Genomic DNA, 135,494 nt, shown 5'->3' on the forward strand with positions numbered 1-135,494 from the left:
GCTGCCCAAGATGACCTGGTGATCTTGTGGTCAGGCACTTCCCTGCTGGGGAAACAGCTAGGGTCTCCGTATTTAACAGCTCCCAAAGGATTTTGCTTAATAACACATTCAGTATTTTTGTTTTTGAACCATGTGAAGTTTTTGTGTCTGCTACATCGTGCAGCATCCAGCTTTCTTCTTCAGACAGCATTTAGTCATCTCCTTTTATTTGCCAAACTCTAAGCAAGGGGCAGAGAGATCACCTTCCTGTAGCTTTTTTATACCCCAATATGCTATTTTTCTTCACAATCCAAGTCTGAAAAACGTACCACCACCAAGCCAGGCCTTGTATAGGACACAGGCGACATTCTATCAGAAATGCAGACGGCTCAGAAAACCTCAGACTCCTTCATGAAATAGAACCACAAATTCAATGAGCAGCTCCCCTGCTGCTCTACTCAGTCCCAAGATTGCTCCTACACTGGCATCAGCTTCCTACACACCATAACTGACATTAAAAAACGTCACCCTGCAAGCCAGCACACACACAAGAACCTACGGAGCACCCAACTTCCTCTATAAAGCAGATGCAATAAGACCAGCAGCCATCCACAACACACCAAGAAGCTGTGAGATTCAGCCAGCTCTGCAGATATTGTTGCACCTGCTCTGAGCGGAACATTGGTGATTTGCTTTATCCACCAAGGGTCACTCTTCCATAAAATAGATATGAATTTACTGCAATAAAGATATGACAGCAACAACGGCAATTTTGGAAAATCACTTTTCAAGGAATCAAGGTTTGTTTGGTATTTGTCTAGTGCTACCAAAATTAACAGGGACTGGCACATTAGCTTTCTGACCACATTAGCTTTCTGCCAGTCTGTTTTTCTGCTTATTATTTTATTTTTATCTCTACTGTAGCATTCCCTCCTTCAACCACGTGCTCCTGATAGTGATAATATTCCACGCTAAAATCCACACATAAAAAAATCTCTTAAACTACTGTCCCTGAAAGGTTGGGTTTTTTCCTGTGTCTCTTCTCCTAACCTTCAGGCTCTCCCGTTCACAACTCATTACAGGAAGCAAATCCGCAGATGAAAACTTAAGAAATAGAATCAGATACCACCAGAGCATCAAACATGAAATATGCCAGCACTGCTTCACAGACAGCATCAATGCCCTTCCTCCCATAGCAAAATGCTGCAATTCTTTGTTCCTGCATGTACTCTTCCTGAATCTCTAAAGTTCATCACTTCATCCAGCACATGAGATACCCTTACAGAAACCATGTGAATAAAACTAAATAATTGCTGCCTTAGAACGAGCGCATACAGTCAGACAGTAAAGGACATAGAGGGGTATTTGTCAGACAGCAACAACTTGAATCCATCAATCCTTTACCCCAAAGGAGACCTACAAAACCTTCCCAAAAGCTAAAGCTCAGCATTAAAACTTATAATCCCTCGATACTAAAGCTCATGGATTTAACAGAGTTGTTGCCTCCCTAGCTGGTTACAGCCTCCCTGCTGACTTCTCCCTTTGTCACCAACACAAACAACTCTTTTTCACTTGTGCTCCATCAGAGAGACAGCAGCCTGTCAGTCACTGCTCACACCCCTTTCCGCTTCATAGGTGCTCCTTTTTTTTCTCAAGTGGTCCAGTTGATTAATATGATTAGATTAAACTAAGAGCAATTGTATCTAACCTGTAGTTAGCTTGAATATTGCTGCTTTCTGTCAGATCTGATAGAGACCCTGAGCCCAAAAGCTTGTTTGCTTTTTCTAGCTCTATCAGTTGATCTAATACAAGATATTACCTTTCACCACAAACCTTGCTTCTCTAGGATCTTTAGACCACCACGGCTACCATACCACTTCTAATGTCTTGCCTGCCTTAACCGATTCTTCCATATTCTCTTATCTATGAAGTAGAATATGGTAAAATGTATTCCCTTCTGTATCAGTTCTTATATTATTTCCTAAACGTAATATCCAAGTACTTTCTAGGACTGCATTAGCTGATCTGACTACCATCTGTCACATGAACACTTTGTTTTTCTTTTTCTTTTTCTTGTTCTCTCCCCAGGAAGAAAATTATGTATGGAGCAAAGTGTTTTGGCTTCATGAGGGTTTTCTTCCCCTTTCCTCTATTCATGTTGCTCTGCATTTACACCAGAGAAAATGAGGACAATGGCAGTTACTGTGATAGACCTTATTTCCCAGGGAAGCTAATTTCAGTGTTGAGCCACCCATAGAAATAGTCTCCAGCACAAAGCAACATTTTACTATGTCATTCCCCAGCAAAGAAAAGCTAATCCATATTCTTGACATTTAGGACAGAAATTTCCTAAGGAAAGAACAGCGTTTTCCTTTCTCCAGAAAAAAAAGAGTTTCAACATGTGATCCTCAGTATGCAACGTTCAAACAGATTGTTGCAGATTATTAACATACAGGCCAGTGCTCTATACAGTTATAAATAGGAAAATCTGGAAACCAAAAAGAGTAACACGCCTTTTAATTGCACTGAGGCAGATTATCATGGGACAGCTTGGAAGGGAAATGGAGACAGACTATTTCATGTTAAAAAAAAATAGAGAGAATTTACTTATGTGTAAGGAATCACACTGCTGTTCCTCAAAGAGGAACCCTGAATGATCCCACGTGTCTACAAAGGCAGTAGGTACAACATACGAGCTACTGAAAGACAGAAACTGAGGTGAAGAGAGGAATCATCTGTGCTCAAGCACTGAAAGCAGAAATACCAGAAGACCTTGGGGAGACAGTAGACAGCAGATTTAATATGTTTTTGCAATGTGATATGGCAGCAAAAATCATGCAGTTAATTTAATTTGGGGTTGTAAAGGCAGAGACCTCTTCTCAGAGATATAGGCAATAGTCCCATTTTTTAATATAGTGGTGAGACCGCAGTTCGAAGACATGTTCAGTTCTGGACAACATGGTGCTAGGTACATGTCAACAACTTGGAGGGAAATAAAAAAAAAGAGGAACATAAAATGATAAAAAAGCTGGAAGGGATTACAGCATGTGTAGGTTGGCCAAATAACAACTGTGAAGAGCATCATGGGAATTGCATATGAGAACTTCAGGGGTGCAGAAGCACCAGGGAGCAGGAAAGACTGTTTAGGGTTGTCTGAGTGAGTAGAAATGATATAAATGTAAATTAAATTAAGCAAAGAAAACATTAATCTACAAGACTGCAAGACAGCATCCCAGAGGAGCTCTCATCACCTGATTCACACAGGACTATGGAGCAAAGCACACAAGAAACCACTAAAGAAACCCTGACTGCAGGAAGGGTTTAAATGAGGACAATATGCCTTTGGGACTGTTTAACTGTCCACTGACTGGGACATCTGCAGAGCAATAGGTCTCAGCCCAGGACATGGTAGAAATTTCCCTTCTCCACACTATTACTGGAGACACTTGTAGACCAAAATAACCATGCAGGAAACCTTGGAGGGAGTCTTGTATTCAGAGGGGTTGGGAGGGGGAGGTGTACAGTCAGAATTTTTCCTTTTTATCACTATGATTTTCTGGTTTATCATCTGGAAGGAACAGCAGTGATGTCACTCCTTGTGTTTTAATATACATTCCCTTGGATTACACAGATCTTTGAGAAGACAAGCGCTTACCTCTTCCAAGAAGCCTGTGGCATCCAGATACAGCAGTTAATTGGAAAGAAAAAATTCAGAGGCTGTAATATTCCATAAATAGAGGGATGAGACTAAGATAAGATCTACCATAGGAAAGACAACTTGAGTACCACTAACACCTTTACATTACACTGTGCCATCATATATTCTGACCTGTCTGTCATACAGAAAAGGAGACCTGACAGTATAATATGTTGCTCCCACGTAAGAGCTGATACACCATGTTGCTGCTCAGCCTGGATGTGCCACAGACATGTTGCTGGGAGGGGAAAGGAAAAAAAAAAAAGCCCTAACAACTTTATAGATGTTCTTTAGGGAGTTCGAATGTCCTTTCTGATTTGGTCTATATTTTTTTTAACAACACCCCTTAGGGGAGTCATGTGCTGTGATCATTATCAGTCCAACCATACACAAAGCACACAAGGGTATAGTCCCCCATAACTGTTGAACTTAAATTGCCTTTCTCTACTTAGAAATGTCATGATCTTCATGAAGGAAACCTTTCTGCTTATTTATTTAAACAAAAAACATGGCCTAACGTGCAAATATAAGTGTACCAACATTTGAGTTTGAGATAGTCTTGTAAGGAATTGCTGAAGCATATGCTAAAATTAATTCATCACCTCCCCTACTTTCTCACAAATCTCTGACTGTTTCACTTGCACTTTGCTTAATGGTCCATCTTCCTCAGGACAACATGTTACAAACCTCTCTGTAATTTCATGCTCTTACCTTGCAGGCTATGCTTAAAGAGAAGAAAAGAAAAAAAAAGAAAAAGGAAGCACTTTCTCCTTTCTTTTAAATGTAGCTCTTTTCTAAGTGCTAGGACAGGCACTGTCAGCTCTGAAAATTCATGATTAATCAAGCAATTAAGAATTGCTATCTAGTGACTTATCATGACTGGAAATGAGAGATGCTGCATTCATTTTAGCTCTGCAAGAACCCAAAATAGCTAACCTGATTTTTATGGGCAGCAAGATTATTTTAAATCTTTTGGGAAGGAGAAGGAGAAGAGTTACAATTCCTTCTATTAAACTGTTTCCTTCAGAACACCCATCTGCGTTTTGCACATTCCTTAGCCAAGGGCGGGTCTGTACAGAGGGCCATGCTGGAAGAGCTGCTGTACTTCGGATTCACACCCTGCCTTGACCTGAATGAGTCTGGAAGCATTCAGAAATCCCCAGAGCAGGAGCCGAGATGAAGTTTTGCTTTCTCTTCCCATGTGCCAGCACAGCGCTGCTTGAATAAACAACCCAACCGAGCAGAAATTACATCACCTTCAAACTGTGGTTTCTTTTAAACATTGAAAAGAATGGTAAGCATTTCCATTCATGTAATTATCAGCATTATCACCTCTCCTCACACCTCCTTCTCCAGATCTAATTGGTGCAATGGTAGGGACTTCCTGCCTCCCCTCCTTGCGAGTGGAGAGAGCCTTTGCAACTCAGCTGCAGCCATTTGCTTTCCTCTCCACAAGTTCAGTAACTTCTTCGGGAATCAGAAAGACTTTATGGGGTGAATGAGCAACAATTCAGCACACTCCCTCTCTAAACATTTCTTTGGGGAACTGCAGCATACATATTTTGGCTTTCTATGGTAATTTGGCTCTCATGAGCTTTACCTAGTGCCAAAATGGTAGATGCATCCGTAAAAGAGAGGAGTAACTTCTCCAGCAGCTCTGCTACCTCAGCAAACAAACTGCAGCCAGACAGACGTGAGTCTGATTGATACCTGCATGAGAAATCAAAAATGAAAAGCAAAGTGCTGCAGAAACCGGTGCTGGTGACTCAGGAAGAAACTTTTTTCCCCCTAAACTAAAAGGAGCTCAGCAGCTCCTACCTTCCCAGCTACTGGCTCCTACCTGGACAACCTGGTGCAAATAAGAACATAGGAACCTGAATTCTGTTCCCAACCTCAACTTTGACCGTCTGCAATTTTTGAAAAGTCATTAAGTTCCTGAGTCTCCATTTTTTCCATATATGAAGCTGAAATGACATACTGAGCCTTGCAAGAACTTCTGCAACCTTTGATTTTAATGGCACGTGTCAGTGCCAAAAGCACCATTACGGACATTACAGTGCTAATTCTCTCACAAGGGAGGGAAGCTCCCTGTGCTACGAGTATTTTGGGTACAATTATTACCCCTGGAAGTGCTCAGATATCACGGCACAAAATTGTAGGCAGACGAATCTTTCAGATGGGATAGAAACCAGAGGCCCTGACAGGTTATTAAAAGACATAACGTTTTGAAGAAGCCCATATGCTAGCTTTTTCATGTTCACCCTGTTCCAATTTGGATAATTACATTCTGACTCCTTAAGGCAGGGTGGCTGACCTGCCTGGCCCTACCAGCTGTATATCCAAATCTTCACGTGGCCCAGACCGATACAACACAACCCACATATTTCAAAAAGGGGAAGGAAAAGAGGAGCTCCAGGAGAGGTTCATCGGTTAGTGAAGAGAAGCCTCCCTCCTGGAACAGGAGCCCTCCCAATCCTGCCAAAACAGTCCTTGCCTCAGAAGCTGACAGCTTGTCCTGCTGTATCACTTTTCCTGGGAACCTGCCTGGTGTTGTCAAAGCACCATCACCCTTTGTCCCCAGATAGCTCTACCATTGCAGCACTGATGCTGTGAACCTTGAAGATCCACAGCTCATAACACAGTCCAGCAGTTTACAGGACTGGGTAGTATTAGGGAAGGACCTAGTAACATACCAGTTACTAATAGTAACCTGCATTTCTATTTTATCATTAACAAAGAAAAACATTTCATCCCTCACAGTAAGCAGAAACTGGCTTGCCCTAAAATCAAGCAATAGAAGATCCTGGATTCACATTCTCCTCTTCCCTTGGAGATCACCGATGCTGCTCCTTTTTATTTATAAACTCTCAATGATAACTTCACTGTGCATAGCAAATCTTGACCACCACAGAATCCCAAAACACAGAAAGAGTGGTGTCTGAGCCTTCATCAGCTTCCTGACATAGTAAAGAAGAGAAGCAGCAAATGGTGCAAAGGTTTTTTTCATAATGGACACAACATAAATTTTTCCAAACCCAAGATAAGATGCCATTTCCAAACAGTTAAAGAAGGTGGTGGCAGCTCCAAGCAGCCCCAAACATCTGGCCAATTTTGCATTTCAGACACCAGTCTGACCAAATGATGGTGTCAGCAGCCACTCTCCTGTCCCTTGCATGGGCAGCCCTGTGCCAAGACAGCAGACATTGATATCTGATGAGGCAATTGCTCCAGACTTCATGGATGCAAAGGAGGGGCATCTGTCCTGTCCTCATCTCTTCACAGGTGCTGGTGGCACCTGAGTTATGGTGCAGAGCTGTGAGGAGTGTCAGAGTCACCAGCCCCAGAGGTTGAAGACAGTCACAGCTGGGGATGTTCTGCATGGCTGTAGCTGTGCACCCCTGGGAGCCTGTGGTCTGGGGGTTACCAGGGAAGCTGGCAGGGGATGTGGGCACGCAGGGGACAGGAAAGAGAGCAGAGAGGACCTAGGGCACCATCTGGTGGCTTTACTCACTGCCTTCCCTAAATCCCTGTCTCACAGGGTCATAATATCGCATGGCCAAGGGCTGAAGAAACATCAGGTCTTTCCAAGAGACAGCCCAGCTGGAAAAAGAGACTCCGGCCCTTGGCCCAGACTTGCACACCCTTAGGGCACTGCTGGCTGAGACAGCGGTGCAAACCAGAGCAGTAATAACCATTTCTCCTGGGTGCTGTTCAGTCAAGCATCTACCTTGACAAAGAATCAGCCCTAGCTGGGTATTTAGAGTTGATTTGCAATAGTGACATCCCTGAGAAGGCTGAAGAAGAGAAGACAGAAGTGATGAAGGAGAACACCTTGGACATACATTTCATTGGCGTTATCCACCACAGTAAGGTCTTGTTTACAGATAAAGGCAAAATATAGTTTGCATGTGTCATACGACAAAACGGTACCCATGCAAGAGCTTGTCCTCGGCAGAAAAGGATCAAACCAACAAACCAACGAACCGTTCAAATGCACCCTGGTTTTCCCCTTCTCAAATTAGGATCTGCTGTAAAGCATTATGAAGGAGTCGATTTAAAGGGAATAGATGACATCAGTGTCACCAACACCCTTTGCAGCAATGCCAGATAACACTGAGGATGATCACAGTGAGAGACTGCATCTCTCGGGACCAAAGGCTCCCGCCTGGTGAAGAGGGTAAAGGATCCTAGTGCTAATATGGGACCTCCTTTAGAAGAAGGCAAGCAGTGCATTTCCACCTCGCACCACTGTTTACTTTGATAACGAGTCTCCACTTCCCTGGAATCCTGTCAGTAGAAAAGGATAATTCAACACCTGGGAATCAAAGATTATACCACTATAACAAGAGAGCCTGCTCTGTGCATAACAACACCATTCTGGGAGAAGCAAGTGGATCTGAGACCCTTATGGACACAGTTTTTAAGACAAATCGATTCTCAGCATTCAGATTAAAGCAAAATGTGTAGGGTGAACACAACAAGCCAGTCACTGCTTCTCCCCTTTGTGGAGCTGGGGGAGCCGATCCTTAATTCCCCTTTTTTTTCCCCCCAATTGCTCAACATTCAAAAGAAGCAACTTGTTTCCTCTTGCTAATAATATGCATTTTCTGCACTTATTCTCATGGGCCATAGAGCCAGGTAAGACAAAAAGACCAAATGATGACAAAAAGACTAAATGACTGCCTTGTTCCTGAACAAATCTCTGCTACAAAGTAGCTATAACAATATTATATAAATTATGTTTCCTAGTCTCTCCTACCTGTGCCTGCAGGCATTTCCTCATACCTCCTTGAAATCCATACCATTTAGAAACATCCCTGCTCCCACAGCCTTCTGCTGTATGCCTTTCTCTCTCACACGCTCTGTCGCTGCTGTGCAGCCCATGGCGCACGAGTCTAAAGAAGTGATTTTAGATTGTGGCTACACAGATTTAAACTTCCTTTCTCTCACAAAGCAGCTTTCTACCCTTCCTTGCAGGGCCAACCCAAAAGCCATTGAAATCAACACAGCGACTCCCCCTCCCTCCCCCCTTTTCCCCCCACCCTGATTTTGACAAGTTTTGGCACACAGCCCAAATCCCCACACTTGCCAGTGTTTCTTGGAAATTTTTACTTTTTCACTTAATTGATCAGAACCTGGTGTGATTCTTCCAGGACTTTAGCACTGACTGTTCTAGAATAGCATTTTCCATTCCAAATACTGTTCTTTCTCTCATGTTTCATTTTAAACAGCTTCAGCTATTTAATATATAGAATTGTTCAGGCATAAATGTAAGAAACATGCTATTTAAAAAGGTAACAGAAAGACAAGACAAATCAACTCACTGCAAAGCAAGATCATTGCCAGGAAATTTCCAGCAGCACACAGTATTTTTAGCATTTATAAAATTTAAAAAACAAAACACAAAACCTAAGCATCATTATTTTGAAAGTTTTTACTTTTCATCTAATCCACCAGCTTCTGCTGAATATTTTATTGCCATATTGCAATATATTTATAATTCATTTCATCATTTCTTCAAATTTGTTAAGGAAAGGAATTGTTATATCTGTAAACTCTTCTGTGAACACAAATGTTTCCTGTTCAGATTAGTAAAATCTAAAACTTTTTATTTAAAAAATATTTATTTATAATTGTTGCAATCTCTTAACAAATGATAAACAGATCTAATAAGCCATGCTGTCTATTCATTGCTCTTTCTGAAATGAATTCCTCAGCACTGGGAAGAGAAAAAGCATTTTTCTGTGGTTAAAGAAAGTCCAAATTGCATGTTTGAAATCTCTTCTAATAAAAAGAGCAAAGCAATAAGCGGATTATCTCTTTAAACATAGTATAGGAAGGTTGGAGGCCCCGGAGACATTTTCCACAGCCTCTATCTCTGATACATAGCAACATTATCTTCAACTAGAGAGGGTCCTATGACCCTGGAGCTCAATTTTAATTTGATCTTCTTCTTTAAAGAGGTTTCTACGATTCCTCTCAAGTTATGCTGCATATTCTTATTTTGGGTTGGTTTGTTTGGTTGTTATTTTGTTGTTGTTTTTTAATCTGAGATAAAACAGCCTTGGCTTTTTTGATCCGCTGGTTTGATCGTGTTATATGGATATTTAATGTAACCTCTTCTCTATCAGAACTAGAATATGCATCAGCAGAAATGGTAGGCAAGTTCCAGCTGACAGGGGAGAGAAGAACTTGGATAGAAAATTCACTTCTAAGGCCTCACTTCTCCTCCCTCCAGTTATTTCAGAACTGGTCTCCCTGGCCAAATAACATATGGGGACAGGGTAAAGGAGCCTTATACCCTTGTACACCAGCCAGCTGAAACAAAGGCAAACCTATTGGTTCTGGTGGGCCAGAGGTACCGTGTCTGCTCCCACAGAGGCTCAAAATCCCAAGCGATTGCCAAGAAGAGCAGGAAACTGGGGAACTCGGCTTGAACTTCTCTGGGCTGGAACCTGGCCCCAGACCTGCCTGGCTCATGTGGCCCCAGCAAGGGAGTTTCCTGAGGTTCCCACCTCCTTGTTCCTCTTTCTTGTTCTGGAATGGGCACTGTCACTGAGACATGTTGTCAGGCAGGGATATTTTCTGTTTTCCTTTTCTCCACCTTTATCTCTGTCAGTGCATCCAGTCCTCACCATAAACTGCTTATATTGCTGAAGAGGAAGCATTTACTTGGAGGCACTGATTTGAGTCGCCTGAGTATGGTCACAGCAGGCATCTGTGACTACTTGATGGGATTAGCAGATTATGAGAAAGCATGTTTCACTGTGGGGTTCCTGAGAAAGGAAAAATGGGCAGGTAGATGCTTGGATCTGGTTAAACTATGCATGTAGGCCTGAAGGCCTCCTCGGGAAAGCCACAAGCACAGGATCAGGTAGACTGCTGCAGGTTAGGATCTGAACTTCAAGCCAGCAAGTAGGGAGATCTCTGGATTGTCCTATCATTTGCAGAGGATCGAGAGTTAAGTATTTCAGCCCGGGCAGGTGAGACAAACCTTCACATACTGCCCATTCCCAAGATAAGTGCTTGAAAAAAGCAGCTTTTCTTTTGCATCAAACAGCTTTGCCGCAAAATAGCTTTGCTGCATCAGTGCAGACTGAGCCCCCAGGGATTTTAACAGATGCATTCTGTTGTTAATGAAGGGCAGTTTAGAAGGAGCCAGGGGTTCACAAGTCCCTCGTGCTTGTGCTCTGAAGTTACTGTAGATCTCTGCATGTATCTGCATCTCATCGGGGATGTAAGAGTAGCTCTGCCACACAGAAAGATGTCTGGTCCACACCGGGTCAGATATCTTTCCCTGTTAGATATTCTCATACAGTGTATCAGAGGATTCTTCTAGAGTTGCTTGCTTCTGAGGTGTCTGCAGAATGATGAAAAGGAGAAAAAAGAAATGGAGGAAAATCATTCAAAAGATGATGAATTAATTCTTAATAAGCAGGCACTGACGTTTGTTCTGCTAGAAATGGCTGTAAGTGATCTGCTGAAACAGAAGCCACTATAGTGAGAAATGTTGCTCCGCCAGAGACAAACGTGACTAATCCAGCCCAAGGGATAAAGATGCCTCCTTTACGAGTCACTCTTCCCCAAAAAAACTGTCAGACTGGGAGGGGAGGGAAAATTGGACTCAGTAAAAAAATAAATCACTTTGGATTCTGTGAAGGAGGAATTCCCTGACCTCCTCAATCCTGTTTCTTCAACAGTTGAGTCTATTCCTCACGACCGTTCCTCGTGTAGACAAGGCGCTGACAGACTGATATTTTAAGTGCTGTGTGGCACAGGCCTGCTGTAAGCAAGGTTACACAGCAAGCAGCTGAAATGCCACCGGCTGAACTGAGCTCTACCTACACTAGCATTTTCTCTGTTGCCACCACTAAAGGGAAACACTACAAAAGTGCTGAGAGGAGGCACCTCCAAAGCATGTGGGATTAACCCCTTGCTACCCAAACTGGCCAGCGGTCCATGCAAATGCTCTTGTTTCACAGGGGTTCTCTGCCCCGCTTCCCTTTACAGCTCCCCCTCTATGTGCAGCATCCCACAGCAAAGGCTAGGCTGGACCCTCTGCAGCAGAGTCAGACACTGTTCAGCAATCTCAGCTCCCACTCACAGGCCAAACCCACTGACCCACAAGTCTCACTCTTAGGGAAAATACCCTAAAAGCCAGCTGGAGGACGAGTGTCCTAGGCGGTGACAGCCCACGATGACTCAGGGAAGCTGATCAAGGTGCTTGCAACCATAGTGGAAAGTGCAGTCAAATTCTCCTTTGCTGAGATCATAAGGCCCTGCCACTCACACTTCCCTTCCTTCAGACCAGCACACGAACTGAGGACACTTGGTAACTCTCACTTGGTGTGAGAGCTCATCTCATCCCCTCTCCTTGCTTTCTTCTCCTCTCTTTCTCCCATCTCTGCTTTGACCTTTACCCCACCCTGGCCAAGACTACCAGTGCCAGACCTGCTCACATAGAAATGCTCCTTTGCTCTTGCTTTGTTGCTTTGCTGCTGCTCTGTTTTACAGACCCTCTGTCCCTCTAAGCAGCAGCTGAATGGTGTGGGCCACACACAAACAACTCAGCACAGCTCAGACAGCTCCCTGGTAGGGAGAAACCTCACACATCCTGTATCTTGCCACCCAGACTGAATAATTTCGAAAGGGGTAGCTGGTAAAGGTATACAGAAGAATAAACAGGACCAGGAAGAGGGACCCTATCCAACTAATTAAAAATGCAGCAAGAACACAAACCCAGGGATTCTTGTCTTTTCCAGTAAGACAAGCCTATATAAAACAATCCTTTCTCCTCAGTAATCAGGGACCTGCCACTGTTTTTGCTACCACCAACCACAGTGGTGCCACAGCAGTAACTGCAGGCAGCCAGTGGCTGTGGGACCAGACCATGTGGCAAGTAGCAGAAACAAAAAGAGGTCGCTTGATTTTAGACCACCGTTTCCTCAAAGGTGGGAGTTGTGAAAATGCCTCAGACACTGGAATGAGATGCACTCATGAACCAGGGGGATGGTGAAACCAGGGGAATTATCCCCAATAAGACAGAAGTGGGAGGAAGCAGGAGACATTTTTCAGGAACATTTTCTAACATTAGAAGTGCATATATATTTTTTAAGCAGATAAGAAGTCTGGAGAAGAAAAGAAAAACAGAGTTCTGAGGACAGGAAGGAAGTGTTCCCTGGTGTGCCTGATGCAAGTTTTGTCCATATGAAACAGCTGACACCTGCCAAAGGCAGGGTAGAAGGCTGTGTGGACTCCTGGTCTGCTTCATGTGGCCCCCACAACTGATTTGCACCTGCATATTCCTAGTTGCGTCTGTTTTCACAATGAGTGAATTTAGTACAAGCCAAAAACATAGGCACATTGCCTTTTCCTGAGCCCCAGAGCTCACAGAGATTGTATCAACCCAGCCTCTGCTCAGACCATCTTAGCTTCTGCTACCATGAAATGGCTCTCAGGTGCCTAATGCTGGTGAGAGGAAAGCTGCGTCCAGTGTCTGCTGCTGGTGCACAGATCCCTTTACCCCAGAGGACTTCACAACTGTCAAAACAATCTGGAAGGGGCAATAGTGGGGACCAGCATCTGCCCAACTCTCCATGAATGTCCATCCTGTTCAGAGGAGCAGTGATGCCAAACCCCTCAATGCCTTTCAGCATATGTCATACAGCAAAGCATCTGCTCAAAACTGTGAGTGCCAAAACTGGTCAGGCTGCAGGAGCAAGGGTTCTCCTGGAAGAGGGAAGATAGGCTACATGTGCAGCCCAGCTGGCGATTGCATGCCACATCCTGTTTTCCCCTTTTGGTGGGACTGGAGACACACTTATTGCCTGCCAGGTCATGGCAATTCTATGGGATTTCTTTCTCCATGTGCTCAGTGCATATGGGAACTTTCCAAGAATAGGGCCCTAGCTCTTACCTTTCTTGGAGGATTTTTTTTGAGTGAAGGGTTCTTTGTATTGTTCTCGAGGACAGAATAGATATCAATTTGCCGCACATCCAGGCTCTGCACAGGGGAAAAAAGAAGAAAATAGGGATCAAATAAATTATTTAGGTTTAAGACTACTAATTACGCACTGGGTCGTTCCCCATCTCACGCCTGATACTTTTTAGAAACCCCTGCCATCTCCAAAATTTTGAAGTTCCTTACCTGAACTTGGGCAAACAGAAAATCCTTTCCCTCTGAAATCCCTACAGTGCAACTGCATCATCTTCTTTTTTTCAGGCTCACAGAGACAGGCTTTGATGTTACCTACCCTGTGTAAGGCAGTGGAGAAGAATGCCAATGCCCCTGCCTCCCTCTGCTCCAAATTGTCGCAGAATGGAGAATAAAGACCCCTCTGCCACATGGGATGATGATGTGCACCATGGGGACAAGGCTAAGGAGTAGTGTTCTGCATCACTCAGGACTGTTTAGGTGCCTGACACCCACAAGCCCTTGTTCGTGGTTATTCTAGGCACACAAAGGTGAGAAAAGGGGAGAGGCTGGGGGTCCTGAAGCACAGGTGCTGTTGAAAATGAGAAACCCTGCATTGACAAAATTCCTATTTATTGTCTGGGTTTGTTTTTTTTTTTTTTCCAAGCCAGAACTCTCCTTTCTTTTTAGAGTGAGCAAAGAATAGTAAAAAAACTCCATATGCTCCCAGGCCCTCAAACATAACCGTGGTCCCACACAGCTACACAGAGAAACACACACGCGCCCTACATGCATATGCACTCGCTGTCCCCCAGGTAATCATGTCACAGGAGATGCATGTCAGTTTGAGTGATATTCCAGATCTGCCTGAAGGATCAAACATAACAATCGGGAGGACTTTTCCATGTGTTTTTCAAGGATGACAGCAGGTTGCCAAGGTGGCTGTTTCTCTGGCAACAGGAAGATGGGAGGAGCTCCGGCTGCAAGAGGGGCAGATGGTATTAGTGGAGAGACTGTAAAGGGAGCGAGGCGCCCTGAAACACAGAGAGGAGGATGAGCAAAACACAGAGGGTTGATTCAGGGGCTGCTGATCACCTGAACCCTCATCATTTCATCTGGAGTTTAAAACACTCAGCATCTTTCAGGATCATGGCCAACAGAACAGTGGTTTGAACAGGACTAGATGATACAGGAGCAACATTTGGGAGGGGGCCTTGGAATAAACAGGCACTCAGACATGAGGGGGCCACAGTGAATGGAGCACCACACGTCTCTGCCATTCCCATGCCTTCTCTCAGAACAGTCAAATTATTTCACCTCTCTGCTTCCTACTCCCAAAACCCCACTTGCCCACACAGAGATTTCGCATGTGCCCATGTGCACACAGAAAATCCAATTTCCCCATCCTCATTTTCAATTCTCTTTGTGATGCTCACAGTGAGGACTTGTCCTGCGTGCTCCACTTCCAGTAGCCTGGCTCTGTGTCCCCTTGGCAGGACAGGCAGACTCTTTCACTGCTCCAGTCTGAAGCCACTTGCAAGCAAAAAGGATCCTTTTGGTATATAACCTCTGAAAAAGACTCCCTGCCTCCACAAGCCTTCTTCCCATGAAGGCTGTTTGACACTGCTAGTCCTTTGCTGGCCAGTTGGAAAGCTGGTGTCTCCAACTACCATTTGCAGTTAATTACTTTTACTTGGTCACTGACCACCTGCTACTGTCACAGTGGAGGCACACAGGCTACGTTCCTCCCTGCTGACAGATTCCTTCCCATCCCCAAGCAGCCTCCTGTCTTCCTCACACCTGGAAAAGCTCCTGTGCTCTGGAACCTGACTGCACCTGCACCACAGGAGTTCTGTTTGCTGCTCAAAAAAGCTTGTTTGAAGTGTAAAGCAGATGAAGCAAGGCCCTCAGATTGTTATTTCCAAGCTGCTCGTTAACTAGGCAGCTAAGCTGGAAATCAGAGGATATACAGGTTTGGGTCTAGTGCAGTGAGGTAGAGCAGCTCCAGGGTTGCAGGATGACAGAGAGGTCAAGGAACACCTGGTAGTATAGAGAGAACAAAGTGGTTTCCCAGCTGCCCCCTCATGACCAGGGCATACACCCACTCCCAGGGACCACAAAGTAAATAGTGGCATCTGAAGAGCCACTGGGGAAGGCATTTGCTCCCAGGGCTGTTCAGCAGCAGAGCTTTGCAAAAGGCATGGTAGGACCCTTCCCACACCAGAGATGAGCCTTGCTGCCATGTAGGATAACAGAGAGTACTTAATGAGCTGCACCAGCCAGTTCCAAGACCTTACTTTGATGTCCAGTGCTGCCTGCTCTTGCTTCTGCTCTCAGCCCCAGGCCTGCAAGGACACTGTGGTTCCTTGACCTGACTTTTTTTCAGACTCTGACCTGTTGCTTCCCCACAGATAGCACAGCTGGCACGTGATGGCCTCCTGTCCAGTCCCCTAATCTCTGACCTCTTTATCTTATCACTGGGAGTTACTTCTCACTTGTCTTTCCTTTTTCCTTGCCTTAGTTTACCCCAGTGCTGACCACAGATTTCTTCCCTCCTCATGAATTAAGAACCGAGTTGAACACCCAGTTTAACACCAACAGATTTTCACAACACATCTAGTTTCAAATGCAGTTTGCAGGTCTGAGTTTACACTATGCAGAGTTCCCACAAAATTTAGCAGTGGGGCACCAGAGTCATCTTTCAAAGGAAATCAGGTTTGTCGACTTTCTATTCCCCTCACCTCTCCTGAGGGCCCATCTAACACAGGTTTCCACCCCAGGGTTCTTGCCCTCTATACCCCATTACACCTCACAGGGCTGTGCTCCCCCCTCCTCACCTCGCAGCCCTTCTTTCACCATGTGTCTGCTGCGGGGAGTTGCTGCTTCATGCCTGAACGAGTCGCCCTGCAGCAGCTGCTCCACAATACAGGACCCTCCAAGTGGGCGGGCTCATGTTCCCCAGCGCACAGGAGATGGTCCCAGGCTGCTTGCAGCCCTGCCAAAGAGCCACCTGCCCTGCACACCGGGCTGGCCAGGAGCCCTGCACAGCTGGTGTGTGGTTAACAGCCCAGGGGGAGGCCGGCTGGGCCAGGTCCATAGGGCTCCTGAAGCACTGGGGCCCAGCCAGCTCCTGGGATTGCCTGTGCCTAAGGCTGGCTCTGCTGGCTTGCTATATTAGCCCTAGTGGAGCCTGAACAGAACAACATGATGAAACATGTAATTAAGATGGAGCTAAGGATGCATGACGAGGCCGACTGAGCGAGAAATGGATTTGATTTTTTTTTTGTCTCCTTGCAGAAATCATCCACTTCAGCAGGAAACTACCCATTCGGATTTTTATAAGCCCGAATTAAAAAGAAATTACTTGATACAAATGAAAAGGTTTATGACCTGCAACCTCCTTTACCCAAAGCATTGCTTTTTGCCCAGAACAAACGTATCACATACAATACATAGTACTCTCTTTTAAACAACTACTCCAAAAATTAAAAGGCCACAAAATGGTGCCACTTCCTCCCCCCCACAAAGTGAGAAGGAGAAGGGGCAGGTCTACCCTCTTTTGTATCTGCCCCCAATCAGGTCTCCTGCTTCCTTGGCAGAGCTTTGCTCCTCTCTGTAGTACATCCTCCAGAGCTTCACTTTGTTTAGTTTAAATGATTAATGCAGAAGAGCTTGCAGGTTTTCCTTGGAGAGACTTTTCTAGTCCTTACAGACCTCACAGACAAAAAGGTTTCCTAATATTCAGGTAACATCCTTCTCTACTCACTTTCATTTTATTTCTCCTTGTTCATCCCACAGATCACAAGGAAAAAAACCAAACCCTTCCCTTCTTAGTGGAGCAGCCCTCCCATGGCAGTAAAAGGCAAAAAAGGAATCCATTTTAAATGGAGCTGGATGGGTTGTAAATGGGATTAGGAGTCATGGTTACCTGAGATAGCTGAGGTCTAGGCCTGGCATTTCAGGGGAGCCACTTCAATTCTATTACTTATGATGCTGCAGCTACTGGGCTCGAGGAGTGGGGAGAGTTGGCATTCCCCAGTTTGGGAAATGAAAAAGGATGCAATGAAAAGGAAAATGCTTCAAAAAAGAGACTCCTTTTATTTTCTTCCTGCCCTATTCCCCCTGCTAGCTAGTCAGCCTGCTCAGGACTGCAATGGTCTGTGACACTGGCATCAGTGTAGGTACCATAGCAGGAACTCCAAACAGCTGGGGTTGTCTAGGGGAACATGTCTCTCTGCCCCCAGCCATCATTCTCCAGCTGGGAAGGGCATGTCCTTGAGACACTCTGCAGTACAAAGAGGGGCTGAAATACCCTCTTTCTTCCTGACTTGTGGAGACTCTTCTACCTCTTCCACCAGGAACCCTCTGTGGCCCCACACTTGCTGTAGAGGAAAGGGTGCTGCCCAGCAGGGCATGGGGCAAGGCTTGGGCACTGGGGAGACCATGACTGGGACCAGGATGGAGACACACAACATGCACAGTCTTGAGAGGAGCTGAGCAGGGCAAGGTCACCAGTACCAGGCTGGTATGCAGGTATTGCTCATGTTTCATATCATGATACTGGCATTGTTTTTACCATGGCAGGGAAAGGAATAGTTGTACCACGATGCAGACAGAAGGGATGGAGGGTGATTCTGGTACTCACATCATAGACAGGAGGTGGTGGTGGTGGGCTGGCTGAAGGGAGCTGAGTTTCCACCTTCTGTCTCAGGATATTTAGCTGGCTCCTTCTAGGGCACAACACCTGCTCGGGACAAGACATCAAATGACACATTTGGAGAAAACACAATCTCCCCAAAGCTGAAATGAACACCAATGTCGTATCAAAGCCAGCTGCTTGCACATCTCCTGAATGCTTCCACAGCAAAGAGTGCTGGCAGTGTCTGCACAACACATGCTGGTCACTCTCCTCACCACAGGGTAACATGTAGGAGTCCCATGACTTACACTGGAGCAGTAGAAAGGAGAACTGGGCTCTGTGTGTACATATAAAGCACTTTCACCACTGAAACTTTGCTGGGCGAAGGGTGTAAGTATTTTACAGCACAGAACAATGCTGTAGGACAAGGAATAAAGTAGGGCCATCTTCATAGTGCACAAGGGAATTCCAGAGAGGCAAAATGCAATGACTTTTGTCAGGACTTGGCCGGGAAGCTTCTGCTAATACGCAGGGCCTAGGGAAGAGCACCAGACAAGCATTAGTGATGACATATAGTCAGTGATACACTAATGTGCAAGTCCAGCATGGGGTTGAAGGAAGAAGGTGCCTTCCTCTGAAATGTTTCTTGCATCAGATGAGTTCTCCTTGAACGTGTTCCATTCACACATAGAGAAACTCAGCAAGCAAGGGAGGAGGCAGAAAAGGAAGAAGGCTTTGCTTTGTTCTAATTCAGAAAGAAGTGGGATGATTATATTCACATCACATGAAAACTATGAACTGCTTTCCAGTCCATTAGTAACTAAGGAGGATGCTAAATAGCTTTTCTTAAAGATAAACATTTTTAAACCAGCAGGTCTGAGCAAGCTGTGGTGAGAAATATGGGCTGTGTTCTGCAGGAGGGCAAATATAATGACTGCACAATCTCTTCAGGCCCCAAGGACAGCCCATGAGTCTAAGACAGGCCCACCTCAAAACCTAGAGATGCCAATTGGCGAGTCGTGACACTGCCCTCCCCTCCTCATCCCCACAGAGACACTGTCTAGGCAAACAGAGATGGGGGCCTGTCTCCAGCCGACTTGCTCTGCCTCTTACATTCCTTCCCCTGTATCAGGCTGCCGGCAAGGCAAGTCTCACGAGATTAGCAGGTCTGCCAACTGCTGCCATTCTGCTTTCAACCTCATGATCTCTGACTGTGTGTGCTGAAGCCTGATGCTCCTTGGAGTCAAAGGACTGTACAAGCAGCACAGCCTCCACATAAAAATGCATGCAGAGAGTCTGCTGTTGTGGTAGCAGAGAGCAGCCTGAACAAGTAAATATGGGGCATACTCTACCCAGAAAACAGCAATCCCCAAGCTCCGTTTTAAAAGACATCAGGTATTTTTAAGCCAGCCTTGAGATCTCTGGAAGAATGCAGAGGATGCAGTTTGAACACTTGAGGGTGGCAGTACTAGGAGCTGAAGGTTTTTCCCAAACAACAGAGATTCAAGTATCATGACTCCAGACACTTTTCCTCAGAGCCCCAGTCTCATCCAGATCTTTTGCCCTGCTTTTGGCTTTTCTTCTCCTTCTCTCTAAATCCTTTCTTCCCCACACCTGGTTTCCCCTTTGCCCTCAGTTACTCATCCCAGCTTCCACTTCCTTACCCAGCTTATCCCAGCCTGGTCTGCTAACCCAAGGGGCCCTGTCAGTCCAGTCTTAACACCCTCCTCCGAGAACCAGTGCTTCTTTGCTCCAGATTCCAGTCCCAGTTTCCGCCCTCAGGCTCATTCTTCCAGCTTCACAGAATCATTGCTGTTGAAAGGTGTCTCTGGAGATTGTCTAGTCTAAACTTCCTCTGCTCAAAGCAGAGTCATCTAAAGCTTGTTGCTCCTCAGGCCCTTGTCCCTCTCTTTTTTTCCCCAGTTAGTTGTAATTTCCACACATGCTTCCTTGGGATCCTTGTCATGACCTTTCCCTCTCTCTCTGCCTCTTAATGTTTCTCTGCCAAACTCATGCCCAAAGCTTTGGTCCCCAGCCCCTCCACACTGCAGATTTTTTTTCTTCTATGGTGCACAAGCTCAGGAATGCAGCTGCAGAATTCCTGAACCAGAGTAACCTCCATCTTGAAAGAGGATTAGAAACAGGGAAAGTCATGCCCTCCTCCTGCCACCAGGGTTGCAACAGATTTGCTTGGGTGCACAGGACATTACCTGTCTGACTGGCAGGTAAGGCCCCCTCACAGGGGTTTTAGACAACTGAACTGCTAAACTGACGAGAGCCACAACTGAGTATGCACAAACTGCAATTTTCCAAAATTCCATCACAAAGCTACATCTCCTTGAATGTTCTCAGGGCCAGCACACTGCTAGTGTGCCTTGCTGCCCTGTGTCAAACCCTTGTTCTAAAGCAGAGCATGCTGGAGTCAAAACAATTACCAGAATTTCTTTAATTATTGACTCCTTTTGTCTTTCCTGTAATATTTTTATTCTCAGAAAAACTGAACTTAAGAAAATAAACCAAGGCAGACACCCAGCATGGAAAATCTCGGGACAGGGATTTCCAATCCAGCCAAGTTAAAAGCAAATGGAATTAATTCCTAGAATGGGTCATGTCAGGTATTGGGTTTTATTTGGTTATAACTTGCCTTTCTTTTCCACAGAAGCAGAGCTGTTGCGATGATGCTCAATGCAGCAAGAAGAACAGTAAGGGTAACAAGGATTTCCCACCCATGAGAGGTATCTATGTACCCTGTACCTGTAAGAAAGAAGGAAAAAGGTTTACAGTGTGAGTGGAAGTTACAATCCTGCTGTGTTTTTAGCCCTGGAAAAAGCCTTGAGAGAACTAAAATACAGGACTGCAGAGCATGGTGGCAGAGATGCACACAACCTTCAAAACCCACTCCGATTGAACAGAAAGCAGAGTGAAGCTGCAGAATCACACAGAAGAGGCAGGTTATAAGCAGCTCCATGTCATATAGTGCATTAGATGGAGGTGATACAACTATGAGAGCCAAGAAATGTGGCAGATAGAGGCTGGCAAAGGTCTTGTGACAGGAGCAGAAAGACAAAGGGTGGAAAGCACACAGGCCACACAAACTAGGAGGGTGGGTACTGTAGGCATCCTCTGACCAGCGTAGCAAAGCTATTTCATTGCAGCTCTTGCATTTACACTAACAAGTTCTTCATATCCAGCATTCAGAAATGCAAATCCAGCCAGTCAGCAGCATGCCCGTCCTTATCACTTTTCTTTAACATTCCTCTTATGTTGCATGAAGCTTTCCCTTGCTTTCCGGTCTGCCCATTAACAGACCAACCAAACCCTTGCATCACATGGAAAACGGGGAGGGATGTTAGTCAGTCCCTAACCTGTTTGTGAGCCCCTAGCAGTGAGCACCGAACCTGTACATCTCATTACAGTGAGCACCCTAAGGACTGACCTTATCAGCTGCCTCTGCCATAGTGCTGAAGGCCAAACCACACTATCTCTTCAACATTGGCACTTAAAAGCACCATCTGACCCAGTGCCAAGGCTCCCTGGATAGATCCTGACTCCCAGGAGGCTGTGGCAGGGCAGATAAAAAATACTGCATCTTCACGTTCCCCATAGGGAACAGTAGCACGGGTCACCTGTGCAAGGCACATTCAACCCCAATGGCAGTAAGTACTGGGCGTGAATCATTATTCCCACCTGATTTCATGTTTGGGCAGACGAAAAGAAGAGCAAAGACCATATTTTCACAGCCAGATCCAGCTGATTTTTAACCTCCTGCCCTTCCTTCTGGTTGTTCACTTACCTCTAGCAAGGACAAACACTCCCTTTCCCACTTTCTGGATGTCATTCCATTTGACCTCGCAGTAGTATGTGCCAGTAGAAGAGGTCTTTTCAAGCGGCACAATTCTGTGGTCGTAAGGTATGGCAGCAGTCTTATTCTCTTCTCCAGAAGGAATGGGTAAGTTTTCTGACCTATTATAGATGGATGTCTTCTGGCCCAGTGAATTAATCCAGTAATAGCAGATTGAAAATTTGGTGTATTTCGGCATGTAAGGAAAGATGACTTTACAGGGGATGGATATTTCTTCCTTGAGCAGCGCAACCTGGATTGGAGGTTTCTGCTGTACATCAACATTTTCCCCTGTAAGGGTAATAAGTGTTAGCAGTTACCTAACATCACTTTCAGTCAGGAGAAGACAGCTGTCCCAAAGACAGGATCACACGGAAAGTAACCATATGCCAAGAAGCACGCCCAGAGCACACAGTGTTGGCCCTTGTCAGAAACTGAGTGATTCAGAGCATGTGCCCTGTGTGATCTGCCACATCTCTTAGGTAATTGCTGTCTGATTTCTGATAGCCTGCTGCATTCACAGGCTTCCCCTTTTCTCTTGTGAGCTCCTCTGTACAACGCCAGCACACAGAGAGACAGGAAATGAAGCAGGAAGTGAACTGATTTTGCAGTGGTGTGAGACTGTATTTATAGTGGGTGAGTAGAAAGCGATTTTCCAAGACAAATGCTAGCTAGACATCTCCTGGAACTCTTGAGTTACAAGCTTCTGCCTGGGCATCTACGTGTGGCCACGTGATGACTCTGTGGCAGTGAAGGTGTTGTACATCAGCGGGTGTTACCAGTGGCACTGTGTATTTCTGAAAAACAAGTGGGGAAGGAAATTGCATATTCCGTACAGGGGCCAGCACCGGGGCCATGAGAAATAAGCCACAGCTTAATCACTCCAAAGTTTTGTTGCTGTAAAAGGGCAGCAAAGTACAAGCCTTGATGCCAGATATGGGAACTATCTGCAGAGGACTGCAGATCTTAAGTATCTATATGTGACAGTATCTTAAGCAGAGAGATGGAAGATCACACCCTTCATGTGCTTCCTCCTAACACATACAGGGCAGTTTAAAGTGATTTATCACTGCAATTCAGTAGACAATGACGTCAGGAGTTACAAGAGAGAATGAATAAGCACAGAAGTGGAACCACACCACAGTTCACTCCCTGTTTTGTTTAATAAAAAGTAAAAAAACCTTAGAGTGAGCCACAGGCTGGTAAGGAGCCTGGGGTACAGGATTTCTTTGGCTTCCCGGCCAAATCTGGGTTTAACATCAGGCAGTCTCTAGATCTACTTGTTTGGCAGTTGACATGATACCATATATAAAGCAATTTAAGAGGAGGCTGTTTAAGAAAGAGAACTAGAAACTTACACACAAGCCTTCTTACGAAATGAAGGATTCTTTCAGAGATGTGAAAACAGAAGAGGGAAAAAAGGGCAGAGAGAGAAAGTAGGGGATGGGCAGGCTTTTCATTCATGCTTTTGATGGGATTCCCTGGAGTTCTGCATCTATGAACAGGCTCATAACAAGGTATTAGAGCTGTCCCAGAGCACAGCCAGGCTTGCTTTCCTGTCATCATGCACTAACACTGCATCACAACAGCAGCATCACCCCTGCACAGCGGGATCTGGCATTGGAAAAGAAAACTCAGACTTCGTGCTGCTTAATGCCGAGCACTGAGGAAGGGGTGGGGGGGCAACAATGGAGGGAGGGCATGGCCACTGCCCAGAAAGGACTGTTGGGAAGTAACATCCATTAAGGAAAATTCTCTACAGATCACATAGCCAGGGACAACAGCCTGAGAGTAAGGAAGAGCTTAGCTTACATCACTAGAAAAAGGTTCTTGGTCGTAAAAGCAACCAAGATATAGTACAGTCCTCAGTGACATGCTCATTCTTTGTGAACACACAGTCCTGTGTACACTAGGAACAGTATTATGGAAAGAAATCACAGAAAATCCTGCAGACACTGTGGGAGTGATAACCCAAGTGGTTTCTTCTGGGCCATATTTTTCAAAATCATTCATCATCCTTCTCCTCATCTCTACCCAGCAGAACACACATGAATATAGTTTCTGTACAAGACATGGCTAAGGACTGCTGTAACAAAGCAGAGGAGAGATCTATCTTCTTACAGTATCCCAGGAGCCATGAGCTTGAGAAGAACATGCCAAGGAAAAAGCCAAACCATTTTATTTAGGTTATCTAACCCTTCTCCCATGTTTCCCCTTTCTTGAGGATTTGCTCTCTCAGCTTTGAAATGCTTAAAAGACAGAAATAGCAGCAGCGTGCAAATTCCTAGAGGGGATCTCTGGAAATTAGCAAAAGATAGCAGCTGGAAATGCTCTAATATGAAAAAAACATGAGAGTAAACAAAAGGAATTTAAAAAAAAAATATTTGTTTACCTCCACACTGAAGCAACCAAAGAAAGAGGAAGATGACTTTTAGATTAGAGGCCATGATGGGTGTCAAAGGCTGTAAGAAAACAACAAGACAGGAAGATCCAAAAGGCAAAAGAGATGGGGATTTGTCAGGTATTTCCATGCCTGGGCAGCTGGTTGATCCCCTCCCCTTTGTGAAGGGACAGGCAGGATGTACACACACTGCTTTTGGCAAGCAGTTCCTGGCAGATGCAAGCTCTTCTGCTTTTCAGTCAGACTCCTCCCCGCACCAGGGTTAATATTTCTGTACTACCACGATGGTGTTACACCTACCAGCGGGTGTCCAAACATTAGACCATAAGCACTTTAACACACAGAGCTTTGCCTCCCGATGACCGTAAAATATCGCCCACATTTAAAGCAAATTTTGTCACCCTCCAAACTGATATGAACACTCGAGTGTGGGATCCCTGTTTTGTCTTCAGTGCAAAAAACCAGTACCCACATCAGCAGTCAGTACAGAGAAATGGCTCCACTGTACTCCTGACTCCACAAAACATCCCTCCACAGCCAACTCCTCCACCAGGTCCCTTCAGAGGAAGGCACTCATATTCACAAAGTGAGAACAACCAGACAGCAAATTCATCCCTAACAGCTGGGATGCTTCAAATCCACACCATGCTGGCTCTGAATCAGCTTCGCAATGCAGGCAAGCTTTAAGTAATCTATTGTAGTCAAACCTAAGGAGAGCCCTTTGAAGAAGAAAACTCTCTTTTTGTGGGAGGCTCCTGCCGCCTATACTCACGAAGAGTCTTTGATTTCAACAAAAGCTTGTTTTTAGCTAAGACATCTGCAATGCAACAGCTGAGCAGCATCTGACTCATAAACTCCCCCCCCCCAATGTCTGAGAGATCTTCACTTCTCTCTAGGCAGCTTCCTCCTTTCGCACTTCTTGTGAGACATTTGCACTATCCACAAGAAAGCACATTGCTGCAACTTCAAGGGTGCCTGCTCCCACGGGGTGCTGTGCTGTGGAGACTGCTGGGGGTTGGCCATGGGGGAAAAGACCTAAGGCAGCAGATGAGCCTGTAAACTGCACTATCAAAAGCATCTATCAAAAGTCATCAAAAGCACTATCACTTGTTTTGTCCATCCAGAGTTTGTAGGAGTGAGGTCTGCTCCAAACAACCTTTGGTTTACAGCATTTTTCCTCCTGTTCAGCCTGGAACAGGTCCTCAAGAGGAAGGGGTCTTGTAACAGGGGGAGGTGTGCAGCCGTGGCCACTGTGGCCCCCTGACCCCAGGGATGGCTCCAATACCTTGGTGAGAGCCCTGACAGATGGGGAGAGGAGCAAGTGGCTTTGTGTGGCTCTGCAAGGCTGGTGCAGTAGCTGCACTCCTCCAGGGAAGGTTTAGCTCAGATTAGCCAAAACCAACTCCTCTCCCCAAGACATGCTGATGTGAGCTGGACGGGGCTGGTCTCAGCTGGAAATTGCTCCTCACAGGTCTTAACGCTGAGCAGCAAGTACAATCAAGAGTGGTAACAAGACACTTGGGGCCCAATTGGTATTTCATATATGGAGGCACAGATCAGGCAGCTGTGGCTCTGGGGGGCTCTGGGGTCACAACAGTGCTCAGCAGCATTTCTCAGGCCTGAAGAGCATCTTAAGGTAGTTAGAGCAGGGAGGGAGAAGGAAGCAAAGGCTCACTACCCTCCTGTAGAAGAACTCGGATGAACAGTGAGGGCTTCTTCGGCTCTTATATCACACTCATCCCCATGGTAGCACACAGCTTTGCAATTTTCAGCATTGATGTATTTCTAGAGGACAGAACATGCTGCTCCTGTCAGTGATGTGTTTTAACTGTTATCAGCATTTATCTGCTTCAGGAATTCAGAGTGATAAGTGGATTAAGTGTGGTAGGTTTGTAGAGCTGCCAGGTCAACATCGTCCTCCTGTCCTTTCTCTTCTTTTCCTATAAACAACCCTGTTGCCACTCGAAATGCCAAGTCTAGAAATATCGCTGTCTGGAATTAAAAAAAAAAAAAAAAAAGATCTAGCATTTCAAAAGAGATCACACATAAGACTCAGCTGTAGGATTAAAGGCACAGCCAGGCCAGAAATACATTCACTGCTGGGATTTGCTATGGTAGAGCTCACTGAAAAGAAATGGCTTTGAAACGACTACCCAGCAGCTATTAACTGCGAGACAGGATGACATTCTGTTCCTTAGAGCCTAAAGGGAGCCTGAATCTTTGAATGTTAAATTCTAATTCAATTTGGTCTGGGGATTCTGGACGGAGTTTTAACCCTGGAGACACAAATGGGAGGAAGATGAGGAAAAGCCGGGGAGTTGTGTGTTTCTATTACCAGCCTGTAGTGGGGCTGAACTGATCGCCCTGAAACTTAGGTGGAACTAACCAGCATACCTGTGCCAAAGGAAATAAATTACAAAGCTCCATAGCAATAGGTCATTGTATGACCTTCACTCATGCATTATACAGTACACTGCTGCATGTGAGCCGGTCCCTGCAGCATGACGAGGAGGGAACTGCCTGGCCAGCTATAACCCCGCTGCAGCACTGACTGGCCAGGATCCGTATGGCTTGGTCTTCCCTTTAATGCAGTGAATGCTGACACTTCCTGAGACTAAATACAGGATTAGGCTAGGTTCAAGCCACAGTTTCTGCTTGTAGGTGGAAAAGTGTCTATTAATTTCACTCAAGGACTGTTAAAAGCCTCCAATGGTGGTCAACGTTCCCAACCATGAGGAAAGGCACATTGTTCTGGTACGCGAAAACAGCAACACGTTTGGGCAAGTGCTGCACCTACCATAAGTGCCTGCTCACAGCTGTGTCCAATGTACACCCACAAGTAAAGGCACACACACACACATGTGCCCACACATGCCCCCACAGCCAACTCCAGGGAAAGTATTAATTCAAACAAAAAGGCTGCTGCTAGCCAAGGCAAAAGCAACGCTGCAGAGACCACAACAAAGCCTCTTTATTGCTGAAGCATTTAACACCACAACCATCCAAAAGAGAAACACCGCTTGGCGCAGAGAAGTGCTGCAGCAACTCAACAAGCCTGATTGCACAGAGCATTTCATTCCCCAGCACGGCAGCTCCGGATTTGCTGCCTTGTCAGAGACCAGCTCAATCCCCCATTGCTGGAAAGCCAGCCAACGGCAACACGCACACCTCTGAGGATTCACAATCTCTTTGACTCCTCTAACCCCAGACTCCAAGGCGTACAGTTTCCCTCTGTCTGGCAGCAGGAGCGACAGCAGAGCCAGTGCAAGCGGGGCCGTACCTCTGCCAGCATTTTTACCACTGTTGTGTGCTGAGTGCCTCTCAGCAGGGCTGGATGATGCCGATGCAAAAGCTGCCAATGCCCTCGCTATGTTTCTACCCATCGAACTGCTTTAGGTAAGAGAACAATCAGGAACTTGATGGGAAAACAGAAGAATAAAGGTGTTGACACTACCGTGGGGAAGGGAGGGGGCACTTCTCTAATTCCCTTTCATCAGCAAAACGAGTCTGCCTCAGAAATCACCCACTACTCTTTCTCTGTTCACCTGCTGGAAAGATTCCCGGGGCTAAATTACCACAGGCCTGACACACTCTGGGGGCCATGCCTCAGCCTCGTGGGGCTCCCTACGGTTCTCCTTCATGGGCTTCCTGCGCGTCAAGCTGGGGCGAGCAGAAACTCGCCTGGAGGCACACCTTTGTCTTCTCAGGCTGACACCTTCCAGGAGAACATCCACCTTACCGTGCCTGGGGCTCACATAGGACCAGGGCAGAGAGACCATGTTAGCTCTGCCTGAGTCAGTGGGTTAAGGCTTCCCCCGGGCAGTCCACCCGCACCGGGCGGGGCAGCTGAGCCCCTGAGGCGGGGGGACACTGAGCGCCGGGGGCCACCGAGCCCCACACCCGGCCGTTGCCGCGGTGACGGCAGGGCCTGAGGGCGGTGGCGGCGCGGACACCGCCCCGCGCCCTCACCCACAAATGGCGCCGGCCGCCCCGGCCGCCCCCTCCTTCCCTCCCCTCCTTCCCTCCCTCCCGCACCCACCCACCCCGCTCTCAGGGCACCGGGGCAGCCACTGTGTTTCGCACCTGGCAGCCGCCACCCCGAAGTGAACGAGTACAACTAGGATCCATTTAAGGCAAATTTAATGGTAATTAACCGTAATCAACAGCTTGAGGAACAACTTTTACTCAGCAAGCTGCAGATACCGCGGTTGCAGTTCGCCCGTCAGGCAGGAGCGGCTGAAGACGGGGTGCGGAAAAGGAAAATGAACCTCACTGCCGTGGGTGTAACCCATCCCCGCTGTCTCCTGCCCTCCTCTCCCCTCGCTGCTGCCAGAGGTCACTGTCCCCACAGCAGCCCGGACCTGTCATCCCACACACATACCTCTTGCCCCTCCACTGCAGGCTCCCCTCACAGCCCCCTGTTGCAGAGGCAGCCGAGTTACTTCTGCTGAGTACTTTTGGGGGGCAGCAGCCCCCAGCCGGGGAACAAAGCACAGGGAGCTGCTGCCAGCGTTGCCTCCACCCCGGCACTGTCTGTCCCAGTCACTTAAAAGCCATCCCTCCTACACCAAGAGCGCTCTGAAAACTCCTGCCAGCGCTAGTGAGGAGCATGGTTTTATTATGAATGACACCTCTCAGTGCAGATGCCTCCTGGCACCACACCTGGGTGCTTCCCACCGCCAGCAAAGCCCAGGCACCTATTTCATGCCACTGACCAGGGATGCTGCACTAGTCAAGGTGCTGGTAATGGTGTGCAGCTCACCCTCAGTAGGGGCAGGCTCAAATCAGTGCCCCCACAAAAAGCCACAGACTCGCTGCACTAAAGGGTGTGCAGCTGCTGTGAGCAGCCCCAGCAGCCCACCTTGCTAGTCCCCATGGAAGCACAAGCAGAAGAGTCACAGGCACACAGCCCTCCCACGGGCACAGGATGTGTCACCGGCCCCATGGTGCCATGGCCAGGCCAGCCCAAACTTTCTCACATTAGCAGCAAAAGTGCTGGGGGTGGGATGCCGGGCAGGAGCAGGGCATGCTGTCAGCAGTGCTCTCCTAAAACAGGAGTCCCAACTCCTTCCTCGTCACCTGCATGCTTTGAGATGTGCACATCATGCCCTGAAATCCTCCTGAGTGAAGGGCTGTGCATCTTCTCTGTTGGGGGTAAAGGGTGGGAGGCAGGCAGGTTTGGCAGGGCCTGGGTCCTGTGCAGACACAGGGAGGATCATGTTGGACGAGATGGCAGCAGTTGCAAGGGAGCTGTAGAACCAGTCCCTGCCAGCAATGGCCTTGCCAGATGGCCCTTCTGGTCTCGTCTGTGAAGGAAAACTGCTTGGGCCTCAGCAAGCCCTGCTTTGAGCCAGCCAGCTGTGCCAGACCCAGCTCCTCTCACCCTGGCAGGCAACAACTTATGACTGCCACCAGGTACCCAGGCTTGCCCCACGGCTGCCTCCAAATCCAAGCTACCTTCCCTCTGAGCTTGTTCAAGAAGTCAAGAGTTCAACACTCCCCTGCACCCAAACCACCTAATTCACTCCTCTGCTCCTCTTCTTGCTTTTTTTTTCTGGCTTTTATGTCTTCCTTTTTTTTTTTTTTTTTTTTTAACAGGAACCTTTTCTTTGGCCTACAGCAGCTTTCCAGCTCAGGATGTTGAGAAGCAGAACCTGCAGCACAGCTACAGTGACCCTGGGAACCAGCATGGACCCCTGCAGCAGACACATGCATGCAATCACACCCCGTTTTAGATTGTCACGGCTTTCCTCATGCACACCAGGCCTCTGCCAGCTCCTGGGAGGAAAGTTGGGAAGGTATTAAGTAGCTAAGTACCTTGCTGGCAAATTAATAGCTTTTTCTTTCTATTAATTCAACTTTGCTTTTATTCTGGACTGTGGAGAATATGCAGGCTGATACAGCTGTTACAGCACAACCTCCTAGGGTGGAAAAACATCTTTTTGTTACCAGGCCCTATTCTGGCTATACAAACTAAATAAAGAATCCTGGCAAAAGTATTTGCTGGAAGAACTGCACCTCCACTAGGATTTTTGCCAATATAGAAATGTGTTTCATTCTGTCTTCCCTCCCCATCCCTCAATTTCCCACCTGCCATTTACATTTCTCGCTGTCAGAACTACAGGACAAAGATCTGTAGTTTTGGCCTAATGCAAGAGGATGACCACTGGGTTTTGTTTTTCAAACCCTTACAGAGCACTGCTGAGCACACTGGGAGCAGCCAAGGCTGCCATAGGCTATGGGGAGAACTGGGAGAGGTTTTGTGAACCTCTCTATGGGCCTGGAGGTTAGGCACTGAGCCTGAACCCACTCCAACCCTCCAGTGTAAAGGGTGTCTTCTGCCTGGAAAACCACAGGATGACAGATGTGGGTCCAACAAGGATAAGAAATACAAAAAACCCTGGAGTGCAAGAGGAAGTGTATCCTGTCTGCATGGAAACAACCTCAGCAGGAACAAGTGCAGGAAGGTGAGACTAGATGGACACCATAGCAGGGTCCAGACTCCTTCTTCTGTGGCTAATTATATCTCCACTTGCTCTTTAGACAGATATATATACGCATGTACTCATATCCTGCAGACCACTCTCTCCCCAACCTGGGGAGATCCTTCCCCCCCCCCCATTCCTTCCTTTATTATCTCTGCCCAGCTGTGGTTTATAAGTTCTTTAAATCTCTTCTAGGAACAGATACAGATCACAGTTACCCAGAATCCAAAAACGCAGACAGCTTGAAATGTGGTTAGAGTCTGCCCTACTTTCATGAGCTGAGAGCAAGGCTCTACCAAGGTGCTTGCTATGGGGAGAGGATAAGAGAAAGACCTGTTTCAGCAAACTGCCCCTTCCTCCCTGCCCAAGAAACAAATCTAACCTGTCCCCCTCCAAGCCTGCTGCATCTGTTCAAAATGCATTGCCTCTTCTCCTGGTTTGCCCGGGACTTGCAGGTGAGCAAGATGGAGACATGAAGGCTCTCCTGCACTGCAACACTTGATACAGGCACAGGGATCTCCCCAAGCTGAGAGAGGTGCGAGGGATTTGCCGAATCAGGGCCACGAGGAAGGCAATGAAGGCTGTGCTGCAGATTAAGAACAAGATGCGTCAGCAGCGCGTTTACCATCCGCATGCTCACTGACAGCTTTTCCCCATACTAAGTTGCTCCTAGGCTGCGGGAGATGCACAAGTGGAAGTGCTGCCGGGGACTTCCCTCCTGTGAGAAATCTCCTCACTGGGAAGTCTGCACTGGATTTCAGAGCTGCTGTGGGGCTGTGTCTCCATGGGGAGCATGGCTCCCTTGCACTGACAGGCTCCCTCAATGGCAATATTTCCAGGACTTGGATAGGGATACTGCTGAAAAAATACCAGGAGGCCTTTTTCCTTCTCTGAGTGGTGCCAGCCCACAAGACCAACCTGCAGACAATGATGTGTGTTTTCCACACCCATTTTGCCCGTAGTCTGATTCTGATAACCCTGGGCTTTTCTCACAAGCACTGATGGTGTTCAGAGGAGACGGGACTTGGGTAGAGGAGAACAGCTTGCACAGATGTACCTCCAGCTCTATGACTTTCTCCAAAGTAAAGAATATTTGCTGAATGATTCCACCTATATTCCAGGTGGAATACATGGAGCAGTACACAGACATGCCACTTGCAGCCACTAATATTTTAAGATTGTTTGCTTAACCCTACTTGGAAGAGCTTGTATCAAGGGAAGGATCAGAGCAACAGTGGGATGTTTTTGCTGGTGCTCTCACTAGTGGTAGCAACAGTGAGATGTTTCAGAATGGCTTGCTGTAGTCAAGGCCATAAAGAAATGCTAAAGAAGGTTTTGTCTGAGAGATAATAGCCCAAGATCATTACTATATTTATTAACACCATTTACAGGACTGACTTCAATAGCCTTGGAGGGAAGAATGAAAAAATGCCAGCAAACACATTACGTTCTTCTGCAAGAAGTTTTTTCATCCTATTGAAAAGCTTTGTTAGAAAGAATGATGAGAATGGTAATAATAAGGCACTATAATTATACCTGATCCTTCTATAATCTCTCTCTCTGCAGAGTTCGGGAGCACTTTACTGCTATTATTGGATTTGAACAGTCCCATCTGGATAACATACGACTGATTTGTTTGCATGGCTTATTTTAGGTATTTCAGCATGTACATTAGAGTTGCCTTCGTATTTGGCTGATTCCCTGCACAGTCTGTAAGAACAGGAAAAGATCTTCAGCTCCTGCTCTCCACCACTCCGTTCTCCCATCCCAATGCCTTGGAGAGCTCTTCACAGAAGTCCAAGGATAAACAGAACCAACTCAGTACTGCAGAGTGTACAACAGCAGTACCAAAGTACTAACAACATGGGGGTTGGATACTATCTAGAACATTTGGATTTGCACCTGTATTAATTTAGGCTTGAGATTCCACGTATCCCGTAACAACTCTAGATGCACTTGAAAGTCTAGCAGCAAGGACTTGGCACATACCTGGTGCTAATGTACATGCTCTGTGGTTAGAATAGCTGCTACTTGAAGCTTTTAACCAAAGGGATCTGCGGCAGGAATGTGCTCCCAGCACGCACAGAACCAGGGAAAGCGTGACGGATGCTCACACCTCTCCAGACTTGGCATTCCTTGCAACACCGTCTCAGTTACAGTGACGCTGGCAAGCTCTTACCGCACCTCCCATTCACCGTGGCGTCTAAATGAGCAGCCAGCTCCATCAACATCAAGAACTTTGTTGTCCCCTTGCAGGAGCTCTTGAGTGCAAAGCTGGGCACTTGCTACTTCACTCTGCCAGGGCCAGGAGAAATAAGACATCACTGAAAATAATTCAGCCCATGCTTAAAAGATATTATATAAAAATGAGATTTTTTTTTTTTTAAATGAGTAAAAGCACAATGCAAAAACTCTGGTTTACATGACTTGAACAGTTTTCACTTAGGAATTCACAGCAATTTGTCACTAGCTTGCAGTGCAGGGAGGGAATGTTCCTTTCACACTGAATCACCATAAAACAAGCACAAGTTGCCTGATTCTTTTGTTCCTCTCACACATTTTTAAGGGATTTTTTTTCCTTGTGAATTGGAGCAGGGTTTTCTCCTGCATCCCTTACACACCCCACCTAGCCTCATCCACAGGGACAGGTGGAGTTTCCAGTGTCAGCCCAATCCTAAGGCTGTTGAAGAGGTTAAAAGGACCCATTAGCCATGTCTTAAGTTTTCCCCAGCTTAATTTTTGGAGTATTATATCCAGTCTTCTCACTTTCGTTCTCTTAGATTCTTCAGAGCCGCCTCTGTCAATTTGTTTACTTCTGGTTTATTTTTAAAAGACAAACCCCCAATGGACATAAGCTTTCAAGTCCCTTTTGAAAATGCTGTCTTGTCTGTAAGTGCTTTGTTTGTGATCCTCTCCAATCCTTTAGGCTATTGTTTACAAGCTGGAAGGCATCTGCGCTTGGGCTAATCATGCCGAATGCCAGCAATTCCCCCAGCATGATTTGTTGCACAAGCCAGTGGGAGCAGGGTTTGTTTTGATTACGTTTAGTGTGGAAAACCCACATTTGCTCACATCAGCCTGACAAAATGGGGAGGTCTAATCCAAAATCTTCAGAGGGGAACAATAATCTGGTCATTGATTTCAGTGGTATTGGGACCAGCTCAAAGGTTGAGAGCTCTGACGGCAAGGCTGGTGTCTTGGGAGAGCAGGTAGTGCAGGAGCCAAAAATCTTTGAAAGTGTATGCCTTTCATTTGCTGTGGGTTGGATGAATCAAACGCAGATCTAGGAGGCTGCCAGTGCTATGCTTTTCAAAGCTCTGCAGCTCCTTTCTGACATGCAGTTAATCAGGCTGGGACCCCACAGCTCTGCCCCGACCAGCCGTCACCTTGGGCTGATGCTGGCCTCCCCCAGTGTCCTCAGCTGACAAGTCAGGCTCTTTCACTCACTCTGGATGATGGCGATGTTTTTATCCTCAGCCTGTGCTGATGCTTGCCTCCAGGCATCAGATGGGTGTCCCAATTTTTCTGCTCGTGAAAGCTGGGAAGAAGCGCCCGAGGGCTTCTGTGCCCTGCTCCCTTTGGGCCTGCCACCAAACTGCTGGAGCACGCAACTGCATGCTGCATGGTGGGTGTACAGGTCTCAAGGGGCTCCAGCGCAGGTTCTAGGAGTCCCATGTGCAACCAGAGCTCAGCACAGAGCTCAGCACAAACAGAGCTCAGCACAGCTGTTCCTTGCCAAGCCGCTGGCTCAGCTGGCCTGGGCAGCATCCTGTGCTGCTGAGCCTCTGGCTAAGCTTAGGCTGGCTTGCTCCCACGCTCCTGCCATAGCTCAGGTCTGCCCAGCAAGGCACAGAACTCAAAGCTGCACCTGGATCCCACCTCTCCCCTGTTTCCCAGCTCAGCTTTTCCTCCTCCAGAGGTGCTCCATCAGTCCCCATTTAATCCCTTTTTGTACCCACACAGAGGCTAGCCTTGCCAGTGGCCTGTGGCAGGGGCTTCCACAGCTTAAGATACACTTCGCATGAAGAAATGTCTCCTTTTGGGTCTTGCACCTGAGTATTTCATCAAATGCCTCCTTGGGTTTTTAAGAAAACACACACACGTGGTCACCTACTCCATGGCATTTAGGCTTTATAGATCTCTGTCGCAGACCTCAGCCATCTCTTTTCTGGATGAACAGTCCTAGTCTATCGAGCCAGCCCTTGCACGGGAAGCGTTTGGAAGTACTCTGCTTTGCCTGAATCAAAACCCCAGCTCTGCCAGCCCCAGCTGAGATCAGAAGGCAGCAGGAGCATGCTGAGACCTAGGCAGCTCCGCAGGGAGGCATCGAGAGTTGCAGAGCAGCTCTGCCACATCTCCCTCTCCCTTGACACCTGCTTTTTCTCTGAAGGCTGCCCTCAGTAACCCAGCCTTTGCACCAGGGACTAGCGCGGGGCAAGCAGAAAGCTCCACTGCATGCAGTTGGTATAACTGTACAGATGCCAAACATCTAAAGAATCGGTGCAAAATGAACTCAATCAGACAAAGACATCACATTTGCCTAACCAAGGTATGTTGTAAATTAAGGGGTTTGGCACACTTAATGACTAACGATACAAACACACATTTTCGGAGGGACATCGGGGTAAGGGTCAAAACTGAGACCCAGCTGTGTGTACACAGGCTTTACTTTGAAGCTTGACTAGCTAAGAAAAGCTCATTTTCAAACACTGAGGATACCCAAATGCTAATAAATTTTTAAAGTGCTTTTGCACAAACTTGTGTTTTTCAGTGAATCCTGAATTCCTAATGACATACAGACCCTTATGTCAGAGGTAATCAAGTATTATTACAAGAGCTGCTGGCTGTGGGGCCCCTCTTGAGCACACACATGGGTACATATGGAAGTTATTAGCAAGTTTTAGCGAAGGATTTTGGGAAATTAACCCCTGGGGCCCCAGAGCACAGCTAACAGACAGCTAGTTGGGACCAGACAAAGAGCAGTTTCCTGCTGGATGCCTGTGGCACGTTGGGACTGAAATCCAGGCCCTTTGCAGCACGATAGAGGAAGCCCCTCTCACAATGACTAAACTTTTCAACTTCTGCTGTTAAGAAGAAGGGTTGAAAAAAACCATCTGCAAGGCTGTGTAAGTTTCCTCAGCAAACTGAAATGAGTCAGCTGGAGAAATGTATAACATAAGTTATAAAAATGCAAACAATTTTCTTCTATTCCCCGAATGGCGCTCAGGAGGTTATGAGGAAGTTTGCAATTTCTTCGTAAGTCCCTTTAGGAGCCACCAAAAGAAACATTTGGACACAGACCACCAGGAGCTGCTCCTACGTGGCAGAGGAACCAGTTCAGAGGCAGAGTGATTAAAGTGAACATCTCCCACTCATTAATGAAAGCAGCAGGATAGTGCTTGAAGTCACCCTGTGGAAGTAAATTCTTAGAGTTTTGCTTTGCACATCTTTTTTTCTCAAGAGCTTAAAGAAAAAGGTCTCTCTTCCAACATCCAAGCAGAAAATGAAGGACTCTAACGTTTGCCTCAGCCAATGCACTTTTCACTTTTCTGTTCTTCCCAAACTGATTTCCTTTCTTGCACCAATCCTGATCTGCAAAGTGACCTCTCCTTGGGAATAATGAGGATACTTAGACATAATGTGCCTTAAGCTTCCACAATATAACAATGCTTGGCAGTAATTCACTGCTTTTCATCCACAGATCTCAAATCAATTCGCTGCAGCCCTGCATGCAATTGACTCACTTGTAAGACTGAGACAAGCGCTTGCTGTGCAATTAAAAAAAAAAAAAGGCACAAAATAAAGTAGACTTTATTAAAATCCAAACTATTTCCTTCTCCCGTGGTGTGATTTTCCTAAAGTGCAATCCAGGCAGCAAATAGGGCTCTTCTGCAGCCCCCAGCCATACTACCCAAGATGCTCATTTGCAGCCAAATGAGAACAGTTCACAGCCAGGTCAGAGCAATCCAGTTGGAAAGCTCTTCCCTCGGTGAGGTATAACCATGGCCAGAAAACAGCAGCATTCCTGTACTCAGTTCTAAACATGGAAGAAATTAGCCTGCTCCTTCCCCCCTCCCTGCTTTCTGAATGGAAGGCAGGAAGGCAGCCAAGGGACCTCAGCAAAGAAACCCCCAAGAAAGAAAAGGATGGAGGGGTAGGCATGATGCCTGGGGCAGCAGATCCAGTCCCACTCCTCCACAGCAGGCAGAGAGGGAGGTCAGCTCTGTGGCTGACCCTGCCAAGGCAGGGGCTTCAACCAAGAGCCAGGGAATGGTCCCAGAGGTGCCCAGAGCCACCTGAGATGCTGACAGCAATCAACAGTATGCCCGCGTGTCAGCCACCACAGGGCACGCAAACCCTGCAGTAGTGAACGATACCAGCCAGTGCTGTTGCACTGGGCTGAGAGACACAGCAGCTGCAGGGCCACCGAGCTGCCCCTGGCCTCCCTGAGGCTGAGAGGAGCAGGCAGCACGGAGAAGATTGCCACTTCCCTAGCACTTATTTAACTACCTTGGTTCATAAGTCTATGCCCTGAGACAGGAGGCCAGGCATCTTGCCACCAGTGGAGAGACAGAGCCCTCCAGAGAATAATTCAGTGTGTAAGTTAGGCGGCTGTGATGAATCACAGCCTGTATCTCTCTCTCTGTGCTGACCACACGCTTTAGTTCCTCAGATAAGATACCTGAAGACAAAAGAGCAAATTCAGTGTAATCTCTCCCCATGTTCACTTTTTTCTCCTATACAGGTCTGAAGAGGAAAGTCAGCATGAGCTCAGCAGGCTGCCTGCCTCAGCTACAGATGTTTGGCAGCATGCAAAACAGTGTGGCTCAAATTTTACAGCATCTGAATTTCTCCTTTCATGTAGCTGTTTTCAGTCACTTACTTAGAAGACATACCTGCCCATATCCCTGAAATGAACCATGACGTTATTTAAGCCAACTCTGTTCCTCTCATTTGTACGCATCCTCACCAGCTCAAGTTCACTGATGCTGTGCCTTGTTCTAGGATCTTGAATTACTCACAGGTCTTTCAAACACTCAGTACAAATTTTAAGGTACTAAAAATACTTTCTAAAAATGCAGGGGTGAGATTTTCAGAAGTATTCTCTGTTTCGAAAATTCTTCAATTAATTACACTATAAGATTAATTAAGTTTAGTGTTCCCAGCTATGACCACTCATTTACGCGCTGCTTTTGGTCTTTATAAGAAATTCACTTGTTCAGTTTCTGCCTGACTGCCATGCCTTGGTGCTAAACTAACTGGTTTTTCAGCACTGCAAGGGAATGAAGATATCTCCATGCATTCACTGACTTTTAAAAATCAATATAAAAACATGTTTATTAAAATTTTAGAAGTTTTGTATAAAAAATCTTTGCCTTTTTGGAGGCAAACCCAAAACATCTTCTGATGCTCAATAGATGGCAGCAGCTCACTATCACATGAGCATAAGAAAGGGCACTGGATCGCATCTCCTCACACCCTCCCAGGGTAGACACAAATCTCCAGATCAGGGTTACCTCTGCAGGAATGCCATGCCCTTGGTATAGCATAACCCATCTGCACTCACAAAAATCCGATTAAATAAAGCAATGCAAAAGCCAGTGAAGCTGCCTGCATCATACATGGCTGCAATGGTTTCACTCTGGTGCAAACGTTGGCCTCTGAAGTAACTGGCATTGCATTTGTGCTGCAAGGAGTGAAACGTGCTCTCACTCTGCCCCAGCTACGTGGGGATCCAGTCAGCACAGGGGTCATGCCCACCAATGTCCAAGCTGCACTGCTGCGGGACTGGACTCAGCTGCACCACTTCACAAGGGCAGGTTTGAAGCAGAAATGAGCTCAAGCACTTGGGGTAGAAGAAAACACAGGGCTGACCTGGGAGGACAGGCAAGTCATCTTCTTAAGCTTTTAAGTTATAAATGGAGCCAAGAGCAGGACTTGGTCGTGGTGGAAATCTCTGCTCTTCAGGTTTGGCTTTACCCCAGGCATCTCTGGGAAAAGTCACACACTGTGCACATACAAGGACACATCAGTCACAGCCAGCGGGTTCAAGCCGTGCTCCCCTCTGCCCTCGCCTTTCCTCTGCCAGCAGCCAGTCCAGCCCCACTGGCGTGGCACACATCCCACCAGCACAGCCACATAACAGGCATTTCCCTTTGTCTCCCACATGTACGGCATCATCTCCCAGCCCAGGACAGAGAAGGGTTGGGGACAACACTCCCCTCTGACCCTCCCCTTCTGTGCAGGGGTGAAACCACCTCCTCCCTCAGACACATCCCCAAGGAGCCCCCCAGCCCTGCTCTGTCCCCTGTCATGGCACCAGCGGGGAGGCTTCGGTAGCACAGTTCTCGCAGGGTGGGCACTGTCCGGCGGCTCCGGCACAGGGGCTCAGAGAAGACCAGGGGGGTTCCCCCCATCTCATCAAAGTGTAAGGGGTTGTTCCGGGTCCCTGCCACCACCAGCTCCAGCAGCTGGACCACACAGTCTGAAAACCAGTTCTTCAGGCGGAAATAGCCCTCCTGGAAAGAGATTCGGAGGCTGACAGGCCCCGTTGGCATCCGCACACTCAGGCTGAACAAGCAGTTCCCCTGCGAGCTGTCCCGCACCAAGTAGGTGCCTACAGGCTCCCTCTGGAGTTTGGCGTGGGCCTCCCCCACAGACAAGGGGCCCCAGTAAAAGTCACTGGCCTGGAGGATATTGAGGGATCGCTCCAGGACCTCCCACTCGCAGCTGCGAAACATCCGGAAACGATCGGGCAAGCCGGGTGGCGCAGGGCTGGGGAGAACGCTCCGATGCTGCCTTTGCAGATGAGAAACAGTGGTGTGCGTGTTGTGCAGATCATCTGGCCTCCCTCTGATCATCTCTCAAAGAGCCCATGGATCCTGGAAAGATGCTGCCTTTACCATTCTTCCTCCTTGGCATCCAGCCTGCAGGACAGAAGCAGAGTGAGGCAAACCCAATACCTTCTTCTACCTAGGCAAGTGAAGACACTTCACAAGGGAGAAAGACCAGCAAGAGTACTAAAGAGGGTACCAAGGAACTACTGTATGTCACCAATCCCCAGCTGTAGGGACACCAAGGATATATGTGCAGGAAGGGCTCCAGCCGGGTCCCATCAGCAAAAGGTGGCACCTTACAGAGCTCTGCATCCACTGGTTTCTGTGATTTACAGCCAGGAGTTCCTGCACACCCCTTCAGAAGGCTGGTTTGAACCTAGATGATCTTGTAATTTCAAGATTTCCCCTGTTGGATGCTTTGGGGTTTTTCAGTGGTTTTTCAGTGAAAAATTTTGCAAAGCAGTATCATTTACTTTGTCATTCAAGGAAAGGTAGAAAGGTTTCTCTGCACCACTCTAATGCTTTCTCCAGTAAAAGGACTTTAAAGAAACAGAAGATGGGAATGAGTCTTTCCCACCAAACCCCATGAACTACTCCCTCATCCCATGATATGCCTGTTTCACTCTCTTAGGAGAAAGCAAAGGCCTCAGATCAAGACCCCTTCAAGAAATGTTACAACATCAACTTCAGGGCTCGGACTGCCACAAATGAGCCCACTTAACACTGGTACCAGACACTATTGATGCCCTTCCAGCCCCTTAACTTCTCTTTCTTCCAGAAGGACATCTCCCCCTGCCCGCAGACAATGCTGCCCTCTCCCAGTCACCATCCTCTGCTCATGTACTGTCACGACCCTGCTCATCTCCTGCACCTTGTGTTATCACCAGGCTGTCTGTTTTCAGAAATGCAAATTTCTGAACCCAGTGTTGCCATCAGCCATCCAAGTCATTTCAATTATATATAAAAAAAGTACATATTCTGAATGTGTGTGTGTGCACAAATATAAAAACCACAGCCCTAAGCCAGAGACTCATTCTGTGCGAGAAGCTGAGCTGTAACATACCACTTCCCCAGACCTGACAAGTCAGTAGCTCGCCACCAAATCCTGCCCTCAGTCCCCTGACATACTCCATTAAACCAGTCATACCCGCTCACAGCATAGCCATGCTTGGAGCAGGACAGACTGCTGACACACAGCCTGCAGCGGAGGGAGAGACACACTTCATCTCCAGCAGTCCCTCCCCACAGCAGACTTGCGGGAGCCCTGGGGCTCATAGCAGGCAGGCAGCCCCCAGGGACTATGCAGGGACTTGTGGAGAGCTTGCTCTGGAGGGAGAGCTTTGTGTTAAGCTTAGCTCCTTGCAAGATTCCCCTGTCACACACTTTGCTAGCTATTCAAAAGCCTCTCATTCTGTTTGGTGCTTGCACCAACTGGATGGCCGTGCAGAGCCCACTTTGCACCTGGGGAGAGGACACAGAGCAGCAGGGCCAAACATCTGTCCTTCACATGGGCACAGTAGTTCTGGAAAGGGAGCATGTGCCTGCCAATGCCTTGCCTACAGTCATCTTTTCTCAACTAACATCCGTCTCAATACTCAACAGTAATACCAATAATTTAGCAGCCAGGCACATGGCATTCCATACATGGGAGCAATAAACATCCTTTCCAAGAGCAGCCTGGGAAGCTTCTCGAGTTTCTAGCCCTGTGATTTGCAGTCCACAAGCCGCTAATGTTCCTGGTACTGCTCTGAATGCTGTTGATCCTGCCCTTTAGCTACATGTCACAGGAGGAGGGAAATTCCACACTTAGAGAAAGGTGGGAGGGGTAGGAAGGAGTTAATCAACTTGGGTTTTTTCTTTTCCATTAAAAAAAAAAGGCAGCAGTTAAAAGCTGCTCAAGCTGTTCAGCAAGTCAGAATAAATCTTAGGGGAAAGTGATTTAGTGAGCAGAATGCAAGTAAACACAGTCACCACGTGCAGCAACTAGGGCCATCTATCACCACTGAAAACTCAGCAGTAGGTGCCACAAGAAGTTGCATTATCTCTGTCCCTTTCCTTCTCCTCTCCGCTGGGTGTCTGGGTGCCGAAGAAGCTGCCCACTGACGTTAGCTCCTGTAGAAAAAGGTCATCTGCCAGATGCCTCCAGGGCTGTGGATATAGCATCGAGAGGACTGAAAAGGAGCCTTCCTAAATAGCAACTTCTCTTGGGTCCAAACAGAAATTTTGCCACTTTCACAGGTCGACAATGAAAAATTAATTCAAGCAAGTAAACAGAAGCAGGCAGTTGTCTTTCATTTCCAGGCTAGTTTTAAATGTAACAACAAATATATAATTTGTTTAAGGCTGCAGATGCTATTTGACAGGAAAAAAAATACCAAACTTAGTTTGTCCCAGTTTTCAACCTTGAGTCATTCACCCAAGTCCTTTAAGAAAAATCCACTGCTACTAGAAATCTCACTGACTAAGAACTGAGACTGTGTCATCATTTCGAATTCAAAGTAAATGCAAAAATAGCACCTTGACAATTTGTTCATTTGGTTTGAAATCTACATATGGGTCAGAGCCTCAGATGGGGGGAATTTGTTTAGCTTCAGTGACCCATTTCCAAGAGAGAACTGCCTGGCCTGCAGTGCAGCATTAGTTATACTAATATTAGCTCTAGAAGTGCTTCCTGATACTACCTCTAAGGTTCAGTTTTAATGGGTCAACAGGTCCTACATGTACATGGCCTCCCACATCAACGAGGATGTGCAGACTCAGGATTGGGAATAAGCGAACCCAGGGGCGTGGGGTGTAATGAAACACACATGCATATTTAGTTCTGCTTCTGTTTTGCCACACCACAATTTGCTTTCCCTCTTCTCCCCTCCAAAAAAGCCAAAAAAACCCCCCCAACGCTCAAACAAGTTACTACCTCCCTAATGCAAGTCACAACAATGCTTGAAGCCAAAGCAATGTAACCTAAAAAGCTGGTGTCCCACTAATTAAAAGGCTGGATAAATTTCCCCAGAGCTTCTGATTTACTGCAAGTTCAAGAGCTTTTCAAAATAAGTACTCTTAACACAGGGCATTCTGTTTTCCTCCTCACTCACAACCCAGGCAAGGCAGCGTATTTCATATAAGGAGACAGTTCTAGTAAACCAGGGGACTGTACATGGCATCTGGTGTCAGCCAAGCCAGCCCTGCACCCTGGAGCTTGACAAATCTGCCATGTTCAGCAGCAGCCTCAAGTACTCAGCTATGATGCGTTCTATGATGCTCTCTTTTTCCAGGACACTTGAAAAAGCTTACCTCTTTGTCTTTACTGCCCATAGGGATGAGTTTCTGGATGTCAGGCCTGGAAGTGGTCCAAATTCAAAAGCTCCGATGCAGCACTTCCCAGTTTTTGCACAGCTTTACTTAAGAGCAGATCTGTCCTTTGAAAAGAAAGAGAAGTCCATCAAGCAGGTGACTAAGCCCATTAGTTTGCCACAATGTGGATCTAAAATACAACAAATCTGGGGACAGGTTGTCTGTCTCAACGGCTTTGATCTGTATTAGCGTAGAATCATGTATATAGCACTTTGGATAGCAACAGAGAAAGTGGATTATTGCTGCTGTTATTATTATTGCTACTTACAAAGCCTTGAGCTGATTAGGTCCAGGCAGCTCACAGATGGCTTAAGGACAAATGGAAAGACCATAAAGGTGCTATCATCTTCTGGAAGCAGGAACCATAAAACCCCAAATGTTAAGAGATGATGGCAACAGGAACAAGCTTAAGGATTCAGGACAGCAAACTCCAGCTTGTGCTCAATACAACACACAACATTTAGAGTATCTTATTTGACACTACATAGCCATTCAAGTGACCCACTTCATTCTGACCCACACTCACCTGCCCTGCTCTCAATACTTTTCTTTCCATCTCACTGATGGAAAACTAAACCCACTGACCTGGTGGAGCAGCAGACCACCACATGTGCAGTTGTTTGTCTGTCATTGGATCCATCAGCAAGCTGAAAAAACAATCCCAGCTTTCTGCATGCCTTTCAGAGGCAGTCACTGCACTGCTTCACTTATACACACATAACCTCACTTCTCTGCATCCTCCCCAGCAGAGTCCAGACTGGGCACACACCCCACAAGCCATGTTGACTTGCAGAACTGCAGGTCTATCCCATTACTACGCATTATTAATTCCCATTTTTAAATTCCTATTACTACCCATTACCAATCCATTCAGCTTTGACATCTCCCAGATAGCAACCCTGCAGTTCCCAGAGCAGTTAGACAGAGGCTGGGATAATTTGGAAAAGCTCTCCCTGAGGTACCCTGCAAGCCCTTGCAGCAGTGTCCCCGTTCCAGGCAGCAGAGCCTGAGCAGACATCTCTGCTTGCACGTCTGCATCCCACAGAAATGCGCTGCCTACTGATTTGTGGCTGGGGAGGATGTTTCAAAGGAAAGCCTGAGCAAAAGGCTGGAAGAAACCTCCCTGATAAGAGCCAAGCATGCAGCGCTGGGTTTTAATGGTGGGCCAGCCTGGTTCCCATCGCCACCACCGCCTGCCACACATTGGCACTGGTTTGAACCATCACTGCCACGGTGCATGGTCACACCAGTGCCCCTTGTCATGAGCAGCCTACCACAGCCAAGGTGACCAGAAAGGGATCATGGAGAGGGGAGGGAAAGGAGATGCACTGACAGACATGCCAAAGAGCACAGAGGGAGCTGTGGTTAGGGGAGGAATGTGGGCCAGCTCAGCTAAGAGGACCAATGTTAATCACAGCCAATTTCTCCAGCACAAAGCAGGCCTCAGAGACATTGCAGTTCCCTCTATCTTTTATGCCATGGCTATAAATAATTTGATGTGAGCTTGCCATTATGTCCGACACACGAGGGAATACATGGAAAAAAGAAAACAACCCACACCACACATACATACCCCAAACTAAAACTGCATTTCCCTACACAAGCAACATTCAAGAATGCAACATTTAATAAAATAAAATAAGCTGAGGCAGCACACACACTGTGACAGTTCCTACTTCCATGCAGTAGAGACACAGAGCAGAAAGATCCTGCTTGCAGTCTCCAGAAATCACCTTGCAAGAGGACTGGTCTTATCAAACACTTCCCAACATTTTGGGGCTGGAGAACATACTTCAAAACCCACAAATAACTTCCCATGGATCTGATATTTATGTTTTGTATTTCTTACCATATTTTTCTATGATGTGTGTTTTCTGAATTAATGTGGCACTTTGTTGATATGGGCTAAAGGGATTTTGCCCAAAAAAACCAACAAGACAGTGTGATATGTGCCAAATATTCTTCAAGGCAGGGAAGTCTTCAAGCATGTTTGGTTTCTCCATAACATGCTTTTAAAAACCCAACAAGGTGGCAGTTTACAGGAAAAGCTAATTGCCTTTACTGGGATAATTGAAAGAGTTGGAAGAAAGACACCCATTTTCAGGGGCCCCTCCTCACACCTTGGAAATATTGTGTACATTCAGAACTACTTCCAAATAAAAGAGCCTATTCCTCGTCAAAATAGCCCAATGTGAAACTGTAATCCTGCCATTTCAGAATAACACAGAAGCCACATCGTTTCCCTGAACTCAAAGGCTGCCAAGAACTACCAAAACTAGCATCTGACTTCTGGCAAAGACAGCTTCTGTTGGAGACTAAATTATTTCTGCCTTCCCCCGTAACTGGGGAAAAGAGAATTTAAAAAAAAAAGGTAAGAAAAAGGAAATCAGGAGGAGGTACTACCAAAGCTGCAGCTGAGCCTATCTGGCCACGGCTTAAGCAAAGAGTTGTTGTTGCTTACCTCTGGCCAACAGCATTTTTGGTAAGTGAGGGAAGCCCAGTCACATTGCTCCTGACCTTTGCAGTTTCACAGAGCAGCCATTCCTGCAAATGTTAGTGCTGCAGAGCTACACAAAACCTCAGCTCTGCGCTTGGCCAGGGAACACAGCCTCCCTGTTGCCTTCCCTCCCTCCGCACCACCCACACCTCTGGGAAGGTGGCTGGGGCTCTCCCCAGTTTGGGGGCTGAAACAAGGAGATGGGGAGAGGGCATGATGAGGAAGAATAAAGAAGCCAAGATAACAGCAGTCCCTCGTGACTCCCTACTTGAAATGCTCTGTCCCATCTTCCTGCTGAAAGGGGGATCAGTGGGAAGGGGGTAGCAATGGCTGGGCTGCACCCTTGCCCTCTGTTGGAGCAGAGCTCTGCATCTACCCATCATGGCTCCTCAGCCTTACCGCCTCCCCCGCACCATAGATATAGATCCTCTGTTCCAGTCTCTTGGTTAAACTGACTTTTTTCAGTTGTTCCAGAACCCTGTTTGAGGAAATGAGTAAATCCTGAGAAGCAAAGGCCACCAGTGGTCCCTGCAATGGGCATGGCTTCTTATCAAAACAATCACATTTAGCCGGAAAGGAATTCAAAGCAGCAGCTAACTGAGAAACGAGCAGTGCCTGGCCTGCAGATAAAACTGGCTCAATATCCTGATCAGAACTGTGATATCAGAGAAGAGTTCCAGGTGCTTAACCAACACCAGCCAGAGCACAGGGAGACAGGGGAGAGATCCTGCCTTGGCTCTTCAGAAGGACCAGCTTCAGAAGATGCGAGGGGGACTATGCGGCACCAGCTACTGTGCCTTCAGAGGAAGGGGCGAGGGTCAGAAAGCACAAACACACCACAACACTAGGTTTTATAATGGGAGATTTCCAACACAAAAAACAAAGAAACTAGTCCTGAGAGTTAAAAGTTAAAAGAATAAAAAAAAAAGTCATGAGGGGTTATTTAGGAAATCTTAAAGTGGCAGAGCATGCAGACTTCCCACAAAGGATGACACAGAGATGCTGCCTGGCTAAGAGGACAGGCTTGGAGGAGCAGAACAGGTCACACTGCAGGTACTAGCTGTAGGTGCAGCAGCTTGCAAGGGCATCCACCATGGGGCAGACACATCAAACACAGACACTACAAAACCCCAGTCCCTGTTCCAAATCTTCCTACAACCTTCTCTATAATCCTTCAGAAGATGAAAAGATAATCCTGGAGCAGCCAATATAAAGGAATATAAATTACTGACAACAGGGAACAAATTTATGTGAGGATGGCTGTCATGAAACTGGGATAGTAGGTGGCCGAGATAAACAAAACAAAACCCAGAAAACATATGGCATTTTCAGTTTATCGAAAACAGAAAACCTCTGGGGGAATCATTTAGTCAACTGAGATACCAGCAAGTGGAGACAGGGATACTGCAGAAAAGCTACACAAGCAAGTGGGCATTATCTTTTTTCTTGGACAGGATGTTGAGGAGATTTCCCAGTATTTAATGTTGTTTAATGTGAAGGGAAAAAAGGGAGCGCTCTATCAGAATTGATAAGGAAAAGTGATATTAGAGTAGAAAGCCAGCTGGGCACCATGGACTATACCCAGGGATTTTGAATTAGAAATGGATGGTTGAGATGCAAAGTGAAGTGCTCAATCAAATCAGCTGCACTACCAGAGGGCTGCAAGTATTGGAAGGAACCTTTTTTGACATGTACGGCTAAGACAGGAGCAGCACGAGGCTACATGATGTGGGGGAGAGGCAATCCCCAGACAGAGTTCCCCATCAGGCAGATGGTATCTGAAGAAGCAACAGATGACAGGAAACACTTTGTGCTTCCCCAAAGCCTCCATTCCAGAAACAACTCAAAAAGTGAGACATGGTACATGAGCTAAAGAGCCATCCCAGGACCTGTAAAGCAGATGGATAGAAGACACAGAGCAGTCGTGCCACAGGGTGAACGGGAGGTGTAAAAGAGGTGTCTGGAGGAAACCAAGGCATTTCAGCCCCTGCACATCTGGTCACTTCTCTGCCATCCTCCCAGCCACTGCATCTTCCCCCTGGATCAACTCAGCCCACTTTGTAGAGCATCCCTCCCCACTCCTCAACAGGTTGGTGGGTAGAGGCAGCCCAAAGCCTCCCCCGGCCCTGATGCAAGCAGTCCCTTCCCCCTGCCCACGCAAACTCACATGTTGACCCAGGTCCCCTTCTAGAACTGTCTCTCCCTGTCTTCAAGCTGCCATTACCCACAACACCTCAACCCCCTCATCTCTAACCCTGCCCCACAGCAGGCAGCTTACAGCCTCATGTTACTTACATCTAGGCAGCCGGCTCAAAATGCAGTGAGCCCCCTCCATCACCTTCCCAGGGCGAACAGTAACAAAATCACTTCACTTTCTACAGGCAAGAGAAGTCCAAGATCACTCAAAATTCATCAGCCTGGAAAGCACCAGGACATCGGGCAAGACTCTGTCCTGACAAATGCAAACACACGCAGGCTTGTAGGAAAACCAACCGGGTCTATATTTTCGAGAGTGATAAATTAAGTGGCGCAGCTGACCAATGAGCCGAGTAACAGCGCTGAGGGTTTGTTAAGGAAAGCTCCAGCTCTGAATGCAAAAGCAGTCATTAAAAAACCAAGATGCAAACACGAGAGTAAGGTTGCAAAATGGATGGGTGGGAACGTAACAGTAATGTCACCACCTGAGATAATACAGTCAGTTCCAGTCACCTTAAATAAAAACAGATAGAGCTGAAACAAAGATGATGGGCCCAAAGATGGGTGATAAGAAGTCAAACGTAAGTGTACAGAGAGACACGGGTGAAACTTCACGCTCAATTTAGAGAGCAGATAGATACAAGGGGATTCCAGAGGAAGATACGGTACAATCAGGACGTTCTTTTTGTGCTCTTTTATAAAACTAGATGAGAGGAAGTTCAAAGGTGACCGAGATTGAAAAGTAACTAATTTTAAAACTCATAAAAGGAAAAACTCCAATCATATAGACATTAAATGCTGCTTCTGGGGAAAGTGAGAGAGCTGATCTGAGGAGTCTCATTTCTCTTCTTTCTAAAATGCCTCTGCTTTGTTTCTGTGCAGTACCTACCACATTATGCTTTAGCAGACCTTAGGCAGAGGAATCCAGCAGCAAAGGACTGGGTTTTTTAGCAATGGCTTTTTAAGACACCTCTTAAGCATTCAAACCTGACATAAGACTAAGGGGAGCTCAGCTCAAGGCATAAATGTCCTTTAGTTGTGCAAAACTGAAGTAATAAACAAAGGTATATAAAGTCACTATGAGAAATCAATTATGGACCTGCTGCAGAGTAGTTAAAGTAGCTCTGCCCATTTTTTCCTCATTCTTTAATGACTAAAAAGAACAGCACCTCTGCCTTATGTGTGCTGACTTGAATATCAGTGTGCATCCTAACAAATGGCAGATTTGAGTGTTTACTGCTAAAGCAGCTCAGAATCAGAAATGGCTGTTGCGATGATGTTAGAAAGAAACATTCCTTCTGTCTCAGCATTCCCTTGAGTGGGACTCTTGGTCCACTGTGTCACTTAACTGGGCCTTGGAGGATGAACATAACTTCTGGTAGGGGGGATTGGAGAACGTCTCTCCAGCTCCAACTTCCCTCCTTCCACATCCCAAAATCTCACTAGAAAACAAGGAAGAACTAAAATATGCATGAAGAACAACACTGCTGGTCTGTCAAAAAGCATAATCAAACCATTCCTGAGAGCACCTGTGCTCATCACCAGTAGCATGCCAACTCAGGCAAACTTATGCCAAACCCCCTTAGCTTCAGTAAGGCACCTTCAGCAGGATGCACAGCAGCCCAGCTACGCAGTTCAGATTACAGAAATTTTTAGCCTAAGCTTTAGCCTAAATTTCCAAATAAACTTTGCTACCGAGGAAGTATGAAAGTAGATTCAAACTGTTTCTGAACTGCAGAATCACATACACACAAAAAACTCCCTTGTTGCACGAGTCACAATCTGAAGTCAAAATTTTTCTTCAGCTTTTGCAGGGAGTGAGGGGAAGGATAAAACCCCTCTGCAACAAAGGCAACTGAATGCTGCCAGCTGGCTTAATTTTGCCAGCCACAGCTCTAATGTAAAGCTAAAGCAGCCTATCTGCAAATTTAATAGTGGCACCATTCAAATCTTGCCCTCCTACTCTGCATGTGTTTGCAAACAAGCAGAAGCACACAAAGCACAGGGGGAGCAGGAAGGGAGAAGGCAGAGAGAATGTGCATTATCAAAATACCTTGAGAGCGGTTCTTGGAAATGTGCAGCCTGCAAGCCTGTATCAGACACTCATTTCCTGTGAAGTGCACACAGGCCTTTTCATTTCTCCACTGAAGAGGACAAAAATAAGGAGGCAGCTCTAAAGTCTCTAAAGACAACACAAAACCAGCATTTAGCCATTTTATTAAAACTGAGTTTACATTTTAATACTATTGAATGCCTATTGAACAGAAACTTCCCAGAAGTTTCAAAAGTAGGACTTTCTACACCTCACGCTTCTAAATCTTAACTTGAAACCTTGCACTTGGTCAGAGGCGGGGAGAGGGGGTAAGAATTTTACTTGAGTCATTTTGACCACTCACTAACACAAAGTCACCAAATCCTGCACCACAGCACCTTTTTTTTTTTTAAGAGTTGAGCCCGATTTCAGCAAAATGGTGACTTAATAAACACCTTACTGAGGCAGAGGGCTGCAGGATATGCACAAATGAAACCAGAAGAGCAGATAGTAATGAAGCAGACTGACAGAAGGGAGTAAGTTGATATGCCTGCCTTCTGCCTCTACTTACACATAATCAAGGATCTAATTAATGTAGCCTTTAGTTGCATTATTTTAAATAAATATATTATGCCTCCTAATGACACACATGCCTTTACTCTGTAAAAAGATATCATTTCTGTATGGCATACTCAGCTCTTTCGCCACCCACATTTTCACTTACAGAAAGAGATGCAAGTGCCCACCTCTCCCAGCTTGTGAGCTTTTGGCGAGCACCACTAGCCGAGGTCTGCAGTGGCCTGGAATAACGGCTCAGGAACACACCACCTCCCCATAGCTTTTATTAAACTACCCACAGCATCAACCCGACCCAAATGATGTAATATTTAAGTACTGGCACTATCTGTTTATTGCTGACCAAACAAAGGTTGGAGAAAGCAGGACAGAGAAGTCTGTGGGTGGCAAGGAAGGAAGGGGGTGGCAAAGAGTTGCAGTGAAAGACTTGGAGAAAAGAGTGAAACATCCCCAGTGGGGACAGAGAGAAAGATGAACAAGGGAAGAAACACAGCTCCAAAGGCACATTTTCTCCTTTGTTTCTTAGCAATGCAACCACAGTATTAGCAACAGCAACTAAGAATTTACACCACCCAACCCCATCTCCATCCTTGCGCAAACTGACCACCAACTTCATAGAAATCCCAGCTGGACTGAGGAGGGTAAGAGGCACTGGCTGCATGTTTGAAGCTGTCATATGGAAATTGAATCTGGCCCTCTCTGAGCAGGCAGAGTGCGGCAGGGACACACAGCTGGGAGGCTTTGAAGAAGCTCAGCCTTTCCCCATTGCTCCTCTGTGCCTGTTTTTCAGGACCTCAGCAGAATTTACCTGTGCCTTCCATCACAAACTTACAGAAAAACTTTGTGTTGCCTCTCAACCCCACCACCTTTAAGCAAGTGATAAGCAAGCCAGGTTAATGAAGGACGTACAACATACTGAATAATAACAAGGAACACAGAAATAACAAAGGCCCAGATTCCAGTCTAGCTCAGGAAAAGATGGGAACCTGTGTGGAAGGGTGGCATCCCAGTAATCCTACTACAGGTTTGTGCCCAAGAGCCTTCCACTCTAGAGGAAACAAGAATCCATACTTCAACAACTATGTTTTAAATCACATACCCAGCAGAATCATTCTTGAACACAGAAACAAAGCTTGGCTTTATCTGCAGCAACTGGCCACATCTCTTCATAACGTGATTCAACCAAGAGCAACATTATATGATACTAGAGCCTCAGTCTCACAAACTTCTGTGCATGTGCATAACTTTTAAGCACATGACACTGCCCTGCTGTGACTGAATGGGCCATTTGACATTCACACAGCATCTGAATTGCAGTTGCAGTTGTTTGGAGAAAGAAGATACGCCTGCATTCCCTCTTAAGGGCACAGTCAATAGAGAATGAAACATCAGGAAACTAGTTATTTCTGATTCCACCCCATTTTACAGAGTTGAGTGTGGTCAACATGTGACTGGGCTTTTCATTTAAGTTCTCTTAGAGCTGCAAGGACTAGAACTAGCAAATGGCACTGTCTGGACCACACAGTCCTAAATAGCAGCTTGCTAACAATACTCTTCCCTCAACTTTCCAGAACAATGGTCAAGCCACATCCCTCTCCTTCACCATGCAGGAGAAGAAAAAAGCCAGGGACATTAATTTACCATTCTTGAGTTGCTCTCAGTTACCTCTGCACTACATCTGGATCCTGTTTCCAAACTTCTACTAAATTTTTAAAAACGGAAAAAAGAAGATCCTAAGAGTAGCATGAGCTGAGGTTTTACATGGTAACCATTCCAAAATTCTCAGTAAGAGTGTGTGTGTTAATGGGAAAAAGTGAGTAGTGGATCCTGCATGACAGTGAGCACCATGACTCAGATTGCATAAAGGAGTTTTAGTGATAACCTTTGCCGGCAAAGCTTTCCATGGGTGCACAGCACTGATCTTCTGAGAAAAGGCAGGTGTGAGGCTGCGTTCTGACTGTGCCAGGTCTGGAGGATGGCGAGTTCCTCTGCTTTTCAAGGCAACCCCAACGGGCATGTACCCCCCTGGTTCACAATTACCCCACCTCCCTGTAACACCTTGGGTTCTGGCAGGCAGCTCGCTTTTCCAGCTAAGACTAAGTGTAACACCCTGCACACTGCTTCTCTCTTTATGTGAAAGAAAAGAAGTGGTATTAAGACCGAGTTACCCGGACCCATGCGGTTGCTTCCCTACAGACCCATCTGAGACATTACATAATTTGCAGGTTTCACTTTAAAAGAAGCATCTCCCTGCCTCGATGCTTTGGAGAACACTTTGACGGCAGGACAATCCCCACAGAGCCTCCGAGGCTGCTCCCAGCATCCCACCGCCACCCCAGAAGGGCACATAGCTCCCTTCGGGGCCGGCAATGAGCTGCGAGCACCCCAAATCTCCGTCTGACCCCCTTGGGGAAGGCACCTCGAGCCCCAACACGCTGCATCTTCCCCAACCAACAACAGCCCAAACATCCCCAAGAGCCAAACTAGCAGGGGCTGCACCCCTTTGCAAGAAGCCAAGGGAGGACCGGAGCAGACAGACAGACATGCCCCTCGCAGCCCGCCCCCCAAAAGGCCCTTTCCAGTTAACGCCGCACAACTTACTCTCGGCACCTCCGGGGCCACGGGCGGGCGGCGTTGCCGCCGGTGCGAGCGAGCGCTCAGTGCCGGGGCAGCAGCGGCGCTGCCCGGCCCGGCCCCGCCGCTCTCCCGCCCGCAGCGAAACGGAGGCGGCCCCGCTCCCCACCGCCCGGCACGCCGCGCTCCGCATCCCCCCCGCCCCTCGGCTCACAAAGGGCCGGTGCGCGCCTTACGGGGCGGCGCGACGCCCGCCGGGCCCCTCCTCGGCCGCGGTGCGGGCGGCGCCCGCGTCGGCGGCTTTCGGCTCCGAGGAGCGGAGCGGCCGCGGAGCGAGGGGAGGGGAAAGGAGGGGAGGAAACCCCCCAAATGTTTCTTTTCCGAGGAAGGAGCCACGGGGGAGGGGAAGGGGAGGGGTTTCTCCCTCCTCCACCACCCCGTGTTTCCACGGCGTGGCTCCTGCAAGGCGAAAAAAAAACCCGAAAAAGTAAAGAAGAAAAAAAGTTTGGGTTCGTTTGGCTTTTTTTAAAAGAAAAGTTGGACCTATGAGGGGAGAGAGAGAAAAGAAAAAGAAAGATTCTGTGAAAGCCTCCCAGCTGCGGACTGAGAGAGGAACCCCACCGGGACGGCACGGCAGCATCCACCAGCCCCGGGACCCGCTGGAGCCACGTGTCGCCCGGGGAGGCGGCGGCGGGGACCGCGGCTCTGCCCCTCCTCCCAGTCACCATCAGCTGCCCTCCAGCACGGGGCTAGGGCATCGGAACTCGCAAGCACCGGGGAAGGGGCTGTTTCCAGGGCCGAGGGGTGACGCACAGGCCCAGGGCGGGCAGAGCCATCAAACTAAGGCTCTTTACACCAGCGGAAAACGGGGAGCCTGTCTCGGCCCTCTCTGCCAGCGTTCTCTCAGCTCCTCTCCGGCATGCAGGAGCCTCCAGAAGAGCACCGAGCACCCTGGCAGCACAGCCTGTGTAGCAGTGTAGCACACGCTTGAGAAGCATGCCTACAACAGGCGCTATTGCCTTGGTGGGTCAAATGAAAATACTGGAAATTACGGAAAAATGGGCAACTACACCAAAATATTAGGATGTAAAATATAAATAGTGCACCACATGCTGCATACCATAAGCATATTGCTGCTCAGACAGGGTAGATGTAATAAGGAGAAAAGATAAACCTTTGGAATTCAGTACAAACCCCACAGTTAAAGGCCTAGCCTGCAATAAGGCTGAGACTTGATCGCACCACAGGAGCTCTCACTCACCAATATACTTGCTCTAGATGCCGCCGAGCCTGCTGCATGCATTCCCTGGTGTGTGCACGCCAGGTGAATTGCCCTGTTGAAAAAGCCCTATGCAAACCCCAAACGCAGACATGCTCTGGCTGCTCTGTACCAGCCTAGTGATGCAAAGCAGCTGTAACTCCAGCTTGAGCAGCAGACAAAGCTTTACAACTGCTTGGCATTGATAGGGAGCACAAAGCAGCCAGAAACACACCACTGAATCTCATCCTCAGCCTTGCCAGAAGTTCCACCGAGCGTTGAGACATCAGTCCTTGTTTTTTCTTTCAACCAAGCATGAAGATGTTGCTGACCACAGAAGAATTTCTGAACTTCCATAAGAATCTGGGCAAAGCACTTCATTCTTTTTCACGGAGGCTTCAGTGGGAGGACCTGCCGCTGGAGCTCTAAATCACAGCAGGGATGAAGTGCTCATCTGTTCCATTTTTGGTTTTTAAATAGACTTGTCACACTTTTCTTTGTATTTTTGTATGGCAGCTTCAAAAATATCCTGTGGTTTGCTTTACAGTTGCCTAGCAGGGAGTCCATTTCCCTCTGTGGATATTTATAGCATTTATTGGGTGACTTCATAGACTCTACCAGCCACCTTGCCTAAACTGGTCTAATTCTTCCTTTTATTCTTCCTCTTCATCTTTTCTATGAAAAGTTAACATCCAGCCTCACTGCTCTGAGACTGTCTGTGGGTCTCGCTCGTATTTCTCTCATCCACTTGAAACCGTGACCTTGCAGCAGTTACAGCGGAAGCGTATTGCAGCAATCCTCTTCAGCAATAAAAGCTGGTGAGACATGTCATGATGGCACCATTGACCACAATTTTCCAAAACTCAGACTTGGCTCACAGCGTTCCAAATGTGTTCAGGATCAACGTACCTCTGAAGTGGCTTCATTACAGGTGGAAAACACAAGGGTGCTAAAGTATCTTTTTGTCCTGTGACACAGCAGAGGAGATGGCAACAAAATCATGCACAAGTACAGACTTTCTAGTGCTGCATTTCTTCCTGCAAGCCTGAAACCAAGCTTGGATGTGTTTAAGGGGAAAAACAAATCCTGTCTTTTGGTGAGCTTTCTTAAGGAAAAAGTAATACAAGTAAATTCCTTATAACCAAGAGACTACCCATGGTCACACCGCTAGATTGATTATTTTTTCCCCAACTGCTTTCAGGGCATGGATACTAGCTTGAAAGGCCTTGTGTAATGACTGTGAGGATACAGGCAGGCTAATGGTACTGCTATGAGCAACCCACTTTGAACACTGCCCACTAGTATCTGGCTGGAGAAAGCTGGATCTATCCTAAAGACAGGGTTTCTGATATGCCCAGGATGCTGATGACAGCATGGTGAGGAATAGCTCCCAAGAAGGCACCAGGATTTGTTCTTGGGATTTACAGGTTTTATCCTACCCCTCATTTTTTCCTCTGCCTAAGGATACATATACTTTCACTATCCCCAATACTAAAACTTTAAGAAACATGAAAGCATTAATTGGTAGAGTTGCTGACAAAATGAACCATTTCCAGAGTTATGTTTGAAGTCCCACTGCCGAGGGCAGTAGGTCTGAGTTCATTCTTCCTTTGGATCATAGTTCTACTTTGTAGCATTTCTCTGCTTGTTCTTCAGTGAACCCCAAGTCTTCGGTAAGTTATAAGATGTTGATATCCAACAGCCCAAGAGCCAGTAACACCCTAATAGCTTTGCTCCTTCTCAGCGTGCAGATTCCTTACAGCCTGCATAAGGTAGAAAGAGCTACAATCTGCCTATTTACTCCTGTCAGTTTGGGGGGTGTGGGAAGAAGAAAGGTATTTTGGAGCAGGTCACTGCAAACTACTGAATAGAGATGGTTTTCTGGGAAAGAAAAAGTCAAACATTGGCCCAGAGGAGTGGAGAGGTGAAAGAACTAGGGTGGAAATAATGAAGCACTGAAAATCTGCAGCAGAAAGGAAAAGCGATATAGAAAAAAAAAAAAGGAGAATATGGAGGGCACAGGAGAGGAGAGATGGGTAATGTGTTACGTATGTCAGTACTGCCTTGCCCTTCAGCCAGCAAACCTGTGAATGGAAGCTCAGCTGGGGCTGGAGCATCATTTCCAGATGACAGGTGACCAATTACTTAGGATCTCGGTGCCTTACTGGGCCTCCAGCCAGACCCAAATGTGGTGTTGTGCTCTGGTGTGGACATTGGCTTTCTGGCTGGGATGTGAGTGGGAAGTGAAGCTGCCGTGAGGATGGAGCTGACCAAGTGGCTCAGACATAACCTGGGGGGTTCCTGCCAAGTAGGAAAGGAAAGGGAGAGAAGAAAGCACAGTGCAGGCCTAGGTACCCTGGCATGAGAGGTGATGCAGGCAATGCATGAGATTTTGTACAGAGAGGAGGATGGAAGGATGCTTGGGGAGTGGGTAGGAAATGACTGCCATCATCTCCTGATGTGCTGCAAGTCCATCCTGCAAACAGTGCAAAATGTAAAAGCATTCATTCTTCGTTTGTTTTTCCCTTTTGACCCTTCCTTCCCTTTCTAGGCGGTCCCTCTCTTAACTTAAGGCTCCTTTTAGGAGGTGATAACAGCAAAGCACTAAGAAGAAAAAAAAGAACCAACCAAGCAACAACAGAAAAAGAGAAAGCCAGGAGGACAAAAACAACACAGGAAAATCCCCCAGCCCCCTCCCTCTGCTCCCCCCAGGGAAAAAAAAAACAAACTCACACAAAACCCCCCAACAAACAAAAACAGCTTTCTGTGGTTTCCAGCGAGCAGATGCTGTATTAGTTCCACTGTTATGAGAAAAATTAGCACAAGTAGTGGCCCCTTTGCGTGAAGCGGTGGCCAGGCCCCTCCTTCCCCTGCCAGAGCAGGGCTCTTCTCAGTAACGAAGAGAAGCTGCTTTCCAGGAAAGCGAAGGTGCAGGGGCTGCCCAGAGCGAAGTGACCCCGCGCGGCTGCGGGGAGCCTTGTACCGCTGCTCGCAGGCTGCCAGCTCCGGCACGGCGCTGCAGCGCTCCCCTGCCCAGCGCCGCTGCGCATCGCGGAGGGCTGGAGGGTGGGCACCCCGCACACCGCTGCCGATGCACCTTCGTTCCAGATCGCAACACCCTCTGCTGTTCTGGCTTTCCCCCATAGCCGCGGCAGAACACGAGTTCTCACTCGTTGCCAGTACATGCCCCCGGTTCACTTGAGGGAGGAAGACCCAGCAGACAGTGACCTTCTAGGTTTTGAAACAAAGCACCAGGCTGCATAATCTGGAAGGTATTTAGGTCAGATTTAAGCAGCTGCAGAGAAAACAGTCTTTTATAACTGCATGGCAAACTGCTCCCTCATCTCTGAATCTGCCCCGTATGTCAAATACACTAGAGCAGTAACAGGATGAGCCAGGACAGAGGAAATGAGGAACCAGCTCCTGCACCAAGGGACTCAGGTGTGAGCTCCCTGGGGCTTTGTGGCCCCATAAATCCATGATGGACTAAGGTTAACTCCTCCTAACACTGCTGCCCACCAGACATGGAGGTAGAAGTTCAGTTAAGGATTTCACTGTGTCATTGAGGCCTATTGCCTCTCCTTGTTATCCCACATTTTCAGGATGTGTTCGTGGAGAGTTGTCCAAAATTGGTGGACCTTGCCCAAATCCTTCCATTCAGAATCCTTCACTTGGATCACGTAGCCTCAGTCCTGCCCATGCTTTCCCAGATTTGTCCCCTCAGACTGAGATGGGTGGTGATGCTGAACCCCACTCACAGGACACAGGCACTGAGTTCACTCACTTCAGGCATTTCTCCAAAGTAGACAAAAACAGCCATGAGAGGCCACCCCAGAGGAGCACAGAGAGCAATCCAAGATACAGACCCCACAGCAGAAGGTTCCTAAGTCATTGCTGGACCTAGAAGCAGGGGCTTCCTCAGCTGAGGAAATTGAGCCCCTAAATAAAATAAAATGACATAAAATGCAAGGGCTATAATTTTGGGAGCAGTTGTAGTAGAAGCACTGCAGGCTAGTACCATCTGATAGCAGTGTCTGTTGCACTAGACGAATTTCCAGACCATTCTGCTTTCCAGATGATCACAGGACAAAGGACTCTGTCACATTAATCATTGTTGTTTTGTTAAACATCCCATCTTCATTAAAAAACTGCCAGTGTTTGGGAAGCTGCCAGCACCCTAAGTAAACTGCTCAAGTATTTAACTCTTTTCTCCATTATAAAATGCATACCTCATCTCTAGATCATTTTTTTCTTGTACCATTGTTAGGCAGTGTGGCAATTGGAGGAGCAAAAATGTAACACTACATAGGTATACTTAGGCTTTGATCATAATGGTCCTAAATGCTTATCCCCCATAAGATGTCTTCCAACTCCTTAACAGGGCTTAGAGTTCTTGCAGGAAGCCTCTCCAACTTGTTACCTTCCTCATTGAATCATAGATGTCAAAACTGGGAATTCTTTCACACCACTAATCACATCCATGGAATTAGCAGACACAATATAATCTCCTGCAATATAATCTCATTACACCTGTTCTGCATTCCCTGCTTATACATCTGGAATGGAATTAGCCTTTCTGACTGCACTGGGAGCTCACACTCAGCTGCTCCTACATGGTGAGTCAATCCTTCGCCAGAGTCACTTCCACAAACAGAGCTGCCAGACCAAAAGTGTGGGTTGGGTGGGGCAACTCACCATTGGGCTGTTTCAAAAACACCCGTTACATGCTTGTATCAACTTTAACATTTTGACACTCACTATCTAATCAATTATTACTACAAAATGTGTTGATTTTGTATCATTCCTGTTTTCTAAAAATCAAAATACAGTGTAAGACTGTGTCAGTTTCCTTGCTAGAGCCCTGTTACTTCAACAGCTTTTACATTTGTCAGTCAAATCCATAACCCAAACCTATAACTTACATCTCAAAAAGTTCCCAAGCAGTTTTACGAATTCTTTCTCACATGAGACTTATTGTTAACTAGAACTCTTCCCTTGTTTTTAAATGATCCTAGTATGTGCTATTTCCTTATTCTGAGGTCAATAAGGAGCTGGTAGGCCTGTAATTACAAGTGTCAGATTACTTATGGTTTTTGCTATTATTTCATCTCAGCCTATGGGGAATCTGCCAGATTTTCCAAGTGAAAGAAGTTTAATTCTAGACAAGAGCTGGAGAGAAACTTCTCTGCTTCTCCTACCACTTCATACATTAGAATAGGTGCATACTCTAAAGGGCTTTGTAGAGATCTGGAGAGTAGCTCACCTCTTGAGTTAACCAAAACAGGCCCGGGGATGGGAACCAGCAGACACTCCTGAATCTGTCCCAAATGTAATAGACTTTGTGATTAATGAGGAAATGGAAAGCTGAGACTGGAAACAGTTTATTTGTATGATAGGTGCTCATATATAATTTATATGCAATAAATGTTTCTAGCTATTTCATTAGTTGCAAATGAAGTGATGCAAATGTGCACCGCTTGGACCTGATGCATGGTGTGTGCCTAGGGCTGCTTCCAGCTGAATGCTGGTGGTTCATGTGTGGATGATTTAACACTCCAGCAGCCCCACTATCCAAATTATGCTGCAGGTTAATCCCTGGAGTAGAGGTACTCCACTTTTTCAACCACTCATAGCTTGGCTTAAAACAAAGATTTGCATTTAAACTATCATATTGGCCTCAGACTGTGGGGGGTGGGAGCCAGCATCTATATGTCTCTCCCACTTTCTGCACAGCTGGAGAGCTCTGGAACAAGGAGCGCAACAGGACTGGAGCAAGGAAAGAGAAACCAGCTGAAACCATCACAGCTTTTTTTGCTCTTAATATGTCAGTGGCTTTTTCAGTCATTCAGAAATTCACATAAATGAAATTCAACAAGAAATTAAGGAAAACCAAAGAAAAAAATACACCACACGAAGTACCTGGATGGATCTGCTGCTGTCAAACAGAGCCCAGCGGTATCAGGATGTTCATATCCTACTCAGCTCTTCCCACATGGGCAGCCCACTTAAACTCTTAAGATTTCTTGGGACCATCTCCAAGGCAAGCAAGATTTGTGGATGTGAGCCAGCATGTTGGAGCTGGTTGCATGATAACATGTTGCCCTGTGATCACTTTGATTATCCTGCCCACTACAGATTGCAGCGTATGCTCACAATGTGGGGCTTTATATAGAGGTGTGTCCTATATATATCCTCTGAAAGAAATCAGTTAAGCTAGCAATAGTGTGGGTTTTTTTTACTTGCACAAGAGGATTTGGGGTACAGGGCTATTACTAATAAATCAACATAAATAGATCAATATGTCAGTACTTCAGTGCTTGAATCCAACCAGCTATGGGGAATTTGTCCCCTGGTAGCAATCAATCTGCTGTCTTAAAGTTTCCTCACCAGATCTGCAACAAGCACAAACTGATCAATGCTATTGCAAGTCAGTGGAACATAACAGCTTTGCGTGCCCCAGAGTTCATCTTTGCAGGTCTCCTGCTCCTTTGCAAGGATAGAGAGGTTAAATTATCCTTTGCTAAGCACATGAGATATCTCAAACTAACTCCCAGTTCTTTATGCAAAACCAGCCTTTCTTACCACCAGCCCAGTGCAGCCCAGCCAACGCCTCAGCACCTTTCCAAATGGAGTCTAATTTGGTCCTCCACAGGCAACAGTTCCACTGCAGTAGCCTGCAGCACTTTGTAGAAGTAGATGCAGCAGAATGAATTCTGTGAGCCATCCAAATTCTGCCGTGCATCCTACATAGGGCCCTTCCCTTGGGGCTTGGTTTTCCAGGCTGTGCAGGGGCAGATGCACACTCTTGTGAGATGCTGGGCTGCTCTGTCAGAGGAGTGAGTAACATTGCTAGAGAAGGCATGAGGGAACTGGAGGATAACTCCACAATCTGGCTTTGGCTAACAGGATGACAGTCCTGCCACGGAGGGGAAGGTCCAGGGAACATCCCAGTGCAACTTCCTCCACTTAGAGCTCTATCAGAAATCACTTATTCCTGATAATTTTTGTGAGGAATTTTTCCTTTTCCCTGAGGTGACTGCTGATGGAGCCTCCTACCAGAAGGGATTTAGGATGCAGGTCACAGGAGTCTTAGAGAATGCATTCACTAGAGAATGCATTATTTCCACCTGAGCCCCAGAGTCATCTCTGTGACCCAAAGCAATGAGAGACCAGATCCTACTGGCTGCTGCAGTCGGGGAGAGAGCCCAACGTGGTGGAGGAGAGAGTCCAAGACCTATGGGTGGTGATGCATATACCACCAGGTCAAGCATTTACACCAGGATTATCCCAAACAAGGCTTGTGTCCAAAAACTGGTATTAGGTAGAGGTTAGGACTGACAGATAACTACCACCTACCTACAAGTTCTGTCCAGAACTGTTGGCTGTTAACAAGCTCCCTGGGACCAGCTCCAGCATTTAGCACTCAGAGGATGTTGCTTGTGGGTACAAGTTCTCAGAGGTGAAGTTCCCAATGCCCCAAACACAGGTGGCAGCTGAGGCCTGGGGATAACCTGTGTTGTGCTTGCATGGCTGGCTGGACAATGCCACCACCTTCAACAGGCTCATTTCACTGCTCCCCAGAAGCAGATCCGGCTCATGAGTGGCAATGGATTTTCCTGGCCATGGCCTGTTTTTCCATCAACCTCTGAGGTTTGTGCAAAGAGTCTGCATAACTCCTGCTCATGACATGGGGTCCTGTTCCTCAAGAGTCATGCCACAGGCTGAAGAAACACAAGCCTAGCAGCAGCCACTGCCTAACAATTACACTGCCTTCTGATGGCTTCTTTTGAAGAAATTCCTACAATGCACAGGAGGGCCATGCCCTCTGCTAACAGCTGCAGTGATTGATTATTGAGTTCACTCCACAAATCTGTTCTGCCAAACTGTCTCTCACTTTTCACCTTTTGTAATCAGCCACCCACCTCTGACAGTTGCAGGAAAGAAACTATAGAAGGTACTGTGGCCTCTCTCCCTCTTGTAGTCTCCCCAGCACTTGTAGTCTGCTTTCCCACTCCTCCACCATAGAGCCTAAGAAAAAGCAATACACTGGACTTTCCAAACCTGTAAAAATTCATGTTCTGATTTCCTTTCTAATGGCTCACCTGGAGGGGAGGTTGTGAGCTGCATAGCACTCTTATTTCTTCTCAGTAATGGGTCCCCAAGGTTATCTTTCAACTGCCGTGGTGCAGAGCCTATTTTGCCAGGATGAGTTTGAGCTAAGCAGGAGAAACAGGGCTGTAAGCTTCTACACTGGTTTCTTTCAAGCTTTTTAGGCTGTTCTGAAAATGTATTGTGTAATTTAGGAGACTGATGTGCTGAACTGAGCAGAGGGCTTTCAATTATCAATATAAAAATGACTCCCTACGAACAGACATTCATTATGCTCTCTCCAACTGTTTCAGCAAGGTGTGCCACTGCTCACAACGCAATTTGACTTTGCTTCCTTTGACTTCAGAGACCTTGACTGAAGAGAAATGGTTGTGGTCTGCATTAGGCCTAGCAGACTGACTGTTGGAGGGAGTGCAAGGCACCAGCAAACAGCCATACCTGGGTGTTGACTGTCTTGAAACTCAGTCCGTGCAGCCGTCACCTTTCTGGGCAACTGGGCAACCAAGGAGGAAAACTATATAGAAACCTCTCCACGTGAGAGGGGTCTGTTTTTGCAGAAGAGGAACAGAGCGGCTAAGGCAGTGCTGTCCACTGTGTATCTGTGGCAGCTTGGCCCCGCAGTAGAGTCAGTTCACTGTGATGGGTCTCAGTATGGGAAGGTGACTCTTGTCCCTGGAGCAACATGATTCCAGCAAGTGTTAGGAGTTCAGAAGAGTCTCTCTATCAGAGAGCGACAGAAGTTCAGTGTCGGTGTCAAGCACTGAGCCTGTTTGATGTCATTATGAAGTCCTGGGTCACAGTTAAAACATCTCACACTGTGTCACCACAGTACAGGCAGTTTCTATTGTCAGTAATGTGTCTTCTGAAGGTAGTCAGAGACGCAGCCGTACCTCCCTGATTTTGATTCCTCCCTATCATGCCCAGGAGGTTGTTTTCAGCTTCAGACCCCACAGACCTCGTTAACTTCTGGTTACTCTCGCTGAGCCTGATCCAAACACAGGCGGGGGCAGAGGCCGGGTTGCCGCGGGGAGGGGAGCGGGGCGGTGCAGCCGGGCCGGCCCGCCCTGTTCTTGCGCCGGGCCGGGCCCCTGCTGCCGCCGCCTCAGCTCAGCCTCACGGAGCGTAGGAGGGGCCGCGAGGGAGCGGGGCAGGGGCGGCCGCAGCGTTGCGGGTCGGTCTGGGCGCCGAGCAGGTGTCGTCCCGGGCAGCCCTTCCCCGGGGTCGGGACCGCGCCCTCCAGGGCGCCCTGAGGCGAAGGTCCGGGTGTAGCGACGCCTCCTGCCCGCCTGGGGAGGCCCCAGCCCGGGCCCGTGGGGACCCCAGGGCCAGAGCCCCGCGGGCCCAGGCAGGGCTGCCCGGGGAGGGCGATCAGGCTCTGCCGGGAGCCCAGATCATCAGGAAGGGGCAGGTCCGCGGTCACACCGGGAAGTCAGCCCGCGGTTGGTTGTCAGGATCTGGCTCGGCGAGGGCAGCTGGAATCAGACACAGCCCCGTGATCAGCAGGCATGGCCACGTTCCTGAGGGAGGTGCTGTTGGTGGAGGCTGGCACTCCTGCAGCACTGCTGAGGCTGGTCCTGGGCTGAGCTTAAATAGGGTCATGGAGAGCCCCAGGTTTGGCTGATTGGGACCATCAGGGCCCTAACAGCAGCCTCCCCTCTCAGCCTAACCCCTCTGTCCTCATGCATTAGAGAGATATGGGCTCAGGAAGGACTTGCTGTAGAGTGATTTAATTGCAGTGCAGTCTCGGGGGGCTATTTAAGGGAGTAGAGACACAAGATAGGGGATACGGAATGAGACACTTGGGGATGGGAATAGTCAGGTTGTCTGTAAGGGGGCCCAGGGCTTGTGGGTAAAGGAGAAGTGTTCAAACCATTATTGGAGGGTCTCCAGAGGCTGGGTAGTGCTGGGGGGTTCACTCAGGAGCTGGGGGTTGAGCAAAGGTCAGGTGTAGCTCCATGATTACCTGGCAGATCGGCAGTAATGAGACAAGGTTGAGGTTGAGCAGATTTGCCTGGTTGTGGACCTGTGTTCCATGCACAGTCCCTGGCCCTGAGGGGTGCACGGGCAGGTAGCAGCTGTGGGGCACGGAGCCATCTGCTCTCTCGAAGGTGCCGACTGGTGGTGCAAGTGAGAAACACCAAGGTAAAAGTGAACAAGGTGGTAACAGTCGACTATTGGAGGCAGCATTCCCCAAACTGTCTTTCTGGTCCAGGACAGGTGCCTGGCTGACTGCAGCTAACTGGGGGAATTCTGCATTGTTCCCTCTTGCCAGATCTCCTGTGCCTTCTGGTCGGGTTGCAGCTGCTGCAGAGACAGAGAGGAGGCTTTCTCCTCCTGCATAGGGAAAGCTTATTTCTTCCTAGGAACATTGCTAGTACGTGCTGGGAGGAGGATTCCCCAAACAGGCAGTCAGGAATGGCAGCTTGGGATGTTGAATGGGGAGCTATAAATCAGCAAGCTGCTAATTAAGACCACAGGAGGCTGGTGAGTTACTAAAGACTTGTTTTATTCTTCTCAGAGCTTTGGACCATTAACAAGACCCCCGGGACCTACTCCCAAGCACGTGGCTCTCCGGTGACCCTATTTTGGGCATGTTCTCAGAGTTGAAGTTCCCTGTACCCTGGGGCCACGTGGCAGCCAAGGCCTGGGGACCCTTGGAGGGACATCCTGTGCTGTGTTTGCATGGCTGGCTAGACAATGCCAACACCTTTGACAAGCTCATTCCATTGCTCCCCAGAGGTAAGTCTGGCTCATCAGGATGGCTCTTATTGTGTGTCAGGGCTGCACATCTTATACTCTCTCCCTTTCAGGCTGCTATTATGTGGCAATGGATTTTTCTGGCCATGGTTTTTCATCCCACCGACCTGCCGGCTGCCCCTACCATTTCCTGGATTATGTGACTGATGTGCGCCGTGTGGCAGACGGTCGGTATTTGAAGGGACCCTTCAGGGGATGCTCGTGCAGAGGGAGCTATATTGCTCCTGCTCCTTACAACAAGCAGGCAGCATTTACTGCTAGGAAGGAATCAATTCCCCCTACTTATCGTGTTTGATGTTAGCCAGTGCTTTGTGACTGAATAAGCGTCCTGCTTTCTCATTGTTTTGCTAGAGGAAGAGACAGTAAGCCCTGGGCAGCAAGTGTTTCTATACTAAAAAGAGCAGTAGTGGTGAAGTGGTGGATGCAACTAAATAGTGTTGCCAGACTTTTTGTAAGCAGCCAGTGACCTCTAACCAGTGCTAGGTGTAAGCTGGAGACTCTTCTGGTTCTCTCTGATGGCAGCTTGCTGCTTGCTTTAGTATCATACAAAGAAATCTGAAAGCCAGAGTGTCTTGTGCTCCTAATAACTCCTGATGTAGCTGTCTGTATGCTGATCTCACAGGAGGTTGTGGCACATGCAGTTTTGCATCCCTTATTCAGTACACAAAGAACCTCTAGAAGTTCTCTGATGCTCCAGAGGGTAAAACTCATCTTTCAGTGAGGTATATTTCAGATGGGGAGAACTGAAAAAGCTGTATTTTCCTATAAGCCTCTCAGAGTGCCCTAAAAATGGACTGAAGAGCCTGATGTGCTAAATGGTGTAGAGAATTTTCACATGGAATAATTGTACTTTCCTCAAAGCAGCAGACCTGGTTCTGTGTCCTCAGTTGTCTTGCAGAACACCCTGCAGCAGGATGCTCTGTCAAGGTCTCTCTCTTTCAGCAGATGCTGCCTGGTTAGGCTGCTCTGCTTCTTGCCAGTCTCATGTCTGGCAGTGAACGGGAATTTGCTGGAGTTTGTTTGACATACAGAGAGCTTGAGAGCTGCACGGCTTAACTACCAACAAAATGAAGTGGTGAATGCATTTTTTTCTTTAAAATCGGCCTACTTAGCCACCTAGTTTATGGATTAAGAAGCAATTAAGCAGTGCAAAAGCCCTCCTGGGAGAAGGGGCCCGTGTTGGTGGAGAAGCAGCAAGATGCTGCTACTCTGGTTTCTAATGCAGCACTATCTGTTTTTGTCTGTTGCCACTTAGCCTTGCAGTGGAGACGGTTCACCCTGATGGGTCACAGTATGGGTAAGTGGCTCTTGTCCTTGTAAGCTGTGAGATTCATGGAAATAGGAGTAGATAATTAACTTACAAGACATGCTGCTAGGAGCTGGGTTAGAATATTTATTATATTGTGTCAAGTACCAGGTTCCTGCTTGAAAAGGAAAAAATTCAAAAGATTCAAAAATCTGCACCCTTGTCTGAAATGCCTCTGCTTTCAAGACCCTGTAGTACAAATAGTGGTAACTCTTGCTGTGGGCATTTCCCCACCCCCAGGAAGGAACAGTGATGGGCAAAGAGAGGTGGTCTATGAAGGAGAATTCACAGCCTTCCTTCCTGGTCCCCACAAAGCCTGGGAACAGAGTTCCCATCTCGGTGGGCTATAAAGCTTGCTGAGGGGAACTGGACTCCAGGCTCCACCCCTTTGTGCTTGGAACATGATTTGGTTTTGACACAATATGGGGTTTGCTCCCCAAGGCTGCTCTGGCCACAGCTCACAGGACCTGCACACCATACCCTTTTAACTAGTAACTCCTCCTTGGCCTTTGCTGCCTGAGAGGGAGGTGGGGATGGCACAGGATGGGGAATACAGCAAGCCAACAGCCCTGCTCTATGCCTGCAGCCTGCCTGCTGGGAGAGCTCTACCCTGTACTTTGGCTTTGTCCTGTGGTACAATGTGCATTTTTACTTCTCAGGCTGCTCCTGCTGTGGGGAAGGGAAATTTCTGTTACTAGGGGCTGTTCTGGGCATAACTGAGCACCCTTCTCTCCTTCGCAGGAGGAGCTGTGGCAGGAATGGTGAGTAAAGCATCATTTCTTCATGGGGTTTGTGATTTCTGCAGCTGCAACAATAAATGGGAGAGGAATGAAGAGACAGACAGTGTGGGACCTGGATCTTGGGAGGAGAAGCTCTTCCCAGACCCCTTCTTCCATGTAGCAGGATAAAGACATCACTCAGTGCTCAGCTTTTCTTTCTCCTATTGTTTCATCTCTCTTCAGTTCTGCTTCCTTTATCCTGAGATGGTGGACAAGCTGATCCTGCTGGAAAGTCTTGGCTTTCTGCTAGCTCCAGAGGTTAGATTTCATTTGTCCTTCCCTTCACTTTTTTTAAATACAAAAATAGATGGTTTTTTTCTTTGCTTCATTTGTTCAGAGAAAGCACTGATGTGACCAGTCCCTGGCAGGTCATACAAGTCCCAGGCTCTTCCTTTTGGCAGGCACTGATCTGCTCCTTGTTGCACAAACTGAGGTCCCTACTTAGGGTGGCCCTTGAAGGACCCTTGGCAGTGCTCCATATGATGCAGTCCCTTAGCACCAAAATAGTCTGTGCCGTGCCCGTGTACAAAGGGAAGTGGAACCTCTGTCCAGGCAGCCGCCAGCTGAGGTTTTCTTTTTGCCAGTGACTTGTTGGGTGACCTAGGTGCAAGACTGGTGGATTTCTTTTTCTGTTCCTGGCAGGACATAAAGCTACATTCCCAACTTGCCATCATTGCTACGAGATGCTGGAACTTTGGTTGGCAGAAGTGGGACAGAAGCCCTGGGTCAGAGATACCAAATTTTAGACAGTTGTCCTCAACTCAGAAGTGAGGTAGGAAGAGTTAGAAAAGGTAGTAAGGGTAAAAAGTAAGTAAGTTCATTACAGCAGTATCGATGTTCCCTTTTTTCCAGAAATGGGCATTTTTTAATAGGATATACATAACTGGTACCAGTTCTGGGGGATGTTGAAGGGTGAAATTCCTTTTTCTACCAGCTGATAGGGGGTAAAATGATTCAGAAGAGAGGGGTTACTCCTCTCCCTCTCTGTGTTTCAGGACACTGAGGCATGGCTGAAATCTAAACGGAGGGTGATTGACAGGTTACTGAGTCTAGAGGCAAAGGAGCAAACTCCCAAAGCACGGAGCCCTGAAGCAGCATTGCAGAGGTGAGGCCCCATCTTTCCTCTTCATTTGCTGCCTGCCCTCACCTTGACAGTTATGGCTGAAAGAATGAGAAAGGGAAACTGTCCCTGCACTTCCTCTTTCAAGTCCTCCTGTGGAATCTCAGGAAGACCTTTTGCTTCTGCTGCCAGAAGCTGCTGCTTCATCCCGCTCCTTTCTGAAGCAGCCTGAGAGCTTGCTGTCACCTTGTCATGTCATTTTTGTTTTGCTTCCTCCCTTTTCCAGCAGCACTATCTCTCTGCCGTGTCTCCCCCAGGCTCTTAGAAGCGAACAGCCATCTGACAGCAGAGGGTGGAGCAATCCTGCTGCAGCGAGGAGCAACTGAGACACCCGCTGGTAAGGGGCTGCGTGGTGCTGGGCCAGCATTGGGTGTGGGAAGGGACTGGTGCCAGTAGCCATTGTCTTCTGCAGAGTACAGGATGCCCTAGCTACAAGTTTACACAGCCTGAATGGGATCAATTAAGTCTGGAGGCAGAGCTCTCCATTCTTAGCAACTGGGATTGGTGCTCGAGTCCTGGAACAGCTAAAGAAAATAAATCAGAAAAAATTGAGAAATCTGAATTAACACTGTTTCCCTATCTCAAAAAGTCTTGGACAGACCCCACAAGCGAGGAAAACCAGAACAACTCTTGCTCCTGTGAGACATGAAAACCTTCTGTTGTTTTTCTTTCCAGGGCTGGTATATAACAGAGACATGAGAGCCCGTATGGTGAGCATTGCTCTTCTTACTTCTGAGCCCTGAGCTTACAGAAAACTCAGAGATAGTGGAGGCCTGCTCAGTGAGCCCAGGCTCTGCCTTCACCCAGCCATTTACTTTCTGCTTCCCTAATTCCCACGTCTCCTTTAAATGCTGCTGTTAAAAGAGCCTGCACTTGATCATTGACTCAACTTACAGAGTCACTGGAAAATGTTACTGATTTTTTTTTTTAGAAGTTCTTCTGCCCCAGGGCCTCTGGCCACATTTTCCTGCTGTTATGACTCTTCAGGCAGCAGATGGATGGATGCTTTCTGTCAGCTTCTTTGTCAGGTGACCCATATAAGAAGGGGAAAAGAGTTGAGCAAAGTCTTTACATTTGATATTTTGATAGTTTTGTGCCACTTTTGAGCAAACAGGGCCTCCTCTACCTGTGCTACTGCCAGATATGGAAGCCAGGGTAGTGTACTGTCTCCTTTTTAGTAAAAGGATTTTTAAAGCTTTTCTTGCTATGAGATCATTCCCATATGTGCTGCATCCCAGCAGGCAGTGTTGTTGGCAGCCCTGGAATGCAGCTGGACAGAAGGAGCCTTTGCAGAGCCAACTACTCCTGTGCACAGCTCTGGACACTTATCATGTCCCAGCATGGAAGCTTTGGGGCCACTGCTACTTCTACCTTCAGAGCCTCTAGAGCAGGAGGGCTTAGGGATACCCTCTGCCCTCAGCTGCTGTCCCTGACCTCTGCCACTTTCCCTCTCTTTGCACCTGCAGCAGAGTCGAGAGTCCCTCACAGTGGATCAGTGCATGAAGCTCCTGCAGAAGATCCAGGACCGTGTTCTCATCATTGTGTGAGTGAGGCATAAGCCAAACCAGCTCTTGCTGCCTCCCTTGGTGGAAGAAATGAAGGCTAAGAAGGAGTCCTCCACTACCCGTCCCTCTACAGCAGTCACCCAGATCTTTGGCCAGTTAGCACAACAGTACAACCTCACATATGAGAAGTATTTTCCAGTTTCCCACCACTGCCCTGTGTTAGGCAGGCTCCTGGAACAGGCAGGAGAAACTGGAACATCCTTCCAGCCTGGCATTCTGCTTTCAGGCTGGGTCTCCCTGGTGCAAAGCTGGGAGGAAATGCTAGTCCTGTCCCATCTTCCCCACGCTCCTGGCTTCATGATCCCATTGACCCTACAGCAGGGGGCCATCCTGGCAAATATGTGACCCTCCACAGCATCACTCCAACTTACTGTCCTCCTGAGCTGACTCTACCTCAGGGACAGCAACCCAGCCTGCCCCCTACTCCAGACCCCAGAACCTCTTACCTGAGCGAACAGGTGAAACTACAGCAGCCTCCACCTCCTCCAGCTGGTCCTGGAGCCCCTGGACTGACTGAGCTCCTTCAAGCTCTCCCCTGTAGTGCCCAGGGCAAGAAGCCCTGGGGCCATGGCCAGTGGCTTGCACAGAGCCCTACAAGCTGTTAAACTGTCCCTGGGCAGAGCTCGTTCTGTGAGTCCTCCTCTGTATTTTCCCCATCTCCTTGGAGGGCAAGGTGTGCAGGCTCTGGCAACCTTGGCCTGTGTGTTGCTATTAAAAGACTGTCTAGAAAACAAGAGGAAGTGGTAGTAGTTGAGAAATGAGGTGCAGTTTTGGCTTCACTGACCTGTTATAGTATCATAAGAGCTTAAGGATATTCCTTCTTGTCCAGAAATGTAACATCATGGTAAGGCCAAGTCCTCAAAGCCACAGAGAGTACATGCCTTTGAGCCTGGGATGTCACCTTGTCCCATCACCTGCAGCACAGTAGGAGACAGCATGATCTTTGCTCTGCAGGAGGTCTAATGCTGGCTTCTCCTGGGAAATTGCCTTCATACCTCCTCCTCCAAGCAGGGCACACCCTGTTTAAATCAGCAGTATGGAGGGGCAAAAAGGACAGTGGAGAGAGGTGGAAACTGTAAGGAAGGAGAGTTAAGGGAGGAAGACAGAACGGGGGCAGGGAATGATGTTCTCAGATCAGTTACGGAGACAGCCCTGGGAGGACAATATTTAACCAGTCTCCGCTCTGATACGACTAGGCAGTCACCCAAGGTTTTACACAGATAGTGTGATAGAAAATAACTGCTTAGCCAAGCTGGCTACAGCTGCTCTGACTACCACGTATGACACTGTCACCTGGCTGCTTACAAGCAGCCTGGAAAGAACAGTTGGGTCTGTCACACACACACCCCCCGCCACTGTCTTGGGGACACTGCTTCTGCCCAGGGCCTCAGCAAAGTCAAATGGGGGCACACTGCTGTACTGAGCCTTGCTGTTGCTTTTCAGATCACAAGATGGACTTTTGGTACCACACAAGTTACACAGCAGAAATCACTTTGTGAAAGCCATGCGGGAGGCATTGGAGTCTACCCTCAAAGAGGTGAGAGCAAACACCATCCCTGCATCTCTATGTGCCACTGACCTGGGAGCAGCAGCTGGGAAGCAGCTCACCTTGGTGGACACCCCCCAGTAGGTGACTTGTCCTGAAGGGCACAGCCCTCACGCTTCTTACCCCTCCTGCCGAAGTCCCAAGTTAGTACTGCCCTCTGGACCTAGATCTTCCCTGCTCCTCCCATTCCTGTCCTGCCTCCCTTGCCCCTGCCCCTTCCCATGAGTGTCACAGCAAGCAGTGTTTGCCTGAGGGACCACTTTCCCAGTCTACATCTTCTTGTGTCCCTTCTGTCCAGCACATCCAGCTAGTCGAGGTGCCTGGGAGTCATTTTGTGCACCTGAACGAGCCTGAGGTGGTGTCCGGGATCATCAGCAACTTCCTGACAGTTCAGAACACTAGAGCTAGACTCTAAGAAACCCCAGTGGCTGCAGCAGTCCAGGAGAACTGGGAGCTAAAAAGCAGGCTCCGGCAGAATTGTCACCATTCCTACCTCACATCCAACTCCTCCCATCATGATACTCTTTCCTGCGCTTAGCTCGCTGCAGAGTGGAAGCATGTCTGCCAGGAGAGCTGAGCAAAATATCTCAGTTGTCAAAGGGAAGAGGAATCCCTACTCTATTTCCAGCTCTCTGAGTACAGGGATGGCGGCCCAAAGTGGCCTTCCCCTTGGCTTGTTCCAAACTTGCACCCTGAAACAGTGCAGGAATACAGGCAGAGGCATCCATCCTCTGTGACGGCAGCAGTGCCAGCTTTGACACTGCTAGAGAGGTGGCTCATCTTGCCTCCTCCCTGAGGATGGTGTGGCCAGGCTGCTCCCAGGATTAAACCTGATGAAAAACAAGCTTTCTGCTTCTCCACTTACTTCCATAGGGGCCTGAGCTCAGAGGGCCTCAGTGTCTTTGTTCTACTCTGAGAGCTGGTGTTTTTTAGAAGTCAGCTTAAATAAGAGCTCACCTGGGCACAGAAGCCCATTTTAATGAATGTCACTAATCTTCTAGCTGAAGCAGCTAGAGCTACTAATTATGGAAAAGTTGGCAGAGATGATTTCTGTCCTAAATAAAGATTAATCTCCTAATGTTAAGTCCGTCTTCTTGATTCAATAGGAGAGCGAACCTCCCTTCTCTTTTGGGATGCTCACCCAAGCAGCTAAAACATATCTTAGGAGGCAGCAATTTTTACATACAGTCCACCTTAGATAAGGCATATTAAGGATCTGCCTCCCAGCTGAATTAATGCAAAAAGCCAACTAAAGCAGCAACACAAGCAATGCAAACTGTATTTGCAGTGGGCTTTCCAGGAAAAGGTAAATCCATTTTAAATCAGCTCTGTGGAATTTACCAGCACTTCCACCATTCACAGTCACACCTGCATTGAGGCTGCAGGCAGTAAAATTAATGTGTTAAAGCCTGGGGCTGGGCAGGTTACTTTGATCACAGAGTCTGCTGGGGTGACCTATCATAAAGTCCAAAGCTGCACAGATGTTATACGTGCAGTTCAAAAGCACTGATCTACACCTAGATGTGCCTGCTGCCACCTTTCCCTGCCTTCTGTGGGCTGGTGACAAGTTAAGTGGATACAGGCCTTAGAGAGTCTGGTTTCTCATTCCAAGGCCAGGCTGCTTGAAGTGGCACTTGTTCTTGCAACAGTGCCGGACAACAGACATTTCCCATGGCCCAGATATGGCTGCAGAGCTCCATGGACAGCTGGATGACTGGGCAACTCAACACCTGGCCGAGAGGGAACTGCCAGGGAGTGAATCACTGAGGGAAGTGGTAGGGCACTTACCAAACCACTGATCTTTCCTTGTGACAGCAGGTCACAAGGATCTCTCCAGCTGGGCTTTTCCCAAAGTCACTTCCCTCCTCTCCTTATCCCCAGATAAAATGTGCAAAGGAGCACCAGCTTACAAGCCATGAGGTTTACTGCCAGCCCAGCACACAAGAAGCTGTTCCCCACAGCAGACTAGGGTGAGAGAAGCATTCCCATGCTTCGAGAATGTAGCAGCAGTTTATTTACAGTTCTTCAGCCATTCTCTGCCCCTGCAGAGGCTGTGCTAGGTCAATCCCAGTTCTCACCAAGCTTTAGGAGAGCCTGAGGTGGCAGGGAGATACAGGTTGTCACAGAATGTGCCTCAGCCCCCCTGACCTGAGCACCCTGGGAAGTGGTGCCACAGGGCCAAATAACAGCCAGGAGAGCAGGAGGATACTGGTGCAAGTAAAGAGAACTCCTCTCCAGCAGCAGTTGCTGGGATCTCCTGTTTCAGATCCAAGGGCAGAGACAACCCAAAGCTGCCTCAAGTCCTTGAAATCCTTTGGCAAACAGAGTCAGTAGGCATCTTCTCCCATCCTCTCCAGCACAGGCACCTGAGGAACAGCTCAGCATAACTTAGTAGGGCCGAAACTTGCGCTGGGCTCGCATCAACGCAATCCTCTGCTTGTCCTCCTCGAATTTCTTCCTCAACTGGGCAATGTCTAAAACACGGAAAAAGAGAACAGGTCACACGGGAGCAGCAGATCTCCCTCTCCTGGGAGCTTCACTTCCACAAACCAGGAAGGGCTCAGTCCCAACAGCTGCAAACACACACTTCCCAGAGCGGGTCCTTTTACACTTGGGCTGAGTGCCAAGCCGGGGCTCTGGCCCTTCACCTCTGGCAGTGTTGCAGCTCCCTCTTGGGGAGGAAACTGGATATTTTCTCCCTTCAGTCACTGCCTTCGTGCAGACTAAATAAACGTCTTGGAATACCACGACCTGCACACTCTCCCACAAAATATTCCAGCAGCCCTTTCTAGGACAGGTGGTGGCAAGAGGCCTCTCAAGAGTTAGTGAGGCCAATCGCACCCATCCAGCCAGCTGTTCAGCAGCAGCTGGATGTAGCCTCCCCTTCAGTGGAAGGAAGAAGGATGTTCTTTGAGCCACAGTGTGAGACAAGAGACATGGGCAGGGGTAGGAGACTTGGACACTCACGCTCTCTCTTGGTCTCGCGATGCTGCCAGGCATAGAAGTTGAGCAGCTCTTTGCGGGCCCTTTTCTGTTTCTCCTTCTCCAGCACCCGCAGATTGGCAGCCTCTGTCCGGGGCAGGCCAGGCTTCCGGCCCTTTCGCGTTACCTTCACCCAGCCCTCCTCATCTGGAACACCCTCCTCCTTGGCAGCTTTGGCTTCTTCCTGTAAAGACAGGAGGGTAAGACAGCTCAGTGCATGCAGATGGGCTGCCAGCCAGCCTGATGCACAGGTCCCTCAGCCCTAGCTTAAACACATGCAAAGCTAGAGCTCCTGCTTCCACACAAGATTTAAAGGAAGGTGTGGCACCAGGGGTGTAGGTATTCAACTTGCAGTCACAACACTGCATGCCAGCCAGGACTTTATTTGTGGATACCTGTTGTAAGGCCTGAGTGGAAGAGTCAGGTGTTGCAAACCAAACCAGGGCCTGACTGCCCACCAGGTACTGAGAGTAAAAGACCTCTGCCAAACACTGGGACCCTCTGCCTTTTCCACTGTGACTTGGGGCACTGAGAAATCTCTCTTCGTTTCCTCTCCCCCAAACACACCACTTAGCTGGGTTCCCTCCCCAGCCTGGCCTCACCTCTGCCATCTTTTTGTCATAGTCTTGCATGTAGGCATCCACCTCAGCCTTAAGCTCCTTCGGATCCACGACAGAAGCCTCATAGCTGGCGATCCACTCTGGGACAGAGAGGGCACAAGTCAGCAGTAGCCGCTCTTAGAAGCAGGCCCCAGTGAGATGCCTTTGGGCAGCTCTAGAGTGAACTGCTACAGGGTAAGGACTCTGTTCCCATTTCTGTTCAGCTTCCCCACTGCCACACATCAACCGACTTGTGGTCAAGGGCACAGCCAACAAGCAATGGGCAGAGCTTGCAACTTTCCCTGGCAGAAGTGAACTAGCCCTACCCCAAGGAGTACAACACTCAGGGCTGGGTTCCTGTCAAGGGGTTGTATCTGAAGTGCTGTCATCTTGACAAACACCTGGTGCCTGTTAGTGAGTCTGGATTCCATTCTGAGGGCAAGATGCAGGCAGTATCTCTGAATCTATATGATACTGAAAAGATGTCGGGAAAACCCCTCTTCCAAGCGACCCCATTCTCCCATACGGTCACTGGACTAGACTACAACACCCAGTACAATAAGATTTGTACCCTGTGTACAATAACAGAAGCAGGACAACAAAACACTGAACATCTCCCAGCTTAGTACAAAATGGGACATACAGGGTAGGATTCAGCAAGTAACGAGTATAGTTTTTTCCTAATATTAGCTAGTAGAAAGATAGCTAGGGCTGACGTACTGCTAATGCCGGTTTTCACAGGGTGGGTCTCTGTTGATATTAGCAAGGGACCTTCCTGTGACAGAGCCTTGGCTGCCTGGACACCCGCTGGTTTCCTGAACACCACATATGCTACTTGAAATCCCTAAAAGAAAAAGACACCCAGATCAGTCAGATACATTGGGGAAACTGCATGGAGTTGCAGTACAAATAACATTAAAAAGTAAAATAAAAATCAAACCACAAATTGCAGTGGGATAGGAAAAAAAATAACATAAACTTAAATATGTAATCATGTCACCCGATGCCCTGAAATGGCTGCCTTTATCTCATGTTCCAAACAGAACCATTCAGTGCTTGCCATCTTTTCCCCTTAAAGCACCAGTATTCTTCTGCCCCCCGAGCTTTACCGTTATAGTTTTGCGGTTGAAGAATTTGGACGTCGGATTTTCTTTTTTCTCTCCTGGCCCTGGCTTGTCACAGATGTCCACAGACTGCACATGCCCGCAGCGGGAGAACAGCCTAGACAGAGAATCCTTGACACGGAGAGTAAGAGAGAACACGCGGTACAGCAAAGCAGGAGCGATGCCCCTCCCCGCCCTCTCATGCACAGTCTGCAGCACACTTCGGGCGGCTCTGCCCGCAGATACCCCGCCTCACGCCGCCTCCTGTGCCCGCAGCTACTCTCGAGACGCGCCGGCTCCCGCGGCGAGGCCCTCGGCCTCCAGCCGCCCCCTCGCTCGGTGCGACCCCCAGCCCCACTCACCGGGCCGCAGTACGGGGGCACGTTGAGGACGAAGAGCGTGCGGCGAGGCGGGTGCGCCGTGTCGGCCCCTTCCCGCACCTGGTGCTCCTTCACCAACAAGCAATGGGGCGAACGCTTGCCGCGCCCGACCACCGAACTTTTCACCGCCAGAGCTGCGAGGGACGCACCGGTTACAGACGCCGCTGTCGCCGCGGCCCCGCTCCGGTGGCCCCTCATCCATGTACCCTGACGCCCCACTCCCGGTGCCCGCCGCTGCCCGAGCCCCCTCACGCGTGTGTCCCGCCGGCCCCGCTCCCGGTGCCCGCCGCTGCCCGAGCCCCCTTCACCATGTACCCTGACGGCCCCGCTCCCGGTGCCCGCCGCTGCCCCTCACCCCACCCCTCACCCGTGTAACCCGCCGCGCCGCTCCTGCCACGCGCTCGTGGCGGCCGCCATCTTCTCTCCGGAAGCGGCGGGGCGCGGGGGCCGCCGGGACATGTTCTTCAGCCGCGGCGCGCGCTGCTAATGGCGGGCTGCGTGTCCCTCGGGCCGGGCAACGCCTGCCGAGCGCAGGGATCGCCGCATTCCCGAGGGTCGAGTTCACCTTTCCGTAAAAACAGTGTAAAACGCAGGCACTTAAGCCTAGAGAGGCAAGTAGATCTTAAAGATATGTAAAAACATTCAAAGACAATTGTTTTTTAAAGACTCTTGTTACTCAGGAAATTTTTAAAAAAATCACTGTTTACAGAGGAACTTGTATTTATGACTGAATGGAAGAGAGGACTACTCCAAAAATAAGATACTGAAGCAAGACTAATGCACGCAGTGACAAAACATGAAATGATGTGGAGAGTTGACCCAACCAAATATCCAAGTTAATGAACATTATCAGAAGGAATGGTACATGCAGAAGCCATGAAAAGATACCAAACTTGCACATTGTGATATCACTTCAGAAGTCATCACATTTTTGAAAAAGGAAAAAAAGAAACACCATTACAAATTACCTACCACCTGTCCTGGCCAGTTGTTTAATTTAATTACTAAATTAATGCACATTAATTTAGTGCAGGCAATCGGTATTTCATATGCAAGTTTATAATCTCTATCAGCCCAGGGGAAGAAAAAACAATGAAAACCAAACCAAAACAAAAAAAACCAACCAAAAATATAACCATGCTGCATGAGTGCAAACGTGGAGGATGTGAGGTCAGTGCTATGTAAGCAAATAAGATTAGCATGACAACTGCAGGACAACCAGGAGAAATTGGAGAGCTGCAAGATAAACTACCTGAAAAGGAGTAGGGAGAACTGATTACTCTTCTTTCAGTGCCCACCCAAAGAAGCCATACTGTGGTGTATTAGAAGACTAAGATTAACTTTAAAGAACTGACCAAGAACAGAAGAGCAATGTATACCAAGACATTGCTGTAAGACAAATCATGGAGTGGTGTTTAGAGAATCACTGACATCACCAATTTACAAAAAAAATAAAAATATACTGTCATATATCACAGAGCTAGAGAACGGAGCACTGGTTCTTCCAAGGAAGTATCTTAATGTTATCATAAACTCTCACAGATAACCTAAACACAATGCACAATTTAACAGGAAGTTAAAGTGCATCTTGCTGTTTGGCTTTTTAAATGGACATGAATCTCTTAATTTTAAAAAATGTTTGAATCTCTCAGAAGGGACATGAGATGCACTCACAATACATGTCTTCACATTTCCACAGCTTTCTGTCTGGTTGATAATGAAAGCACCCTACCTTACTTAGAACAGGTACCCTGTTTCACAGCTGTTATTTTATAAAATTACTTTTTAAATTACTAGGCTGTCAATAACAAATGCTCTTTTTTATTGTGACAAGAGAATTGGAATTAGACACAAACAGCCCCACTTAGTAGTAAGAGTCAACTGCTAATTTCTATGATCCAGATTAAAAGGTGGATGAGTATCAGTTCTCTCACCCATATGCTCCTCTTGCTCTTCATCGCATTATCAGTTTTGAAATTTCTGTTCATCTGAAAAACATCCTTAGCTCACTGTTGGAACAACTCCACTTATCTTTAGTTGCTTCACAGCATCTAAAAAGGCTTAGAATTCACCCTCTTTATAACAAATGTTTATTCAGAAACAGATAATACATTATCTTCCCCAACCCCTAATGTTTCCTCCCCCTTCCCCCCCTTTTTTTTTTATTAAAACACGTATTTGGTGGGCAATCTAAAAAAGGAGAACAATAGCTGTCTTAGGTCTCCTCCCCTACAAACATCTGCTGTTCACATGAAGCACCCTACCAGTAATGGTGTCGTTGGCTTTCTAAACAAAGAGAGTATTCCATAAAAACAAGTCCTGCCAAGTCCTCAGTTATTTCCATGGCTAAAAGGGTGAGACAGAGGAATGGTTTGCACGAGCCAGATAGAGCAAAGAGTTCATACAGAACAATAAAGCAAAAGAAATGTAGGGTTGACCAAGAAAAGGAACCTGGACCTACGAGAGGTACTCAGCAGAGCTGAACAGAATGAACAGGTTAGTCTCCTAGCTAGCAGGATCAAGTTCAAATCCCAACCAGACTCTGGAAATTGCTCTCAGCTTTCCTCTCTTATAATACAATCTGAACAAACACAAATGAATGGAGCTATTGGTACTTTCAACATCCAAGGCGACAATGCCGTACAAAGAATGAGAAGCACTGGAAGTGCCACCTGGTGGCCTGTCACAGACATTTACTGGCCCATAGCACATCCTCATGGTTCTGCACAGGACTTGAGACTCCTCCCCTGTGTTCCTTAGAGCGCTAACTGCTCTCTGCTCCAAAACCTCTCTCTGAAGCCGTAACTGCAGCAATCATCCTTCAAATCCAGGTATGTAAACAGCATGCCCACACAGCAGCCAAACACTGCCCAAGTGGCATCTCTCAAAGAAGTGAGTTCTCAGACACAAAATAAGACTGCTTCAGGGATAAAGGGTCCCATGTCCTCCCTTTTTATAGGAGACTGGGTGAGTTAGAAGGTAAGAACAAAATTAATGTCCCTGCATCAGCAGGAGGATGGAATATAGTCTAATGGGAGAGAAATATCTGCATTTCTTCTAGCTCTGAACACAACTGGTTCTTAATTTTTCAGTCCAGAAAGAGGAGAGTAACATAGCCTGACCTTACAGAGCGAATATATTCATTGTAAAAACGCCAGAACAACCCCACAGCATTACCAGAGTTGAAACCTCCCTTCCCACAGCTGGTGCACTTGTGCATATGTCCTTTCTGCCCGAGGCCTCTGTTGGCTGGCATACACGACAGGAAGCTCAGTTTTTCACACTCCTCAACGTCTCAGCTGCTGAGCAGGAACATGTCCAACAGCCAGAATGAAGTGGTATGCCACCAAATGCATACAAGTCAAAGATGCAAGATGGTGCTTCCTGTAGGGAGCCCAACCTGACTTTGTACCCAGCGCAGCAACTTCAGAAACAACGTGGTGTTCTTGCCTGTGGACAATCAAGGGGATGCACCTTTTAGTTAAAAGTCAGTCAGAAGAAAAGAGGAGGAGATCACCACTCCTTCCCTCAAAGTCTATGTGCACTTTTAATGGCCACTGGGGGCTTTGGAGTAAAGGATGGAGTTACATGGTATATGCTTGGTAATACATTACTGGCAGAAGGGGGAGGTTATTCTTTTGGGAGAAAAAAAATATGGAAGAAAACTCCAACTATGAAAACAGAAAGTACACACACAAGAGGAAACACTATCATACAGTAAAGTAGCGATCATAGAAAACAAAAAATTTCAAGGCAGGCAAATGCAAATAACATCTGCACTCCTGCACTTTCCCCACCCCCCAACTTGTATGAGTTTTCCAGTCCACTGCTTGCTCCCGCTTCTCAGAGTTTAATTTTAAATTCTGTGGGCTGCACAGAGGCAGAGACCCCTGAGGATTTGAAGAGTGCCTTCAAGATAGTGTCAGGGTCCACTTCAGCTGGGGGATTTGAGGAGGTGCTTGCACTTGACCGGCGTGGTTCCCCTTCCTTCTTCACTGAAGGGGTATCGCTCAATCGGCTGGAGGATAAAAAAAACAAGCAGTATTTAACCTTTCATTATGGAATAAAATTTAACACTATGTCTGCATTTACTGTTATCAGTGTTGACCCTTACCAATACTGGAGATAAAGGTTTTAAATATGCTTTCCTCACAAGAAAGCATCATCTCAGACTATTTTTGAACCTCAGGGCTGAGAGCAGTATGTGGTCAACCTATATTGCACTCAGCTCAAGATACTGTGCCACAGAAAGGAAGAGAAGGAAAATATTCATGGGACAACAATTCTCAAAACAGAATTTGCAGAAGTGTTTGGTTCTTTTCCCCACCCGAAGGACACTTACAGCAATATAGACTGGTCTGAGGTGATAACATTCCCATTCATATGAAGATTGCATTTCATTGGTTGACCTAAATAAAAAAGTCATTCTATCAGAATTGGGGTAAGGCCAGATCCTTGAAATACCACACAACAGTGCAGGCAATAGAGTTCCACATACAGAGGAAACATGAGAAAGAACAGCTGATAAATCTTTTGTTGCAAAATCAGAGCAACAGAAAAGCCACCAAAACGCTCAGTACAATATGAAGGATCACACTAATTAAGAAATTACACAGAAGTACAAAGCCCTTAGCAGAGACACAAGAGGATTTCCTGTTCTTAGCTGTCTGCTCCTCATCTGACACTCATGTCGCTCATCTAGACAATGAAAAAGCATCTATTTCCAGCTAAAAATTAACAGCTAATTTCCATCTAACACAACACTGCAGGTAGATCCAGGTTAAAAATCACATTGTTAAATGTTTATGCAGAAGCTGATACTGTTTTACAACTCCAAAATGTCTCTGACGACACCCTGAGACTATTGCAATTAGTTTTACTTGTACTTTGCAAACAGTTTTTCTGTAAGCAAGTAAAGCCTTGCTAAGGACTATCTAGCTCTTGGTACCAGATTAGAAACAAAATAAATTTCATCTGGAAGTTAGATCAGCAGACTCGCCAGGACCCTGCCTCCAGCTCTGAGCATTCTTTTTCTATGAAAACGTGGGTGGGGTTTTTTTATTTCACCTAAATAAACTGTGCATATATTCAGCTAGTTACACAGGAATGTATTATATTATCTAGCTCCTGAACTGATTTTCTAGCGTTCCTTCTGTCTTAGTAGCACAGGAGCATCTGAGATGCTTTTAAACTTTCCACTGCAACTCTGGCATCAAACTTACCATCTAAGCACCTGTTGTTGTACTTCTTATATGCTGCGATAGCATCTTCTTTCTTCACAAATACTACCTCAGCCACTCCAGGGTGCACCAGCCGGGCTCGCTTCAGAGCGCCACACACGCAGAACAACTCCTGAGGGCAGAGAGTTAGTCGTGGTGACCATGGTCACATCAAAGGCACCAAGTGAGAATGGCTTAGTTTCTTAATCGCACCACCCATCCTACTTAGAATGACCTGACAGAATCTGGACACTTGTCTTATTGTGCTTGTTATGGTACGATTACGTGGCACTAGTAATAGGGCTTACACAGGCAGAAAAGTTCAAGGCCAGTACTCTGTAACATTTTCTACATAGGAAGACCAGATTCATTCTCAGCCTCATGAGAATGGAAGCCCCTAGATAATCTGGATGGGGGTACAAATTCAGGGAGAACACCCTGAACATCATTTGGTATGAACTCTTCTTTTAAGTGATGTCAGGTATCTCAGTACACCCTAAAAATGTGATTTTCTCCTATCTTCTTAAGCACGCACTTTTTAAAAAAATGTGAACAAAACATAATACAATCAGGAACCCTCAAAGTTTTTTGCAAGGAAATTAAACCACATCATACCCCTCTTCATTGCATTCACCATAGATCAACTGATTTATCAAAAAAGGTAGGATAAGGAAAGGAAGCGTCATTCATCCACAGTCCGGCAGTAAGCAACACTCACAACAATGTCTTCCTCTGTGACTCGAGGATGCAGATTATTTACGGTCATCTTTGTGCCTTCCAAAGGACTGAACGCCAGCTGCCAACACAAACAAATGCATCACATAAAAAAGGTCAGAAATACAGCACACAAGACAGCACAGCAGAGAAAGCATTAAGAAATAGGTAAGGGGATGTCCGGCAATGTCTCTACACACACACACACAAAGGAGAGAGCTACAGCTCGTAATGGGAAGTATCCATGCTTACGAAACCCAGCTCATCCGATGGCAAAAAGCAGCTCCTTTTCCATGCTAATTTCCCTCTGAAGTAACTTTTTGCTCCTATTGACAAGTATAACAGTAATTTAATCTGCATACATACGCAGTAGTCTCGTCATGCCCACACTTCTAATAGCGTTTCTCTGTTGCACTCTACACCAGCCAGCAAACCCCAAAATACAGCTCTAGCCCTTCAAGAGGTTGCTGAACTCAACATGCCTGGGAATACTTGGTGGGTTACCTGTACCCAACATCAGGCCAATTTGGCAAACCAATTCCAGGCAGGCTGTCTACAAATTGCCTGAGAAATCTCATGTGTACAGCAGGAAGCCGTATTTAGAAGAATCCTTTTTTCTCCTTGCTAACTGAAGTGGACAGAAGACAACATATGAAAGAGTGTTAAAACACTACTCCTAGGGACATGAAAGCCACCAAGGAGTTTCAAAACAATAACTGCCACCTCCCTGTTCCTCCAGGACCACATGCTCTTATGTCAGAGAGAAAGGTTGAGAGAATCAAGATGCACTGAGAACTCTCAGTCTCTCAAACTCTGAGGAAAAGGATGTTCAGACTAGCTTCAAATTCTTGGGACATAGATTGCAGTTATCAGAATAACCTTGATGGTGTCCCAGAAATAATGGTGAAAGGCAGGCAGAAATGAGCTGCTCACATGACCAATTAATAGCAAGTTTCAGATGTTTTAGAGACTCCTGTAAAGAGCATCTTCCCCTTCCCGGAGCTCACCTCAACAGGCGCCGGCTCTTTTGGAGGCTCTTCCTTTGTCACTAAAGTCCGAGACATGTTTGTCAAGGCCTTCGTCCGCATAGGAGAGGGAGGTGCAGGTGGAGCTGTGTATGTATCATTTTGGACCACTTTAGTCAGGGGAACAGTCTTGGACAGAGAGAATTTATTGCCGCTCACAGCAGTCTACAGGAAGAGAAAAATAAAGTACCTCTGAGAGCTGCAGCCTACAAAAGTCATCACTCTTTTTCAAGCACCACCAGCAGAGTATTACTAGCATGCACTAAGAACTGCATGTCCTTCCCAGTGTCAAAAGCACTACAGTGCTGGAGAGTTTCAGCTCTGAAGGAAAAAAAAATCAACTAATGCTTCTGGGCATAAACATAAAAAGATATGTTTATCCCAAAAGAGTACTTCCCTCATAAGCCCTTTTTGTTTTCATATTCTTCTTAAATGAACTTTAACAATGTGATCTGAATTTGAAAAGCTCCTTTCACCCAAAGATTTTCAAGTACTTTACAAAGTGTTCACAAAGATTGCTCATTAACAATAAGATTGAGCGGCCCTGGTACAAACAGCAATAATTCTTCAGAAACACCAAGCTAGGGCACACAACGGCATGGAGCATAACCTCTGCAGTTGGAACTACCTGAGTTTAAAGCTAGACTAAAAACTGTGCTTGGTAGCTGCTGTGAACACAAGAGAGAACAAATTTACTCCTGGAAAAAAAACCAAAATAACTTGTAAGATTATTTAAAACCCACAAATGGCCAGAAGCTTTATTCTGAATACCCAGGAAATAAACCCAGGGGATAATCATTGCACTACACTGCCTGTATGATGGTAAAACCACATGAATTTGCTTCTTCAGGACCACAGAATAACTTAGGGCAAACCTATGTCTAATCCCCGTGTCCGAAACAGGGCTAACTTCAAAGACACATCAGATTGGCTCAGGGCCTTATCTGTTAACCGCTGAATATCCAAGAATGGCTGTGCCAGCAGCTGACCAATACCGTGAGAATTTTGCCAACTAGAATTTTTTTTGCTGCAGCACATTTGTTGGTTCATTGTCTACAGGGTCACTCCTGAAAATAACCTGAGCCTTTTGCCTTTTCCATGACCACACAGCAAACAGTGAGAGTGGACAGATTTCACTACAGCCTTCTCAGCCTTGAGACACTGCTCTCTCACCCTCTCCTCACACATAACATGCTGCAGCTCTCTGACCACCCTGTTGTAATGGTTCCAGTCGGTGTCCTTGTATCGCAGTGCCCCCAGGTGCATTCTCAAAATGCCGAACAGGAACCATTACCTTCCTTGACTTCCTGGCTATGATCTTACTACATCTACAGTTGGCCTTTGTTGCTGGAAGGATGCACTACTAACTCATTCTTAGTAGATCACACAGTAGGACCCCCAGGCTCTTTCCTACAAAGCTGCTTTCTAGCCAGTCAGTTCTCAGCTTAAGTTGCAGAGGGTTATCCCCTGCCAAAAGCAGGACCTCACATTTGTCCGTACTGAAATTCCACCTTCTCCAGAGTAAGAGTCCTCCCCAACAAGATGCCAACTAAGATTTCATCTGGCAAGAGATTTCCTGCTTTGATGCCCAGTCTCTAGAAGTAGCAGAAAGCTTCCCTTGCTGGTTTGCTCAAACAATAACGAGATAAGTTAAATACACTTCCTCAACAAGAAGGACGTGAAGAGCCAAGATGTAGCAACCTGCCAACAAGGCAGAAAGCACACATTCTAGCTGCAAAGAGCCCATAAAATCAGCTACCTTAAAAGAACTCGGTTCCAAAAATAACAGCAGAAGCATTGGCACAAAGGAAGGGTGGGGTGAAGAGCAAATATTTGAGGAGAAAGCATCACCTACATACTTTAAAAGAACATAAGCCCTGTAAAGCCAAGCCTGCGTGTCCATGTAATGTGAGCATGGTATGGTGGGGACTGCTAGGATAATTCCTTACCGAATTGTTCAGGAAACTGTTTGTGGTGGTGATTTTCATCTGTTTGCTAGGAAGGGGAGAGACACTCTCATCATCATCTTCCATGTCATACAGACCCTGCAGAGAAGCAAGGTTATAGTTTACAAGCAGATAGATTTAATCTAGACATTTCTAAAATAAGTAGTTTTCCCTTGTCTTTAACCATGTTCAGGTAATGAACATGACTGCACTGGACTTTACTCCTGTCATTGCAGCTTGTGGACACAGAAGGTACACAAGTCCATTTCAAAACATCAGTGTAAAATCTATCAGTCTTCTCCCGAAATTCCACAGTAAAGCTGTTTCCCTAAGAGTGCTGAAATCACATACAGATTCCTCTAATCGCTAGACCTCATTAGGACTGTTGAAACCACATTACCGGAACAAAGCCTCAGCGTCTTAATTTTTAGCACCCTGCTACCTTTAAAGTTGAAGCCTGTGCATGTGATTTTTAAATTGGGTTTTGTTTTTTTTTAATTAAGCAGATGCCTGCTAAATACACCTAAATGGAACATTCCTTTGGAATAGGCTGCTTTCCTCAGCACTGCACATATCCATCTGGCACTACAAAACACTGCACTAGAAGGTTTACTGAATAATTAATTTCCCAATTTAACTTAATGCTCATAGCCCTGCCTTAAAATACTGAGGCGAACTCCTACACAAGTATTTTTTTTCATAGACTCTCAATAATGTTAAGAAAAAGTCTAGACACAAATGGCACTGCTCAGAACATAAGAAGTCACAATTCCAAGCAGCTTTCCATTAACTCAGCAGAAAGGTAGAGAAAAACAGTGAGATTAGCAACAAGAGCTTTCAAAATCAGTGGGTTGTCATAGTCAGCAAGATTCTGATTTACAAACAGGGAAGTTGTTCCAGTCACAGAAATGCTATGAAGGAAAAAAACCAAAAGGGATGAGAGAACAGAGGAGAATTGTGTAGAAAATAAAAGAGCTGGGAAAAACACTAGCCATCAGGATAATGGACTTGAGTTTGAGACAAATAAAATGGATTCTAGGTGTACAGGGATAAGGTCAGAATAATGAAGACACTTCCTTAAGTGACAGCATCTGGGATAGGTGAGGGTAGCAGGCCAGCATAAAGGTAACATACATAAATAGCTGAAGTTACCATAATCAAGGCCCAAAAAAAAATCCAATCAAAAAAGGACACGATATTGCGAACGTCAGTTTTCCAATACTTCATGTAATACTTTATGTGTATACACACAAAATAACACAAGTAACAGAAACATGTAATTCCTCTCTGAAAACACCCAAGGTAGTAAGGTGGTTGAATGGCTGGGGCTGTGACAAAGTACCAGAAGAGATGGCACAAATTCTAGGGTCTTTCTCAAAATCTGCTTGATAAGGGATAAGGAAACTTTGAAAGTACATCAGAATACTAGTTAACATCATTCACTATCAAGCTTCCAGCAGGTACCCAGAGCTGGGATTTTTTCACAGGAAGGTTATAACTCCTCCCACCTCACTGAAGCACATTTGACCATGTACAATCATATGGACTCTCTGAAGTGCTGGCAGCATGGTGAATCAATACAACCAACAACCTGATCTGATGTGGTGTCACTGAGAAATTCACAGAAAGACAGAGCTAAAGGTCATGGTCTCTAGAGAACAAAACACATCAGCACATACAGGCATATCTACTTCTCATTCACACAACACACAAGGAATCAAGATCAGTTATACTAAACAAAAACCTCAATTACCATGAAAGTATATTAATCACACAAGAATAGGAAACCAAGCTGATGGAGAATTTCCAAACACCTTCCTTTCCTACTTCAAGTTTTCTTTGCACCTGCCAATGTTTATGGACAGATTTCCTTCCCTGCCAAAGGTAACAAACAGAGCACAGAGCAGGTACACACCTGTTTGTGTGTATGGTTGTTCACCACATTGATCCTCATTCCTGCTGGATGAGAGTGTCCAGGAACTGGTGCCTTCTGCTACAGTTAGAGAAAAATAATCAAAACATTAAATATTACAGTCCACCAGGTCCCCATTTCAGAAGATCCGAGCTGTTAGTTGATACTCTCTTGCTTTAAAGTATATTACAACAATATGCTCTTAGATAACATCTATGCTTCCTGTAATATGTTCAGTATGAGAGAGACTCACTTAAATTGAAGAAATTAAAAGGCCACACAAAGAAACTGATTCAAATTACTGAGGTTTTAGTCCAAGATAATTGGGAAGGGATAGCCCTGCCAGGCTACATTTCTGCCAATACAAAACCATGAATGGGCTAAATCAGAAAGTAAGCATCTCTTCTTTCATGCTATAGGCAACCAAACATGAATATCTCTATCAAACTCAACAAGCTGGGACACAACATAATTCAGTTCCATTTTAAAGGAGAAGCATATACTGCCCCATAACACTACAGCTGGAATAAGCTGTAGTGGAATAAAATCATACACAGGATAGTGTAGCTGCTCCTTCTGAACCCATTACAATGTGAAACAGGGACGCCACAACAGAGCAGTCAGGGAATATAGCTGTTCAATAACTGAAATCATGCAACAGTGCCCTCAAAAACACCATTTTGTTTTTTGGAAAAGCTGGAAGCTCTCCATTACAGAAAAAAATGGATTTTCTTACAAAAATACTCCACGCAGGCACTAAAACCTCCAGATTTGCATTTTCTCTAGACTGTAACTTACACCATAACACCCTCATGTTTCAATTTGCTAAACAATTCAGAAACAAGGATACCCACCCTACAGAAACAGCAGCAGACCTACAGAAATTCTTTGGGTTTCAAAGACTTCTCCTTGCTTTCTGAGAAACAAGACCCCAGGACAGGACATCTAGAGCTGTGTGCTACACCTTGGACCAAGATACTCTAGTTTGACTGCTCAATATTGGGAAGATAAGAGGGTCATGGGCAATTTGGAATTTTAGTGTAAGTATTTTTAAAAATTATTAGATAATTGCTTGTGTGCAAGGTTCTGTCTACAGTCTGAATCCCCATTATACTCTATAGTATTTTTCCTTGCACTATGTTGTCTAACAAACAGAAAATACCATTGGTCAAACCAAGTCACAAAAAAAACCCCAACCCAACGGCCAGAAGCAGCAGCCACTGCACCAAGTCTCTGGAAACTACTTTAACTCCTAGGAACTTTATAGAAAATGTTCAACTCCTAAGGATTGATGGTGGTGATTTGGCTTAGGACAGTAAGAGTACTAATTACCATACTAATTAATGACTACTGAACAGACTGCTCTATTGCTCTGCATTAGCCCTTCTTACAGCCACAGGAGCCCTTTCTCATGCAGAGCAGTGGGAAACTTCCAAGGCTAATTTACAGAAGAAATATGTTTGATACTCCTGAGCAAAACCCACAGCTGAAAAGAAAGCAGACTCATCAAGGCTTTCAAACTGATGAAGTTTTCTGACTATGCGTAAGCACGCTGCTGATTTTGGGGAGGACAAAAATGAAAGAGAGAGGCTAGGAACTTCAGTTCCATGCTTGTAGAGGTGGGGAGCAAAACCACTCCTCAAACAACGATCCTGACAGCCTAGAAACTTCTGAGTCTGCCCACAGTACCTAACAGAGTTCAACAGCAATTGTTTCTCCAGGAAGCTGGCTAAGAATCAAGTTGCTGCACACACAGCAAAGTGCAATTAGAAAACTGGCCAAGGAAATCAGCAGGTCAGGCTGACTAACTGAGTATAACAGAAATGAAATAAATCTTGAGCCTCAGTAGGAATGCATCATGTAATCAGGCAAATCCCTGGAAATCAGGGCTTTCCTGAAAACCATAAAAAGAGAAAATTGTAGAAGAGCTCATTGAATTTTAGATCTTCTTAGATACAAACACAGCTGTATATTCTAAACTGTTATCTCACCACTAGGACAAACCAGTTACCTAGACAGGACATTCCACCACATCAGAATTGCAAAGATGAAAGGTATAAGAATGACAAAAAAAACCGCATCATTTTCTTTGCATTTAGGTGGGAAAGAGTCTACTTAACCATTCAAGGCATCTGCTTTAAAGCTGACAGGAGCACTGCTTTAGTCTTTTTGGGCCCAAAATTAAAATGGAAGTGTAAATGAAAGGTGTGATTCTATGAAAAGCCCCAAGCAGCTGCAAGGACACAGAAAAAGATCAGAATCCTGCCCCACAGGCTGGAACAAACTGTATCATCATCGCTTCTACTGTAAACATATGAACATATTAATGTATTATCATGTCTACTGCACTGCTGTAGAATAAATGAGGGGCTCAGAGGTGACTTGCTTCACCTACTTGGATTGTTTTGGTGATTTTCATGGCTAGATTTACTGCCCCCACAGCTGGGCTCACAGCAGCTGGAACGCTCCTTTTTAAGCTGATCTTCTCTCTGGCATCCACCACTTTGGTCACCTTTTCGGCAGCAACACTTTGCTGCTTACGGGAATTCAACATCTCTCGAGCATCCTGCACCTTCCCTTTGATTTTGAACCGAGCGTCCTTTTGAACCAGTTTTTCACGGGCATCTTTAACCCCCAGTTTGTGTCGGGCATCAGTGAGTCCAATCTTCTGTCGGGCATCAAATGCCCGCTGGAAGCCGACAGCTGGCGATGATCTATTTAGAAGATTTTGCTGGATCCCAATGCGAGATCTTACACCTCCAAAAACTGGCCTTGTGTTAAGTCTGGGGAGGGGAAAAAAAAAAAAAAGAGAGAGTTTCAGACATTATGTGATACAGTGTCAATAAAAGTATTTGTGTTGCTGCAAATAAAAGCTTATTATTACCGCACAGAAATCCACTCAGATTGGATGTCTAAATACAAAAGCAGAGTTCCTAAGCTGTTTTATGCTGGATTTTACTTTCTACATAAAAGCTAAGGAACTGATTTCCAAAATCCATCCTTAAGATCACATTTACAAATGATAGGGTCTGACTTCAGCTGTGCTAAGTACATACTACATTTAACCAAAATCTAACAACTCAGGTACTTTGGAGAAACCTTTAAAGACAAAGAGGAACAGAAACAGACTTTCTAGCCCTAGGACTGGACAGGTCTGCTAAAGCATCTTTTGTAACACAATAGTATAGCCCAGTACAAAGGAAACATGGAACTACACAATTTCAAGAATTCTGGGCTGCAAGTTCAGATTTGGGGGAGTATAGCAACTTGGATTTTAGGATGGACAAGCACCAGCAACAATCTCAGTTCAAAGCCACCAGTTTCAAGGTTGATTAGCTTCCAGCAAGAATAGTTACCAGTCAAATTACTTTTTAACATGACTGCCTCTTCTTTAATCTACTAACAGAACTACTGCACTCAATGGCCTTTACTTTTTAAACACATCATTAGCACAATACTGAGCACAGAAAGACAACAGCCCACAGAAAGGACCACATTTGCACTTGTACACAAGTATTCCTAAGAAGCAACACAATATGGAGTGAAAGGTAAAACTAGCTGCTTACAGGTCTGATACACTTTTTTCAAAATCTGCCCTAAAAACCAAAATAGCTTATCTGATTTTTTAATCCACTTCCTCTTGTAAGTATTTTTAAGGTTTCCTTCTTCTCCATTGGATTTTTTTTTTTAAAAAAGGATGACAAAGTACTAGGAGAAATTTTAAAGTTAAGCTACTAAAAAAATATTATTCTTGTTGACTTTTTAAAACTCAAAATAAGCTAGAGGGCTACAGTGTTCATCTGCTTTCTGAAATGTGTCGTCCAGTACCATAAAGTCTAAAAGTAGGTATCTAGAATTTGTTGTCATACTCAAAAGGTTAACATCACAAAATCAAATGATGATGTTATTTCAACTCTTCATACAGCTTTATATCAGTACTTCCTGATCCAACCCCACAATCCTAACATTATATATATATATACATTTACAGTCGTGTATTCGGTGGAGAGATTCATAAAATAAAACAAGGAGAGGAAAGACTGAACCTCTGCCTAAAACAAGGAGAGGAAAGACTGAACTTCTGCCTAAAACAAGGAGAGGAAAGACTGAACCTCTGCCTGTCTCTTTCATTCTTGTGTCCCAACATCTGGAGAGGTGGGACTGGGGTCCCATTTTGTTACCTAGCTAAGAATCCTATAGCTGCTCTCTCATACAGCCAAAGCACAACAGGTAGAAGAAACAGGAGTATTATTAAGACCATTTATTAAAATATATACAGAATAATACAGAAGACTAAAAATACCCTTAAAGTAACAGCCACAGAGCAAGACTTCCCTCACAATTTTAAAAATCACTGATTTAGCTATGTTGAAAGCATTTCTTTAGAGTGCCACAAAGGGCTTGATGAATGGTTCTTTCTAACTGAGCATGAAAGAGGTCAAAATAAAACAAGAAATATATGTATCAGCATTTAAGCCAGCATTAGTTAAAACTGTTAATGACTCCAATGAAATTGGTTAGGAAACTCTGTACTGAGGATTACACCATTTCTGAAGACTTGTGTTTATCCTAGCAAACAACTCCCCTCCATAGATAACTGCTTACCCTACAACAGCATTAACTACTTAGGTACTTTGTGCCACAGCACCTGAAATAAAAACGGATCTCAAACATCTAATTCACTTTCCAGAATTCCAAGTTCTCACTTGAATATTTTGTGGGTTAGTACATTTCATTGGTTAAGATTTTTCTACCATTTCATCTAGAGCACTGAACAGCATGGATATAAGGATTTCAGTTTACTCAGTTTATCCAGCCTTCACAAAGTCAAGTTTGCTACCTCAGGAATCTATACAGTGAGCTAAACATGACAAACAAGAGAAGTGTAAGGCACAAAAATTCTTACAGTGGGATTATTGTTCAGCAAATAAAAGCAGGAAGAAAGAACTCCTGGAAGAAATGAGAGTTAAGGAGGGATTTGAAAAAGGATAAAGTAGGTACTTGGGGCATAGTAAGCAGCCTAGGACTGTTCCAAATATGCAGGATAACACGAATGAAAGTGCAAAGCCAAGGCCTTGTCTAGACTAGGATTTAAATATGTTTTAATATGTTTTGCTAGTATGTTAGCAGATAAATTTCAAAATATTACTCGAGACATATAAGTGTATATACATTCAGAGTTAAAAAACCAAGACTAATAAATAAAAAGAGCAACAACAAAAAAAGCCCAACAAAGCAAAAGCATGCTGAGCTAACACAGGTGGGGGAAAATCCACGGACAAAGTCTTCAGAAGCATCAAGAGAGTATGGCAAAAGGGAAAACGAAAAGCTACCGAAAGAGATGCCAGGTAAGAACTGCCAGCTGCTGCACTGGAGTAAACGGCCCAGCCTACACCGGCGACAGCTGCTGTACAAAGAATCAAGCTGGTCCTGGAGCTGATCTGCAACATGCTCCACATCCACACAAGCATTTCAAACAATCTGTCGGAGCACCATTAGCTACGCTACAGGGACTACAGCCTCCGAGGGTCGGGCAGCGATGCAGGCGAAGCCCCGGCAGTCTCGCCCGTCGGCCCCGCTCGGTTACGGCTCCCTGAGCACCTCCACCCTCCCGCGGCTTCTCCCACAACGCACCGAGCCGCTCCGGGAGGCGGGGGGGACCGGGCACCTCCAGGCAGTGCCCGGACACCACCTGCGGCCCGGATACCGAGGGGGCCGAGGGGCGCCGACCCAGTACGGGGAGCAGCGCTGGGCTAGTCGGCGGGGAGGAGCAGGAGGCGGCAGGGACAGCGCAGGGTTGTGCCGAGGACTCCGAGGGAAAGGAGAAGGATGTGGCAGTGGGTGCCCCTGCCCCGCTGGGGCAGCGCCGGCTGGGGGCGAGGTGGGGGGGGCCGGCCCCCGCCCAGCCCTGACGACGCCCGCCGCCGCCAATCGCATCGCGGCGCGCCCCGCAGCCAACGGCCGACCCAGATGGGAGCTCGAGGGCGGAGAGCACGGTCGGCCGCGAACGAGGCAACTGCGGCCCGCAGCACCCGCGGACCGGGGCCGCCGGAAAGGAGACGCGAAGAACGGCCGGGGGCCGCCGGGCCCGGGGCGCTGCGCCGCCCTCCGACCGCTCACCTCCCCTTCACCGTCACGCCGCGTTTCCGTATGAGCTCATCCAGAGACAGGTCCGCCATCTTGTGGCGGGGCCCAACGACGAGACGCAGTAAGGAAGCCCCGGAGGTGACACCGTTAGGACTTCGCTATCGCCCCGCCCTCAGAAGAATCGACGGCCCCGCCCCGTGCGGCGGGGAGCGCCCACAACCCCCGCGGCGCCCGGGCCGCTCATTTGCATACGATTCCGAACGTCCCGGTGCGATTCTGCTCGCGGTAGCGGCTCCGTGGCGCAGAAGGGACAGGGACCGGGCAGAAACGTAAGGGAACCGTCATTGAACTTATCCATCATAGATAACATGGGGAGCCGCTCGCCCTGACCTATAGAGCTAGCGCGCAGAGGTCTTCCGGCGGAGCTGAGGAGAAGTGGTTATGCCTTAAACTTATGAGTAAGGAAAATAACGACCCGGGGTGACGCCCGGGTCCTCACTGCCAATGTGAGAGGAATTTTTGCGCGGGTACAGGTCGCCCCCGGGTGCCCCGCCTACTTCGCGGGATGCCCGGGTGCCGTGATCTGCCCGACCCTCTGTGCCCCGCGTGCCAACGACAGAGCTCTTCTCTGTGTTCAGCTGCAGTGCTTGGGGATATTTACGGCCCGCTCGTAGCGTCATCCGCCCACTGTGATGCGGCCGGACACCGCCTCCTCAGTGCTCTAGCACGTGGTTACCGGGAATTCGAATTACTGTACAGTTTAAAAATAGCTTAACTAGTGTCTCCCTCCTCCTGCCGCCTTCACTGATCTGCCTTAAGGGCCTTCACGAAGCTAAGAAATACATCAACCCGCTCCTAATATATCATGTGTCTGCAGGAAGTGATTCCTTTTCTATGCTTCTGACGGAGGAATTAGGCTATTCAAAATCAGACTAAAATTGAAAAACGGCAGTGAGAGGGAAAACTGTCTTATGCAGCTTGGGCGGAGGTGAGCTTCCAGGGATGCCTCCTGCCCTCCCTATCTTGACCTGCAGGACTGTAGCTCTGGGTCTCACTGCAGGTCCTGGTGCTGCTGAGCCTCCCTCCCAAAGCCCTTTTGAAGCACAGAGCACCCCCAGGGCCTGCAGTGTGGGGTTTCTCCCTGTCGTTGAAAAACACTTCTCCAAAATGCAGTTTTGCTTCCACCTGCAGCTCTGTCTGATCCCCGACACCTGTCACGAGTTTCACTTGTGACCCCTCCACAGCCTCCCTGTTACCTTCCTGCCATCTCCCCACCACAGCATCCTGAGCTGTAGTAACTCCAAGGCATTGCCGTGGATGTGGCAGCATCCAGCGTGTTGCTGCAGAGCTGGCGGCCCATGTGTACTCCATGCGAGATACACGAGGAAAACTCCTGGACTTCAGTAGAGCAGAAGCTGCCAGTGAGAGCCTGGGACAAATGCAGAGGAGATGGGCACTGCTGAGGCATGTTCACAGTCACACAGGCTCAGGATCCCACAGCACTGATTCCATTTCAGGAATGTTTCAAGCCTTGGTGAGCCTGTAGTCATACCAGCAGTGACACCAAGTCTCTGCTTAGTTGTCCACTGGTGCTTGATCCAGTTCCAGGGTGGAACATGACTGCATTACTCTCAAATTAAGGTACACAAATTGTTAGCCCTTTTTGTGCTGCCTTTCTGCAGGTGTTGAGGTACTTGATCAAACTGAGGTGGTGGGGTGTATGATGTGTCACATTTGTTTTGCTGTTGCAAGACTAACAAGCAACATTTGAGAAAATTTTTATCACTCTAAGAACAGCCCAAGAGGTTCCAGACTAGAGCTCCATCTAGCCAGTATCCTGTTTCCAACCTGCAAGGACCACCAGTGGGGGTCTCTGCCAGACACCCTTTCAACCTCAGTGCTCTTTGTGCAGCCACAATGCCCTTTGGCAATACCTCCACTCTGCTGCATGGTGAACCACATCCTCCTGTTCATTTTGCTTCCATCTGCCTGGTCCTTTCAACTGAAGGTGAAGAGTGCACTCTCTCTTCCACCTGTGATCCCTGAAGTCATCTTCTGTCCAGATGAAGAATCTAGGCCTGCTCAGACATTCCTTCAGTGAAGCTCCCTTCCCTCTTCAGCACCCCCCTTTCCATGCTAAAGTCTCTGTGGGAGGCTGGTTAGGGGGCATGAGCCTTGCCGTTGTGGGAAGGAAGACTTTAAACCTCAGGATCTCCCACTGCCTGGATTTCTGATTATTTTACTCTCCCTGTGAGACACAACAAGCTGCAGCTCAGGTTTCACAGGTTCCTCCAGGCTCCTTTTCTGAGCTGTGAATGAGAAGTCAAATATTTGCTCAGGAAGGGGCCTAGGCCTCTGCTTCCCTCCTTGAGGCTGGGAGAGGGGGGAAGGTGCAAGCAGCAGCAAAGAGATCTCCCTGAGTGCAGGGATCACTACAAAGGGCTTCTTGCCCAAATGTGATGAGAAACCTTCAGGCCTACCCTTTGCTTTTCCAGAGATGGGTTCCTTGAGCACGTCTTGTCAGCTGAGACCCCACAACGTGGAATTCAAAACAGAGGAGACCATTTCCCCATCTCTAACCAATATCTTTTTAAAAATATTAATTAGGAAATTATGCAAAGGACTTCATATTAACCTTGGGATAGTATATCGCACAGCGTCTGATTTAAAATATTACGTTTGTTGCATTGTATAGAGGCACATGAAGCAGCTAAAAGCAGAATGATGTGGCCAGAGAGAATGTCAGATAAGTTGCCATGGAGCAAGATCACATCATTACTCAGTCCAGATAAAGTCCCTTGGTCACAATGACTGACTACAGGTTTAAATGTGTGTCCTTGCTCTTCAAAGGACAGAAATCTGTGTGCCTGGTGTGTCAGAAGCCAAATAACTTTTCTAGCTGATATCAGTTAGAAGAGATCCTAACCAGCTAAGCTGTTACTGAAAACTTAATTCTTCTCTATTAATTATTACAAAGCTGTCAAAACTTTAGTATGTAGGCAGTACACTCCTCTTGGACTGCATTAATACCATCACCATAATCATTACCTTGACACAGAAATATTTTATATGAAAATTATTAAACAATTTTGTTATTGAACCCAAGGGGGAATTAGCTGCTGTAACGGTAATTTCTCTGTCAGGTTTTGTACAGTGAAGTAGAATATTAATAATTACAATAACAATCTCTTGACTTTTTTTTTTCCATAGGGAAGACACAGAGACCTGAACATTTTTGAAGGTTATACCAGGAATGTCAGTTAATGTGAGTTCTGTTTGAGTTGTAGTTCTTGTTTATGTTAATAAAGTGAGATTTGGCTTACTCTGCTAATTATTTATTGAAACATCTTTCTTAATAGGAAATAAATTATTTTAAAAAAGAATAGAAGACAAAAAAGTACCACAATTGGGATTTAGATTGGAATAAAACATTTTCATATATAATGGGATATTCTTATTATGGTAAAAGTTTAAACTATTAGCAAAATACACAGGACTGGCCTCTTTTTTTCTACTTCCTTTGCCGTAGTTTTTTCACTTATTTGCGTAACCCAGAACAGAACAGGGCCTGTTTGTTGGGTTGTTGTTGCTGCTTTTTGTCCAGGTTAGACGTGGGTGCTGCAGCAGGAAAGATTCTCACAGCCTGGCTTGCGGGGGCTTTGTCCTGCCCAGGCAGAGGAGACAAGTGCTCGCTTCCTCCTAAGCTCGCCCACGTCTGGCAGCCAGTTGTGGTAATGCTTTTGTGCTGGCATCAAACACTGGCACTGCCAGCATGAGCCTCTCAGTAAGTGTTTTAAAGTTTCTTACTACTTAAACTTATATTGTTCAAAATGATGCGGTGAGTTACTCGACATACCTATTCAAAGGAAAGTTCATTTTGCTTTTTAGTGCTGCTATTTTACCTTGTTTCATTTGACATTTCTGTAACAAGCAACCCTTTTGATTTCTTTAGTAATGTTCAGACTTTGCTCTTCTTGAGCTGAATACAATTTTCCTTTTAGCCCAGATTTTGAATCCTTTGTGGTTGGGCTGCAGGCATGTCAGGGAACTGGTTCCCAAACAAGCTTGGCGAATTGAAGAAGCACATGAGAAGTTAAAGTGCTCCTCAGTTAGTACAGTTGTAAAAGGCTATATTCTGAATCTCCATTGTGCTGGTTTGTCCGAGAAGAATAATTTCTGCATGTAGATACCTCCCATCACACAGATACCTACCACCTACATAATTTTTCAGAAGCTGGGGAAAGACCATATTTGTTCTTTGTAACATGGTGCTTATTGCCTGTGTGTCATTTAAGCTATGGCAGTTCATTATAAATTTTTTTACACTTGCTGAAGTTTTTGAAAGCAGGAAAGCAATAGGAATTACATTATGTAAGGCTGCTGTCTTGTAAATTACAGTGTTAAAGAGTTTTATTTTTCCCAATGTTCTCAGTGACAGAGAGAGAACAAAAAGTCTGCTTCTGATGTTGGGAGATACTGGGAAGTGTATGTAAAGCCTGTTAGAAAGGTTGCAGCAGTGCTTGTAGCTTTCTGAAGACTTTTAAATCAATCTTTGAAATATAAAGCTTTGCAACTTGAATATTTTAGCCTATCAAAAATGTTGTTAAGGAGAGAAAAATCAAAGGAAAGGACCATACATGAGGAGATGCAGAAGCGATGAGATAAAACTGATGTAGAGCACAGGACCAGACTGGGAGAACCACAGGGTCTTAAAGATTTGACCAAAAAATTTCTGTGCAGATAACAAATAGAGCATGGCAGGTTGCCATATGTGTAGTATTATACCTATATAATCACATGGCATTTGGCTCAGGGTCATGTTGAAACTTCTGCTTGCTGGTACTGGGCAATTTCCCTGCCATTTACCTTCTAAAGCCCGGAAAAATGAAATACTAATGCACTGCTCATCTGAGTCTGCAACACCTTGCAAGGTATGAAAAAATAACTATGGTGGTTCTTTCTTTTTGTGAAAGTTGTAGGAAGTATGGTGGATATCTAATTTTAATTCACCTGCTCGATTCCATAATAAATATTTCCAATAAAGGTCTTTTACAGTCAGTTTCTCAGCATACTGTGGTTTTCTAAAAGCCGGTTTTCTTACACATACCTGCATCCCAGCTCATATTGTCAGTAAACTGCAACATGCTTACTAATATTGAATTCCTGAGAGAAACAGAGCAATTTGCTTGCTGGGAGCTGCACAGAAATTTGGCTTTCTTTCTGGGGGCCTATTGAGAAAATCCCAGGGAGTTTGTGCAGTGAAGGAAACTGCTGGACTTGAAAGAAGAACTGGAGAAAAGGACTCAGCAGGCACACAGCAGGATTTTAAGTCTTTTTTATTTGGTAATTCTCAAGTTGCTTACAGAATATTCTCTCACACAAAATCACATGAATGTGCATTTGCCTCATAACATCACCCTTATGCCATGAAATACAATCTTTAGAGCTCTTTGGTCAAGAGCTGTGGCAGGTTTGTGGCTGAAGGGCTGTGGGAGTGGTAAATTGTACAGATGTGGGAAAGCAGCTGAGAACTAACAGGCAGGTGGCATTTGTGAGGAGAAAAGTGGCCTTTTGGCATATAAGAGTGAGCCTCTGTGTCTGGATACACAGGCCAATGCACTGCTGTCTTCTGAAAGTCCATTGTAGCCTTTGTGACCCTTGTCTTTTAGCATCTTATCTCTTTCTCAGCTAAGTATACTTTTACCCAAGAAGGATGCCTGTTTCCCTACAGGCCATCTTCATCCTCGCTGCTTATTTGCTAGCATGAAACGTGAGCCTGCAGTTTTTGCACCTGCTGTAGGCACATGGGAGGTCAGGGACAGCACTGCTGTTGTGGGTCATGCGAAGTGTTGGTCCTACTACATGCAAGTGCCTCCATAGGGTGGTTGAAAGCACCACTGGTATCTGATAATGTCATAAACATTAGTGAAGAGCAGGTAAGGTAGGTTGGAAAAACAATACTCTTTCCACACAAATACTGTTTGGAAAGAGCAAGGAACAAATGTTACATAAAATGTATGCATGCCATTGAGGGAAATATCTTCAATTTTTAACACGTTTGTTAATAATTATTTATCCCAGGGGTCCCAGGCTGGGGTTGTCTAACTTACTAGCTCTGAAAAGCAGGTAGTGTATGGGAGAAAGAAAAGTATCATATTGCACAGCAGCTGTTTCATCTTCTTATAGCCATATACATGAGTAGCCTGACTGAAGTCATGCTAGTTTTCATCCCAGACTACACCTTTCACAATGGTTTGTTCCCCACATTTCATTATAGGCCACAGAAATACTGGGTTTTTCCAGTACACCACATCTTTCTTGTCCACGTGCTCTAAATCCTCTGTCAATCTTCCCTCTGCATTCCACTCTGCTTTAACTGGAGGGTCCTGAAGAAGCAGCAAACAATAAGTCCTGCAGCACTGCAGTAGGAACTGGCTTTGGATGACAGTTTCTGCGTGAATGCCAGCTTTCTGAAAATGAAATGAGGAGAGCTTTCAAAGCTTTGTAATGTTATGATGGTACAACGTTACATTGCCTCCCTGCTCTCGTTCTGTGCAGCTGCTCCACATGAACTAAGCAGTCAAAAACTTCACTTGTCAAAGCTGACGGTACTATTTGAGTGGGACATTCAGGGGTCCCAGGGTACTTTAAAGGTTCTTTTATTTACTACATCCTGGCTTCTGGATTATTCCAGCATTCTGTAACTGTCTCTATTTCCTCATGGAAGGATCTGCAAGGAACTTGATAAGGCCAAGCTTTTTGAAAGGCCCAGCAAGCTGCAAAAGGACGAAGCTCGTCTTTGGAAGTTTCATATATATGTGATATATATGCCATGTATCTTCCATAAAATAACCCCTGCTAAGACAATAGTCCATTTGGATAGTAAGTATCAGGGCTTTGTGCACATCAGCAGTGGCTGCAAGGTTTCTCCTGCCTCCCCAGGGCTTTGGCTGCTTGTGTTCAGGGTCAGCTCTGCTATAGCATGGCCATATAATCTTGGATTCAACTCCAGCACAAACAGGCAAAATGGCAGAAAGGGTGGTGTGAGAAGGAGTTATGAGAAGCCTCATCTTCACCCACAGACCTATCACCACTTGGCCCAAGAGCTCAGTGGTGGCCAGATGCTTGCCTGAGCTGTGATGTTGGGATGTCTGTGCCCAGCCTTGCTGACCCTGCCTGACCCACAGACCAATTCCACAGTTCAGTCTTGACCTGCCTGGTCACTGGTGATCACTGGTCTGTAACCCTGATCACCACCACCAGCCCTGCTCTTTGCACCTTGCTGGGGTCCAGTAGGACTGTGCCTTTGTTGGTAAGGGCACTGCCCTGCCTGTCCTGCTGTGCCTTCCTTACAAGGTTACATGTACATTTATCCATGCCTATGAGAATATTTTGGGAGTATATGGGCTGGAAGGGCCTCGCCATAAGTGGAAAACAACCTCAAGCAGAAGGGAGACCTCCCTATTTTTTAAATAACAAGCTGCCCAGAAAATTGAACCACTGCCTCTGTTCCTGGGCTGTATCTTTACTCACCTTAACAATTTCACTGTAAATCTCTGAGTGGTTTTGGTAACATGATTGCCCAAAGAGATTCCTTATTTCTCGCATGATCCCCTACAAAACAAGCACAGCACAAAGCAGCCTGTTTTCATGCATTATGGCAAAAACTGGGAATTTTTGTTTCTCAGGTTGTGTCAGTCAGCAGTGGAGAAGTCACTCATTTCAAGCTTTGGAGGAAGGTCCCATACAAGCAACATAGGGCACTCAGTGCCTCAGCCAGCTGTGTATCGTGGGACACAGAATCATATAATATCTCAAGTTGGAATGGTCCCAAGAGGATCATCAAGTCCAACTCCCTGCTTCTAACAGGAATAACTCACCTCTTAGAGAGAAAGACCTGTTTTATTCAGTGCTGCTCTCATACTTAGGGTTGCTGGAGCGTAGCTTTCTACATGCCCATCCCTCTCAAGTCCTAAGTTATCCCCAGTGCCATTGTCAATAGATTTTGAGCAGTGTCTTTAGCAGAAGCAAAGGTTCTAAATGAAGGGCAGATGCAGATGGCCCTTCTACCCCACTGCCTAGGTCCAGTTACACAGAAACATGAAATACCTGTTTGCTGTTGGTCATAGTGTCATTTGAAGGTGGAATGCCAAGAACTTTAAATATGTCAGCTGTTCTCTGCTGTAAATCTTCCTCACAAGCATCAAACAGCCTCTGCAGTGCAAAACCAACAGCTGATTACAGCGGCAATCACAGTGAAACAAGAGGCGTAGTGTGGAAAGCACGTGCTGAAAATGCATCTGTGTTAGAGTAAACTGTAGGGCCACTAATTGATTGAAATGTGTCTTCAATACCTGTAAAACAAACTATTTCATTGAGCTACTTGCGTACTGAAGCCCATTCTTCAGCATCTGTGAGGCCTTATCATCACCATCAATGCTAATGATGGCCTAATCTCAGTCTTGTCCTTTAAGGTGTATCATTTTGGTATTTTCCATCAGATTCCTCCCAGCATCAGAGCAGTGAGTCAGACATCAAAGTGAAGTCTTTCAGCTAGTAGTTCAAGCATTAACCATAAGAAAACTGGACTGTTTTCCCACTTGGGCTTAACATGGGTGTGGTTTGAATGTGCCCTTCTGAAAAGCAGGAGGAAGCAGATCACTGTCAATTTGCTCTCTACAGCATTCCACAGGCCTTGCTGGGCTGTAAAATCAGAGATCCAAACTAGGGCCCCAGCCCTGTCTGGTACAGAAATACTAATACTCAAAGGCTGCTATACTGGCCACACCATATTGATTTGATTAGAATCAGATTGAAAAAATGGACAAGAACAAACCTTAATTATGTGACTGCCTTGTTCGTACGTCCAGCGGTGGGATGTGGAGATCCTGATTTTTTCCCACTCACGTAGCCGGAACATCTTGTACCTCTGCAGCACAGCAGACAATTGTGAAGGGTCATTCATGTCCTCAGAGTGCTTGTGCATGGCCATTGCTTTAGACAAGAGCCCTGCATTTCTAGAGCAAAAAGGATATTAAAAACACTTAGCTAAGACAGGATGAAACAATGAATAGGTGTAACTATTTTATGTTATGAATCTATTTCATGAATCCCATGTTCTCTACAATGTGCTTCTCAACTACATTTTGTAGCTGGCAACAGCTTTCATGTGGGAGATAGTGCTTCCTCAGCTGAGTTTTGCATGATCACAGTGGAATCTGATCAGGATGCCATCTTGACTATGTCATTGTAGACTGGTTTCTTTAATTAATATGTTCAACCTGGGGATGTCTCCTTCCTTCCATCTTCCAGAAGTCAGTTACAAAGAGATGCTGGCAGGCTGAAAGTCTGAGGAGAAGGTGTCTGGGCTGTCTGGTCAGAAACAGAATCCCTAAGGACTGTAGGAAGCACGAAGTATGTGGGTTTTCAGTGTAGAAACACACAGTACTTTCAAAATATGAATAAATACCTTACCTCGCCTCTAGCTTTTTGATCTGCCCTTTCAGCTTCTCATTTTCCTCTTTCTCTTGAAGGTCTTTTGTGACAGCCCTTCCAGGAAATGCTCTGAAACAGATTTCTATTGTGAAATATTTTATTTGTACTTGGACACTGGCACAACAGAGGACTCACCCCTATTGAATAGTCTGAATTCCAGAAAGAAAGCTGGGGAGTGGGAAAGCACAGAGCATCCAGGAAAAACTCCAGGGTAGCTTAACAACCTCCCCTGAAAGCCTCCACACAGGATTTATGCTCAAATCAAGGGGGAAGCTATTTACATCAGAAGAAATATCTAATCTTAACCCACCTTTTTCAGTTTAAAGCCATTACCATTTGTCTTATCACTATATGCCATCTCCAGTGAAACAGTCCAGCTCCAGCTCTCTTGTAGCCACTTCAGGTACTGGAAGATTCTATAAGGTCACCTCAGTTTGTGAACTTTCACAAACAAAACCAGGGAGGAGGGAAATGAAGGGTGAACAAGGGAGGTGAAGAGGGAAAGACTAAGAAAGCTAAGAGGGAAGACTCATCCTTGAGCAATGTGCATTGCTACCACAGCTCAGGCCAGAGGGCTGGGCTCACAGCCATGCTCCAACTTCTCCTACTGAGATGTTCATAGCAAATCAGGGTGCACCAGATCTGCGAGGAGAACATGACAACTACAGAGAGGAAGAAAATTTGCAAGCAAGTAGTTGTACATATGAACATTCCAAAGGGAAAAGAGCTCTACCTTCATGTTTCAGACCTGCTTGAGCCCTTTTACCTTTGGCTACAGTTGGTGCTGCTCTTTCTTCAGGAGTTCACTCTCTCTCAGGCCACCTATGAAAAGCACCTGATGCACTTTCTGCTCTCAGCCAAAAACTTGGTGCTTTCCCCACTGAGCTTCTGCCAAGCAGTTTTGGCTCCCAAGACCTGAGAATTGCCAACTATTGTGGTGCTGTCCTTGCTCCTTCCCCTGCGTTTGTGTGCTGGTGACTGGGCTTGGGCAACCAGTGCTACACTGGTTATGTCTGCCTTCAAAGAGGCAGAGATCCCAGCAGCACAGTAAATATATCCCCCCCACCTTGGGATCTCCTGAGGTCTTGGGAATTTTTCTGAGGATTTGGGGATGAGAAAGGAGATGGCTGTGCAGTTTTTTATGACTACTCTTTGTTTGCTGTGATGAAAAGGGAGAGGGAGGGAAGGTGCAGGGGCAAGCTTCCGTGAAGTCATTTGAGGCATCCCTCAGCAACGGTGGGATACAACCCTAGCAAGTCCAATTAATCCCTGTGAGTTTGGAGCCAGCACTTTCCTTCTGCCCTGGGGTATCAGGCTGGTTTTGCTTGCCATGCTGCATATTTCCCTCTCACATCTGCTTCTTCCCTCCTCTAACTCAACCCAAACAATGTGAGGTTTTGTCTGCTCTCGGCACCCAGTAGCAGCTTCTCAAGCCCCTTAGCCCTTATTTTGTGTGCGTGCCCTGGACTTAACCAGAACATTCCTGCCATAGGTTAAGCCTAGGCATGGATAATCCAAGAAATTTTTTTGCCTCCAGACCAAGTGACCATGATGATAACAGGCTCATAGATACCATTTGCAGCTCCACACTGGCCCTTCTCCTGCCTCTTATCTCTCTCTGAGGCAGGCAGGCCTTAGAGATGGGACAGAGATCCCAGCTGCAAGCCAAGAGGATTAGGGCAGTGAAATGCCTGTGTTCTGGCTTGGCTGTGCTGAACCATTTATCTCCTGGGTTACAGTGAGGCGGCTTTCTAGGGCACTGTGGGCGTGGATGCTGTGCCATGCTGCCATCACTGTCCTTGCAATGCTGGCATTTTGAGCTGGCAAAGCCTCCCACCCACATGAGACCAAAGCCAAGAGCCCCTGCTACACCAGAGGGCTATGGGGAAAGCAGTGACCACCGCATGAAAGCAGGACTGGAGATAGTTGCTGGAGCTCGAATTGGGATCTTTGGATTGAAGGACTAAAGGCTGCTGAGAAGAGGTGACATTAGGGCACCACAGTGCCCACAGCACAGCAGCGCTCTTGGGAGAAAACCAGGAAAATTAGTGCTTGGGCAAGGCTATCCCTCAGGAAACGGGAGCCAAGCACTGGCTTTGGCAAGGGTGAGAGGGGAGGAGAATTGATTTTTTTCTTCGCCTGTGAAAACTGCCCTTTTTTCCCTTTTTCTTCTCAGACAGTGAGACCTTTGCTGTGGCACCTGACCCACAGTGAGAGGGCTTGTCCCCCCTCCTCATGTGGTTAGTTTCTTTCCTGATTAAAAGTGATTAGGTAGCCCTAAAGCCTGTAGAAATGTGACCGAGGGGAACGGAGACAAAGAGTCCCTTCAAGATATCTTAAATCCCCAGGACAGTATTTAGAGAGCCCTGAGGAGAGAACTGGAGCAGAAAGACCCTGCCAGGACCTCCCTGTCCTTCTTCCTCCTGCTGCACCCTTCGTTGCCAGCATCTCCTCCACCATGTCATTCTCTGAAGCAGAAGTACAAAGTGCCCGCGGTGCCTGGGAGAAGATGTATGTGGATGCTGAGGACAATGGGACAGCTGTGCTGGTCAGGTAAGGAAAGAGCCCATCCAATTGCTATGCCAGGGGGTTGAAGGAGGAACAGCAAGAAGGATGGAGTTAAGGCCTAGGAGCACGTCTTGATGTTTTTCATGCAGCCCTTGCTGGTAATACTTTGATCTGCTGTGATTTATCCCATCTCAGGGAGGAAAAAAGGAAGAAGAGCAATCCACACAAGGAAAAATAAAAGGAAATGAGGAAGGGGTGGGAAAAGAAGAGATAAGAACAATTTCTTTACCCATTTAAGGTAAAGAAAAGAAAGTGTGGTATGAAAGAGAATGGGAACAAAACATGGGCCTTATTTCCCTCTTCTCTTTACCTCTAAACTCCTTTAATGATTTTTGTTAACTTCTCAGTACTTCACTTCTGATTCTCCTTTGGCCTTTCCAGTCTATCTGTTCCATTTTATTGCCCCCTTCTGTCACATTAAAAATGGGAGTTTAGATTTTTGTCTGTTGGTATCCCCAGGAGAGTCGAGACTCTGGTGCCCGACGGTCAGTCAGCATCTTGTAAAGAGACCCTTCACCACCAGATTCACAAGATTGGAGGGTACCTCGACCTCCCTTGTTAGGGGGAACTCACCAGAGCCAAGACCCCTCAGCAGGTCCTGCCAAGGTGTTATCTGCTGCTGGTGACTGCAAGGACTCACTTTAACAGTTTACAAATAACACTTTTTAATAATACAATTTGTGACAGATTAATAAGGTTCGAAGGTTGTCGGTGATACTGTCTACTGCAAAAATGTTTTAAAGCAATCTACTGATACATACATTAAGCAAGCACAAGCTCTCATACGAAGCAATCTAATATGCTATGGGGTAAGCATAAGCAAAAGCTCTAGTCCTAAGAGCAGCATTTAACGCACACGGAGTATATTTCTCACCCAAGGCATCCCTCTGGGGCGGGAGAATATGGACTCAGCCTGTTGACTGATCCCAGCAGTTTCAGTGCAGGTTTTCTCCCACTTTCTCCCTATCCTCAACTTACTTTTGTACTATCTTCTTTATGCTTGGGTGGAGTTTGAGTGGCTCTAGTCATAAATACCTTTTATTTCTGATTGGTGTATTTAATGGGAGGGGGGCGGTGGTCATGGTTTGGCACCTGAGGAGGGGGTTCAACATGGTTCTTGGCTTCAGCAGCAGAACATCTTGATTCTCCCTTATCAGACAGGTACTGTACGGTCTCAGTACCACAATGTTCTTCCATACTGCTGGGATTAGAAAGGAGGGGGACCACATAGCCTCCACTTCGTTCCACACTCCATTTTGTTTCTCTGAGCAGCGTACTGAGGAGCTGCACTGGGGAGCATGTCGACCTCAGTCCATCCAGGGAGCTGCAGCTGCTTTTTATCTTAAAATTCCGAATACCCTCTAGGTTTAAATCTATTCATCACCCCACACCTTCCTATGGGCTTCCCCCTCTGTTTTCATCCTGTTTTCCTCTCTTCTCTTCTGTTCACCTTTCACATACCCCTCACTCATCTGGGACTTGTATCACCTCCATAAGCATTGATCACTCTAAACACTATTTCTGGTTATCAGACCTCTACCCCTCCCTCTGGCTTTCTTGCATATCACATCTTATGCCTGTATTACCCTCAAAAAGTGTTACACACCGCTCTTTCCTTCTGCAGTCTACACAACCTGAAGGCCAGTTAGGGTCAGGAATGCAGCCATAAAAGGCTAATAGCATCCAGTAGCTTGGCTCCCTGGGGTTATTTACTCTAGAAGATTTTGCTTCTGTCTATAGAGAAGTTCAAGGCTCCCCAGTACAAGAGAGACATGGCCACACCGGAAAGAGTCAAGTGAAGGGCCAGGAAGAAGATTAGGGCATTGCAGTATCTCTCCTATGAGGAAAGGCTGTGAGAGTTGTGACTGTTCAGCCTGGAGAAGAGAAGGCTCAGGGGGAGATTATCGATGTGTATATAAAAATCTGAAGGAAGAGTAAAAGGAAGGCAGAACCTGCCTCTTCTCAGTAGTGCCAAGAAACAGGACCAGAGTCAATGGGCACACACTGAAACACAGGAGGTTCTCTCTGAATGTCAGGAAACACGTTTTACTGTGAGGACTGCTGAGCACTGGTGCAGGTTCCCCAGAGAGGTTGTAGAGTCTCCATCCATGGATATACTCAAAAGCTATCTGGACGTGGTCCTGGGCAACCGGCTTGACCAGTGGGGTTGAACCAGATGACCTCCAGATGTTCCTTCAAGCCCAACCACTCTGTGACTCTGTGAAATGCAATCTGGAATTTGCTATTGATACTTTGGGGGGATAAATGGTTTACCTAATAGAGTAAACTGCTTTTTTAAGAGCTTGATGAAGATGACTGTAATTGATTAAAGGCAATTCTAAACATATTGAATTGTGTTACTTTTGAATAAATGAAATGAGCAGTACTCAAACTATAGTCAAACAGCAATCCATCACAGGCAGGAAGAAAGCTTTGGGATGGACTCTAGGAAGGGGTTAATTAACAAACCCAATAACATATTTTCTCCATGAAAACACCCATCAGAATCACAGTGGTCATATCTGCTGTCCAGAACATCTTTGGGAATATTATGCTGTCACACTTACCTCATGTGAACATGCTCCCACTTCCCTGTGGAAGTAACCTAACACAGAGTTAACACTGAAGAAAAGGTGAGGGAGGGGACAGGCTGCCATGGGCGTGGGGCGCTGTGGACAGATGCAAAAGGCAAAGCAGAAACAAGAAATGCAGGGGACAGAGGTGTCTGTTCTAATAAAGAGAAGGAAAAAGGGCAATAAATGCATAAGATGAGGCCTGGAACATTTAGCCATGTCTGCATTGATGCCTGGGTTCACAAGTTAGGATGTCTCTCATTTCTCAACAGGATGTTTACTGAGCACCCAGACACCAAGTCCTACTTCACACATTTCAAAGGCATGGACTCTGCTGAAGAGATGAAACAGTCAGACCAAGTCAGGGGCCATGGCAAGAAGGTTTTCACTGCCATCAACGACATGGTGCAACACCTGGACAATTCCGAGGCTTTTCTTGGGATAGTGAACCCACTCGGCAAGAAACATGCCACTCAGCTGAAGATTGACCCCAAAAACTTTAGGGTGAGCCAGTAGCCCTCTTCCCAAGGGGTGTAATTGTGAGGGGAGGATGTTTTCCCCTTTGAGGAGTAGAGCTGAGGAAAACAGGCATTTCAAAGTGTACCACCTACCCAGTGACTGTAAGGACAAATGAACCTTCATTGCTAAAGAGGGCTAGATAGTTAATGAGCAGGAAAGATCAGGAAGAAACTTAGCCCCTCAAGCCATGTATTCCATAAGTGTCCAACATGGGGCTCCTCATGGCCTCTAAACATTTGGGACAGTCCACTGATAGGAGAAAGATTGCAATGGATGGACCAAGTGAATCAGTCCTGTCAAGCCATCTTTAAGTGATAGGTGCAGTTGACAATAACTAGATACATAGGACAGTTAAAAAAACCAGCAGCAGTGACCGCATTTTTTTGTGAATTCTATAATGCACCATATTTTGCATGCCCTGTTACAAGCTCTGCATGCAATATGCTGCAAATAGCTCCTGTATCCCTTTCTGCCTTCCGAGAAACCCAACTAAAGATACGTGTTTTTCTCTTATGCCTCTAATGTGGAGGAAAGTTCACACTGGTTGTTTCTTCCCTTGTCCTTGTTTAGATTATCTGTGACATTATCTTACAACTGATGGAGGAGAAATTTGGTGGAGACTGCAAAGCTTCCTTTGAGAAGGTAACCAATGAAATCTGCACTCACCTGAATAATGTCTACAAAGAGGAGGGTTGGTGAGGATGTGCACCCTCCATGCTCTTCAAACATCTTGATAGCACCGATTTGCTGCTTTTGGGCCCCCAGCCCCAGCTGGAAGAATGAAAACATAAAAATAATAAAAAAAAAAGGCAAGAAAAAAGGCTTATACAATATAGATATCAATGTCAATAATTTCCTTAGCAAAAAGAGTTTCTACAGCTAAACAAAACCCACAGATACATCAAAGTCAACCAACAAATCCTGATGTGCTTCACGGTTTCAATGCTCCAGGTGGGTTCCTCTGGCCACTGTCCTTTAAGATTACATTTTAAGATGATGACTTTAAGCTTGCTATTCCTAAAAGAAAGACTTGCTCCTTCCAGCAGCACCAGCAGCTCTTTAACTCATCTACCACCTCTCCATCCTCATGAATGACAAGGAGGCCATTCTGAAGCATCTCTAAGAACTTGGTAGAGGTCATTGTTTAAGAGGCACGAGTGTTGTTTTGTGTTTGACGTTAAACAAAGGGGAAGTGGTGTATGGGAAAGACCAACAACTGGGAAAGACATAGGGAAAGTCCCTTCTTGCATAAGCCAGCAGAGTTTTCCAGTCTTGGTTTCTCAGGGCAGTTTTCAGCACAAGGATTACAGCAATGAATGTGATCACCACTGGGTCTCTCTGGGCAGGCATGAACATCTCCAGGGCGTGGATTTCACAGTGTAACTCCCAGCAAATTATTCTGGCTGTGTTCCCTGGCGAGGGCAATAGCACCGAGCTCACTGGCTCCTGTGCTACTCAAGAGTGCACCCAGCTGAGAGAAGCTGCTGCCTCGCTGAGTGGGTGGCATGGTGGGCTCAGCCCAGCATGGGACTCATCCTGTCCAGTTGCACAGCCTTGGCCTCCCTTCAGTGGTAACTGAGTCCTGAACTATTTAATTGCTTTTCTTCGTATTCCTTAGACGTGGTGAAACAATCAGCTAATAACTGCAAATAACCACATGCTGGTTTGCTTCAGTGTAACACAATAAACACAGAGAAAGCAGATGCGTCCTCTCGTTTGTAGCACAGAGAAGGCGATGTGCAAGTGGTAGCTGGTTGCAGTGCACAGTTATTGGTAGTACTGCAGGTTTTACCAAAACCAGCTCAAATTCCCACCTGGGCACCCATCACGCTCACAGCAGTCAGGCTTCTCAGGTGATGTGAAGGGAAGCCTTTCGCTTGACCATGAAGCAACAGTTTTGTAAACAGCTAAAAATGCAAAGTTCTCCTTCACTCAACGTGTAGTTTTCCTCACCCACTCCATCTGTTTGGCAAAGGATGCTAAATCCCAAAGTCCAGAAGACGAACTCTTGCCAGAGAGGGAGGATGGGGCAGGCTGCTTTATTTGCTTCGCTATTCTATTTGGCTCAGGGAGAAGGGAAAGCATATTGCACAGCATTGTCAAGGACTGTAAAAAAAAGAACAAGATGTGTAAAAAATATTTATAGACTCAAATCCCTGTGAGGGAGTACAAGTAGTTAAAGCTCTGAAAAGCTCAAAATAATTTCCCCTTTTTATTGACTTACCTTAATGCATGTTAAGAGCACCATTTACCATGAGGGTGGTTGGCTGTAATGACATGCTCTTCATTGTCACAGGCACCCTGGGCTGACAGGGGCCTGCAACACTGGCCGATGATTTAAGGCTCTTGTGTTCCCTGTTCCTGTGATGCAGAAAGGTGTTGCAAAAGCAAAGCATGTGAAACAAACCTAATTCAGGCTGCAGTAAAGAGCGGGTTATTTTGTAAATCCATTTAGAAAAGGGGGATACATTACATTTCAGAAGTTTGTGTGACGTGTGTAGTTTAGGAGTACATGGCCCCCCTTTTTTTTAATCTGAGATTTCAAAGGATGGCAGAAAGCTTTTCCAAAAGAGCATAGATTAGACAACATCTTGAGATGGAGAATAACTGAGCTGAGCTTACGGTTTTCCAGTAGCCTCACTGTTCAGTCCTGTCCAGCTTTCCTTGCACCTCACTGTGCCTCTGCAAAACAGCAACATTTATGTACTTGGGAGGCAAACCAAACATACTCCTTACTTACTGAACCAGTAACTATGCAGTGCTGTGCATACTGTATGCATTCTTCTGGAAAACTGATTCCGTGAAGAGGAACAGAAGGGAAATGTCATACCTAAGGGTAGTAGGAAGAGATTTCCTGTGGAGCACCACTGGTGAGTGGGACCAAAGCCCTCGCACCAAGCTTCATGGGTTCCTTACAACCTGTGGGACATCAGAAAGATCTGTGAGATAACCAGTCTGTGATGTAGCATGGGTAGTGGGACAAGTGGCTGTGACATGTTAAATCAGCTAAATGCCCTGGAGTTATCTTTGTGTCTGACCTAAACTAGAACAGTGAAAACACATGGAAAATACTGAGAAAGGGGAAGAGGAGTGAGCAGAAGCTCATGCAGGAAGTTTATCCACTCAGCTAGTTAAATCAAAGTGCTTTGCTGGTCATGTTGCTGGAGAAAAAAAAAGCATTCCCACAAAAAAAACTTGACCTTGTAGAGACCCGCTTTCCTGATTCAAAATATTACCTAAACACTGTTAAAACACATATGAATTTAACTTGAAAAACTACAGTTACCCTGGTGACAAAGCAAAAACTTACCCAAAGGAAGATGCATTGCAAGGCATAACCCTGTGCAAATACAAATCAGTGTTGGGATAAAATCCAACAGTGGCAGCATCACCAAATCACTCTGAGACAAGGGCTACCAACATACCATGGCAATTTGAAATGACAGGGAATGTTTTACAGAAGAAGCTAACCCAGTTGTCAAGGCATTTGAGCCCAATAATTTTCTTGCTAGAGTCTGAGCCAAGCTGCCTTCCTGTCTCTGCCTTTATGACAGGCAGCAGAGAGGCTCAGTGAGGTGAGCAAGGTGGGGAGGTTATCTCAGATACCCTGTGACTGCCCAGATGGGGGACTGGAGACCCTGCAGAGAATCTGGAGAAGCTTCTAGGAAATCCTCCTAGCTGGGTCCAGAGGGAAACCCTCTAATGTTCCCACCCTTCTTGCATGAAGGCCATTGGTATTGTTGGTGATTGAAGTGAAGGGCTGTTTAAGCTCTTTTGCCATAGAGCTGTGGCTGTAGGTACAGATATGTCCCTCAGAGGTGTTGCTTTACACTGAAAGTAGGGGCTTCTTCAAGATACCATTTAAAACACTGTTTTGCAATCTGTTTTTCCCCAGGAATGAGGATGAAGGAACACAGACACCAACTTTAAAGAATAAGTGTTTCAGTTTACTATAGTGCAAACCAGTAAAGAATTACAAAAGAAACAGTGGCTTATGAAAGGATACACTTAGCAATGCATCTAACCTTTGCTACGAAAGTGTCTATAGTGATTAGGAGAGAGAAATACATCACCAGTTACCCTATAACACTTTACCATCACCCAGACCGCACTTCAGCTGGGGAGGCCCCGATCACGGGGAAGGACTGGAGAACCTCTTCCCGGTAACTGGGAAATCCTATGCAGTCCGTCCAGTAGGGTGCAAACCAGTATGAGCTTAGGAAGACGGCAGCAACTTGAAAAGTTATAGTAGTTCCATGTAAAGTCCCCACCCACTTACCACCTTCCAGTGATGGAGACACAGAGCCCTGAGCCGGCCTGATGGTGCCTGACAGCCAGTGTTGTGAACTTGCCTTCTTGGCAGCCTCTCTGAGCCAGCACCTGGAACGATTTCTAACCTTTGTGCTCTTAACTGAGCATCACCATCAATACTTTACTACAGTCAGCATTTGTCAGATCATTTCAGCCTGGGAAAGGGCTGTACAGCCACAGCAGCTCCTGCTGTCTGTTGTGCCCTTTTGACCTTGCCTGTGTCCAGCTCTGCTCTGTTGGTAGCTAATCCTGCCTCCCTGATGGTGCATCTCTAGGACTCTGCTTGCCTGCAGTGCCCTGGCAGCACCACTGAGCCTGGGAAGGGGATTTGGGACTGCGGTTTCCCCAGCAACAAGAGGTGAAAAGCCAGAGCCAGGAGAGAGAAGTCATGAGAGAATTTTCTAATTGCCTGCTGACTCCATTATATCCCCACAGATGGGAAAGCAGGGATAAAGAGGAGAGCCAGGGCTAGAAACAAACATTTCTTCTTCTTTCCTTGTATTTCCAGTTGCTGATACAACTGCCCAGCAGTGTGCTGCTTCCCAGTTTTGCAGGCTGCAGTGAAAGCTGGATTTCAGGTCTTACTGAAAAGAAGAATTAAAGAATTACATCAATAGTAACAGTGCAAGAATTTATTAAGAATCAAGTGGAAAAAAATGATCAAAGCAAAAAGTCAAAAAACCTCCCCAACCCTTCCCCTCCCCAAAACAAACAACAAAAAAACCATCATGCAGGACTGAATGAAAAGTGCACTAAACATTTTTTATAAGCCACTGCATCAGGAGAAACTAACCTCTACTGTCTGTTGAACAAAGGACAACTATAGTGAGGAAGGTGGCATGTGAAATACAGGATGGAGAACAGTAAAGCGGGGGGGTAACCGGGTGCTGCAGGCCCTCACACTGCACAAAGACATCACCTCTGGTGCATTTATACCTAATTTAATGATGACTGCAATCCCAAACTGCTTGAATCTGTAACAGTCCCGGCGGGGACAGCACACGTCTCACTGAATCGTTTTCCACACCACAGGAGCGTCTTGTTGAGATACTGTGTTCCTACAGTTAAAACCACCCATTCAGATGTACTCACCCACGTCCTTAGCAATCCTGCACTGGCCCCAGGGGTCTCAAGATGAATTGCTACCATTCTCTCTTCAGCTAAATAGACAATCCCTGCTCGGAGGCTATTTAACATTTGCACAATCATCCACTTGCATCAGCTTAGGGAGCTGGTTCACCTATTTTCTCCCACTGCCCCTGGGGCAGGATGGATGGTGCAACATAGGCTGGACAAACAGATGAGCTCCAGGGCAGGGTTTGCATTGTAGCAACAGGATGGTGACTCCCAGCTTCAATACCTGATGGAAGGCAAGAGGACAGAGACGAACAGACTCCTCTGCCAGCTTCACTGGCAAGTCCGATGGCAGGTAACAGAATATGGTGGCACTAGGCCAAGCACCTCTTTGCTTGGAAATGTCACTGTTCTACTGTGTGGTTTCTCCTGCTCCACTGGGAAAAGCAACTCACATATGTCATCCAGCACTGGATCAGACTGTGGATGGAAGCTGCTGAGTTGCCATCCCTGGAGGTGTTTAAGAGGTGTGTAGATGTGGCACTTAAGGACACCATTTAGTGGTGGACTGGGCAATGCTGGGTTTGCAGTTGGACTTGATGATCTTGAGGGCCTTCTTCAAGGTAACCAATTCTATGATACTGTATTCAGGAGGGGATCTCATTTCTGGTAATGTGCCATCCTCTAGCTGCTTACCATCTTTAACCTTCTTCTGTTTTATGCTCCCCTGACTAACCCGGAGTGACTCTGGTAATAATGCTCGCAGGTTCACTGCATTTTCAACACTTTAAATCAGTGAAATAATCTACTCTTTTTGCTCAGTTTGCACTCTTGTAGCCTGGTAAAAGTGGCTATGGAGCTACAACTGCATCAGCAAAATTTCAAAGATCTCAAGAGCTGATGCTTAGCTGCAACACCCCTAGGTTCCTTCAGGAGGTCCACTTCATAATCTTTTTGACCATGAAGACTAATGTCAGTCAATACCACTCTTCAGTTGTCCAGCAGGAAATTTAGAAGTGATGAATATCTCAGTTTTGCATTCCTGGAAATTAAGGTAGTTGGGTTCTGATGAGAGGGTAGAAGATCCATACTTAGGCACAACTAATAAAACAGTCTCCCCTTCTGGCAGATGTTCCAGACCTCTTGCATCCTAAGTGTGTTTCATCAGTCAGTTTAATTCAGTTTTCTTCCTAACTGCACTTCAGTCCTGTACTTCCACATATAATTCAGATTATTTTATCAGGAAATCAAAGGTAAGCCTCACCTTCCTTCTGCTTAACACTGGTGTGGTACTTGGATACTATGAAGCTCACCACCCCATGAAAACCTCTAAATAAAGGAAGGCCCAAACCCAATCACTGTTTTGTAATTAAAAGTAATTTGTAAAATAAATGGCGTATTATCCAAAATCTGCTAGTAAGGAGTCTAAGCAGTGTTATGTCACAGTCTGCAAATTTCACTGCCAGTCCCCCTTTTACAACACAAAATTTGTAGTTGCTGGCTGCAGGGGGAGACAGGCCCTCAGTATTTCTGGAATATTGTTATTCCAGACAGGAATTCCAGAGGAATCATTGGCACTTGTGCTATGCAAGATGTATCTAGAAATGACTGTTCACCTTTTGTCACACCACTAGAATTTCACTTAAAACTGTGACAACAGATGTTATCAACCACTTACACAGTATGGTCAGTACTAGAGGAACAAACACTGGTAACTTTCATTCATCAAGCACTTGGGCCACTCAGGAAGTCATAAAACATTCCCAGGAAGGAAACTCATACTCAGAATTCAAATGGGTAAATAATAAAAAGTGTTAAGTAGTCAGTCATCATTAAAATGGAATCAATTCAAAGTGGAATGTGCAATGCTGAATCCAAGTCCTTGCAGAGGTGTAAAGGTCCTGTTCTAACTTTCATTGCCAGCCAAAATACTGCTAAATTATCTTACACATTAGAATTATCACCCGTGTTCTGACCATACTGAAGATGCTACAGAAAAGACACCGAGGGAAAATGCACACAGTGAACGGTATCACACACCGATGATTAGCAGGCCTACAGAGACACTGCACAACCCACTGAAAATGCCAACAAATCATGACAAATACTGCTCTTAAGCTTCAATGTTAGGTAACTCGGTGGCAAGAACTCAAGGACAAAAAATTTACCGATGTTTAAATTCTTCTGTGTGGGAGTAGAGCACATCTGAGTAGTTTAAATACCCCAAGCACTTTCAATCCAACAGAATGGACAGCACACCCTTCATGTTTTGTTGGTGACATGGACTGGGATCAGCAAGTTGGCTGATGACACTGAGCTGTGTGGTGCAGTCAACATGCTAGAGGGAAAGAATGCCATCCAGAGGGACGTTAACAGGCTTGAGAGGTGGGTCCATGTGAACCTCAAGAAGTTCAACAAGGCCAAGTGCAAGGTGCTGCACCTGGGTCAGGGCAATGCCAAGCACAAATCCAGGCTGGGGGATGAACAGATGGAGAGCAACCCTGCAGAAAAGGACTTGGGGATGCTGGTGGATGAGTGACTGAACCTGACCCAGCAATGTGCATTTGGCAGGCCAGAAAGCCAAGTGTATCTGGGCTGCATCAAAAGCAGCCTGGGCAGCAGGTCGAGGGAGGGGATTCCACCCCTTTACTCCACTTGGGTGAGAACCCACCTGCAGTGCTGCATCCAGCTCAGGCATCCCCAGCAAAGGAAGGACATGAACCTGTTGGAGTGGGCCCAGAAGAGGGTCACCAAGTTGATCAGAGGGATGGAGCACCTCTCCTGTAAGGACAGACTGAGAAAGGTCAGGTTGTTCAGCCTGGAGAAGAGAAGGCTCCAGAGAGACCTTATAGCACCTTCCAGTACTTAAAGGGGCTACAAGAGAGCTGGAGGGGGACTTTTTACAAGGATGTATAATGACAGGACACGGGGCAATGGCTTTAAAATGGATATTAGGTAGAAATTCTTTACTGTGAGGGTGGTGAGGGGTTGGAACAGGATGCTCAGAGAAGTTCTGGATCCCCCATCCAAGGAGGTGTTCAAGGCCAAGCTGAACGGGGCCTTAAACAACCTGGTCTAGTGGAAGGTATCCCTGTCCACAGCAGCGGGGTTGGAACTAAATGATCTTTAAGGTCCCTTCCAACCCAAACCATTCTATAGTTCTGACTCCACAGGTTTCTGCTTTTGAAGATTGTAGGACTTCAATCAGGACTGTGATCAGAATGACCGCTTCTCCAAGAGCACATCTGTATGTTAAAAACTCTAAAAACCAGATGTTAGTTTTTAAAAGACTGAACTGCTAATTAACACCTTAAAGAGACCAGTATATCCTTGTTAAGTTATTGGACAATATGGTTGCTTTTTTATTTTTTTTTATTTCTTTTGTTCTTAATTTTCGCTTGTTGTTGCTGGTTTTTCTGTTTGTTTTAATACAATTAAGGATGCATCCCACAAGAAAAAGCAGAAAGAGTCCTTATGGAAAAAAACAAATATATTGAACACATACCAATCAAATGGTACAGATATGGGACTGGCTTTGATTTCAAAATTTAAGTAGAAATAAAAAAGATGTAATGCAACAGCTGTTCAATTTCCAAGTCTAAATAGGCACTGTAAAAAGACATTTTGCTTTCTCCAGCACACATTTCTGTCTAAATGCTCCCACTGTAATCAACTCCTAGGATCCCAAACAAAAATAAAACCCAACACTGGGAACATAACCTTAGAGTAAAAGTTAATATCCATCCACCCACCCTCTTACAAAAAAGCAAACAAAAAAAAAATCCCCCCAAATACAACCTTTCAATGCTGCTGTTTTGACTGGAGCAGAATTGGAGAATTTATAAAGGTTCAAAAGCACCCAAGGCAAGTAGTACAATATAATTTGTTCACTAACTTGTATTGGAAAGGAGATTAAAAACATTGAGATCTGCATCTTGGTACATAAAACTGTTGTCCTGAATAAAGAGAAATCTTTCAGAAAAGTTTTACAACTTGGTGGAAGTCCAGGACCCAGCTTTAGGCATCATTAATTGATGGGGTTTAATTCTGACTTTGTTATAACCACTTTTATATACTGTACATCTACCCTAGTTGGATCAGTGTCTCGAACTGCTCACTGGTGTCCCTTTGAACAACTGTAAACTAAACCAAAGTATGCAACTCCATAGGAAGCTAGAGATCAGGTGAATATACAGCCAGTTATATCTCCCCTGCTTCACGCTCCTCTGAGCTCCTTGGGTCTTCTGATCTGCCATTAGCACTTTCATAAGAACGTTTCTTGTCTTTGAAATCTCGTGGTGACCTCTCTCTTGAGCTTCTATCTTTATCACGGGATGTTCTATCGCGGTCTCTTGAACGTTCTTTGTCTCTGGAAGATCTTTCTTTAGAGGATCTGAAAAGTGCAGTACATTTGAGAATTTGAGTCAGTCATGAATTTTTAGCTATCAAACAGCACTTGGATTTTGTATTTTTCTTCTTTTTCCAACCCAAATTCAGATTTATATAAATAGAAGTGTATGAGAAGCATCAGAAATCATTCTACTCTTCTCCCTTTCCTACTTCCGATTTCAAAAGACAAATACTTTGAGGCAGGATTTAATCTACACCTACTACAGAGCCCAGATTAAGGGCAATGTGCTTCACTAAATCTCTTATTTTCAACCTCCACCCTCAAGTTTGTATTAACTGAAGTTTAATGGAAATTTTTCATCTGCAGTTTCTAGCCTTTCTCAGACATATAAATTACAAACTTAAATGTTTAAAAATGGGAGTTTGATTAAAAGCAGGGGGAAATTAACTTGCGTTATTCTGGAACAAGACTATTACATGACAAATACAAACTAAACCAAACTGTGTTACAATTATATTTTGTTATAAGAATTAGCCCTTGTGTGATTTTGCAAGGTTGGGGTGGTATTATTTTTAGATATTTTACTCAGATAATACGCATTTTTAAAATGATAGAGCCAGAAAAGGGATGTTCTGTTAAACAATCCATATTGTTTTAAATTGAATGAGTTACCTGTATGGGAAAAAAATGGATTAGACATCCTCCTCTATATTCCCTTACCGATGCACTTAAGTCTGTTGTTGACAAACATTGCATTTTCATTTTACCATGTACTGCAATCATAAAACAGCTTAATACAAACTTTTACAGAAAAAACAGCATGCTACCAAGCTAGCCACTCGTTTCCTTGTCAAAAAATTTGGTGTACTGGCCAGAGACTGTACTCTCTCCCCTTACAGAAAGTTACTGTCACTTCACCTCAAAGCTTCAAAACTAAGGTCTGCAAAATGCTCCTGGCACTAATTTCCTTTTACAAGCTTACAAAGAAGTGACCTTTCATCTTAGTTCCTCAGCTGAAAAGATTACTTTCCCGACAGTTTTGCAAGACTTAGCGTTTGCAAATGCTAAGATCCAGAGGTATTATTCCTATGCCACAAATCACATGTCACAGAAGAGAAGCTACATGCCAAGTAAGAGGTTAATCCCGGAGTTAGTACAGCTGTTGAGCAAGTATCTTGTGCTGCAAGTCCCCTGCAGAAGTAACAACGGTTCCAAACTGGTTGACTCAGGCTAACTCTAGCAATTAATCCTAAAACAGACAGACAGATAGGATATGATGCCATTCACAGCTTTGGCTTTTTAATCAATGCATTTTTGAAGGAATATTAAGATGCATTCATCCAGCTGTCCCCTCTCTCTACAAGTGAGTCTCTAATCAGCAGACAAGAAGAAGGACTGGGTTTAATGAATCACAGCACAGTGATGTGAAAATTTATACAACTGCCTTAGCAAGCAGTATCACTACCAAAAGACTTAGAAATATCACTGTCTTTCTCAAGGGCAAGGTACTGCCCTTGACTTACCTTATCTAGAATGCTAGAAAGCATTACTACCTAACTGATCCTTAACAGTCAGCAGAAGAAAGAGATACTTTAAGGCACGATTTGTCTCATCTCAAAATAGACAGAAAATTATGTCAGATGAGTCTGTAATGAGACTCATGAGACCTACATCTCACCTAGTCATCAGAAGCTAGGTGAAATGAAGCCCCATCTTATGACTTCAGGTATTCATCCATACAATGTCTGTATGGGAGCAATCATCCCTTGTCACATGAATTCTTGTAAGTGGGCTCAAGCATACTAACAAAACCTTCTCTCAGTGTTTAGGTCTGTGTCATGACTGACCTTACTGAGTATGCATCTTAACATCTAACTGCAAACACTCACTTTCTCGTTGGAAAGCAAAATGCACCAACTACATAGTTTGTTTCTAATGAAACGAAAGACAAATTTATTTATTTGAAACTTATGACTAACAGTAAGAAAAAGTAGGACTTCATTTAGATCTGCTCTTAGTAAGCCAGTAATCCAAGCCTGAGTAGACCTAGAGTTCCTATTACCTTAGGCAGGTTGCTACTATTACCAGACAGGTTCTCATTATCTAAGACACACTGCTACTATTGCCTGACACTTTGTGTATGTTCAGTGGAGGTCTGGTCCTTATACTGATAAATTTGAAACGAGATCCCAGCCATTAATAGATTTAAATCTATCCACCAGTTTCATAGGTGAATGGTAGTGATACAGAATAAAAAAAATGTATCTGTCAGATAAATGTATGTGTTTGTAGCATTTCCTCAGCTATAGCACACAATAAAACATCCCTTTGCTTTCAGAATTAAGAAGTACCTCAGAGTCAACACTTTTTCATTTAATGTGAGAGGCTCTTTGGAAAATACTTTCTTATAAAGGGTGGACAGGATAAACCAGAAGGAACTGCGTGGTTCGCTGAAAGCAGGAATACTCTGCACACTTGCCTGTAATCATGGTACACTTCTCTTAAGGTCCTAGAATTACTGGCACCAGGGGCTGCCACTGCTGCAGCCTTCAGCTGCCTTTCTACTGCTTGTGTCACACACTGCTCTCCTGCAGGAGTTAGGTAAGAACACCATGTTCCCCAGATCTGAATTTATTTGGTTATTCAAAACCAAAATGCTAGGACTCCTTCCTGAAGAAGTTAACTTCCTGGAGCCTGTCTTCTATTTTCCAGAGTATTCTTGGTCAGAATTCCTTGGACAACTGAATGTTATGAGCTTAAGACACACAGGCTTGAATAGAAATATTTCATATGAGGATTTTAAGAAATTCCTTCTAAAACAAATTTTAAAAGTAGGATTTGGCAATGAGTTCTTCCCTAGAATAGAAAAAAAGAGTTCCTAGGAGACAAGGACATCAGAACCTGTGAGTTCAGGTCTATTTTGCATTCTGGCATCACCACTGTTATGGTATTCAACAGAAAGACTTCTCTGACGTTCATGTGGAGAGCTGCTCTACTGACTAGAAGGGCATCTCTAAAAAGGAGGTATCCAGCCCAGGTGCAAGTTCAACAGCCATCCTGGTCCCAGTGCAGCAAGATCACAGTTCTACGGATTCTTCAATCTCTTGAAAGCACAATATACATATTTTCAGAGTAAAAATTTTGCTTCACCTCAGAGAAATAAGAGGTATGAGCTGCTAATGATGGCACAGCAGTTTTTTCCCCTCAAGCCAACAGTACTGTAAAATTCTTCTTTGTACCAGGGATTCTTCCAGCACAGGTGTGTTGCATTCCTCCAGGGCAGAAACTGACATCAGGAGAAATATCTCCAGGACTGAATATCATAAGGTTGAAATTTGCTCCCTGAAGTACATTATATTTTTTTACTTTTAACATGCTTACCGTTACATGGATAGCACCAGGGGTCTACACCATTTCCCTGTCCTTACATATCTCTCTGCATCATTTGCATTGTGCTAATTGTACTGGAGAGTTTGAACAGGTACGATCAACCAGAACAGTTTTCTTCGAAGGATGGAAATTGAGTCTTGCAAAGATGGAAAAGCAGAAGTAGTAAAGGCAGTCTGAGCACATACTCTACAAATTGGTTTATCCAAACTAACAAATACATTGATTCAAAGGAAAAGCCTGTTTTAACGCTAAAAACTACAGGTTTGAAGATTTGCTAATCTGCTGTTGTGAATGCTATGAAGGGGCATGCTCTTTGGAGATGGAAACTGCCAAGTCTGAAATAATGACTTTAGAAAACTGAAGTATTTTAAATACCAGACACTACTGCTGCTATCAAGTAGAGTGCTGAACTTATAACTTTTATCCATCTGCAACAAAAAGAAAGAAAAGACTTGGACTAACCCTGTCTTCTATGCTCTCTTACAGAGCACAAGGGGATTACAGTCACCTACCTACTCTATGAAGAAAAAAGCTCATTTTTTGAGCAAAGAGCCCATGAGATCCTTGAACACGTTCAACGTATTTCTCCATCCTCGGTGATTTAACTCCTAAAATAATTGAATGATAAACCCTGCACGTGGCCACTTCAAAACCAGACCTTTTACCTTCTTGTAAGTCAACAGTCTGTCAGGGCTTTAAGACTGAGCACCCTCACACTGTACTGCACTCAAATGTACACCATAGTGGCTGACCTATAAAAGAAAAGAATCTTGTTTATGAGCAGGCCTCCCTGTCAAATGTCTCATTGTGCAATCCCATTCTAAATTATGCTTAACTCATCTAAAAGAAGCCAGCAAGTCCTCAGGGGCAGACAGCAATTGAATCATTCAAAAGCAATAACCCCAGCTTGCTCTCTGCAGTTACCCTTTAATGAGGGGTTCAGTGACTTTCCTTGCAAAGCAACACGTTCAGATGTAGTGCAACAAGTTTATTTTCAGGCATACCTAAACTTGTTTGCATATGGTGCAGTACACAACAGATGGGCTCTGGTGCTGGGAACAAGAGCCCGAGGGAAAAAACAAATGTATGACAGTAAGATGACTGCTGATATCCCTGGGGTCAAATGAAAATGAGCTGTTTTCCTATGCTGCAGGAAGCTTGTATTATCAACTTGACACCAGTACTCTGTAGCACTCATCCAAAACTGAAATAATGTAACGCTATTATTTTTATAAAAAATAAATAGAAAAAAGTCACTCTGGTATGTCAAACCATAATTACGCTCAAGTTGTAACTGAAACCTGAGACAGAGTCAAAACGTGTTTAAATTGCCAAGTGGTAACTGTAAACTTAATTTAGTGTGAGAATTCTCATCATGCCTCTAGGAAAAGCCATTTATTTCTAGGGCAACACTTACCTCTTTTTGGAGCTGCGTTCTCGGCTTCTGTCCCTGGAACTATGCCTGCTTCTATGGTGGCTGCGACTCCGGCTGCGGCTGGTGGAGCGAGACCTGTGCCGATGGCGCTTCTCACGGGATTTGGAGCGAGTTCTTCGCTTCCGTTCCCGGGAGGCTGAGCGAGACCGGTGTCTGCGGCGATCTCGGGACCTAGATCTAGGAACAGAAAGGACTTAAACCAGCCACTGCATTCACCCAGGTACTCTTACAAGTGTACTGCGAATATTATGCACTCTATGCATAAGCAAATCTGCACACAGAATGGTCTGCAGCCTTCAGAGCTACTGCATTGTCTGATCACAGGCAAACAGGGGAAAGCAACATTAGAAAGGCTACAAACTGCTTTGTGACTAATGCAGACAGTTTTAAAATCAACTCATGACTGTTTGGCTACAGCATAGCCAATTCAAGTTTCCGAAAGCAATTAAAAATATGGAAAAAAATCTACTTTTTAAAATTTTAAAATCTTGTCTTTATTAGGTAAAGTTGTAGAACTCCCTGATGCAGTGACACGGGTTATCTGCCAGAATCTTTGTATTATGATGTTCTGAAGAAACTGGACTATATTGTTCCCCGTAGCTACAATAACAAAACTAGCCTGCAAGGTTCTAAACACCATAAAAATTCAGTCTATTCTTTCTTTCTTTTTTGTTTTTTTTTTTTTTTAAATCACTTTGCAGTCACACCTCACTGGTGACTTGCAACAGTGTAGGTTTGGAAGAACACTCATACTGTTGATGGATGATCTATTAAGAGTTAACCTGGTGCTTAGGATTTTAAAAACATGGGGTTTCACAAAAAGGTATTAACCACAAACTTTTGTAAAGAAAAAGCAATTATCTGTGTTTTAAATGTTATTTGGGACACAAGGCTGCATTGCAGGAACCATAAAATAAATGTACATGTATAAACTCAGTAGCATGATATAAAATCACAGAGAGATGACTGTAACAGAAAGCTTTGTTCATAAAGATGGACATCTTAAATTAATAGTGCTACACAAACTTATAATGTGCCAGCTTGTGAAAGGCTGGCTTCACCGCTGGTATTCCTTGTCTGCAGATTTATATACCTTTTGGCATGCTTGCTGTGGGATCTGGACCTGAAATAAAAAGAAAACAGTAATTTTTCTTATAGAATCTTATTATTATATAAGGTACAATTTAGTAATAATAAACTAGACTAGCTGACCTGTAATTGTATTTCTTGTTTTAGTAGCAATTGTTTAAAGGCCCTTTATTTAATATTAACATCTTTACTGCTACATGTTTACCAGGAAACACATCCCTGTTTTGTGTTTGTGGGTTTTGTTTTTTTCCCCCCTTAATTCAGTTTTGAGATTACCATATTAGAAACCCAAAAGAATGTCAAATTTGCTTTTTAACTCCCTTCCCTCCTATAGAAAAAGCTTACAGTTCAAGTCAGTATTCCCTTATTTCCTGACAGGCAAGTATTATCAGTCTGCAACAGATTTCAAAAGTTTACACTGTTAGCCTCTGAAGCTAACATGTTGAGAGAACTGCAGTTCAGATTCCGTTCCACTCTAGCCCCACAAGGCCTGGAAGCTACTATTTCACAGAAGAACAGGGAATTACTTTCCTTAGTCATACATTCAACTACTTCCAATAAGGAAATTTTCTAACATATATGAAGAAAATAGCTATCAGATGTTAGAAAATCACATGTGTATAAGCTCACATTTATTAAGTCTCAAAACAAGGTACACACCTGAAAATTATCTCATTTAAAGGCCATTTGTTCCAATACGTAGATGTACTACTATCAGTAGTTTTTAAAAAGGTTTTTTATGGAAACAATTCCAAGTTTTAACAGTTAGACATGAAATTCCATCTCAATCCTTGTAAGTTTTCAAAGAATGCAAAGTATTGTAATTCTGCAGATTTAGAAATGTTTATGAACTACATCATAGGTTTCTCATTAAACTTAAATAGGTCATTATGTACATGCAATTAAAATAGCTCCCTACCTCCTTAGTTTCTCCCTTTCTTCTCTTTCTCTCTCCTCTCTACGTTTCAGACGTTCCTGATTTCGTTTCTCCTGTTTATCAGCCACAATCCTCTAAAAGCAAATGAATATATTCATTAAGTTATACTTCAAAATTTCTCAGATGAAGGTGCTATAAAAATGATCTAGACATTAACATTCAGTTCTTTTTCTCAGGTATATTCCCTTTCCCTTGTGTATATTATTCCCTCTCTCTTCCTCAGTATATATGTATTTTTTTCTTCAAGAAACAGAAGTTATTGCAGAAGAGCTGCAGCAAATAGATGGGTGTTACACGAAGACCTGAAATATGCAGAGTTAAACATTAAGTTTTTAATAAAGGGGAATTCAGAGCAGCAAGTCATGCCTTTAATGTGAGAGTTTCCATGCCAATCCTATCATATTTTGGCCACCGGGGAAAGGCAGAAAGAATACAGAACCGGGAGAGTTAATTGTTTCTTAAAGGACTTGGTTGGGCTGATACCTAGGTTTTGAGGCTACTTGTTTCTGTATTGTGACCATGAGACATATAATTAGAGCAGATGCTTCAGCTGTTAGCCCCCAGGTTGAACTCACTACTACTGGGGACAAGGCACGCTCAGTAGAGGGCCCTCAGATGTGGAACTCACAACTGGAGATCTGGCCAAACCCAAGTCTTGCCACCTTCTGGACATGATGCAAGAAATTCAACTCTTTGTAAAGACCTTCTTCTGAGAGGTGGAATTGCCCCAGCAGCATCTTGATTAGATCTCTGAGGAGAGCTCTGAGGAAGGAGGGGATAGTTATTGTTTTCTTCTTTTGTTAGCGAAGTACTTCAAAAGATTATTTTTTTGATGCTTTGGGAATGTGAAATAAGTTATCCATGCATATTTTTTTCTGTATGGTGTAAATAATCAGTCAATTCAACCCCTATGTCAAATTGTATCTATACTTCCTTGTACAACATCACTAATTTAACTACAAGTTCAAGTGACTGCATAATTTCATGGAGGGATGAGAGGAAGCACACGTGATCTGTTCTAGGCATCTAAGATTTAAGTTACACCAGCTATATTAGGAGCCTAAATTGCCTCTACAGTCAACAGAAAGAGTTGGGCTCTCCAAAGAGTAAGTCATTATCCATGCAAGACAGCTGGAATATTATGAAACATAATACAAGTCAATTTACTCAAACCCACTAGCAGCATTTTCTGCTGTTAGGGCTTCAAGTCCTTTAGCTATTGTCTTCAGTGATTTCTACAGCTAAAATGCTTGACTGAGCTGGGAACTCCATAATTTCTATATTAAGGTCATAAATGGCATCAGTGTCCAAATCCATTCTCTAGAATACCAGAAGACCAGAATACAATTCCAGTAAGTCTTTCTTCCAGCACATGATTTCTGGTCAAGATAGGGTTGTTTAGGATAATATTCCAACTGGATTTCAAATTTTCAAGCTATAAAGAACATGCAACCTCCCCATAACAATTATTTTAACAGCTAGCCTGACTTCAAGATATCCATCATTCTGTATTTCCACTTTGCAAAGCTACAGCCTTGAGTTGTTGGAACCTGTTTATTTCATCTATTGTCACTTAAGCTTAAAAGCCTTGAAAAATTCACTTATAAGAAAGTTCAAAGTCACCTCCTAATCTTTGTCCAGATAAAATAAACAAAGTGAGTTTTAGTTATTCACCATACAGCAGGCTGTCTGAGCTCAAAGCATTTCTTTATATTTTTTTGAAAACTTTTCATCCTCCTTAATTCATGCTCTTGTATCTTCAAGTCTCATTATTATTTTTAGTCAATCATCTGGCTAAAAGCAAAGTTCATTTGGCTATCTCCTGTGACTGCTAAATATAACATTGCTGCTGTTCGTTCAAAATACAGTTTATCAATTTACAAGTAGAATCACACTCTTTGTTCCCAAGATGCATTACTCTGCATGTGTGTTTTAATATACCTCAGTACAAAAGAGGTCATCTTAGTAAACTATCTGGGTAATTGATGTTAAATTAAAATCTTTAGTGTTTTTTAGGCTAATGAAATCTCAAATTTTAAAGTGATATGAAAAAATCCCACACATCCAGAAGGAAATATTCAATTAAGGCTGCCTGTCAAATAATTAAGTAGGACCACACACACAAAATATAGGAATGATTTACCCTGAGTTCCTCAAGCTTCTCTCTTATTTCAATAAATCCCAAATGTAGTTTTCCTCCAAAATGATCAGCAAGTCGTCGGTCATTGTCATGAAGACCAAGATAAGCTGAGCACACTTCACAAACCCGTAGCTTCTGCTGCTGAAAGCTGGAGGCAGGCATAGAATTCCTGTACACTTCCTAGAAAAAAAAATTTGCTGTTACTTCTCAGTGCACATAAATACAAGGATAACACTTTACCAAGCACATGCTACAAATTAATAACCAAATTCAATGTACACCAGCACACCCTTCAGTTAATTCACACTATTCATAAATCAACTGTTTCATTAAGATACAAGGCATGTTTCCTTATTTTGAAAATTGAACATATTTAAAAGCAGGACATTAGCAAATGGTTTTGTGGATTTGTGAATTAAAAAAGTGGGGTAATGATTACCTTTACGTAAGACTATATTGCACAGAAAGCTGAACAATATTTTCATATCCAACAATGAATACACATTAACACTACAATTACTATGTTGACATATTATGAAAATATTACACCAGTTTTAATTCTGAGCGCAATTTAAAACAGTGTTAGTTTCCTGAGAAACCCATCTGCATTTTAGACACTAATTAAACACATTATCTGAACAAAATTTATCTACAGATACTCAGATGACAGACCAGCAAGACTGTCAGCAACCCTTCTGGTACTATTAAAACAACTGCAGATGTTTGTTTCTGTAAATCCCTGTATCTTGGAGCAACACAATATGAAAAGCTCTTGGTGCGTTCTGCCACCTGACCATTACAAGGACCATTTTGACTGGACTGATACACAAGACATTAAATAAGTATCTTCCAGAGAAGACAATGGTTCACTTCACTGAAGCTTTCCAGTACAAGTCACATCAGCACACCACAGCAAAAGCCTTGAGAGTAAACCAGGCAAGTCAGTCCAACAAACACAGACACAATGGTAGTGTCCACAGATACAACTGACCAATACAGCTAAGCTAAGATGAATGCATTATTTGTGGAAGGGAGTATAATTTTCATTGTATATGAGTGTATTTAAGGGTACAAACTTTGACTGTACAGGATGCTGCAAAGCAATTAGCTAAGGAAGTGGGAGTAGATAAGACGTCTTGCATTACATGAAGGTCAACCAATTTACACAAAGGCCAACCAATTTAATACTTGACCCTGCCCTCTCCATCCCCCAAGCCTTGCACAATTCAACTTACTTCTGCTTCTCTCTTCTTTACCCGAGCTTTCTCCACTTCATCCATTACTTTCTGAGATTCTTCCACATTTCCATCAGCTCCGAGCTGTTCTACCTTGGCTAACAGTTTCCCAATTTCTTCATTCAATTCATGGACTCTTTCAGCCTTGAAAGACAAGGAAAGGCTTAACACAGGAAATGCTTTTACTTATGGAAAACAATCTGAACGACTACTGTGTGCAAAATTGGTAGGACAGAAAAGAAACATGCAGAGAGCACTTCTCCAGGTGTTAAGAGTGAAATAGAAAATGCCTCACTGAAAAACACACAGAGAAAGGCTGAGTTACCAGGTCTGTGTACCAACTCCAGAGAAGGATTTTGTTTAGAAAATTCAAGTAATTCACACTGTTGTCCATACCACACAGTCTTGCAAAATTAGTATTTGTATAATCATTCCTCCTAGCATGTGTATACACGTGCACAAAAATTGTAGAACTTTTTTTTTCATTCGAAGATCTAGAGAAAAGCACATCAATTTGGTTTAATTTATGGATGAAGTTTTGATCAAAAAGTGTAAGAATTACTAACATTTGTATGGCATGGAATCACAGTGTCAAGTTTCTCGAGGTCAAAAATATCAGAGGTCTCTTCCCTGTTCTCCTTCCTGTGCCTTAAGGGCAGTTTTGGGAAGAATAGAGAAAATGTGTTATTTTTTCCCTCTCCTCAGTATGAATTCTGAGATTCAATATCTTGCCAAAACTTGAAGTTGGCTCTTTGGAAAAACAGACCTTCAAAGAGACTTTAGTTACTAGTTTTCCATGCTTACTTTAGCTGCAACTTCAGCACTGATCTCTTCTTGGGTTTCTGCTAGTCTTTTCTTAGCCACTTCTGTTCGCCTGTCACAGTCTGCAATAAATGACTGCAGATGGTCCATTGCCTAAAACATCAATAAGAACACAGATCAGTGCTGTCAAGAACATGGATATTTCATTAGCTGTAATGCTTCCTAAGTTTATCAAGACTTAACTTTCTTAAGTTTTTATTAGTGAAACCTTTGTAAAACGATACTCTATCAGTTTATGGTGACACATAATGTAAACACATATATTAATACACAACTTTTTAAAAATTATAGCCTACACATTGTCATGGTTCTAAGTATTTGCAGAAATTTGGAAGTGAATCTGTCTTAAGTCTTCTCTGACAAGAAGTGAGTATTTCTAGCAGGCATTAAAATTCTTCAAAGGATATTCAGGATCACTTCATCCAGCCATTACATGCAATACTGTAACGTTTTTCACTAGGGTTTTAAGCTATTAAACATATTAACATCATCCCTCCAAATAGCAATTAAAAAACCGAACCTTTTTGTCCTAGTAAAAACTACCTTCCTAGCTGGGAGTACAAAACTTAAACTATAGTGTATGGAGACAGTATATGATTTGTTATCAATACAGAACTACTTTCTTCATTAAATATAGAATTTAAAACTCTCTTCAAAGCATACACAGCCTTAATATTTCCCTGCTATGTGATAACACTAAGACAGCACCCACGTTTATGATATTTGTAGAGTGACAATACAAATACAAAATATTCATGAAGAGGCATGTATCTTTGCCAAGGGTTTCTCTGTTTATAAGATCCTTCTGTGTGTAGCAAAACTTAACATCTACTGCTCAGTGTATTGACCTTGGTATACAAACTATGCTCTCTCTCCAGCATTAAGACAAAATACATACATCAAGCTCAAAGAAGAAATCTTGATCTTTAGATGCTATTTCATAGTCTGCCCTTAATGCCAGGTCATGCACCTTCAGGCATTCTCCAAGGTCCATTCTCTGAAAAGAGACAGAGGCAATGTGGTTTAATTTTTCAGAAATGTTACAACGAATAAGTTAGCATGATTTTCTTTAACAGTCAAATACTCTGAAGCAAATCAGCTCCCCTGAGAGAACAAAAGGACAGTTTAACAAAGCTATAAAATGATACCAGGTCTTTAACAGAAATGCATGAATCAGGAAATAATAAAAGCAGAGAGAATGAACAGCTTGTCTTATCATGATAGCTGTTTGGATTACAAAGTATCATTAACATCTCCCAAAAATGTTGTTTTACTGAATGTTTAAAAAAGTGACTCAAGTGGAACATCCTGTATTGAATTTAAACAGCTTAGCAGAATCAAGTTCTATGAAAATAACTGGCAGTTAAATGGTCAAATTCTTGACCCAAACTGTCTGCACACTCTATGGTGCTGTGTTTCAGTTATATTCATCACCTGAAACAGCTACAACCACAGCACCACAGCAAGTGCTGTTTAAAAAACATTCTTGAAGCATTCCAAGTGAGAGAGTCAAAAAATCAAATCCCAGCAAAACATTTTGCATATGAGTGAAGATGATCTGAGTGTTGGACTATGTTCAAGAATCAGGGGAGAAAAATTACAGATACTTCACTTGTAATTTAAAAGGAAGAAAGCATGGACTTAAAAAAAGTAAGTAGGGTGCATCACTAATCTTGCATACAATGGCACTGAGAAGAGCGCCCAGAATCTTATGAGATAACAAACACTGTTTTTAAATTGAAATTTGCATAATACACAGCATAAGAAATTCTAATTCAGTGTGTTCACCACAAGTCTGGTGATCAAGACAGACCAACCCCCCCCCAACAAACAATTAAAAAAAAAAAAAAATCAAAAAACTAAACCAAACCCCTCCCAAAGCCAATTTGAAATGCAAACAAAAATGAATAAAACCAAGGCAGCCTCTCTGCAAAAGCACAGGCTGATGTATAATCATTGAAATTGATTATCTGCATCACTTAAAACCAGCATGGTTTCAGTTAGGTCTGCTCTTGGCACTGCTCACTTAATATTAAGAAGAGTTAATCCTTTCTTAACACTGAAAACACATAATGCAAATTGAACTCTGATGGAAAAAGCTATTACTGCTGGAATTAAATAACACTTTTAGAACCAAATCTAAAATAATTAATAACCTGTGTTGTGAGTTTTGTAAATAGAGGATGAGTGTTAACTCAGAAAGTACTGCAAGTCATCTGAATGCGAGCCAAATGAGTAGGGGTTTAGCTGGGTTTTTGTTTGCTTGTTTTTGTTAATAAATAAAATACTTGGATTTAAGTAAACAATTCAAGCCTCCTGAGTAAAAAGCCCAAACATCAATTACTTTTGTCTTCTCATATCCCCATTCACTGATGTTCCAATGAATCCATTAAAGTAATTTTTATGGAAGTTGTTAATTTATTTCAAATGTTAGAAACAAACAATCAAAAAGATTGTTAAAACGAAGAATTTTGAACTTGAAAGTTTTTTATAAACTGCAGTTGTTTAAATACCCTTCAGCCACCATAAATCTGTTCTCCAGAAGACATTTGATTGCAACAGAGAACATCTGATTTCAATGATAAAGATTAGCTTTTCCTGTTGCAACTATACAGGCCCTCAGCAATTTTGTTAACTGATGCAAATCCACCAAGACCTTGAAGCTGAGCAATGTATAATACATGTCTATTTCCAAGTCATCAGAGGCTAACATTATTTAAACTGAAGCATTCTTTCAGGAAAGTACTTCAATACTAGGAAAACAATAAGAAAGAATATTTTGAAATTATCTGAAAATTAGACACTTAAAAATTCTCCTAAAATTGTGAAAACATTGTGTTTATGCTCGTTCATTTCTTGTACTGATAAGGTCTTTACAGCTAAACTGTAGAACTTAAGGCCTATCCTGTTTGAAGTACTTTAGTTCTAAATGCATACATAAAGCTAATGACACTCTAATAGGTCTGAATACAATGAGAAGCAGCCTGAAACACATCCACCACATCATTACAAACCCACTATTTTAATATGCAATCTGCATACACTTTGAATAAATGCATGAAATAAACTTCCATCACACAGTAAAAACCCACAGAATTCACATAACACCACCACGGCACTCGGTTCACTATTACATGTGCTTTATGTTTCTTTTCCCTCTATTTGGGTTGGATTTAACTTCCACAAAATAGTACATTTCCTGATTTCTTTTCTTCTTACTGGGAACTGTAAATCCATAGCCTGAAAGGATGGTAATTACTCTGAGACAGCATTACTAGCGAAAAATTTTCTGTCCTCCCTTTATCACTGTGCTGTGCCACTCCACACTGAGACATCTACCTATGCAGTTCAACATGATCTGGGTACTGACTGGGTAAAATATATCTCAGCAAACCAAAAACAGAGGCATATTTTTCAGCGGTCTTTTTGTCCAACCTGTTGGGCAGCCACACAAACAACACGCTGACAATATGTAGGAACAACATAGTAGGGGACTAAGCAGCTAGGATCTCTTACAGTATCAAGATGGCAAACTCAAAAACCTTTGAATAGCTTCAGTAATATTAGCAGAAATTTTGAGAGACTAGGTGGCTGTTACAGAGGATTCACTTTTTTTACATGTCTCAATCACAAGAGAAGAAATTTTGACTCCCCTTCTCCTCTTTGATCCAACAGTGTTGCCTTATAAATATTCATGTGGCATAACAGGGAGCAAGAACAAGCAGGTACAAGAGAAAAGGATTCTTTATCATTAGCTTTGCTGCTGAAGAAATTACTTCATTATTGGAACTGCTGCTTAATACAGTTCTGGGCAATCCTTTGTGAACCTTCACAGATATATCACTTTAAAACATCTTTCTTAAAAGTTCTATTAGCAAACTCCATTGTAGAGAGACATAAAAGACCCACCACATTTAAAACTCTTAAACCACTTTGCAAATTATATGTAAAAACAGGCTAAAAAGCACTTCTGCTGGTGTAAGCTATGCAACATCAAGTGAAGACAACTCATTTTGGGGACGATTCATTGCTGCCACAAGTCTGTGCTGGATCAGGATTGTCGAGGACTTTAATAAGCACAGAACAGCTCCTATTATAATCTGGCTAATATGGCCAGCTGCGGAGTAAACGGACAGCAGATGGAAATGGAGAGAGGATACAGCAAGACACATTATTTTCATTTTCGGCAAGTGCACCTTGCGGTTTGGTGCCCAAGCATGCCTACTCCAGAGGCAGGGAACAAGCATTTGCAGTCAGCCATTTAAAGATCAATCAGTTGAAACAGATGATGGCTAAGAGGGAGACTCATGCTCACACATCGAGCTACTAATGAAGGCTTAAAAAGAACACAAACTTTTTCACAGTCAATACACTGACTTTCAGACAGACTTAAACTACTTAAAGTGATTTATAGAGGAGTTCTGATAAGCAATGCAAATAAAGAAAGGTGAGAATATCTAAGTCCCCAGGCTAGACATAACTAAAATTTATGGAGTATGTTAAGCCACATTTTGGGGTCTTTTTGCAGTTTTCTGCACTTTTACTGAGATTAAAGCTGAGAAAAAAACCCTTACATATTTGGAGAATCTTTAATACAGATAAAAGCTATTACTGAAGACTAGTCTAGGTAACCACATGCAAAGCTGCATATCAGGAGTACTTTTGCTATTCCAGAGCTCTGCATAAGAAACTAGTGCCTTCTATTCTAATGATTTGCTAACCATTTTCTGCAATACTATTTTAATTCCTAGCTGCTAGATGGACAGTTACAGCTGCTTGATTTCCCAGAGCTAAGGTTTAGACAACTGTCTTTCATCCTAAACAACCTCATATTGAAATGATTTAGTAATAATTTTTGTCATCCTATACACGAAATAGATAGAATGCCTTTGGAATTAATACAGAAATATGGATTACATACATTTTGTTTGACAAAGATGCATAGCTCTGCTTCAATTAAATCAGGTACAAAAAATAAAATAATCACGTGTTAAATATGAGTTGATGAGGAAGAGCTGGCCAAAGAATTGGGCAACACAGAATCTGAAGAGTTTATCTGCAACATAAATATGCACTCAAGACTAGCTGGTAGTAATAACTTATTTGGAAAGTAAACTCTGGTATGATGCTGTTTCTGGAATATGAAATTAAGAAGGCTTTCTTTTTCTTCCAGATCTTGAGCCACCTACAGCAAAATTCCCATTCTGGCACTTTTACAACTACTACCCATTCTTTTGACATCAGAAATTTGATTACGGAATGTACTCTCTAAGGAGTGCAAAAAGAGCACAGAAAAGCCAAAGCTACTTAAAACACAGAGGGCTGATATTGAGCCAAGTGTGACATAGTAGCACAAACAATCAAATGCTTCTAAAAACAACATGTGTCTTTGATAGATTTCTGAAACAAGATACTCTGGACAATGTTTATGTAGAGAATTCTTTCTAAGGATACCCTTACCAAAACAGTTCACATTCAGCAAGAGAAGGATTTTTTTGTTTGTTTGCTTAGAAAGATCTGATGTTGCTGATAAATTGATATTGGAGGAACCAGATTTCCTCCTTTGTCAAATTGCTAAGGCAACTACTAGGGTCTGTATGAGAACACTTGCTACTGATAAAAAGAAGCTGCAGATAGACTGTTTGCTGACATCTTCCTTACAATGGAACTCACTTTTTATCTGCATCAACAATTTTGTTTCTGACATGTTTCTACACTTGTGATAAAGCCCATCCTTTTTTGTAGGCAACACATATTCAGAAAGGAAGTCTTTAGGATGATGTAACAATGTGTAATTTAAGTCCTCTGACCCCACTAGCAGGAAAGAAATGCTGACCAAAAAGGATGCAAAAATTATTAAGTTGAAGTCCTTAGTAATCACTGAATTCCAGGTATCTTCAGAAGTCTTTTTAAAAGACATTTCTCCCTATAACCATACTCTCACTTCTGAAGACTTCAAATGTCCTAGTTAGGACAGCTGAAGACCAGTTCATCATGGTGGGTTGTAACCCAAAACTGTGTATTCTATAGCCTTCCATGCCATTTCCCAGAAACTGTTGTCAAGACTATTCGCACCCTCTGCCCATAGAGCCTGACTCCTCAGGCTATAAACTAGGTGTTAAGAGGCCTG

The 135,494-nt window shown here is 45.2% G+C and overlaps 6 protein-coding genes and 1 non-coding gene across 11 annotated transcripts in view; 3 read left to right on the forward strand and 4 right to left on the reverse strand.

The window, feature by feature from the left end:
- Positions 1–9,098: 9,098 nt before the first annotated feature.
- Positions 9,099–63,418, reverse strand: NFAM1 (NFAT activating protein with ITAM motif 1). Of its 3 annotated transcripts, XM_018080336.2 has the most exons (7): positions 60,859–63,418; positions 43,084–43,208; positions 39,276–39,882; positions 20,873–20,982; positions 18,235–18,333; positions 13,593–13,679; positions 9,099–11,036 (listed from the first exon to the last, which is right to left on the reverse strand). In XM_018080336.2, exons 3-7 carry the CDS (start codon positions 39,814–39,816, stop codon positions 10,977–10,979), a joined length of 897 nt encoding a protein of 298 aa, XP_017935825.1. In that variant the 5' UTR covers positions 39,817–39,882; positions 43,084–43,208; positions 60,859–63,418; the 3' UTR covers positions 9,099–10,976. The 3 variants fall into 3 exon arrangements, with proteins under 3 accessions (XP_017935825.1, XP_017935826.1, XP_008929753.2); XM_018080337.2 differs by lacking the exons at positions 39,276–39,882; positions 43,084–43,208; positions 60,859–63,418 and adding exons at positions 22,022–22,360; positions 28,016–28,382; XM_008931505.3 differs by lacking the exons at positions 39,276–39,882; positions 43,084–43,208; positions 60,859–63,418 and adding exons at positions 22,022–22,360; positions 24,462–25,514.
- Positions 63,419–63,460: 42 nt separating this feature from the next.
- On the forward strand, positions 63,461–72,530 carry SERHL2 (serine hydrolase like 2). The gene is made up of 12 exons (XM_029963576.1): positions 63,461–63,507; positions 64,903–65,124; positions 65,196–65,309; positions 66,398–66,439; positions 67,190–67,209; positions 67,411–67,485; positions 68,223–68,332; positions 68,605–68,684; positions 69,023–69,057; positions 69,814–69,890; positions 71,356–71,449; positions 71,757–72,530. Exons 2-12 carry the CDS (start codon positions 64,977–64,979, stop codon positions 71,871–71,873), a joined length of 912 nt encoding a protein of 303 aa, XP_029819436.1. The 5' UTR covers positions 63,461–63,507; positions 64,903–64,976; the 3' UTR covers positions 71,874–72,530.
- An 834-nt stretch (positions 72,531–73,364) lies between these two features.
- RRP7A (ribosomal RNA processing 7 homolog A) lies at positions 73,365–76,720 on the reverse strand. The gene is made up of 6 exons (XM_029963425.1): positions 76,505–76,720; positions 76,149–76,274; positions 75,760–75,883; positions 75,043–75,140; positions 74,426–74,624; positions 73,365–73,932 (listed from the first exon to the last, which is right to left on the reverse strand). The coding sequence occupies exons 1-6, from the start codon at positions 76,718–76,720 to the stop codon at positions 73,847–73,849; spliced, it is 849 nt and encodes a 282-aa protein (XP_029819285.1). The 3' UTR covers positions 73,365–73,846.
- Positions 76,721–78,321: 1,601 nt separating this feature from the next.
- POLDIP3 (DNA polymerase delta interacting protein 3) lies at positions 78,322–93,603 on the reverse strand. Of its 2 annotated transcripts, none has more exons than XM_018080613.2 (9): positions 93,459–93,603; positions 89,734–90,121; positions 87,342–87,416; positions 85,430–85,525; positions 83,463–83,645; positions 82,460–82,537; positions 81,745–81,874; positions 80,865–80,931; positions 78,322–80,540 (listed from the first exon to the last, which is right to left on the reverse strand). In XM_018080613.2, the coding sequence occupies exons 1-9, from the start codon at positions 93,515–93,517 to the stop codon at positions 80,366–80,368; spliced, it is 1,251 nt and encodes a 416-aa protein (XP_017936102.1). In that variant the 5' UTR covers positions 93,518–93,603; the 3' UTR covers positions 78,322–80,365. The 2 variants fall into 2 exon arrangements, with proteins under 2 accessions (XP_017936102.1, XP_017936101.1); XM_018080612.2 differs by having other exon boundaries at positions 87,342–87,419.
- A 263-nt stretch (positions 93,604–93,866) lies between these two features.
- LOC112841258 lies at positions 93,867–94,015 on the forward strand. The gene has a single exon (XR_003212867.1). It is a non-coding gene; the product is annotated as a U12 minor spliceosomal RNA (small nuclear RNA).
- Positions 94,016–105,069: 11,054 nt separating this feature from the next.
- LOC103764581 (cytoglobin-1) lies at positions 105,070–110,270 on the forward strand. Of its 2 annotated transcripts, XM_018080254.1 has the most exons (4): positions 105,070–105,473; positions 108,334–108,565; positions 109,151–109,222; positions 109,927–110,270. In XM_018080254.1, the coding sequence occupies exons 1-4, from the start codon at positions 105,379–105,381 to the stop codon at positions 109,930–109,932; spliced, it is 405 nt and encodes a 134-aa protein (XP_017935743.1). In that variant the 5' UTR covers positions 105,070–105,378; the 3' UTR covers positions 109,933–110,270. The 2 variants fall into 2 exon arrangements, with proteins under 2 accessions (XP_017935743.1, XP_008929750.1); XM_008931502.2 differs by lacking the exon at positions 109,927–110,270 and having other exon boundaries at positions 109,151–109,361.
- A 7,054-nt stretch (positions 110,271–117,324) lies between these two features.
- LOC103764580 (putative RNA-binding protein Luc7-like 2) overlaps positions 117,325–135,494 on the reverse strand; it is a 24,488-nt gene continuing 6,318 nt past the window's right edge. The window contains exons 3-10 of the mRNA XM_008931501.3: positions 130,263–130,361; positions 129,347–129,457; positions 128,543–128,686; positions 127,311–127,487; positions 125,150–125,241; positions 124,235–124,264; positions 123,124–123,318; positions 117,325–118,358 (exon numbers count right to left, since the gene is read on the reverse strand). Coding sequence (XP_008929749.1) covers positions 118,166–118,358; positions 123,124–123,318; positions 124,235–124,264; positions 125,150–125,241; positions 127,311–127,487; positions 128,543–128,686; positions 129,347–129,457; positions 130,263–130,358 — 1,038 coding nt within the window. The 5' untranslated portion in view covers positions 130,359–130,361 and the 3' untranslated portion in view covers positions 117,325–118,165. The remainder of the gene's footprint in view (positions 118,359–123,123; positions 123,319–124,234; positions 124,265–125,149; positions 125,242–127,310; positions 127,488–128,542; positions 128,687–129,346; positions 129,458–130,262; positions 130,362–135,494) is intronic.

The sequence above is a fragment of the Manacus vitellinus genome, unplaced genomic scaffold (assembly GCF_001715985.3).
Source record: "Manacus vitellinus isolate BGI_N305 unplaced genomic scaffold, ASM171598v3 scaffold_5_pilon, whole genome shotgun sequence".
NCBI classification, from domain to species: domain Eukaryota; kingdom Metazoa; phylum Chordata; class Aves; order Passeriformes; family Pipridae; genus Manacus; species Manacus vitellinus.

Excerpts from the sequence above, each read along its gene's own strand:
- NFAM1 (XM_018080336.2), bottom strand. The coding sequence starts at position 39,816 with ATGATCAGAGGGAGGCCAGATGATCTGCACAACACGCACACCACTGTT. Across the intron at positions 13,680-18,234 it reads CACCACCTCCTGTCTATGAT|AGCCTGGATGTGCGGCAAAT; the intron begins GTGAGTACCAGA and ends TCCCCTGTGCAG. Across the intron at positions 11,037-13,592 it reads AAAAAAATCCTCCAAGAAAG|ACACCTCAGAAGCAAGCAAC; the intron begins GTAAGAGCTAGG and ends ATCATTCTGCAG.
- SERHL2 (XM_029963576.1), top strand. The coding sequence starts at position 64,977 with ATGTTCTCAGAGTTGAAGTTCCCTGTACCCTGGGGCCACGTGGCAGCC. Across the intron at positions 67,486-68,222 it reads GCTTTCTGCTAGCTCCAGAG|GACACTGAGGCATGGCTGAA; the intron begins GTTAGATTTCAT and ends TCTGTGTTTCAG. Across the intron at positions 69,058-69,813 it reads GAGACATGAGAGCCCGTATG|CAGAGTCGAGAGTCCCTCAC; the intron begins GTGAGCATTGCT and ends TTGCACCTGCAG.
- RRP7A (XM_029963425.1), bottom strand. The coding sequence starts at position 76,720 with ATGAGGGGCCACCGGAGCGGGGCCGCGGCGACAGCGGCGTCTGTAACC. Across the intron at positions 76,275-76,504 it reads TGCCCCCGTACTGCGGCCCG|GATTCTCTGTCTAGGCTGTT; the intron begins GTGAGTGGGGCT and ends CTCCGTGTCAAG. Across the intron at positions 75,884-76,148 it reads TCAACCGCAAAACTATAACG|GGATTTCAAGTAGCATATGT; the intron begins GTAAAGCTCGGG and ends TTTTTCTTTTAG.
- POLDIP3 (XM_018080612.2), bottom strand. The coding sequence starts at position 93,517 with ATGGCGGACCTGTCTCTGGATGAGCTCATACGGAAACGCGGCGTGACG. Across the intron at positions 87,420-89,733 it reads AAATCACCAAAACAATCCAA|CAGAAGGCACCAGTTCCTGG; the intron begins GTAGGTGAAGCA and ends CTCTAACTGTAG. Across the intron at positions 80,932-81,744 it reads CAACAACAGGTGCTTAGATG|GTCAACCAATGAAATGCAAT; the intron begins GTAAGTTTGATG and ends TTTTTTATTTAG.
- LOC103764581 (XM_008931502.2), top strand. The coding sequence starts at position 105,379 with ATGTCATTCTCTGAAGCAGAAGTACAAAGTGCCCGCGGTGCCTGGGAG. Across the intron at positions 105,474-108,333 it reads GGGACAGCTGTGCTGGTCAG|GATGTTTACTGAGCACCCAG; the intron begins GTAAGGAAAGAG and ends ATTTCTCAACAG. Across the intron at positions 108,566-109,150 it reads TTGACCCCAAAAACTTTAGG|ATTATCTGTGACATTATCTT; the intron begins GTGAGCCAGTAG and ends GTCCTTGTTTAG.